Below are 144,179 nucleotides of genomic sequence, written 5' to 3'. Positions count from 1 at the left end.
AGGGCAAGTAAGAGGCTAAAAGCACGTTTAAAACATCTTTGAAATGTCATTGCACCTTTTGAAGTGATTCCTTCTGAGTAAACACAGTGAATCTGACTGCAGTAGATGTGTAAGAAATGCATAAAACTTATGTCAACTCAGCCAGCGCACTTACCTTTGTTTACCTCCTGTTTTTCCGGTGAAGTCCAAACTAGACGATTTTTGAACTCATACAATCTGATATTGGCATGGCAATGGCATTTGCGTTCAGATACCAGGACTTGACATCGACAAGTTTGGAATTCAGCAGAAAACAGGACGTAAACAGAAGGTATGTGTCGCTCCCTCCAGTAATACACAAGCAAGTTCTTGATTTCACTGACTGATGGTTTATTCAGATTCAGAACATCGATTCCTCTTTCACAACTGAATTGGATGACTGATATGAAAATGTCAAACACCAGATGTAAGAACTGAAAACAAACAAAGAAATTTCAAAAACAATCATCTTGTTCTTGGTATGACTCAAAGCATAAACTCAAAGCATAAATTCACAAACAAAAAAATAAACAAACACATTACAATAAATCTAAATCACATTTAGACTATAAAAATGTTCAATGTTGTAACTGTATTACTTTAAAGTACTCCATTAATATTGCAACACACAGTCAACAGTAACATATGACCCTATTTGGACATCCGATACAATGTGCTCTGGCTGAATTAACAACACTTTTATGCATTTCTTTCACATCTACTGCTGCCTGTAGGCTGTGTAGAGGAACACTGAGATGTGGTCTGATAGTCCAAAGTGCGGCCGAGGTACAGCCTAGAGGTCTGCATGGTTTTTAAACTTAAGCCCGAACCCGAGGTCCGTTTTCTTTTTTTTTGCAATATGCTGTATTTATGATTGCTTGCAAAGATAATTAAAAAAAAAAATTGGCTACATGTAGGCTACAAACACTGTTTCACCAAGTCACAGCAGCCCCCTCAGCACACAAGGAAAAAAAGAGAAAAAGCATGGACTTAGACCTACTAATTACAAAACTTTGATGTGGTTGAACAGGTGAAACAATATTCCCCTGGAACTCAAACATTAAACTTCAAAACAAAGTTTGCGCAGTTGCTCAACTATTTACACACATTTCATTCTCAGTAGGCTACGAGTTATGAATAAAGAGAACAGCATCGAGAGTTGATGATTTCAACATGTCCTCTGATTGCGGTGTTGTGACTTCAATAGCAGGAGCACATGCGCAAAACAGTTTTGTAAAATGATATGATAAAATAAAAATTATTCATATATCATTTTACAAAACGCTACAAATATTCACAAAAATAAATTTCACTTATTCTATATCCATAAAGGTACTAAGAGGCTCATCACGCGTACATTGAAGACATGAAACATATTTTGCCGCACAAAAGTGCAAAGATCTTGTTAAAGTCAATAATCAAACAAATTGATCATGTGATCATGTAGTTTGACCAGATGTTCTGCCCTCTTCTGTTTTGTTTAAAAAGACCCAATGTGCTATGACTGCATTTAATCGGAACATCATCTGTGCTGAACTTACAATAATGGTAAGTTTAATAGTAATGCTGCTGATCAATACAATACAGAATTTATACAAAACATGTACTGTACAATTTTTTCTACAAGTTCCTAGTTTTCTCTTTACAGACATCTTTGGCTCTGGTTTTGGTATTTTGTGCCTTTGTCTCCTTAAGCGACTCTTGTTACCGTGAACTTCTAAAACCAGGTAAATAAAACACATACACATAATAGCATATTTTGCATATTGTGAATGAATATTTTTATGCACTTCTAAGACATTTTAACGCCTTTTAAAATAACATGAAGTCAAAATTTGGAATACAAGTGCATGATTCATTAGAGTGTCATGAGTTAATCATTGCCCTGCTGTTTTGCAGCAAAACAAATATTTAGGTTAAATATCAAAATTTATAAATGTTTCAAGGAAACTGTATTTAATGTCCTAACTATTAACACAATTATTGTAATTTTTTTATGTAGGGGCAAAATATTGTACGGAAGGCTATGATAAATCCCGGCATCCAATAGGAAGTGCTTGGACAAACGACAGATGCACCAGATGCACATGTTCCTCCACAATGATGGAATGCTGCGACACGTAAATCATTTAACATGTTAATTGTTGTCAAAACAAAACCAAATATGTTGTTCTTTAAAACTAAATAATTTAGACATGTCCCTCAGTTTCATTCAGAGAAAACTTTAGACAATAACAAATAACGTTCATGAATTTAACTATTATTATCTACTAAAATAAAATTAAAACAATTCAAGCTATAAAAAGGTTTAATTAGTTAACATAAGTAGGGATGCACTAGATACTAGTATGTATCGGGCCCATACCAAGCTCATGTACTTGTACTCGTAGGCCTGCTTGTAAAATATCCCCGATACATCACGTGACGTAACTGAGACACCGGCGGCAGCAGCAGAAACAATGTCAGCCTCAGCCTTGACAGCTGTCATAATGTCCATCGTGTCGAGTATCTCACGTAAATACAGTTGGTTATGCCTTAAGTTGATGTAAACATTTGGGTGGAAACAGGATATGTGTCAGTATCGTCTTGGTTACAAAGGTAACCCTCGTTCCCTGAAGGAGGGAATGGAGACATACGTCGGACAGACCGACGAATAGGAATCTTGCTAGAGAGGCCAATTTACTTAGAGTAAAACGAGCCAATGCACATTGGCATGCAATCATATGCATTAGCTGCTCGCCTCGCAGCGTGGGTATAAAATGAGCAGCAGGTGCGTTGCATCTTCAGGTTTTCGCGTCGGAGCCGAACGGAGCAGGCGGCAGCATCAGCAGGACAACAACTGTGGCGACAGGACGTACGTCTCCATTCCCTCCTTCAGGGAACGAGGGTTACCTTTGTAACCGAGACATTCCCATTCAGTCAGTACTTCGGACAGACCGACAAATCCCTACCAAAGCGCCACAGGAGCTGCCCCCTTCCAGCACTCTGTTGTAAGCCACCTGAACCCCCTTGCCTTAGGACGGTGGGACAGGGCTAACACAGAGAGTGTCGATCACTGCTGTTCCCCAAACCCATTCAGTGAGACTATTGGATAACACTGGGAAAGCGTACCCATCCATTAGGAAAGGAACACTGCGGAAGCCACATCCTTCCCCGAAGGAGTTATGTGGAGGAATACATATGGACTAACCTTGTAGGTTGTGCTACATATAGAAGAACTGGGGTGACTCCAACCCGACGAGGGGTGGGTTCTCCCAGAGGGAAAGACACAGGCTTCGTTTAGGAGCAACCGTGGAACCAGCCATAAGGGATCCCCGTAGGGTCATACATATAGAACCCAGCCTATGTCTGTCAACGAGGCGCTGGACTTTCATGAGCTGTATGCTCTAATCATCAAAATTAAAAAAAAACAAACAAAAAAAAAAACTTTTGAAATGTTTTACTTTACATGTATGGAATCTAGAATATATGAAAGTTTCATTTTTAAAAATAATTTACAATTAAAAAAATGTACTTTTTCACGATATTCTAATTATATGACCAGCACCTGTATGTGGTCGTGGTAAGCGGAGATAGCAGCAGTATGGACTTTGAGGGTGGAGGGAGACAGCCGACGCTCCAACCCTTGCTGCAAGAATGAAAGCACGACTCTGATCAAGCATCTTCGGGGGTCTTCTCGTCGAGAAGAGCACCACTCGCGAACATGTTCCACTTCGAGGCGTAAGCACGTCTCATAGACAGTGCACGTGCCGAATTGATGGTGTTAAGTACCTCAGGGGATAAGTCACCTAGAACCTCCGCATCCCATCCAGGACCACCTGGGGGTGGAGTCACCACTCTCCCGGCAGCGCAGCTCGTGAGAGCTCGTCGGCCGCACGTTTGAGCACACCGGGAACATGAATCACATTCCTCTGTGAGGCGTGCTATCTGTTCGACCAGATCCAACTCCATACCGAGAAAAGAAATCCTCTTTTCCCAGTTGACCTGAAGACCCAACTGGCTGAGGTGTCTGAGCACCAAATCCCTGTGTTCACACAACTGTTCCCGAGACTGTGCTAGAATGAGCCAGTAGTCGAGATAGTTGAGAATGCAAACACCCTGTTCTCTCATGGGAACAAGGGCTCGCTCCACAACTTTCGTGAAGACGCGGGGAGACAGGGCCAGCCCGAAGGGTAGGTCTCTGTACTGACATGCTTGTCTTTCTAACGCGAAACGCAGGAATGGCCAGTGTCGCGGAAGAATCGAGACATGAAACCACGCGTTCTTCAGGTCGATTGCTGCAAACCAATCCTGGGGACGGATGCATTCGAAAATGCGTTTCTAAGAGAGCATTTTGAATGGTAGCTTGTGAAGGCTCCGATTCAACATTCGCAGATCCAGGATAGGTCGTAACCCACCACTCTTCTTGGGTACAATGAAGTAGGGACTGTAGAACCCTGACCTCATATCGGCTGGAGGGACCGGCTCTATCGCCAGTAGGACTGCGGGCTTTTAGACCAGTGGCGGAACACAAACAAAAGGAAACACAAGATTTTCCACCCGGCCCTCCACCAGGGGAGGGAGCGGTGCGGTCACCATCTCCCGAAGAGCAGTCCCATCCATCTCCGGGTCACCCATCCTAGGGCCTCTTGGACTTGGCCTTGCCACCCTTCTTGGGCTTGGGGGGCGTTGGAGGTGCAGCAGCTGACCGCCTCGCCAGGATATGACTGATGGCTTCAGACTGCTTCTTTACAGCCGAGAACTGCTAGGCAAAGTTCTCGACTGCGTCACCGAAGAGGCCGGTCTGGGACACGGGGGAATTAAGAAACCTGTCAGTATCCCTCATGTCCGCGAGACACAGCCCGAGATGGTGTTCCTGGACCACTAACGTGGACAGCGCACGACACACTGACTGCGCTGTAAACTTCGTCGCACGAAGCATGAGGCCCGTTGCAGCACAAAGTTCCTGTAGAACTTGTGGGTTGTGACCACCCTCGTGCAGGTCCTTCAGTGCCTTGGCCTGATGGACCTGCAGCAATGCAATGGCGTGCAGGGCAGAAGCGGCTTCCCCACAGGCCTGGTAAGCCTTGCCGGTAAGATCCAACGAGTACTTACAGGCCCGAGAAGGGAGAGACGGCTCCCCCCGCCAGGTGGAGTTAGGGCACAGTTGCATAGCAACGGCCCGTTCCACAGGGGGTATGCGCGTATAACCCTTTGCCACTCCGCCGTCAAGGGTGGTGAGGGAGGAGGACCCACCGACAAGGTTTCGGGCAGTAAAAGGTGCCATCCACGTGCCAGTGAGCTCTTCATGCACCTCCGGGAAGAATGACACTGGGGTGGGGGGCTGAGAACCAGCCCTTGCCACCCCGAGATACCAATCATCCAACCTCAAGGTTTCGGGACACAGTGGAGGATTCCACACAAGCCCGACCCATCGGGCACAGTTGTCACCCCCGAAGGAGGCAGCTGCGCCGAATTATCCTCCCCGGAAGTGTCAGGCTCACCCTCCGATGCAGCGATCGACATCCGGTCGTCTTGGGGAGCATTGAAGGATACGGATGGTACACACCTTTGGGGTGGTCCACCGCATTCCCCTGGCAGCTCTACTGGCTGTGGAGTGCAGGAGGAGTGAGGATTCCTAGGGGGTTGGTTCCCCGAAGGAAGCGCGCTCACTGTGATCCTCAGATCACCAGCGCCGCTGCCTGAAGCAACCCTCTGAGGAGGATTGGAATGAGGCAGCGGCACCGGGACTCTGCCCTTTTGCAGGAATTGGAGTCTAGATTGCAACTCCGCGAGGGTCATCTTCCTACAATGGGTGCGTGATTCATCCACAAACGCTGCCTCAGCGTGTTTTAAGCCCAGACATGCGATACAGCGTTGGTGACCATCCCGAGGTGCCAGGTAACGACCACATCCAGAAACACACAAGTAGTACGACATCTTTAAAAAGACGCGAAACTAATTGTGCAAGCTCTTTTAGGGACTGAACTCTTTTAAGTGCCGAAGCATGCAGGGGAATGGCCGCTGCAGCACAGACAGGTAATAGTGCATCCTGTTGTGTGCAGTCTTTCTTTAAAGCCACTCTTTCCAGCTGTCAAAACAGCTTTTCAGCGCTCAACAGCGCACCGTTTACAAGCCGTGAGAACGGCTTTTCAGCTGGAAATTCACGCGTTGCTCAATGAAAGGCAAACAAAACAAAACCAAATCAAAAAAAGAGAGATCGACCCTGCTGCAGTGCTGTCCGCCTGCACCAAACAAAGAGCAGTCTTCCGAAAAGGGCTGACTCATTGTCGTCACACACTCACTCGTAGACACCATGAAAGGTTCGGCTCCGACGCGAAAAGCTAAAGATGCAACGCACCTGCTGCTCATTTTATACCCGCGCTGCGAGGCGAGCATCTGATGCATATGATTGCATGCCAAAGTGCATTGGCTCGTTTTAGTTACACTCGAAGTAGATTGGCCTCTTTAGCGAGATTCCTATTCGTTGGTCTGTCCGATGTACGTCGAATGTGACCAACTGAATGGGAACCATGGATTCGGTCTTAAAGGGACCGTAGCCTATTTGTCATTAATTTTAACAAAATGTATACATGATAAATAAACCTACTGTATCTGAAAAACATGTTTATTTAATTATCTCTATAGTATTTGTTGTATTGTTTGTAATTTATTTGTAAATTTCTTTTTATATAACAAGAATTATATATATTATTGGTAATTATGCCTTTTGAAAGTTATTGGACACTGAAATTTTTGTGCTTTAATGAAAAAAGGAATAATTTTTATGTGCTTGTCACAAACTTAGAGTAATAATAAAGAAGCTGTTCTACATTCATTAGTCTCACTGTTTTGTGCTTCGAAAACGGCAACATTACCAAAAGAGACAGAGAGAAAAATTAATAAATGTATAGGCGAGTACTAGAATAAAAGTATCGGTACTTGTATTCGGTCCTTAAAAAATGGTATCGGTGCATCTCTAAACATAAGTTAATGCAATTTTTTTTAATTTTTTTTTTTTTTACAGCATTTAGTAGTCAAGGTTAATGTTCATTTGTAAATATTCTAGTGTTCATTGGTAATTCATGATCGTTCATATTAAATTAACTGTTAATTTATCAATAACTTGAAATGTTTAATATGTATCAGTGTATGTAAACAGTAATAATAACTAAGATTAATAAATGCTGTAAAAGTATTCTCTTGTGAAAAATAAGTTTAATTATATTGAATGTGCATTTGTAGTTTACATTAAATCTAAAATGTATTTTTACAAAAACTGTACTTGCAGATATATAATATTAATGAAATAAAAGACAACTTAAGTGTATTTAAAGAGACACTTTCATGACTGTTTCTTAAGTATAAAAGTGCACTTTATAAGAAAATGTCAAATTAAAATCTTACCGTAAATGACATTTTAAATAATTATGTTTCAATAATCTTTTGTTGTACAGAAGTACATGTATTTTGATGTGTTGACTAACAAACTAAAGCAGAGGTAAAGTACTTGATTATAATTTTAACTGTAGTGTGTTGTTCAATATTACATTTAAAGTTAATATATTCTAAATTGCAACTTTATCATTACAAATATATTTGAGTACATGAACATTTACTTAAGTCCTACTTAAGTGGATAAAAAAACATGATTAAGTTTAAATAATGGCATTTAATATAAAGTATATTATTTCCTTAAGTACTTTTTTAAAGTATACTTCTTTTTCACAAATTATTTTCATGTTGCATTCACCTTTTTGTATTAAAACAGCTTCATATCACAGTTTTCAGTTAATATGTGTATGTGCTAAGTAATATGTCCTTTTTGTTGTAGGATGGGTAGAGTGATTATCAAGACTGAAGGCTGCACTGTGAAGTATGATTACAGCAAATGCACATTTAAAGTGTTTCATCCAGAAGATCCCACATTTAGGTGTGGCTATGGTGCTGTTCTAAAATAATTTCCAATGACTGAAAATACAAATCAGTGATGTGTATGTATTTTGACTAAAATGAATATAAACTGCTTTTGGGTTCAAACTGGACTACCAATTGTAATTAATTACACAAATAAAAAAGGTTAAATCTTGTTAACCAAAAGGTTTGGCATTCAAGGCTTTCCTTCTTACTTGAAAAGAAAAAAGCTTATTTTTAAACTAAAAAGTTATTTTTAAACTAAAGCTAATAAGAGAACATCTTATATCTGTAAAATTTATAATGAAAAAGTATGAAATACATTCCAGTTACCTTGTTGTTTATGATTTGATTGTACTGTTTACTAATTAACTAAATTGTTAAAATTACTAAATTGAATTAAGATTTTTGTATGTTTATTTCATGATTAAATAAAATATTCTCACTACACATCACAATATACTTTTGTGTGAAAGGAACATTTATAACCCCACTTTTGAAAACGAAAAAGGAAAAAGAATACATAGTTTAAAGGGTTAGTTCACCCAAAAATGAAATTTCTGTCATTAATTACTAAAGCTGGGACAATATATCGATGCATCGTGATTCGTTGATCGTTTCTGATATTTTCCAAATGCATCCCAAATCGATTCTGAGCTTAGTGTTTTAATTTCAAATTTTTAGGCTATTTTTTATCTGCATGCTCAAATGCTCACCAAGTAGAGTGCTTGTGTGTTCAGCTGAGAATGTATTTGCACCTCAGAATGCTTTTAGGATGCGAGATTAATCTGAACAGACCACTGCAAACACCCTTGTACACTGTAAACCCTAATGCTCAAAATACTTAATTCGTTTCAGTAGGACAAACTTAAATTAAACAAATTAGTTCAGTTAAATTAACAGTTATGAGTATTTAAAACTTTCTTTTACTTTTGAGTTCACAGCACTGACATATTTCAAGTAAACTAAATTGTTTTAGTTGCAGCAGATTTCTAATTCCCAGCATGCTTTGCATCAGACTGTCTAAATGTTGAAATAAAGTGTTATTTTGTGTGTTTTTGCATAAGATTAACATAGGGAGACATAAGTTAGTGTTTAATGTTGTGTTATGTTGGGATTGACAGGGGGTTCTGTTATGTTAGTTTTGTAGGGTTACCATTCTGGTGAGGAGTAGACCGTGTGGTTAGGTTGAGGATGAGCTGCAAAACTTTTAAGACCACATATACTGTATGTTGTTTGATTATATACATGCAAGTATATATTGACAGTCTCTTTGATAATTATAATAGCATGTGTTTTTTGCTAACTAACATTTAACCAAGAATTGAATGTGATGTTTATGTAAATTAACTATATGTACTTGAGTAGGGCGAGGCTGAGAACTGTGGGAGTGAAAGAATGCCAGTGATGTGATTGTTAATGAGAGACACCTGTGCACCACACTAGCATTGCTCCACTTCCATGGCTCTCGGCCCCGCCCCACTTGTCACAAAAAAATTAAGTTCTACTAACTTAAAAAACATAAGTTAGTTAACTTAAATGTTTTGAGGTAATAAGTTTCCTCAAATGTTTTGAGTATTCTGAACTTATTGAGTTTTACAGTGTAGTTCGCTTCAATATATATTTTTTTTATTTTTCAGAATACAATACACAAAGCACAAACACACACCCATCTTCGTTAATCTAATTTTGACTGTTAAAGTTCTATAATTTGACAATTAAAAATTTCACTACACCTGCTCAAAAGCATTTTTTTTATTCATGATTAATATTGCATTGCATAATGTGTGCTTATACAAACTGACAACCACAAGTGAATCACATTCACATATATAATATGGACTAAAATTTTTGTTTGCAATTTCAAGTAGGCTCTATTTACATACAACTAACCTGATAGTTGAGTCCTTTACACAAGTTTTGTAATCTAAACTAGTCTAAAATTAAGAAACCCATAGAAAAGAGTAAACATTGAGTTTACATGTGATTCATTTAAAATACTTAATTTATTATTCCAATATCAAAATATGCTAAATTTATTGGAATAATATTGGATATACTAAATCCCACAGAAAAAAAAAGGTATCTATTTGTAACATGCTGTATTTGAACAAGACAAACATTCATTGATTAAAGGTTAGCCAATACAAACATATTTATAGAAAACAGTAGGCCTAAACAGTGAATAGACAGGACCTATAAGTGCAAAACGAATCGAGTATCGGTTGGGTTAACTAAAGAGTCCGCCATTTACCGAATCTTAAAAACACGGGTGGATAATTAAAAATGTTTTCTGACAAAAAAAATAACACAAGCAAGAACAAATTTTAAACCACGGCAATTTTAATTTTAATTTTACAATGATCTTCCCTCTCTGCTCGCGCGCGGTTGTGTGTATGAGAGAGAGCTCGCGCAGCACTGAGACAACGGTGCTTTTAAATGCATAAGTAACTAATGTGCTAGTTTTCATACAAAATAAGTAGGCTATGTAACATAATTAGGTACTTTAGTTAGTATTAACACAATAACGCAACACATGTAGGCTATACGTTTCTCAACACTGATAATAAATAAATAAACGACAGTTTCTCCAGACTCGCTCTTGTCAGTCAGTATACACATCACAGCACTTTCATAATCACTAGCCATATAGCGATTTCAATTTTATTTAGATTTGTTGTTCAACATTACTTGAGCATTTTATACCCATTTACCTCAAGGAGTCAGAAGTACCGTGACTGCTGTAGCCTACTGTCCTCGCCTGAGAATTCAGTCACTGAGACTGCAAGAGTGGAAGGAGGATCGCGCGGGATTTTGTGTTGCTGTCGATTTGCGGTCTCTTTTTATTGATAGGCCGTATGCATTTGTCAATCATCCCCGCTTGCTATTTGGGGAAATGAACCCAGCGATATGATTGGTCAAACTCTTTCTTTTGCTGGATTTGAGTAGCTACTACGCGCGCACAGAGGACTCACCGGGTTTTTGCATGTTGGCAGGTCTGGAGAATTGCATATGGAAAATATCAGAATCGATCCACAATCATTTCTCAATTCATGATGCATCGATGTATTGTCCCAGCCCTATGAATTACTCACCCTTATGTCGTTCCACACCCATAAGACCTTCGTCGTCTTCGAAACACAAATGATGATACTTTTGATGAAATCTGAGAGGTATCTGACTCATCCATAGACATCAATATAATCAACACTTTCAACGTCCAGAAAGGTACTAAAGACATTGTTAAAACAGTCGACGTGACTGCAGTGGTTCAACCTTAATGTTATGAAGCAACAAGAATACTTTTTTTCACAAAAAAATAAATAAATAACGACATCAACAATCTGTTCTCTTCGCTGTCATTATCCTTACACAGTTGCCACAGTAAGCACAGTGAAGGCTTCCATGTTTACATCCGAATGCCAGCTCAGTATTGGCCAAAGCCAATTTTTATGGACGTCCTGGATATTATTCTGTGCCTTGATGAACATTACAATGCCGGGTTTGCCTACGCATGTTTACATGCCTGTATATTGTGATTAAAATCGGCATATGCCACCCAGTTTAATGCGATTATGCTTACTACAATTATAAGCTTAATTGCATTACTTTAATTGAAGTATTGCGTTTACATGAGGTAAAGTTTAATCGCAATATTACCAAAATCCCATTATAATCGCATTATGATAGTCCAATTAAATGCACTGAATGTCTTTACTACCTTTCTGGACATCGAAAGTGTTGATTATATTGTTATCCATGGACAAGGCACATATCTCACAGATTTCATCAAAAATATCTTAATTTGTCTTCTGAAGATGAACAAAGGTCTTACGGGTGTGGAACGACATGAGGGTGAGTCATTAAGGACATAATTTTAATTTTTGGGCGAACTAACACTATAAAGGAGATGTCTAATGCTATTTCTTGCATTCTGACTTATTTACACCGTTAAAGAGTTGGATTCTCATGCTAAACATGGCCAAAGTTTCAAAAAATTAGTTGGATGTATGACGGAGTGTTTCTGTGCCAAATACACGCAGTGACAGTTATATACATATACAAATACAGAAGAAGACAGGAAGAGAGAGACGAAGAGTAGGCTATAGATATATGGTTGTAGTAGTTTCAGCATAAATAAATATCAATACAATGTGTAATGCAACAACAATAATATTAATAATAAATAACTAAAAAATAATAGTAATAATAACAATAATAATAGTCGTTGCCGTAGCCTTCAGTGCTGGATTGGAAGTAATGGCAGTAGCATTGGTAATGAGGATAATAATAATAACAATAACAATAATATTAATGATAATATTAATGAATGGACTAGTCAGTGAAATGATTACAGACAAATCCATAACCTGCTAGGTTCAGAAGCCACTCTATCCCCGGCGACAGGTACAGTCGATAGACCCGTCCATACAACCGTCCGAACCGCCTCTGATCCGCCTTCTCTCTCCTTTGCACCCCCCGAACATGGCAGACTTTCGTGCCAGTATCCAAACAAGGCTCACCAAGTCTGGGTGTGACCCAACAACTGACTATTCTTATGTGAATTCCTGGTGTTCAGTGTATCAGTCGAGCCATTTTAGATTACATTTTTTGGGTATAACTGCGGTGTGCCCTAGCCAAGGACACCGTGTTTAACCCAACAGAGATGTTTGACCCAGAACACCGGCAGAGATGGCGAAAGGAAGAGGCATGCAATGTAAAAAAAAAAAAAAAAAAAAAAGTCAACAGTGCCTGTTTCAGCTGGGTATGCCAGTCAGGCCCGCCAACAGAAACAGAGTGGCTGCCAAACCCAGAGTGCTTATATATTATGTAATTTTTTTAAAAAAAACATCGCCAAGTAAAACGCTGCGTTTATATAGAACTGTCTCTTTACGACCACAACAAACGGGACACTTTTCAGAGGTGACTTCGCCTCAGCGCCAGGCTCAAGTCAAACGAGCGCGGAAAAGGTAACGTTAGGTGACGACGAGGGAACTTCAGTTGAACAACAGTGAATTGCGGTCAGATGAGATGTTGCCAGGCTATGTCGGTAAAACTTAACATGACTGTCCATTCAGCCGTTCTACTGTGCTCGTGGCGCGCACTCAAGAATTGCATGCGCAAATGCGCCGGCGCGCGCTGCATAATTACTTTATTATAGCTTAAATAAAGCGCAAAGTCATAAGTCATAAAATTACCAAACATGCGATTAAAGCTGCCTCAAAACTGTGCATGCATTTATTTGTTGACATGGTTTTAAATTGTTATCCAATTTGTTGACCAGGGAAATCTAAATTTTAGATTAAACAGCATGCCCCCGTACCCCCACAAACTTTGTATGTGTATGCACTGTGATCAAAAATAAATGGGACCAAACGCGATTAAATGTAAAGGTTTGTGTCTCGTTATAAACTACCGATTGATTTTGCATTTCTATCAGAAATTAAGAATTATTGTCTTTGTAGTGGTGCAAATATCTAAGCTATCTACAGTGCCGGCCCTAGCCTCTTTGGCGCCCTAGGCAAGATTTTTTTTTGGCGCCCCCTTATATTGTGATTTATCCAAAGGGGCGAATCTAGAAAATTATTTATAGGGTGGCAAAGGGATGGCATGAGGTCTATGAGGGGTGGCAACACCAAAGCAAGCGCTCATGCATAGTTTTTGGAGATAGCCTTACATACACAATTGTGTTCACAAACATTGCATTACCAGAAATTATCTATATACTGTTTTTAAATTGTTTTTTAAATTAATAAACAAAAAAAACACTATATGAAAAACTTCTAAATGAGTCTGAGTTTGTATCACTAAAGGAGATGAGCAGTTTTATTAAAATTACACAGGCTACTTCAATGGTTTAAATCACATTTTAGTGCAAGTTAAAGAGCAACAAAACAATTTTTGAGTTTCTTTTATTAACAGAGGTGGGAATGTGTGTGTTCACCCAGAACACCCTATCAACCACATACTCTAGCAACACATCAGCAACTGCATAGCAAGAGCCTAGCAACCACCCAGAATCTCCTAGCAACCACCTAGCAACACTTTAGCAATCACCCAGAACATCTATAGTATTCTGGACTAACTGACCAAAGTTTTTACATTTTTTAAACAAGACTTGAAGTTGGGTTTATGACAAGCCAACATAAATTTGTCCTTCAAACTTTTCAGTCTCTATTGTTTTTCTTGATTGCTAATGCACAATTCATGAAACAATTCAACATTTTCTCACAACTAAACACAATATCAAAACTATACACCAACTTGCACAAACCTCAAACATCCAGGTCAAAATAAAATGTTTAAGTCAAAAACTTATTCTTGTCTGACAAAATCAAACTTTGGCATCAGATGACACACAAAACATAACAAATACACAGACTACTGCACTGCCTAGTGAACACTAGTGAGATCAAGTCATATAACATGGTAACAAAAATACCTCTTTTTCATTTTACTATTATAAATTGATCTTGCAGTAGATGAAAAGCATGAGAAAAATAAGTATGAACTTGGTATGCACCAAAATACAATATAGCTACTGTCAATTACAGTAAAAGTAAATTCAGCATCCTCTGCACATTTGGCTAAATTTCATTACAGTACAGTACTGTAGCAGTGTATTGGTCTTCTGACACAAGACTATCCCTAGGCAATCATTTCTCTACGCTGCAACAAATACAGTATAGGCTACATATAACAAATGGCTACAAAGTGTGCTGTGTAAGTTTAAAACCCCTGTAAATTATTCATTCAGCTCTCTCAGATTTTGAATGGTGTGTCATCAGTTTTGCTACCTAATGTTGTCATTGTTAAACGTTTTGAGAAATGTGTCTGTTTTGATAACTGAATCACTTATAATGTGTTAGCAATCGAGAAAAGCTAAAATACGTTTAGATATTACCCCAACTCTGCTATTAGTTTCTGTGATCGGGATCTCCGTATTGATTTCATGTTATTGGTTCGTCGGATGGCAAAAATCCCTTTATCCATGATGAAAGTGGAGCGGGCGGTTGCTGAATCAGCTCGCCAAAAAAATACGAAAATCTCAGACATATTCGGATGGGACTACATTTCTCACAGGATTTCTAGCCGGGAAGCAGTAATTTTCCGATTCACGTACAAATATGGGAAAAAAATCGTAAGTGAACTTGGCTGCGCTGTGTTTTTGACTCTCAAAGAATCGGTTCATAAGAGTCATTTGTTAATGAAGCACACTGGGCGCGCTGCGTGCGCGTGAAACCATCATGCACAGTTTATTGAAAGACGTGTTTTCTTGCCATTACTTTGCGTTACTCAATTTTTTTTAGTTATCATATTGAAGCGCCGCTCCAGTGCTTGAAACACTGCTTACATATTATATTCTATGATAATTTGGGGGTGGCAAAGCTTTTTCTTAGGGGGGCAGATGTCACCCCGTGCCACCCCGGTAGATCCGCCCCTGTCCACGCATCCGGCCTCTTTGGCGCCCCTAGCGAGATTGCGCCCTTAGCATTTGCCTATACTGCCTATATAACGGGCCGGCTCTGGCTATCTAATACTTCAAATCTCAAGGTTAAATGGGAAGATTTTTTTTTTGTAAAAATGTTTCTGTAACAGCTGACAAAATATATATATATAGCTCTACTGTGGTTTTTAACAAATTTTCAAAAAAAAAAAAACTTTTCAAAACACCCCCCTCTGTTTTTTTCACAAATCGCACCCTGCATATATATATATATATATATATTAGTACACATACACAGGGACGTGCACAGACATTTTGGGGGGCAGGGGCTCAAATGGAAAATAGGGCACTTCTCGTATTTATTTATTTAATAAAATAACAAACCCTTAAAAATATTAAGACAACTCTGACTTCTCTTACACTCACACAATTGTTTTATACTCCACAGATTTCTACAAAATAATTAGTTCACATATAGAGACCATGGTCTTCTTTAGTATTCACTAGGTTTATCACAAGAGAAGTCAACAACTATTTTCAAGTAGCTATATATTTAGAATAAATGACTGCACCAAGGAGAGGGACATAGTTTCACTAATAATTTGTTTAAATCAATAAATCGTCTCGGGTTACAGATGTAACCCCTGTTCCCTGAGTAAGGGAACGAGATGCTACTTCGAATGACGTGATGGGAACCCTCTGCATTTTGTGTTCGTGAAGCACCTCTGTATCCAACCAATGAGGAAACGGGTGACGTCACGGACCAGGAAACTATAAAGCATACCCAGAACAAAGAACGCTAGCTTCTGGAATATGTCTGAAGCAAGACGCTCACAGGTATGCCGGGGGTACGGCAACGTGATGTAGCGTCTCGTTCCCTTACTCAGGGAACAGGGGTTACATCTGTAACCCGAGACGTTCCCTACGTCGAATGACGTGATGGGAACGCTATCCCAACTATGCCGTATCACCAAGTACCTGTCTGTTATCTTGTAGACAGAACTGAGGACCCCGGAGAGGAGCCTACGTCCAGGTTTTAAAACCAATAAATGTGTGCTGGGATGACCATCCAGCAGAACCACATATGTCATTAATGGATACTCCTGACATTAAGGCCTTTGAGGCCGCCATACCCCTAGTCGAGTGAACACAGACAGCTAATGGAGATGGCTGTCCGGCCCCCTCATAAGCAAGTGAGATAGCCTCGACCACCCACTTGCTCATTCTCTGCTTAGATGCTGGACCTCCTTTCTAATGAGAACCATAAAACACACAAACAATTTATCTGTTTTGCTCCACAGGGCAGCTCTGTGGAGAAACTCAATCTGCTCTGCCCAGTGAGGGCTTTAGATTCATATCTAAAGCCCTCACTGGGCAGAGCAGATTGAGTTTCTCCTAATCCGAAGTTGTAAATGGAGGAAGATTGAAGGCCTGAAGTACGATGGAACCTGGGACGTTGGTGGGGACCTTAGGCATATAGCCTGGTCTAGTGTGCAGGAACGCTTTGACCATTCCAGGTGCGAATTCCAAACACAAAGAAGCAGCTGAAAGTGCTTGAAGATCTCCTATTCTTTTAAGAGATGAAATATCCAGTAGAAATATGGTCTTTAAGGGTGAGGAATTTCTCTGAAACTTCCTCTAGTGGTTCGAAGGGAGCCTCGGCTAACTCTTCTAATACCACGGCCAAGTCCCAGGCTGGAGTCCTTGTATGTACTGAAGGCCTCAGCCTCAGAGTACCATGGAGGAAGCATATAAAAAAAGGGTGTCTCGACCTACCGAGGAATCCCCCAGAGGAGTATGGCCAAAATGGCCGCATACACTTCCTAGTGGAGGGAGCTCTGGAGTGGAGTATGGTCTCCACAACCTCAGTTGGGAGAGCAGCATCTATGAGCCTGGCCCCCTCAGAGACCAGGCCCACAGTCTCCATAGTTCTGGGCGTGGATGAATTATCATGCCGCCCGCTTGAGACAGGAGGTCCTGCCTGAGAGGAAGCTCCATCAGGGAGCCATCTAGAAGTGACACTAGGTTTAAGAACCATATTTTGGTTGGCCAGTACAAGGCTATCAATATTAGACTGACCCCTTCCTGGGGAAATGGGGAAATGCATACAGACGCAGCCTCGGCCACGTCTGTACCATGGCATCCAGACCCAGTGGTGCTGAATGAGATAGGGAGAACCACAGTGGACACTGGGTTGATTCCCCTGAAGCAAATAGGTCGATTTCAGCTCGACCAAAGTTTTCCAAAGTGAGCTCCACACCTCAGTGTGGAGACTCCATTCCCTGGGCCTCGGCCCCTGCCTCGACAGGGTGTCTGCTCCCACATTTTAATGCCCCCAGGTCTGGGAGGAAGTATTTTACTGCAAGAAATAGAGAATGGAATTCACACGAGCAGGAGACAGCCGTGCCTGCATCGTGGTAGAATCCCAGATTACTCCTAGATAGTTTGCAATCTGACTCGGAACCAGCACACTCTTTTTGGCATTGAGCCTCAGCCCAAGCTTTTTCATGTGCGACAGAACAACATCTCGATGTTGAACTGCCAACTGTTCTGTTTGAGCTAATATCAACCAATCGTCGATATAGTTCAGCACACGGATGCCCTGGAGTCTCAATGGAGCCAGCGCTGCATCCACGCATTCCTGAACGTGCGGGGTGATAATGATAGGCTGAAAGGAAGAACCCTGTATTGGTAAGCTTTGTCCCCGAAAGCAAACCTGAGGAACTTCCCGTGAGAAGGATGGATGGATACATGAAAGTAAGCATCATTCAGGTCTATCACAACAAACCAGTCCTCGGACCTGATCTGTGGGATAACCCTCCATCCTTCTTTGGAACAATGAAGTATAGGTTGTAAAACCTTGACAGCTTGCTGGGAGGAGAACCCCTTCTATAGCTCCTTTTTCCATTACCAGAGATTGTTCGGGGGCCACCACTATGGGAAGGACCCCATTAAACTGGGGCGGGCGAGACCCGAATTTGTAACCCTTTTCTATTGTGAGCAGCACCCATTTTGAAATATTTGGGAGAAGTTTCCATTCTGCCTTATTTACAAAGGGAACCAGTCTCTCGAGACTGGCCTCTGGTGTTTTTTGAGCACTTGACTCGGCACCCTGAAGCGGCGAACCGGCAAGGAACAGCCAAATCAAGTGATGAACGGCCCTCCTCGGAGGATCGGTGGAGACCGCTGCGCCCTGAAGCACACTGGGTGGCAGGGTTAATAGAACGGCCCCCTGAGGGCACCAAAGAGGGATGGGTACCAAGTATTTTAATACCCAACCCTCTCTGGAGGGGGCTGCCCTCTAATGTCCCGCGCCACTGGCATCAGGACCTCTTTGAAGCCTTCTTGGTGATAATTACAGTCCGCAGATCTGTGTTACCCCACGAAGACTTCGGCTGTGTCGCCTGTCCCTGAACCCAAGCTTTCTGTGGGGGACCAAGGGTGGCAACACTTTCTTTTAAATTCCTCAGAATTTAATGTATTCAATATTTAATTTAATCCTCAAATTAAATGCAGCCAGTTCTTATATAAATATATATATTTTTGAACAGACTGAATATATTTAGAATGCAAAAAAGAATTATAGCTCGTAATAATTCGCAAGGTATTGTAGGGAAAGAGAGAAAGGGAAACTCCCGTCTGCTCAGATCCCTTAATATATAAATATACATAAATAGGCTACATACACACACACACACACATGCATAATTACGGACACGTGATACATGCGCAGCCTCGGCAAACGCAAGACCCGAGCCGTATATTCATTCTTGCAGACTTAATCTTAATCCGAGCCATATATTCTTTAATAAAAAAAACCAATCCACGCGCTGCCTCGGCAAGCGCGAGATCTGAGCTTAGACTTTTATTCCCTCGAGAATAAAGCCAACAGGAGTGGAGCTACAAAACTCCCGCTAGTGCATACTTTTCTTCGGGACATTTTTATGAACGAACACTGTCACTGTCAGTTGTGAGCTGACGTGCATGCTCCACTCCCAGCAAACGACACATAAATCGTGTGTATCCCCACTCGCTTTGTAGTGTAGCACAGGGGGAAAAAATCAAACTGCTGTTCACGATTGATTTGTTATAAACGTGTGATTTTGAAACACGATATGTGTGTGTGACTGTGAGGTGGCGATCCTCAGATTGATATCACAATATCCACCTCCTCAGAGCTGGACATGTGGGTATCGGTGCCTCAACCCCGGGGGAAGAAACCGCAGAGCGTGCTTCCACCTGGGAGACGGCACTGAACCTGGCAGGTGAAGGTAGAGAAAGGGCGGCGCCCGTCTCTAACCCCTCTGTCAGATCCATTTGTGAACCCCACGAACGGAGCCTCCGCCCTGCCTCAGCAGAAGCGGGACCCGATCCGCGGGGAAAACTGGAGCACGGTGTCCTGAGTGAGTTTTTACAGTGCACACAGACGGCTCCCTCGAGAGCTGCCTGGGCATACTCACTCCCACTTCACTGCTGTTTCTCGCCATAATACGTGTCTTTTTTATATATAAATATATGGATTGGTGTGAGATACTCTTGTCCTCAGACGAAGAGATCGTGATTATTTATATGTGATAAGACAAACAACACCAAATAAGACACACAAGATACAGAGAGCGCTTGCTGAAGACAACAGAAGCTAGCGTTCTTTGTTCTGGGTATGCTTTATAGTTTCCTGGTCTGTGACGTCACCCGCCTCTGACGTCACATTTCCTCATTGGTTGGATACAGAGGTGCTTCACGAACTCAAAATGCAGAGGGTTCCCATCACGTCATTCGACGTAGCGTCGATAGTTCCCACGAAAGGGAACGTTTTAATTTTTTTGGTGTTATTGGAATACTTTGTTCATGAAGTGGACAATTTTAATATTTTGGTCCATTTTTGCTGCCATGTCTTAATGGAAAGAAAACTTAGGCTAACCCTAACCCTACACATTTAGATGGTGTTTGTTTTAAGCCTACTGCCATTCATCTGTTTGCATCTGTAGATTTATTCTAAATGAACCAAAACAAGCTAATCTAATATTTAAACACATCAATGTTTGTTTTCCTGAACTGTTAATGCTTAATGCATTATATATTATAACAAATGCCTGCAGAGGGGGCCAAAAGTCTGCAGATTTTTGTTGTTAGACAGCACAGCATGATCAAATCCACGATCAAAGCCAACCACCATGATTAAAAATATATTATTAGTTAAATAATAATATTCGGCCGCTGTAATTTCTTCAACAAGAATATGTGGACTTCAAACATGCAAAGACAGAGCGAGGGTTTAAACTTTTATTGATGTATTATCCTGTGTAAGCATAGATTTAAGAATAGCAAAATACAGCTAATGCTATTTTTAAATAGTTTTAACAAATCATGTATCCTTAGAAAACTGTCTAATAATGTGGTTCATGGATGCTTCTCTTCTAGTATTGACAGCCTAACCGATATCTTCACCATGGTTCAAAACGCAATGCATAGCACAGTAAAATAATTGAACTTATAATATAACATAAATTAGGCCTACTATCAAATCAGGCAGATGCGTTGATGGTGGTCAAACTATTAATGCAGCGTTACATGTATAAATAACCCTTAAACAGCCAAAACTTTCAGGTTTGTGAACATAGACTAGCCTACCTGAAAGAAATGCAAGAGATGGATCCATCTAGCCTGACTACGTCAGACTTCCTCCGCTCAATTTCATTTCGCTTCTGTACTCAGTCTGAGACAGCGTCAGAGCTTTCTGTTTACCACCGTTCTGGAAACAGCCGGGCCAATCAACGAACAGAGGGCGGGCTGAGAGCCGTGACGTAGATGCTAAGCGCCGAGTTTTACATAGTAGGTTAGAGAAATCGAAAACCGAAACGACCGCGGAAATGGGAAACGAGACACGGGATGCAATTCGCTCTGTTATGGAGAACATTCAACTCTTTTTCAAACTGAAGCCAGAACAAGAAGAGTGTTTGAGAAACATTTGTTTTATCATGTGTTTACAACAGGTTTACAGTGGAAGTTCAATCATAGATTTGAGTTTGATGCATGATGTCTGTGCTTCGATGCGGCTGTACAGGCACATAACATACGTCATAACTAAACGTATCTGATTGGCTTACGGGTAACCAATGATTTTAAACTTCAGACAAGCGCCCCCTGGCGAGAGAGAAAACACTTCTCTATTATGCCATTCCAGACTCTGTCTACGAAGCAAAGTGAAGTAGCAGAGTCTGGTATTACCAGGCTAGGATCCATCTAGGACTTTTTACTTTTTCACTTCTCATCACCAGACAGCGGTTGCATTTTCGCGGGAATAGTTGTTACAAGTTTTCAGCCAGCAGCAAACTCGAGGGGCGGGGCGCGCGAGCGTGCGTGCGGGCATGAATGGCGTGTCGCAGAGTGAGGACATCTAAACCCGACAAAGCCGACCTGATAGTATTTTTTTTTTTTTTATTATTACTTGTTTTATTCAGTAAATGCGCAAGCTGTGCGCAAAAAGGAATATATATTAATTTATTAAATAATAAATACATTTTAAAAAAGCACCCCAGAAAAAAGGGCACTTTCTCTCGAGGAAGAAAAAGGGCAGGTGCTCAAGCCCCTTTTTTGTCTATGTGTGCACAAATACACATAAGATATATTATCGCATACAGTACAACTATATTGCAAGGTATCATATATTTCATAATATAATATCGCACTCTCTTAATATATACACATGGTATATGAACATAAACCCCCCATACACATACATGTATATACTCATACACGCACATATATATATATATATATATATATATATATATATATATATATACATACCCTTTGATCATATTTTATAAAAAACATTTAATTTTGAAAAATCCACACTTTCATAGTTAAATTTACAATGAAAGTACTTTAGGGACTTTTTACCGGTAATCTATAATGATTTTTTCACCTTTTTAAACATCATTATACATGCAAATATTGCTGTTTTGTGCTTGTCCCACACCCAGACTTCTGATCTTCAATAATGAAAAAGAAGTGTAAAAAAATTATTTATCTATTTTTTTTTAATATGACTGAATAAAGTATCAGTAAAAGAATCAAAACATAATTGAGGTTTTTAAGGTCAGACAACTATTAATGTGATTTTATATACAAAATGTAGTTGTCCCACAGTATTGCCGTCATTTCCACCACAACGCTGTAATGTCCCTTTAAAAAGTTTTTTGAAAGATTGTTTGGGTAGTTTCTATGAATTGAACAATAACATCACAGCACATGTCTGACATGGAGGAGATTTTAAATTTCTTCAGCAACTTGGAGAAGAAAACTCAAGATAAATATTGCTTGAAATGAAAATATTTTATTGTATGTCATTTCCAAACATGGCGTAACATCAAATGAGTTTGTAAATAAATTGATTTTTTAACACAAATAGATGTATTTTGCATGCATGCAATGCTTGCTACCAATTCATAGCTAATCTGTAATACTAGCTTGGATTTTTTTACAAAATACTGTAGGATTGTCATTTCCACCACCGTCATTTCCACCACATTACCTTCTTGGATGGAAATGACAAAGGTGAGGTGGAAATGACATTTATGCTTACAAGGTGCAATTCATAGATTGAGTGGCTACAAATCTATGGTAATTGTAATATAGGTATAAATTGGTAAAACTATGTGTGAAAGTGGTCTTACACTGTTAAGAAATTATGTATATCATAATGAAATTTTAAATAATAATCAAATATTTACATGTGATGGAAATGACATTTGTTCAGTACGGATCGGAAAATATGTCAAAAAACACCAATTTGTCTTATAATGTAAGTTCGTTCTCTTATGGATCATTAAACTAGACTAGTTATATTTAACTGTTAGACTGTGACAATTTTGATTTGAAAACTTTTTTTCCCCCTCAAGTTCACAAGGCCAAAAGTGCCTGTAATTGAAGAACCACCATATAACATATAAAAACATATGCATTATATTAATCTATAATTGTAATAATATATATTAAATAAAACTTTATTCATCTTTTGTTGAAGCGTGATTTCTCATTTTCTGTTCATCTAATTGTAAATGCATCTATTGTATATACCCTGAGGATTGGGGCATCAGCTCACCAGCCAGATCTAACCAATATTTAAGGATAGAAGCAGTGGGCTAAAAACTATTAAATCTGAATAACTGATTTTGTGTTTCTGATGCATGTTTTTCTTGAATAATATGTTCCTTTAATAGATGTAGCCATTGTGTAATTGATATTTGGTGTTTCTTTTTCCAATTAAGTAATATTGTTTTCTTGGCGATAGCTAGAGACATGAGTAAAGGTATTGGATATTTAAGAGATTGGTTAATTTGGGAAGTATCACCTAAGAGGCATAATGAAGGGAATTTTGGGATTTTGGTTTTGAAAAATTCTGTCCAGAACTGATGAACGGGAGGGCATAACCAAAGTGCGTGAAAGTAAGAGTCTTGTATGTTTAGGTTACAGTTAGCACATCTGTCTGAGGTTTCTAGGCCCATTTTGAACATCTTCTGTTGTGTAATGCGTGTTCTATGTATGATCTTATACTGGATTAATTGAATATTTGTGTTAGTTTGTAAAAATAGCTTTATTTTTAGTACTGTGTTGATATTTAGGTCTTTTTCGCATTGTTTGATTGGTGCCGCTGTATTGGTATCTATAGAGGATATTAAAGTTTATACAACAGTTCTGTCTGGTTCTCGAATCTGATTGGCTGATAGCCGTGCAATATTTCAGTGATAACAGCACTCCTACCTTTTCACCGTTTGTATCCAGTGCCCAAGGAAGTCGACCGGAAGTTGAAGTCGGCCGCGTGCAGCCATCTTGTAGCAGAACTTCACTTGCGTTAGCATCCCATTGACTCCCATTCATGTTGGCGTCACTTTGACAGCGAATAACTTTACATCTGAGGCGTTTAAAGAGTCCATTTGTCCATTATTTATTTCTAAACATACACAACAATGTATAAAGGGCTCCATTACCTTCTATGTTACATTATGGCCCGTAGAAACAGTTTTTGTAAAAATAGGCTAACGATTGCGTCATAACCACTCGACTCTCTGTCGCACAGTAGAGAAATTACCATACAGACAGGAGGAGAAGCTTGCAGGCAATAGTATGCATTATCTTAATATGGCGTACTGGCGTTACATTTTAAAATACTATACAAAATAATTAATCAGAATCCTTACTCCTGCTCACTCACGCCAAAGAACTCCCCGTTCAAGCTCGCCGTCTCTGCAAGATTAACGATGGCAGTTTGCACGCACAGCTACTAGAAGATTTACATCTGTCAGACAGGTTGCTGACGTCATCAAGCTTAGTTTGAGTCTGTGCGCCAGAAACAGAAGTGCTAAAAATCGCTAAAAATGGGCTTCACTGTGTCCATTTCTTTTACTGTCTATGTTTGTATCACTCCGCTTGAAGTGACCGTCATGGCGGACGAGCAAATCCACCGTAATTTTTGAGAATACTACTCATTGTACCACGAACTGTAGTTTTAATCGTTTTTTAGACGAGAATGTAGTTGTTTAGACCTGAAATATGTGATTCATATTTAATAATAGCGCCTATTTTACAATTTGTTTTGACGTTTTCGGAGATTGCATAGACGAGATGACCAAACTGCATGCGCACTTCATTCACAAGGTGAGGTGGATTTATGAGCTATGACTGACAGTTTGAGGATCCAACTGAGTTACGAGGTTTTGTCACAAGCTCTTTAAAATCCTTTTCATTCGTTAAATATTTGTAAAAACCCACATTCAAGCGTAAAGGGTGACCTATAGTTTTGTTTTTTTTAAATAACTAGTGCTTTACGCTTGACTGAACTGTACAATTGGGTTTATTTGTTGTTCAATAAATATTATTTTATATAAATATAGTCCATTAGTGCGTAATATGGATTGAGTGAAAGTTACATTAATACGCCATTAGATGGCGGCAACACTTTACAGGAGAATGAGTCAGTGAGTCGCACGAGACTTTTAAATCGAAAGGAACTTTTGCAAAGGAAGTTGTTTTTGCGCTGTGGTGTTAAGGATGTTTTGGAAAATTCCGATAGCTGTAAAAAAAAAAAAAAAGGACAAATACAAGATCGCTTTCCTCAGCGGACATTCAAACTGACTTTTATAATGGATATAATATTATGGAGATCGACTTGAAGAATGAATGTAATGCAATATATATCAGACAGGTAATACTCTCTCAGGCGATTTCTCTCTCTCTCTCATACTGTACAAAATTAAATGAGTTTCAATGAAGCGACTGAACATTCCTTTGTTACTAGTTCTATAGTGACGTTTTAGAATTAGTAACGGAGGCTTGGTCCAGCTGTCAAATTGAGATTTGAATCCGTGGCGGAAGGAAGTAGTGCTGCACAAAAGAGGGTTTTAAAGACACTCCGTTTTAGTTTTTATTTATTTACACACTCGTGCCGTCGAACTGTTGTATAAACGCAATATCACACTTGTAGCCGTGCGATATGGTATATCAGCACGCTGTGATTACCTACGGACGAATAGGCCTATACAGCCATATCGCACGGCTACGAGTGTGATGTAGCTCATATATAGTTTCGTGAGAGTCTTACTGATTGTATTAATATGTTTAATAATTGGGGAAGGTTGTGCAATATCTGTAATTCCGTATGTGGTTTTAATAGAATTCCTGATTTGTAAGTAGTAATAATAGTGTTCTTTCCCTAAATTAAACTTCTGCATTAATTCTGAAAACGTGATGAAGGTGTTGCCAGAGAACAAGTGATGAGAAATCCGGATTATTCCATATAGGTGAGTTGATGTGTGGTACGAGCTTGTGATTTATCAATGTATTAATTTTCCACCAAGCAGTGAGAGTTGTTTTAATCGTCAAATTCTTGAAGAGATTTAGTTGTTTGATTTTACTTGTGAGTGACAGAAGATCTGAAATGATTATGTCCTTACATTCTTTTCGGATTCTTGTTTTTCCAGTAAAATTTACTTGTTATTTGATTTAATGATGTAAACCATTTTTTGTTTGGTTGTATAGGAGTCATGGTGAATAAATAAAGAATTTTGGGTAGTATACACATTTTAACTGTTGCAATTCGACCAGTAGCGGTTTTAGGCACGGGCGAACCGGGCAGCCGCCCGGTGCGTCATTTTTTCGTGACACATTGGGGGCGGCAGCATGAGCAGATTAAAAAAATAAATAAAAAAATCTGCGTCGCGAGGCGGTTTTTCATCATTTATATAATTTCACTGTGTGTGGAATTGGCAAATTGGCGCTCCCTGCAGCTGCCGGCGCCCCTGCTTGCTGAAAATGTACCATGCACAGAAGCTGTGTGTTGTGAGCATAGACAGTAAAAGAAATGGACACAGCGACCCCATTGGAACTCAATTGAGTCAAGTGAAGCCCATTTTTAGCGATTTTTAGCACTTCCTTTTCTGACGCGCAGACTCACACTAAGCTTGATGACGTCCGCAACCTGTCTGACAGATGTAAATCTTCTAGTAGCTGTGCGTGAAAACTGCCATCGTTAATCTTGCAGAGACGGCGAGCTTGAGTGGGGAGTTCTTTGACGTGAGTGAGCAGGAGTAAGTATTCTGATTAATTATTTTGTATAGTATTTTAAAATGTAACGCCAGTACGCCATATTAAGATAATCTCCCCAATTGTCTGCGAGCTTCTCCTCCTGTCTGTACGGTAAATTCTGTACTGTGCGACAGAGAGTCGAGTGGTTATGACGCAATCGTTAGCTTATTTTTTACAAAAACTGTTTCTATGGGGCCAAGGCTTCAAGGCTGCGTTCCAGTTCGGTTTTTAAATGCCCTTCCCTCGCTAACTTCACTCGGTCTCGTTGACTCGGATGTACATCATTGCTTACGTTGCACGAGTGCCCACTTCTGGCGGAACCTTTGTATGGGCTGAACTGGAACATCCTAAGCCCTTGATCACTTGGAATCCGCAATGGAGCTGATTTATTATTTATTTTTTCCCCTTACAAAATTGTTTAATACAGCATTCTATATGTATACATGTGTGTTTTAAATGTTTAAAAAATAATTAATATATCATAGAATTGTTTGTGGTAGGGTAAAATAAACGTGATATGCGGTGACGTCACAATCGTGTTGCATTGTGGGTTATGGAGCTGCCTGAAGTGTACATATGAAGTAGACTCGCTCCCTCTGTCAAAATCGAGGGAGCGAGGGTCTGTCCATATAAACTTCCCTCGTCCACTTCACGAAGTGGAACGCACTTCAAAATGGCGGCAGGGATTCCCCCGAGGGGAAGTGTGCAGGGAAGTTTGCGAGAGCGTGTCTAAACCGAACTGGAACACAGCCCAGTAATATAATTAATAATAGGCTAAAGTCAGTCACACACCTCGACTTTCTTCCAAACAATGCACATTTCATTCATAATGTTATAATACATATTTTATTTGTATAATATTCTTAATATTTTTTGTTGATAATAATATTGTTGCTCTCTGCTTTTGTTACTTTTTATATATCTGATTGTATATATTTTTGGCATATTAATATAGTGTATATTTGTTATTTGTGTGTGTGTGGGGGGTTGGGTAGGGGGGTTGGCGCTCGAAAGGGGTCTCGCCCAGGGTGTATTTCAATGTAGAACCGCCACTGAATTCGACCTAAAATGGAAAGTGGTAGATTTGGCCATCATCCACTCCTATAGGATTTGTATAAGTTTCAAAAAGTTTTTTTTCAAGTATGGCCCTTTATGACATCATAAATGGCAGAATTCCTTGTATGGACACTTCCCCAGGAAGAGCGCACGCACACATCAACCAGAGCGAGAGAACAAAAGCGTGTCCATCAACGTGCTTTGTTCAGGTTACAGAAGTTGTTGGCAGCACTGCACAGGTTTTGCTCGAGAAAGATTTGTCATTTTGTTTTTAGACCACGAAATCAACAATGTCACAAATGAAGTGTTTTTTTTTTTTTTGGTTGTGAGAGAAAGATAACCATGTTCAGCTTCCAGAAGAACCCAGTGTTAAAGGAACAATGGATGCAGTTTGTTTTTCCGGGGCAGCAACAGAGTTGTGCAAGTGTATTTATTTGTTGCCCTTTTGTGATAAATGTTTCCATGTTTTATGGGGGACTTCCCATAGACTTAATGGATTTTATACTGAGTATATTTTATCTTATACAAAGTATATTCTATCTGCCTGTACTAACCCTACCCCTAAACCTATCCATCACAGAAAACTTTCTGCTATTTTAGATTTTCAACATTAATAATTCTGTATGATTTATAAGCTTGTTTCCTCATGGGACTAAAAAAAAGAAGAAAAAAAGGCCCCACAAGATCAAATTTTACTGATATTACTTTACTTGTAGAGACATTAGTCGCAATAATTTAGGGAATACCAGGACCACACACACACAAACACAATAACCATTAAGACCAATGGCCTTAAATCATGCACAAATTTATTCATTTATGAATGAGAACAGAAGCAAATACAAATTGTGTGACTTGCATTTTGAATGACTTGTTTCATATGAATAGTATAGGTGTGTTACTATTATATTAGGTGTGATGTTACTGGTAATTTTATGTATTGTATACAGTAGGCACTAAGTCAGTACAAAAAAACAAAACAAAAAAAACTTGGTGATCTGTTTGGAACTTAAGAAGAATTTTTGAAAAGTTACATTATAATGACATTTTGAAAATAGTACCAAAAATAACTTAATTTGCAGTTTTCTAAATGCAAATCGTGTTTTGTTTTTTTTGTTTTTTGAGTAAATCTTAACTATTTATTAGTTTCTTCTGATTAGAGAAAACATGACTACGTGAGGTTGTTTTGTGTCATGTAAAAAATTAACCTAAACTAAAACAGTGATGTTAATATTGACAAACAAAAAATATTTACTTAAGCCCTCACCTTCACATCTGGTCAAAGAGACTTCAAACACGTCAACATTTATTGGGCACACTAAAGAATATGTATATACACTTTGTTTGCATTAAAAAAAATTATGGACATCACAGTGGTTCTGCTGGTGTCTTCATTACCATTCTTGTGATGCTTTGATCTGTTCTAATGAACCAAATCACACTGAACAGATTAAAAAAATTCTAATGTATAATTAACTCTTTACAGCACAGAAAGTTTTCTTAAGCCCTATGTTTAGTAAATTTTTCTTTAAATGATAACAACCAATTAGAGAGGTTGAGAAAGTACCAAAGAACAGTTCAGTAAGGTGTTGGAGTCAATATCAAGCACCATTTAAAGGTGGGACATCCTGTTCTGACACATGGTCACAGGAGCACATGGTGTGAGAAGAAGGCAATATTATTTGCTTTAGTAATCTTATTTAAACGATATTAACTGTACATTAAAAATATGTGTGTGTGTATAAAGGTGTAGAGCCTTTTGTCAGGTTTTATGAAGTTTTTTTTTATTTTGCATGTTCAGAAATTCAGTTTTTCTTTTTGTTGCCTCAGGGCAACGTTGTGCGATAAGGGGTACTTTGAGAGGAGGTTTTAGAGAGTACCTCTCATTGGCCACAATGTTTTATAAGAAGGGAAGATGCAAGATTCCTGGGTGTGCAAGAACACCCAAAGTGATGTGCAAAAATTGTAACATACATCACTATGTCACAGCAGAGAAGAAGTGCTTTTTGAAGTTTCGTACGGAGTGAAATCTTATTACATGAAGTACATTATATTGCATAGCACACTACATGATACAGACCTATGCATGTATCAAATTCAATATATTAATGTCTTTCAAGTGTTTTTCCCTTTTTATTAATTTAAAAAAAAAAAAAAAGATTTTGATGATAATTTTCTCTATGACTCTGTACCATTGTCGCACAATGTATTTTTATTTTTGGGATTGTTTTTGGGATTGGGGGAGGGTGGGGGGCTTTTTTTTTTTTTAATCAATAAAATGTTCCCAAATTAACCAAAAAATTATGTGGAATATTTTTTTTTTTTCATGTGCCATCAACATGTGTGCAGAGGGTTAAGAAAATATATTAACTGTGCTACCGTATGTTATTAGATTACATAATCATACAAATATATTAAGTTAACTTTGTATTTACTACTTTGATTTATGCTATTTGGACTATAATTTTATCTGTGTTAGTGTTTGTGTGTACTTTGGTATTGATGGCAAATGAACCATACTAATCATTAACATTATGATCCACCCTCTTATACAGGTTTTGATTTTGGTTTGATGTTGCCATTCAAATGTATTAAATGAAAAAGTATTCTTTTAACATGTCCTGTAATTACATAATTCAACTAAATTATTGCAACTTATAATAAAGCTATTATGTTGGTTCACTTTACTTATCTTGAGGTATTTGTTCCCTGTGAAGATGTCTGTGGTTTTGTCAGGACCTTTTATCTTTCATTTAATGTTTATAGGATTATGAGACCTGATAAATATGAAGAGTGCACAGTGTAGTATGATTGCAATTGTGTAGTAAATAACTAATAAAAATTAGTAGTAAAGTAAAAAATTCACAATACTCGACTCAGTCCTTTTTGAGTTTATTATACTTGTAAAATGAATTCAACAGACTGTTAATCTCAACAAATTCGCTAACACTTTACAATAAGGTTCATTAGTTAAAATACGTTAACTGCAGTAACATGAACTAAAAATTAACTGCAATTCATCTTTCTTGTTTTTTATAATTTATCTTTTTTTTCCCTCCCCTTTGGGTACAATGTTTATGAACGGCTATGCTGCCTGATGTGTATTTGTATCCTATTTATATTTGTTTATTGCTGATGGAGCTATTCTGGTGTTTATTATTATTATTTTTTTAAAGATCTATTCTGGTGTCTTGGAAATCATTGTTGTGTATGTGTGTCAGATATGTGATTTTGCTCTTGTCATTCCTTAATTTTGACCTATTATGAACTTGAACAGAAGTTTGTGGACTAATTATCTGATTGTTTTAATCATGACTGTTAACACCTGTGGATTTATAGTGCATTTTCTATATTATTATTGAGAGTGAATGAAATTGTTACACTGACGAAGGCAAAGAGCCGAAACGTTTGTCATCTCCTGTGTACTTCAATTAAAGTCTTGTTAGAGTGCAGACCTTTTTTGTATTCTTAATTTGATGTCTTGGCACCTGATTAGCTGGGAGAGCGCAGTGAATGTTTTAATAAGTGTTTAAAAATGAAAATAGCGACAGCTCTCTTGTCTCCGTGAATAGTAAGAAACGATGGTAACTTTAACCACATTTAACAGTACATTAGCAACATGTTAACGAAACATTTAGAAAGACAATTCACAAATATCACTAAAAATATCATGATATCATGGATCATGTCAGTTATTATTGCCCCATCTGCCATTTTTCACCGTTGTTCTTGCTTGCTTACCTAGTCTGATGATTCAGAAATCTTTTCAGTGCATTCATTGCTATAATATTCATGAGGTGTGACGTCTCTATTAAAGGATACGCTCCCAGAACTTCGCCCACCCGGTTCTCGGTTCCCAACCCTAATCGTAAGTAATATTGTTCAATAAACAAATTATTGCTAACAACTAAAGGGGACATTGGATGCCGATTTTCCACAAGTTAGTATGATTCTTTAGGTTCTTCATGAAGTTCTGAATGGTTGTGTAAAAAAACACCCTTAACCTTGTCAAAAACAGCTCTGTTCACAGCGAGCTGTTTCGGTGCATGTCCCTTTAAATGATAATGAGCTACTGTTCACCCCACCCCTATCTTCCGTGTAAACATTATTTGGCAGATATTGCATTGAATTCACCATTCTTATTTATGCAGTTATTCTCAAAAACGATTAAAATACATTTGAAAATTACTTGTTAGTCATTAACTAACACCTTTATAAAACTTACTGTTGTGTTACCATCTTTACATAAAATGTACTCAGTTTGTAATAAAACAATCACTTTAACACTAGCTAGCCTCTAGCTGTGTCTCATTTCATTTAATTTTGTAGGCTGCATCCTCAAGAGGACAAATCCTGTGAAGGATGTGGTATATGGAGTATCCTTAGCCAGAATTAAACAAGATGTCCTTCGTAGGACAGACAGGCAGGACAGGAAACAAGAAGTATATCGTTGCTATGCCAACACTTTCACGGCAGCCTCATTGCGCTCTCAGCGAATGAATGAAAATTATTAGCAAATTTGTATGTAATTTGAAAAGAAAATGTACTTGTTTTATTTTTTATTTTGGTTGCTTGAGGAACTGGCTTATGTACAACAGATATCTGTTACAGAGACAAAGGAGGAGGGTATTAGGAGGAACAAAGTTTAAAACAAAAACAAGCATGAAACTACTTACATTTAAACACATCTTCGCTTGTATGTACATTTGCCGATGCCACCATTTTTTATTTTTTTTTTCAAATAAATGATGGTTGTTAACAGCGAAGCAAAGAATTGTGGGCTATCTGCAGCAGCAAAGGATACACCTCATGTATCCTCCGAATTCCTGCGAAAGAAGGATGCATTCCAAGGTCACGTTCAGAGAGTCCTACTTACTTTTCTGAAGTGATACAGCCGCAATGATGTATGCAACCTTCGAATGCGACCTCCACAGGACGCAACCTTCGAAATGAGACACAGCTTTTGTTTTGTTTGACAACACTTCGAACGTCAACAGGAAGTTACTCCACCCAGGATCGCTTAGAGAACCTTTAAGTCACCAGTAAATTGTATGGCTCCTACAGTAAATGCTGTATTGACTTATATATGTTTTATTTAACTGTGTACTGAAAATGATCATTGTAACAATGCACTGAAAGTATATTTAAAAAATACATTATTTAATATCCTGAAGTTGTAGTGTATCTAATGTTAAATTTGAGTATATTTTTTAAGTTTACTTCCTCATCCTTGGAATTCATTATATTACTTGTGCTATTTATTTCAGTATGAATGCATTACAAGCCCATTTAGTATACACAGTGTAGCCTATACAATTTCCAAATATGTGTAAATGTTTATTAAGTTTACACTGGCAGAATCATTTTACAATCGTACACACAAATCTATATTAAACAACACACCAGCAGCACAAGTAATGTGAAAAAATATGTTGAGTGGTTAAACTTATCAGAATTCAAATGTCTCTTCAACTTGGTCTGTGACCAATCAGATTTTGTTGCTCACTGCCTTCAGCCAATCAGAGCTGCTGACGTCACGCTCGTCGTCTGAATCCCCTCGCTCAGTCACTCCGGTATAATGTCGCAATGTATAATTTATTTAATAAAACACTGAAAGCGCAATACATCGCTCAATCTTGGGGATTCTGACCAGTTCAATCAAGTGACATCGCAGACTGACCGTGATGGCGACGACAACCGGCTAATCTAATGGCCTACACGATCTTGAAAGAACTGAAGAAAAGTGCTGCTATTTGGAGGTAAGTTGTTGTCTACCAGTTAACAAACTTTATTTTATTTTCTTTAACAAGCGGAGAGCGATATTTCGGCATGATATCTCCTTTTTGAGTTTGTGTGTGGTGGTTTGTGGCGACCAGGGCGGGCGAGAACCGTGAGGGAACGGCGCGAGGCCGGTGGCGCGAGTGTTAATGAGCTTCACCTGGGAGGCGCACCGGCCTCGAGTCCCTCACGGAGGAGCTCCGGGAGCATAAAAGGAGGAGCGACTACCGTGGAGGACGAGAGAGGACCAGGCCTGGACTTTATTTTATGTTTTATTATGTTTGTGTGGCTGGCAGACATCCGCGAGGGTCTGCCGGCATTACTTTCGTTTTGTTTGTTTATTTTATATTAAAGTTTTGTTGAATGTTCGCCGGTTCCCGCCTCCTTCTTCCCACATCTACTAACCTTGTTACATTGGTGCCGAAACCCGGGAGGGAGGAGGGACATGCTGTCGAAGAGCCCTCGCTGCTGAGGGGGATCGCGGTGCTGCGGAGTTCGGACAGCGCGGGAGTGAAGACCGCGAGAGGCTGCCCGAGGCGGTGGTGCTGGAGCCTAGTGAAAGGTGGGACGGAGACCCGGATGCCGTGCTCCTGGGACGAGGTGGGGTGGCTGCCGTCCAAGAGGGAGCGGAGGAGTCGCCGCCGTTCGCCGTGGGCCGGAGCCTGCTGCCGTCCGCCATAAAGGGGAGGAGCAGGGAACGGGGGACTCGCTGCCGGCTGCCCTCAGTCGGAGGAGCCATCGCCGGCCGCCAGGAGGCGGTCGAGGATCGGGCCGTCCACCGAGCGTCCAGTGCCACCGCATGGCACCGCGAAGAAGAGCCTCTCGGCAGGCTGAGGACCAAGCGGCAGTGTGTCGGGGAACCGGACCAAGAATTTTTTTTTTCTTTTTCCTCTCTCCCCTCTCTCGTCCTGTCGCTCCCCTTGCTTCCGTCTCCTTTCTCTCGTCTCGTCTGTCCTCACCCCCAGGTGCTGCGGCCGCCGAGACAGGCCCCGGGGGGGAGTAGAGCGCAGTCTCGGGAGTACCCCCCGGCCTGCGAGGGGCGATGGGGGTATGTGGCGACCAGGGCGGGCGAGAACCGTGAGGGAACGGCGCGAGGCCGGTGGCGCGAGTGTTAATGAGCTTCACCTGGGAGGCGCACCGGCCTCAAGTCCCTCACGGAGGAGCTCCGGGAGCATAAAAGGAGGAGCGACTACCGTGGAGGACGAGAGAGGACCAGGCCTGGACTTTATTTTATGTTTTATTATGTTTGTGTGGCCGGCAGACGTCCGCGAGGGTCTGCCGGCATTACTTTCGTTTTGTTTGTTTATTTTATATTAAAGTTTTGTTGAATGTTCGCCGGTTCCCGCCTCCTTCTTCCCACATCTACTAACCTTGTTACATGGTTTATGGCACATGTTTGTATGCAGCACCAAAACATTCATATGATTGGTCAAATCGACCCGTATTCTATACGATATTAATTCATAAAGTGTTTTATGCTTGACTATGTAACGTTACCGAAAATATCGACATGCCATACTGATACAGTTCCCTGCTGCTAATCCTCATTTACTGTTCAAAAATAGTATTGGTTCAATGTAGGATTTAGACAGACAATTGTAAACGTGAATAAAGAGTTGAACATATCTTTGGTATATTCTGTCAGCAGATGCTGTTCTTCGCGACACAATGAGAAGCTCATCAGAAAATGGAAAATAATGTGTAATTTGTATTTGTGTATAGAGGGTCACCATGGTCCAATATTTTTTTTTTCTTTAATGAAAAACATGGTAAGTTTTGCTCTAAGTTTAAATAAAAACCATTGGATTTGTCAATGAAATATGTCTCTTCATTAGTGATGTTCTTACATTTTATTTATTTTAATGGTCTTGAAAACAAATGCATTCAACTTTGGGAAAATGTGTTAAACTGTATTTAAATAGTAGCACAACTGTATTGTGTGAGATTATGTAATTCAAAGTACAGTAGTCAACATTTGAAGTGGATCAAAAAAGTTAAGACAACTTTGATTAAAGGTTTTGATCCGCTTCAAATGTTGACTATATTATACAAAGTATAAGTATTAACAAAGTGTATGTTACAACAGAGATGGCTCGGAGGCAGATGTAAAAGCAAGTAAAGTGTTTTTATTGATATCAGCAGAGAATAGGGTGAGTATATGGCAATAACTGAAACATGAAATGTTGATAGAAGAATGATACTGTCCTTTTGTAGATTGTAGGAAGAGCTGGGATGAACACGCTGGAGACTGGAGACAAGGAACACTCACACACAGTTGGAGAGGCACACGAGGAAGACTGGAGAGACTGGAGACGTTGGAGACAGGTAAGTAGCAAGAAGGAGTCCTTGAGGCAAGTACACATGTAATTGTGGTACAAACGAGACCGGACAGTGACTGTGTGTGAGTGTGGGGTTTTTAAGGTGGAGGTGATTGCTGTGCTGATAACGTGCAGGTGGCGGTGATTAGTACTCTGGTGATTGAGTGCGGTGGGTATTGGAGGGAGGTGGAACCTGACGTGTCTGTGACAGTACCCACCTCCCATGGCCCGCTCCTGAGGGCCGAGGCCCCCGACGTCGTGGTGGTCGTCCTCTTGGGCGTGGGGCAGGTCTGTCAGGGTGGCTGGCATGGAATGCTTGTAGAAGATTGGGATCTAGGATATCGTTTCTAGGGACCCATGAGCGCTCCTCTGGGCCGTAGCCTTCCCAGTCGACTAGATATTCCAGTAGACCACCACAACACCGGGAGTCCAGTATTTTGCGAACCTCGTAAGCAGCACCGTCATCCAGGATGAGTGGAAGGGGGGGCTCGGCGGCTGCCACGTCAGGTTCTGTGGAGGGAGAAACAGAAGGGTGGTGAGGTTTTAAGAGGGAGACATGAAAAGTTGGATGAATCTTGTACTGAGGTGGAAGTTGCAAACGATACGTGACGGGGTTGATCTGTCTGGTGATGGTGAATGGGCCAATGAAGCGAGGACTCATCTTCTTGCAGGGCAGACGCAGCCTGATGTCCTTGATTGACAGCCAGACCTTATGCCCCAGTTGATAGGATGGAGCGTTGGAGCGCCGAAGGTCTGCTGTCACCCTGCGTCTGCGCAGGGCTCTTTGCAGTTGGTGGTGAGCTGAGTCCCATACCCTCTCGCTCTCCCGGAACCAGTAGTCAAATGCAGGAACGTTGGAGGGTTCCCCGTCCAAGGGGAACAGCGGGGGTTGGTAACAGAGTACGCATTGAAAGGGTGTTAGTCCGGTGGAAGTTTTGGGCGTACTTGGCCCAACCCAGATACTGGTTCCAGAAGTTCTGGTGGCCGTGACAGAAGGTACGCAGGAAGAGACCGATCTCCTGGATCTTCCGTTCCGTCTGCCCGTTCATCTGAGGATGGTATCCGGATGACAGACTGACGGTCACACCCAGGAGCGACAAGAAGGCCTTCCAGATGCGGGAGATGAATTGGGGCCCTCGGTCTGATACGATGTCTTCGGGGATTCCATAATATCGAAAGATGTGGTTAAACATGAGTTCTGCTGCGGTTAAGGCAGTAGGTAGACCTTTCAGGGGGATTAGATGGCAGGCCTTGGAGAATTGGTCTACTAACACGAGGACACAGGTGTGACCGTCCGATGCGGGGAGATCCGTGATGAAGTCTACTCCCAGGTGTGACCACGGTCGCTCAGGAATGGGCAGCAGATTGAGCTTGCCGTCTGGCAGATGACGAGGGCTCTTGGAGATGGCGCACTCCCTGCAGCCCTGCACGTACCTTCTGACATCCCTGGCCATGTTGGGCCACCAGAAGCGCTCCTTAAGCAGCGAGAGGGTCTCATTGACCCCCGGGTGGCCAGTGCCAAGTGATGAGTGAGCTGAGTGCACAAGTGGGGTGCGACGTGTCCGGGTGAAGTACTGAAGGCCCTGGGGACAACCCGGCGGAGTGTAGGAGGAGGCATTGGAGGAGGGTAGAGTCTCTTCAGACCACTGGATAGGGCTCACGAAGATGGACTTTGGGAGGATGGTTTCAGGAGATTCATTCTTTTCCTCAGGAGCGTGGAGACAGGATAAGGCATCAGCCTTAATGTTCTTGGAGCCTGGACGATAGGAGATTGTAAAATCACACCTGGAGAAGAACATGGCCCAGCGGGCTTGATGAGTATTAAGTCTTTTGGCAGCTTTGAGGTATTCCAAGTTCTTATGGTCGGTGAGTACTTGAAACAGATGGTTGGCTCTCTCCAACCAATGCCTCCATTCCTCCAGAGCAAGCTTGATGGCCAGGAGAAGAAGGCGCATGGATGGAGTCTACTTGGTTTCCCCTGCTGCTGTGAGAGTACCGCTCCCACTCCTGTGGTGGAAGCATCCACCTCCACGACAAAGGGCAGGTCAGGGTCCGGGTGGACGAGGAGGGGAGCGGTGGTGAAGGCTTTCTTGAGGGCTTCGAAGGCGTTGGTAGCATCTTCGGACTAGGACAGAGACTTGGGCTGGTGACGGAGGAGGTCGGTGATGGAACTGTAATTTTTGATGAAGCAACGGTAGAAATTGGCGAAGCCTAGGAAACGTTGGGGCTCTTCGATGGTTGTGGGAATGGGCCAGGACTTGATGGCTTCTACCTTCCCCTCGTCCATCCGGATGCCATTGTGATCAATGAAGTATCCCAGGAAATGGAATGAGGGTTGGTGAAAGGAGCACTTTTCTGCCTTGAGGAATAGGTGGAATTGCCGTAAGCGTTGGAGGCCCTCCTCCGCAACGTGGTGGCTATGTTCGGCCAGGCTCCGGGAGTATTTCAGGATGTCATCTATGTACACCAGTACAAACTTGTGGAGGAACTCCCGGAGCACCTCATGAATGAAATCCTGGAATACGGAGGGTGGCGTTGACAAGTTCATAGGGCATGACCAAATATTCATAATGGCCGGTGGGCGTGACTAAGGCGGTCTTCCACTCGTCCCCCTCGCGTATCCGGATGAGGTTGTACGCGCTGCGGAGGTCCAGCTCAGTGAACACAGTGGCACCACAGAGATGTTCCAGGGCCCCTGGGACGAGGGGAAGTGGGTACCGGAACTTAACTGTAATCTTGTTTAGGGAACGATAATCAATGCAGGGCTGCAAGTCTCCGTCCTTTTTTGCCACGAAGAAGAAACTTGAAGCAGCAGGGGAAGTAGACGGGCGGATATATCCTTGGTTAAGGGCCTCTTCGATGTATTCTTCCATGGGCTTCTCCTCCGGCACTGACAGGGGGTAGATCCTTCCCCTAGGCACTGGCTCACCCGGTAACAGATCTATGGCACAGTCCCATGGCCAGTGTGGAGGTAGTTTGGAGGCTCGTTGCAGGTAAAAGACGTCACTGAAGGGGGCGTAACAGGATGGGATGTCAGTGGAGCGTTTCTCTATGGGGCTTTCAATGGAAAATGGAAGTGGTGCAGACAGAGATCTTCTTGGAACGTGGAGACTTGGGAACTGGAAACTCTGAGAAACAATTGGAGAAGCAGTGTTCGCTCCACTTCAGGATCTCACCCGTGCACCAGGAGATGGTGGGGCTGTGTTGTTTGAGCCACGGGCGCCCTAGAACCACGTCAGCAGTGGAATACTCCAGAACCAGCAGATGGATGTCCTCGACGTGTAGAATACCCACACGGAGCTGAAGGGGGTCCCACACAATGGCTGATCCTCTTACGGCTCAGGGGTTTGCCCGTGATGGAATGGACTTAGTAGATAGTCGGAGAGGGCAAGGTTTTGAGCTTGAGTTGTCGACAGAGGGAGCCTGAGATGAAGTTTCCTGCTGACCCTGAATTGAGGAGCGCCACCACTGGAACTGATACATCAACAGCAGTAAGGTTTACAATAGTAGTGACCGGTTTCATCTTCTTAATGGAGGGAATGATGGCACTCACCATGGGTCGAGGAGGATGAATTGGGCATGCGGAGATTACATGCCCAGAAGAGCCACAATATAGACATAGATTCAGAGTCAGCCTTCTTTGACGTTCAGAGGGTGATAGACGGGAATTATCCACTTGCATGGGCTCGCTGGCTGGTTCTGGGGAGCTGACGGGTTCGGATTGACGGAGAGAGATGTTGGGAAGTGGCTGGCCCTGGTGCTCATCGAGACACGACTGCATACGAGTGCCTACGCGGATGGCGAGTTGGATGAAGCGTTCTAGGCCGATGGAGTCCTCGTATGCAGCGAGATGCAACCGCACTCTGGGTTCCAACCCCTGACGAAATGAGGTGATGAGAGCTTGTTCATTCCATCCACTGCTAGCGGCTAGCGTTCTGAACTGCAAGGCATAATCAGTCACAGATTCTGATCCTTGTTTTAAATTATAGAGTTTCTCACCAATAGATGAATCAGCCAGGGGTTTTCCAAAGACTTCACGGAAATGGTTGACGAAGGAGGAGTATGACTTGACCATGGAGCCTTTCTGGGTCCAGAGAGAGTCGGCCCAATGGAGAGCTTTACCTTGCAGTTGGGAGATGATAAACGCTATTTTAGCTGTATCCGTGGGGTAGAGATGTGGTTGCATCTCCAGGACCAACTCACATTGCAGGAGGAATCCGCTGCAATCCTCCGCCGATCCAGAGTAGGGCTCCGGTTTGGCCATGGGACTGGCGTGTATCACCGGTGGAGGAGTGGAAGAAGTGGATGCGGAAGCGGCAGCAGTTGATGGTGACAGTGACGGTGGTTGTGGAGTGAATGCTCGGCGCAAAGCGTCAACGAGATCTTGAAATGGGTCCTGTGAACTCATGCTGATATCCCGTTGGTATGGTCCGGTCTTCTGTTACAACAAAGATGGCTCGGAGGCAGATGTAAAAGCAAGTAAAGTGTTTTTATTGATATCAGCAGAGAATAGGGTGAGTATATGGCAATCAATGAAACTTGAAGTGTTGATAGAAGAATGATACTGTCCTTTTGTAGATTGTAGGAAGAGCTGGGATGAACACGCTGGAGACTGGAGACAAGGAACACTCACACACAGTTGAAGAGGCACACGAGGAAGACTGGAGACACTGGAGACGTTGGAGACGTTGGAGACAGGTAAGTAACAAGAAGGAGTCCTTGAGGTAAGTACACATGTAGTTATGGTACAAATGAGACCGGACAGTGACTGAGTGTGAGTGTGGGGTTTTTAAGGTGGAGGTGAATGCTGTGCTGATAACGTGCAGGTGGCGGTGATTAGTACTCCGGTGATTGAGTGCGTGGGTATTGGAGGGAGGTGGAACCTGACGTGTCTTGACAGTGTATTGTTATTGACTGTAATGTTTAATATTTGGAATAAGCCAAAGGTACTGAACATACAGTATATACTATAACCTATAAAATAATATATTCATTGTATATTGCTTGTGTGTTCGGAAGACACTCGTAATTATTTTGTAATGTACTTAAATCACAAATAAAGTGTACTTATAACACAAAGTGTACTCATAACAGAAATAAAGTATACTTATAACACAAATAAAAGTATTCTTATAACAGAAATAAAGTATACTTATAATACAATGTATATTATATCAAAAAATATACTTTTAACACAAATTAAGTACACTTTAATATCACTAATCAAGCATGCAATTAGTCCCTACACAGACATATACTTAAAGTGTACTAAGTATTCTTGAAGTTGTTCCAATTTAGCACACATAAGTATGCTAAATATACCTAAAGTTGTATTTTAATACTACTTAATTTCAACTTAAATATACTTAGTACAAAATTAGTTGTTTTAAAATAGCACACTTTAAATGAACTTATCATTAACACACTTGAAATATACTAATAATTAGTCTTGCTGCAAGTATACTCAGTATACTTTTTTTTTCACTAGGGTCAAGTAATAAGACTGCATAAATCGACACATTTTTAGACAATATTGGACCCACATCTGAACAGCAGAACTACAGAAATGCAAGTTGGCCGGTTAGCAGGAGACAGACTGGTGTACATTACACAACATAATATACAAAACTATGAATTTTGAACGATCGCTAGAAAATATAAACATTAATTATTAATCATACTTACAGGTTGAGATTCAGAGGAGCAAGCTGGTCCGCATTGATCCATATTTTAAGACCAAATGTTTGTGAATCATGTGTTAAACTCCCTAAGGATTGAGAAGTAGTCATCAGTAAAATGACGGGAACACAACAAAAGTACTACTGTGGTATTGTTGAGAAAAAATAATTTTACCTGGTGTCTGCGCATGCAATAAGTGGGTGGGAAATATGTTGTTTTGTTGTGACGTCACAATGAAACGGCTTGGGATTCAGTTTAGAAACGACTCGTTTAATTGACTCTGAGTCGACTCTTATTGAGAGACAATAACTTTTTATACTATGCGCTTTCAGATTTAAAACTTTGCACATTTATAGACCCACATTTATAGAAACCCACACTTTAAAATGTGCCTTACCATTAATCTAGCACAAAAAAAAAACATTATATAGCACATCATTTTAGCATTTATGCTCCCTTTCGAGTGCCGTGGGCAAACCAAGCTGGGAAATAGAAATCCCAGCTAATTTGTTCAATTTAAGTTTGTCCTACTCAAACCAATTAAGTATTTTGAGCATTAGGGTTTACACATGTTTGTCATGGTATGTTTAAATAAGTTTCATATGTTGGAAATGTGTTGAGAGTAATTCATTGTCCAAAGATGAGACGGCAAGTTTAAAAGTTGAGAACAGAGAAATGCACTCACTCATGGATACATAACATATTTTAATATATATATATATATATATATATAAATGTATCTTTATTTTCAACAGCTATGTTAACAGCAATAATAAGACATTTCTGTTGTAAGAACAGCCAATCAGCTGATGGACACCATGCTGCATCGTCATGGGAACATCCCAGGTGAAGATAATGAAGAAATTATGTTGCTCCCTTTTCCAAGTGCATTCCAAACTGCTACATAATGGCACACAAGTGCCCTGCTCACTCCAAGGAGGGCTCTGCCCTTTGAAGGAAGTAGGGCATAGGGATGCTCCCCTCCGTTTAGAATTTGCCCGGTGTGTTAGTTGAATCCGTGACGGATATTTACAAAGCCACTGAATGTTATAATGTGATATTATTACAATTTAAAATAACTGCTTTTTTATTTTAATATATTTAAAATGTAATTTATTCCTGTGATGGCAAAGCTGAGCTTTCAGCATCATTACTTCAGTGTCTTCAGTGTCACATGATCTAATGATCACATGATATATATATATATATATATAATATATATATATATATATAAAACTTACTGACCCCAATTTTTTTGAACGGAAGTGTATATTGGATACACTGGAATGCTGCTGAGCTGTTTGTTTTAACTTCAAAGTCCAAACAGAACTTTACTTAACAGATAAGGCTGTTTTTCTACTCAAATTAGTATTTCTCTTCAATAAAACTGCAGTTAGCTATATGCTATTTGTGATGGCAAAGCTGAGTTTTCTGCATCATTACTTCAGTGTCACATGATCTAATATGATAATTTGGTGCTTAAAGTAAATTTTTGAAAGTTAATTTATTTAAAATAGAAAACTTAGGTAACATTATAAATGTATGTGCTGTCACTTTTGGCATGTCCTTTCTGAATATAAGTATTAATTAAAAAAAATATATACAAAAAATAAAACTGGAATGCTGCTGAGCTGTTGTTTGTTTAACTTCAAAGTCCAAACAGCACTTTACTTAACAGATAAGGCTGTTTTTCTACTCAAATTAGTTTTTCTCGTCAATAAAACAGCAGTTAGCTATATTTTATTTGTGTAAAGTTTCCTTAATGTATTTGCAATATGACAGATTTTTTTTTACCATATCATGATCTTTCTGTAATTAAAAATGATCATTAATAAAGCATAAAATATATTACTTATATTTAAAATTATTTTAATGTATTAATAATACTAAATACTATTACTTATTACTTATAATAATAATAATATAATGAAACTATATGTATCTGTGTAAATTTTTCCAAATCATTTGTAAAATTAATCATTAACATCTTGCTCCACCCTCATCTGTTCACTTAAAAGCAGGCATAGTGATTTTTGCATCATATAATCAGATCACTGTCTGTAGAAACATGGTAAGCCCCCATTATAATATTGCTTATGTTTATAGTTTAATATATAGATTTTATGATTGTCAATTGATTTTTTCACAATTAATTACAGTATTCATTAAATGTGTGTCAGTTGCATGTGATGTTTTTTATATATATATATATACCTGTCGATGATAAATTGCATAAATCACTGCAAATGCCTTTATTTGTAGTAAAATTAAATACACCTCAATACTGCCCTTCAGGTAAAACTATTTAAAGTTTAACATTGGATCAATTGCATTATTTGGTTGTGTTTGTTGACTGTGAAGAGGTCTGTGGTTTGGGGTTTGTTTCTGTGCACTGTCCTTCCTCTGGTCAATGCTGCATGTTTCAACGCGCAACATAAAACACCAGGTACGTACATACACAAAAACTTTCCTTTGCTTAATTGCATAACTAAAAAGTATTTCTGAATTTCCATTTTTCTGAATTCTCTGATCCTTGATAGTTAAGTTTTGCCAGGACTCAACAGATAAGACTTGGCATTCGGTTGGATCCAGTTGGAGAAACAGTAAATGTATGGACTGTGAATGTTCTGCTGATTCCATGAGCTGCTGTGATGCGTAAGTATATTTATTCTTGGTTGCACTTTATTTTGCAGTACTTGCACTTTCTATGTACTTACAGTGTACTTACCAAGAAAATACGGAATAATGTAAGATAACTACATGGATTAAGATTAGGTTTAAGGGTAGGTTTAAGAAGACTAGTGCATACTATATACTATACATGCGAAACAGGACTGTAAAATAAAGTGCTACCTTCAATTTTATTAGTGACATTACCTGCGGTGTTGATTTCCTCAAATGATGAAAACGAGCAAAGTCAAGATGGTACAGACAGAAGGCTGTTACAATTTTTTTCGAATGCATGAATGTTTTCATAATAACATGAGCTGACTGAAGAAAATAGACTATTGATACCTAATATAGACAGATATTTACTTATAAGCAGGCGCATAACGCACATGCTAGTTGACAGTCGTCTTTAGTTGCTAGTCGCAGTCGACGAGAGGCGACAACAGAGTCCGCTTTCGTCGTAGATAGTTCTTTGATGTCAGCTTGGTGTTTCCCAGACTTAAGCTGGACTTGGCTGATGCTACATCTATAGCTTCTCTTACTAGTTCTGCTCCCAAGGGCTTTAGAAGTTAGGGGCATTGAGCAACATCTCTGAGTTACATATGCAACCAGGTTCCCTGAGAAGTGAACGAGATGCTGTGTCGCATTGCCATTCTTGCCTGTGCGTGCTCCTTCAGAAAAATCTAATTTGATGACGTTTAACGCAGGTGCCCTTTTATAGTCATACCGGTGCACTGAGTGACGTCATATGACTAGCTCGGCCAATAGAATTGACTTGTTTACGCACGTGCTTCAGACACCAGTGCGCACTAAAGGCCCATAGCATCAGCAACTGACGCAATGTCTTGTTCCCTTCTCAGGGAACCGGATTACATACTTAACACAGAGACATTTTAACATAACACACATAGGTTTTGTGACACAATATTGGACTGATATAATACATACTAATTCCTTTTATTTTGTTTAATTTCTGCAGAATGGCGACGCCCACTGGCTATCCAGACAAGTGCACAGTGCAATACGATTACACTACATGCACATATGAAGTTTTTGAGAAAGTTCCATGTGCTCATAGTGCTGTTGGTAAATGACAGCCATGAGTTAAGGAAAGCAATCAATTATCATTTTTCAGTTTTATCTGCTGATTTAAAGGGCAATAACAGTAATGTCCAAATGAACATGAAATGTGCATTACCAGGTTTTCAGATTTGTTTGTTTTTGAAAGAAATCTCTCATGCTTATCAAGGGTATATAAAATTGATACAAATTGAGCATTAAATCAGCATATTTTAATGATTTCTAAAGGATCATGTGACACTGAAGACTGAAGCAATGATGCTGAAAATCAGCTGTGCATCACAGGAATAAATGTCATTTCCAAATATATTCACATAGAATATTTAAAATTGTAATAATATTTCACAATATTGCTGTTTTCACTGTATTGGCTGGTAAAGGCATACAGATACAATTTTGTATGTGAAGCCCAGCAAGGCCCATTTGTAAATAATACAACGATGCAGCATTTATGTCACTTCTCGTAACTTCATGAAACATGCTCCAATTGTGGAAAACTGCACATCATTATTTACTGCAGATTCTCACGATTACATACAACATAATCCAATAATTCCTCACAGAATTATGACACATAAAACCCCACAGGCACACAGACGCTAACTAAAATCAGCTTTCACGTGGCTTAATGAAAACTGCATAGATGGTAGAAAATGGCATATCATTACTTACAGTGGATTCTCCTGATTGAAATGAGTTCAAAATCAACATAATCCCTTGCGTCAACCACAAGATATTCCTCATGGAGGAACGATTTTAAATGCCCATTAGGGGGTTTCAATGGCTAAACAAAAAGGCTAACAATGCTGTAACTTTTGATTTTTGATTAGAATTGTACTCCTACCTTATTTCCTTCCTGAGTTACTGTATGTCAAATAAGAAAGATATGAAAAATTACAATATTAATTTTTCACTATTTGTTATATTGCAGCCATTTGCTAAAATCATTTAAGTTCATTTTTTTTCCTCAATGTACACACAGCATCCCATACTGACAGAAAAACATAGAATTGTTGACATTTTTGCAGATTTATTAAAAAAGAAAAGTTTTAAAATTTTACATTTTTAGATTAAAAAAAAAAATTACATTACATTTAGACATGTCATGCTGATTATATAATTACAATATATAATCAGCATGACATGTCTAAATGTAATGTACTTTTTTTTTTTTTAATCTAAAAATGTAAAATTTAAAAACTTTTCTATCAAACATTACCTACCTTTTGACTCTCCTTGCTATAGTTTTGGAGTTATGAGTTTTTACTTTTGTGTATGTCACTCAGAAAAAAACAACTCAGAAAATGTTTTCAGGGCTTATCAGGAGTTAACTCCATGCCTAAACTGTTAATGTTTGGAATTTGGTAGTTAATATGGTTAATGTGATGCAGTCAATAAATGTCAACATTTTCACTAACATTTTTTACCACTAGATGGCAATAACATCCTTAATCACTCCTTGGCTTTCTTTCTTCATTGCTTTAAAAAAAAAAGAGGATGGAAAGTTGTTTTGGAGTCAAGGGGCTATGAGAGACAATGATTTTGCACTGTCGGGCAAAGAAATGCTCACACACACACATTCTCAAACATAAACACACACAACCACACTCCCTCCCACACTCCATCAATCTAGCAGCAACTGGGGCAGCAAGCAGAAGTGTGTCAGACTTTTGGGTGCATGTGCACATTTACATTGGGTTCTAGAAACTTCTTTCTAACCAGAGACATTTTCTTATTTTTTTCTGTAAAACATTAACTCTTCTACCACAGGACACTTCAGAAGAACAAAGAAGACAAATTCAGTCTTTTTTTGGAGAATGCTTTTTCTAAATTAGGTCTCCACATACGGATTACGGATTGATAAGGATCCTGTGGAACCTTACTTTTCTCTCATGGTCACTTTTTTTATTTTTCTTGTAGTCCTGACTTTTGCTTGACTCAAACAGTGCTTTACAACATGTGCAGACTTTGGAGGATAGCAGTTTTGCTCTGTGTCAAATTAGTAGACACTGCGAATGGAAATACAGGACTTGTGCCGGAAAAAGGGACAGCAGCTTCCTCCTGCTATGGGGGTTTTGACCTCTATTTTGTTCTAGACAAGTAAGTTATCTTGTTATTTACCACTTCTCCTAAGCAATGCATGGTAATAAGCATGACAACACTCCATAAATGCTGTGTTGGCATCTGCATACCATACAAGACACTGTGAGTGAGGGCTTTAACCATTAACCTGACTTAGTTATAGACAGAGACACATGTATAAATTACAAATGCACATGTAGAATTAGGCTTATAATTTAAATGCAGTGTATAGTAAAGCTTTTTCAGGGTTTTTTACAGTGAGGAAGGCTAAATTAAGTGATGCTTCCATGTATTAATGTTTTTAACCCATTGTTTTGGTAGAAAATAACTCCAAAAGTTACTTCGTCCATTTAGGATACTTTGAAGATCATTTAAAAAAAAAAGCCTATGCCATTTAAACACTCACTGACTGAACTTCATTACATTAGATGCAAAATAAGTGGCATCTGCTGACAAATGCTTTTCTGAGAACTCACTTTTCTTCATCATTTTTGCTCAATGAATTTAATTAAAGTCAGTTCTCCTCAAGTTCACACAGGTGTCCTATCAGAGGATCCACAGATATAGATCATAGGATTTTTGTGAAATAGTTTGCTTAAAAAGTGTGCTCTCTTTAAAATAAATTTCATTTAATTTGATATCTTGTCAGTTAGTGCATAATGGCATAGACATAGAAGAGTTTACGAGAGAGTGAGAAAATTATGTTAAAATAATTGTTTTCTTTTGTAACATATGTCTCATCTAACATGAGGTGAGAAAATTGCATGTTTGGGGTCAATGCGGACACACTGGCTGGATGCAAGTAGTGCCCCCTGAGGGCAGTTTACAAATATGCAGCTCTGAGCCAAAAGCCTGCAAGGGAATGATAGATTAAACAGCTGTTTTAAGAGGCTATTTGCCATATTTGCTGTATTAGTTCCACATAGGCAATTTAATAGAAAAGTAATGTACTTTTATGCATTTTGACTATAAATTAAGGCTGTTTTAGATTTGTTTGATAGTTTGCTTGGCAATTTACAAGCAATCTTGACCTAATTTTGGCATGTAATGATGTGAAAGCCCTAGGACCCATAAGAACACATGGAAAATCAATTACATACGGTTCTAAACTCAGTCGTTTACATGAGTGCTGTACACAACAGGAATACACACACATGGACATACAGTAGATTGGATGTGGGTCACATTTTCCAACTATTCAGTTTCTACCAGTCTAAACTTTGGCTCTACTTGGCAACTTTTCCCCAGAGTGTTATGTTCATGTTCGACGAATGTGTTTTAAGTAAAAAATAACACAGCTGTGTTTCCTAATACATGTAAATCATTCGTCATGGGTAGACTGGCGGTTTAGCTGTGAATGTGATGTTATTGTTGGACAGATTCATATGGTTATACGGTGACATACAGCTGTATCTCAACTCATGTCCCCTTGGATCTTAAATGTAAATCAAATTCTGTCGGATCAAATTCATTTTCATTTCGTTTATTCTCCTTTTTTTTCAGTAAGAACATATTCCTGAATATAACAATGTTGATTATGTTATTGCATATTAGCACCCAATGGCCAAGCCACTCAAAAAAACAAAAAAACAACAAAAAAAACGGTGTGCTTTCAGAGGTTCCTCTAGGCCCTTTTCATGTCTTTCATCATCTACAAGACTTGTGAAGTCAAATGATTATTTTCTACTAGATACACAAAAGGAATTCTAGAAATGCTGTGGGAGAATAAAGTTGATGAATGCATTGATCACAACTGAGTTACATTAATTCCAGGATTGCTATGACCCCCTTTCACTTTAATAACAGCACTCAACACTCAGGGTGACTTGTTGATGATCATGTTCTTTAGAATGTTTTGAAATGTGTAGCTAATTTATTTAATACAATAACTTTTCTTTGATTTAATTTGTTCGAAATTTCTAAACTTTTTCTTTATTTCCAGGTTTAAATAATATTAATATCTTCTCTTTTTTATTGTGGCATTAAACTTTTAGACCCCACTGTACTAAGAAAAAGAGCAAAGCCAAAATCTGTCGAAAGTTGTCAAAAGGCATCTTTACACAACCGAGTTAAAGGGTTAGTTCACCCCAAAAATGAAAATTCTGTCATTATTTACTCCCCCTCATGTTGTTCCACACCCGTAAAACCTTTGTTCATCTTTGCAACACAAATTAAGATATTTTTGATGAAATCCAAGAGGTTTTTTTATCCTCCACAGAGAGCAATGAAATTATCACTTTCAAGGTCCAGAAAAGTAACAAAAAAAAAGGGGTGTGGCATGAAATGAGGGCGAGTAATTAATGACAGAAATTTCATTTTTGGTTGAACTAACCCTTTAAGGCTATTCTGTGCCTGCTCAAAATTAAATGTAAAGACTCAATTACATATAAAAGCCAGGCTAAAGCCTAGTCCACATGTACACGGATATGTTTTTATATGTTTATCCTGCTTCGTTTTTTTTTATTTTTTTTATTGTGTCCACAAACTTAAAAACATGCTTTGAAATTCTGTCAAGAGCATGCCAAACCAACAGGTGGCAATATAACCCTAACCGTAAAGCCATGTTGGCCAATCAGAAGCTTGTAAAAAATGTTATTACCTGTTCCGGTTCCAGTGTCGCAAGCAAAAATCTCTGGTTTCACCATCTACAGGACAACACCGTAACCAAAGTTTCTAAAAATCTTCACCCTGGCAGGAGTTTGCTTATGGACGGACAGCCAAACCGCATAGAAAAAGTTGCGGTTTTGAAAATACCAGTGTTTGTGTGGACAGGGCCTAAATCATGCCTGCTTTCACCCACTTCAGCCCCTAGTATCAAAGTATACAACTGTAATTTAATTGTAAATACATGTATGCCACCTCTGAGCAGCATTAAATAGTAAAATACACCTAAATGGCACTTCAGAAGTTCTTCAATTTTTCAGTATAAATATGGCAAAATACAGTCAAATCTGACTTTTGCAATAGTTTCATTATTATTTTGCACGTCAGATTCATGTTTTTTTTAAGGCTATAGCAGATACAAACACTACTGGTCATAATCAGTCATGCGGTATAACAGTATTTAGAGTCTTCAGCAGAAAAGAGATGCAATGGAATAAAACAGGAGCCTTCTAGCTGTCATGGGACAATGCCCACTATTAAGTTCTGGTTATGTTTAACACGGGTTAGTTTATCAACACAAATCAATCAGCAATGCCTGATCACTTGGAACTGAGTTATGGGAAAGTCGGGGTTTGGTTGTTCTGTTGCTCCACTTTTGTAGCTGTGGGCTTGATGGTTTGGCTCCTGTGCTCAGGAGGGTCTGTGAAGGCCATTTACTGTTCTACTCCATTCATTCAGCTCAAGCACTTCTGCAGAGAGTGCAACAAGAGTTTAGAAGCAGTGTTGGGCATAAAGACGATGTGTTATGAAACTGGCTCTGAATGGTCAATCACATCATTCTTTGATCAAACTAAATATTTGACCATTGTCCCAAATTAGAATGCTTTAATCAGACACTTTCCAATGTGACGTCACTGGGACTTGCTATAAATACTCTTCATGAGCGCTGGTTACATGGGTACCTTGTTTCATGTGATTTATCATTAGAGATCCCCAGAGGACCTTGTGAAGCTGGAGGTATAGGGCGTTGCCTGCAAGATGGGTGGGTGTGTAGCAGGGGGCTCCCTAAATAATTTCCAAAAATAGACGCACATACACTCTAAGGCCCTATCGTACACCCATTGCAATGAGGCACCAGGAGCAACGCAATTGTTTTTTGCTAGTTTCAGCCCAACGCAGTATTCATTTTCACATCCTGCACCACGTTGTTTAAATAGCAAATGCATTTGCACCCATTTGTGTGCCCATGCTGGTCTGAAAACGAGGTGTGTTCAGGTGCATTGTTGGCACGTTACTATTTTGAGGCAACTGAAAAGGACTGAGCCATTGACCAACTGAATCCTGTTCTAAAGTCAATGGCGCAATATTGTTTTTGTTATTTAAAGGTGCCATCGAACATTTTTTTTACAAGACGTAATATAAGTCTAAGGTGTCCCCTGAATGTGTCTGTGAAGTTTCAGCTCAAAATACCCCATAGATTTATTTTAATTAATTTTTTTAACTGCCTATTTTGGGGCATAATTAGAAATGCGCCGATTCAGGGCTGCAGCCCCTTTGATTGCTCGCGCTTTCCGTCCCCTCCAGAGCTCTCGACTCTATCGTTGCATAAACAAAGTTCACACAGCTAATATAACCCTCAAAATGGATCTTTACAAAGTGTTTGTCATGCATGCTGCATGCATGCGTCGGATTATGTGAGTATTGTATTTATTTGGATGTTTACATTTGATTCTGAATGAATTTGAGGTGTTTACATTTGATTCTGAATGAATTTGAGGCTGTGATCCATGGCTAACGGCTAATGCTACACTGTTAGAGAGATTTATAAAGACTGAAGTTGTGCTTATGAATTATACAGACTGCAAGTGTTTAATAATGAAAATAACGACAGTTCTTGCCTCTGTGAATACAGTAATAAACGATGGTAACACATTTAACAGTACATTAGCAACATGCTAAACGAAACATTTAGAAAGACAATTTACAAATATCACTAAAAATATCATGTAATCATGGATCATGTCAGATATTATTGATCCATTTGCCATTTTTCGCTATTGTCCATGCTTGCTTACCTAGTCTGATGATTCAGCTGTGCACAGATCCAGACGTTAATACTGGCTGCCCTTGTGTAATGCGTTGAACATGGGCTGACATATGCAAATATTGGGGGCGTACATATTAATGATCCCGACTGTTACGTAACAGTTGGTGTTATGTTGAGATTCGCCTGTTCTTCGGAGGTCTTTTAAACAAATGAGATTTACATAAGAAGAAGGAAACAATGGAGTTTGAGACTCACTGTACTGAACTCTTGTTATTTAACTATGCCAAGATTTGCAAATTTTGATTCTAGGGCACCTTTAAAAACCGCATAAGTAATATGCGCCTATAGGTGGGTGCACAACGTGCGTACACTCTGCTTATTACACACACAGGGACGGAAAAAATAAAATGATTTCAATGTAAAAATTATTGTGTGCATAAAGATAAAAATGCTTTGGTGGAATCCGGCCTGTCCTGTAGATGGTCTGCTCGCACGAATAAATCTCGCGCATGAGCAGATCTGTTTCCTCACTAGAAAAGCGGTCAGTTTTTCCGCTTGCAAATTCCGCCATGTAAATAGCGAATCCGCCATGCCGCGAGTGCAACTGGCTTTTAAAGGGAATGGGAGATGAGACTCTTATTGGTTTATTGCACGTTACGCCCAAAACACACCTATTACCTATTAAGAAACTTGGGACAACCCTTTTAGACCATGTGCCGGGCGGGCCAACCATATTTCCCCTTGTTAAACTAGCAAAAGTAGATTTGGATGCCCTAAGTGCACTTAGACTGTGTGCTTTAGACCATGTGCTTAGAACGTTATACATCATTATTTTTTGTCTTAAACCCAAGGTTTAGCTGATTATTAGTAGTTTCTCTAGTAGTGATATTATACTTTCTCATGCAAACAATGCATTTTACGTTAATAAAAGACTGATATATGAAACTTAATTTATGTCTAATATCAGTACTGCTAAATTAGGAGTTTGACTGTATGAATACTTTTAACTCTTATGTATCCTCAAATAGGCTTGATTTATACCATGTCTTCAATATTTAGGAAATGTAACTGTACTTTTCCAATGACTTTCTAACTTTCTAATGTACTTTCTAATGAGCTACTTTAACTTTCAGCTTACATAATGATATTTTTAATTATATGGATACTTTATGGTTTTTGTGACTAGAAAAACATAATTTACCTAACGGTCGCTAGGCTAACTGCTATTGTTTTGAGCCAATATAATTGAAATGTCCTCGTTGACCTGTTCTAGTTCTGAAATAAAAGCTGAGAAATGTGGTTGGGGGTGGGTTTTGTGCTCTCATCCATTCCCAGGAATTATCTAAACCTTTGGGTTAGGGAGGAACTGAATAATGTGACAATCCAGTCCAATTTTAGTTAAAATGAATATGCAATCTTGGGCAGGCTAGTTCATTAAGAGTTATAGCTATATAAATAAATCCTTCTCTTTTACACTCTCGCACACACATACCATTTGCCTCTTGTTAAACCACTTCACCATCAGCTCCAGATGTTCCAAACCCTGCCTGCTTTGGTTGTTTTGGAGCCCTGCATCCCACTAACAATGGAAAAATATAGTTTGAGAGGGAGAAAGACAAGCACAGAGGAAGGCGAGAGGAGGACAGAGGCAGTGCCTAAACAATTCAAATACTTTTGCCACATTATCTCACATCATTTCATTGCAATTAATAATTCTAAACCTCACGTTGTTCCAAACCTGTATGAGTTTCTTACATCTTTTGTAAGAAACAGAAAAGGAGATATTTTGAGGAATGTTGGTAACCAAGTTTATTAAGCAAAGCATAGTCAAAAAGAAGACATAATGCCATAACAAAAATTGCTATGTGACAAAAAATATCCATATTCTATGGATACTGTGTTTCACGCTGTGAATATTTGTGGATTGTATAGAACAAATGAAAATCTGTATGGACCGAACCAGGACCGGAACTTTTTTTTGCAAGAATGATATAACATACAGTACACTCACTCAAATCAAAATGTAACAGTTTTTATTTGTTTTTAAATTAAGACAAAAAGACCTTTGTGAACTTGAGAACTGAAAGCGGATGCTACTTAATTTGATATTTTGTTATCAGGGATTTTTTTTTTTTCAGACAGTATTAAAGTGTGGCAAAAAAAACAAAAAAAAAAAATGTTGCAAAACACATTTCTCCATTGTACTTGAATAAAATATGATAACAATGATTACATCTATTTAATAACTAATATAAAGTGCACATCTGAGTAATCCACTATTTTGATGACAGGTTTGATGGCAGGGCCTGTATTTTTAAACAGCTTTACCATGCAAAAACATGATCATCTGAAAGCAATTTTATTGTGGGCAGAGTTATACATTATAACAACAAGTACATGATTTGAATAACCCAATGGTCGTCGCTCTGCACTAGACATGGCATCATTAAAATAACATCTGGCACAGTGATAACTGAACTAATCAGAATGCCTTCATGAGGTAATTATACTGGAACATTAAATGGCACCTATTATGCTTTTTTAACCTTTCATTTTGTGTATAATATAGCTATTTTATGCATGTAACCAATCTAAACAATGGAAATTTTCAAGACACAAAGTCCATGCCAAAAGGCGGAAATCTTTCGAACAGAAAACACCCGCCTGAAACACTTCATTTGTAGTCCTGTAGAGTGATGATGTATTTTTGTAGGCCAACGCATAAGTTAGCATCACCCTGGTTCCCTCATTTGCATAATGCCCGCCTACTGGCTGCTTTGGACCATCCTCAAAGAACAATTGTGTAAGTGATTTAATATAAACATTTAAAGGTGGATGTCATAAGTGGTGAACATAATGATTACAATATATAGAAAATTTTGCATTGGTGTATGTTGATTCAGAGTTTGCGTTATCTCTTCACATCTGAAGTCTTCATAAGAGGCTGGATCTAAACTGGAGCTGACGTACTCTCTAGTTACCTCGGGATGGGCATTCCAAGATAAAACAAAAAAGCGAATAATTAGCGTAGCTGCTGATCATAACATTTCGAACAAAGATACAGTGTGTGCAGAATTATTATTCACGTTGATTTTCTGATCATATTTTTTTTTCCAGGCACATTTCTTAATAATTACTATTAATGTTGTATTTAATCATTCATTTCTATATAATTGTTATGGGAGTTCATTTTTAGTCTATCTTCTACCCTGAAGTCTGTTTTGTAGAGATGGACTAAAAATGAACTCCCAAAACTTACTGCCAGATTCTGGAAGTGGTACAAGAGGATGTGGTGCTGGTCCTTCAAGAGTCACTCTCAATCTGTCTGTCTATAAAGCCTATAAAAACCAGTATTCATGTATTTCACAACACTTCAGCTTGTGATTCATATTAAGTGGGGGTCATTTTTTAGGATTCTTTACCTAACCTAAGTCTCTGAGATCCTGACACCTTGTACTTCTGGAGACTCCAGGTAGGTTGCAGTTCTGGAAAATGGTGGCGCTGGAGACTAAAGGGTTTCTGATGGTTTCACACTTAATTCTTCACCTTAATTCTTAATTCTTTTGCTGTTAACATGTGTCTTGTCTTCCCACCGTGTTTTTGTCTGACCCAATGAGCGTTTTGCTGTCCATTGGTCATGCCTTAACTGCAATTTAACGTTATTTACTTTGTTAGTGCATATTACTAGTCTTGTGGTAAACAATTAATCCGTGCAAGTTAAAACACAGAAAAAAATTGTTTGTCACAGTAATCTTTAATCAAAATCTGAAAAGTTACTTCCGGTCTGGAATGGCGTTCCTTCTCTGATGACGTAATTTTGATGGCTTGGGTTGAAAACACGTAAACCACTCCCCATCGAACTGTTAGTCTGCTGTGAGCGAGAGATGGAGAGGAGGAGCACTAAAGTAAAACTCTACCCTCTATTCAATATTCTGTTTCAATTGGAAAAATGTCACAACACTGGAGAAAAGACGTTTGCAACTTCCGGTTCACGCAGACTTTAAGATTATGTTAATATGGTTTATGTTAATTAATGTGGTTTGGAAATGGTAAGATGTGCCTGGAAAAAAATACGATCAGAAAATCAACGTGCCAAATAATTCTGCATGCACTGTATAGTCATGTGCTTTTGATTTGATGTAACTGGAGTGCAAGGTTATGAGATGCATGATGTGAATGCTTGGCTAAAGAGATGCATCTTTAATCTAGATTTAAACTGGGTGAGTGTCTCTGAGCCCCAAACATCATCAGGAAGGCTATTCCAGAGTTTAGGAGCAAAATGCGAGATGCTCTCTCTCCTTTATTGGACTTACAGTCAAACAAAAAATTATTCAGACATTTTTATATATTTTTACTAGTGGGTGCAGGATACTATAGTTCATTTGTGTAAGTGAGGATAGCAAAACTGACATATTATACCCAAAAAGTATTCATACAGTCTACCAGTCTCAGGTGTCCCCGGAATGTGTTGGTAAAGTTTCAGCTTAAAATACCTCACAGATTACTTATAAATCCATGTTGTAAATACCCATTTCTGACTGCAGTCAACAATAGGCTGTTTTCGTACATGTGCCTTTAAATGCAAATGAACTGCTGTGCCCCGCCCCCTCTCTACGTTCACAGTTCCTGACTCTGCCTAATGTTTTGATTATCACCTATATCGTGATCACTCTCACTCTCACAGATAGCATAGTTCTTCTTTTATCATTAAAGTGTATTATTTCCATGGGTTTTAAAGCTTTATCAGTTTAAACTTCTAACGGATCGATATCTGAAGCACCCACAGACACACACACGCATACAGCTGTCAGACGTCAAGTTTCGTGTCGTGAGTAACTTCTCCTTCACATTTTTTGTTTTGTTTAAACTGTCAAATACACACAAGGTTCTGTCAAAAACACACAGTTCACATAAAAAGAACCAGCTATGTCTGTGAATTTAAATAGCAGGCAACGTTACAGAAATCGTATGTGTACATTAGATCTGTGGCGAATTCCATTGAAAAACAAAACTAATTCAGTGCTTTGCTCAGATGTCAGTAAATGAAGACTGTTCACTCTTCCATCCAACAAAACATCTCTTACCAGACATTGTTGTCACTACAGCTGCTCGAGCGCGGAGAAAATGGCGGACAGCATACAGCTCGCTGAGGGCGGAAAATATGGTAATGCAGGACTGTCAATTAGCGGTCATGGGCGGGGCATGAGGAATGTGACGTCACATCACTCAGAGAATCAAAACGGCTTGTCTAATGAGACTGCTTTGGTTTTAATGGGGATTCAAAAGGTTAGTTCACACCAAAATGAAAATAATGTCATTTATTACTTACCCTCATGTCGTTCCACACCCATAAGACCGCCGTTCGGAACACAAAAATGACGATATTTTTGATTAAATCCGATGGCTTAGTGAGGCCTGCATTCACAGCAATGGTACTTCCTCTCTCAAGATCCATAAAGGTACTAAAAACATATTTAAATCAGTTCATGTGAGTACAGTAGTTCTACCTTAAAGGTGCAATATGTAATATTTTCTGTCCACTAGAGGTCTATTCAAAATAAAGGTGTAGCTTGATGACGGCAGGTTTGAGCATGGAATCTTGGGACATGTGGTATTCACCTCACAACCAGTGTAAAACAATTGGGATAGACCTCGGGAAGAAATCATGTTCATGGATGCGATTATTAACGTTAATGTAGTATGAAGCAGAGCAGAACCGAGTGTTGTGGAGCTGAACGAGGAGCTGGAGCGATTGCGCGACACACCTCTCACTAGCAGCAGAACTTTTATTATGTCACAGTCGCCAGCGCTGCTTCCGCTTTTCCAGTCATGAGTATGAGGTAACACAGCTCTGTTTATCATATTAGATACATTTGAGAGTGTTGAAAATTATGTTATAACGTTACTCTGTGTCATCACTCGGTGGGTGATGTGAGACACTGTTACACACTGCAGTAAGATATTAGATTATCATGTTAAATGCTGGATGGCTTGTGTTGATAAATGGCATGCAATTAATTTTAAAATGTATTGTATGATGGAGAAAATGCTGTATTACTGTTGCTAAAAATAAAGCTGCATCTGATTATGCTATGTTAGCTACTTCACAAAATAGTGTTTTTCTCTGAGGCATGGTAAAGCATGGTACTCGCAAAAAATCAAGAAAATTAGATTTAAACGATAAGACTAAATGTGTTGAGCTATATAACAACAATTAGTTTTCTGTCTATAAATATATCAAAACAGTTGTTCCCTTGTCTATTAAAACATGTAAGTATTAAAGAGTCTTTGGTGTTTCCATGGTTTCTGAGAGTAACATGGGTATGACGCCATTGACAGACGACTCCTCACACGTCCCGGAGCCTTGGTTAAAACTGCAATTTTCTCATGATTTACAAATAGTTGCAAACATTTGGGATGTTCTAAGTACTCAAGTGAACAAAATATATAACACTGGCCTAGTGGTTTTTGGATATTTTACTGAAAAATTTGTACATAGTGCACCTTTAATATTATAAAGCGACAAGAATATTTTTGTGCGCCAAAAAAGCAAAATAACGATTTCAAAACACTGCTTCGGAACTTTGCGAATCGAATCAGTGACTCAGAGCACCAAAGTCACTTGATTTCAGCAGTTTAGCCATTTGATATAAGATCCGATTCACTGATTCGATTCGTAAAGCTCCAAAACAGTGTTTTGAAATCGGCCCATCACTATATTGTTGAAAAGTCGTTATTTTGTTTTTTTGGTACACAAAAAGTATTCTCGTCGCTTCAGAACATTAAGGATGAACCACTGTACTAGTCACATGGACTATTTTAATGGTGTCTTTAGTACCTTTCTGGGCCTTGAAAGTTTCAGTTACGTTGCAGTCTATCAGAGGCCAGATAGCTCTTGGATTTCATCAAAAAATATCTTAATTTGTGTTCTGAAGATGAACAAAGGTCTTATGGGTGTGGAACGACATGAGGGTGAGTCATTAATGACAGAGTTTTTATTTTTGGGTGAACTAACCCTTTCAGTGATAAAAAGAAATTGCACAAAAAAAATTACAACACTTTGCACCAATAAAATGTGCACTTACTTCCTGTTGCATGGCCAAGACCACAAATAGTGGTATTTATGCCCTGTCCAAATAATACCCACATTTGCGGTCTTTGACCACTTGTCTACTTACATGACCTATTTCCTGTATTTGGCTCAAGTGTTCAAGTGGGCATGAAGACTGCAAGTGTGTGTACTGTGTAGAACTTTTGATTACCTGATGGGACACACTTATAGTCTTCCAAAAATGCAAGCATTATACAGAGCTTTTTTATGATTATTTTCAGTACTTTGCATTTTAAAATACACTTTTAAATGTCTGTTCAGTGGTTGCTATGTAACTAACAGAAGACACTATTTTAAAATTGTGGTGCTTCTTTAAGTGTTAAAAAAGCAGTTGCAATTGATGTACAAAATACACATAGCCTACTCATCTTTGCATCAATAAAATAAGCAACACTTAATATTTTACTACCAAATTATATGTAATATATAATTAATTTAACTTACAGTCGAATGTTTTCCTTGACGTCTCGCAATTTCGGGACATGTGAGTTCCCGAACATAATGCATGATGGGATACGCTTAGCCTCGAAGCGGTATTCAAGATAGTGTGGGTTTAGTGTGCATTAAGGGCACTGCACTTGGGCATTTTATATGTATATATATATACAGTCGACTCACCTACGTTTCTCGACAGTTTTCAGCATCCCTCCACCACCCCGTCTCCTCACACTCGCCTGGTTACTTTCCTAACCAGAAATACTGGGGGAGTACTCTGGGTTCGGGCCAAAATACAGAGCTCGGAGCCTTCTCCTCGGACAGCATGCCAAATACGCATACTATTTAATCTGATTATTTGTAAGTGTGAACTCGTGAGGTATAGGATTCTGCTTTGTCTGTCACTGGTTGTTCAATTATTCAACTAAATTGTCAAAAAAACATTTTAAATAGAATAGAATAGCTAGGGGGCTTCTTGACCCAGTTAGAAAGCCATCTTACTCAAGTAGCTAGTCTTTGAATAAATTTACATTTTGTGCCACGACAATTTAGCAAATGTTTCTATTTCCATTAATAACACACTGGCTGATGCATCATCATCCTGCCTAAACTTATACATAAATATGTTACAATTCAAATGTAAATGTACATTGCTCTTATAGGATGGCATCCTCCTCTATCTTACTCTATTTGAGATTTTAAAGAGTTTTAATTTAATTTAAATTTCAAAGTCAGATTCCAATGTGAGGTTTCAGTGAAATATTACTGTAATACTACTGTATACAACTGTAATATTTAAGATTCATGATTGTTGATCTTTGGCTGAATTCATAGTCAATGGAATATTAACAGCTGGCATCGCACTCATTCAGACAGCTGCTCTGGGAGGATGCGGGATACTTGAATGATTTCCCTCTGGGGAGGATAAAAATGTGTCAATGTAGTTTTTGAACTGCTGCTTTTAGAAGAAAAAAAAACTCTTATTCACACAGCTGTAAATCTCAAACTTTGGCTATTCTTCTCAGCTTGTGAATCTTTATTGCCCTCTTGATGTTCGACTGTAAGTGTCCAATATGTCTGTTTCACCCTGCAGATCAGGAAGTGTGCAGCATCACTGGAATGAAATATATAACTTTGTGGAACATCTGGCACATAAGTTCATAAGGTAGGCAAAGACAGAGTCTAACAAAAATGTGTGAGTGTGCGTTATTTTTTCTACTATACTGTATATGTGGATGAAAAATTCCCTGAACAAACACCACCTCTCTAAATCATGTTTAAGTAAAAATATTTATTTGCATCTATAATTTCTAGTTGGCTTAATAAAAGTTCTGTAAATTAATGAATTGGTTACACTTTATTTCAATAGTCCACTTTCTACTTATTGTAAGTAACTTTGCAATTACATGTCAACTAACTCTCATTAGAGTAGTAGACTGTTAGGTTAGGGTTCAGGTTAGTAGAATAAGTTGACGTGCTTGCTAAGTTACATATTGTCAGTAATGTCTGTTGGGGAGCATCAAAATAAAGTGTTAGCAGACAGTCTACTATGACTGGTAGTTGCAGAGTTACTTAGTTGAATGTCTTAAGTAGACCATCGAAATAAAGTGTTACCAAATATGCTTTTTGAAAACTATATTACACCATTTCAGTTATTTCAAAAATGTACATTGAAATCATAATTTCAGTCAAATATACATGTTTAAACATTATAATTTGTTGTTGCATGTAGCCCACAGTTGCGGATGTCCTTCATTGTGTTCTCCGATCAGGGCAAGATTTTGATGCAGCTTACAGAAGACAGGTGAGTAAACTTTATCTTCATTATTTACAAACATACCTGTTTAACTCCAGCTGTTTGCTCAAATGCATCATGTTCACTTTTGCAGTTTGGAAGGGTTTTGACCTTCCTATGAGTTTGTGGCAAAAGAAGTTTTACACTTTTGTTACCAAAAAATAAATGAAGGCCAAATCTGTGAGAATCGATCATGTGACAGTTAATGACCCATAAAGTACGGCACATCTGCTGTGAACATTCCCTGGTCTTGGCGATCGTCTCCAGTCCTTAAAACAGCACTTCTATGACTTCAGCATGTGGCTCACAATTTCTAAAGTAATGTCACTTTTGTGAGCTGCCAATGCCAAACTTCATTGTGACTAAGGCTTTTCCATATGTCCAGAGAAGTGTTGGTTTGTCAGTGATTGTTAGGGTATCATTTGTGGTCGGTGTACGTTTGACCATTACATTTTCTATTTAAAAAGCACAATCCATCACACTGTGCATACCATTATAAGCAGAACTAGAAGCTAAAGTTTGTAAACAAACTTTGATGTTGGCTTGAGAAAGCCTGAATGGGCAACATGAGTCATAAAAAACCAAAGCACATATCTGTTCGGTGTTCTGGAGCTGGCCCCACCACACACAAACAATCAATCAATAAAACTTTTTTAAATTTAGGGCTATAACAAACTATTATTTTGATTATCAATTAATCTATTAATTCTTTTTTCAATAAATCGATCTATTATTTTTTGGCCGCACTTTATATTAAGTGTCTTTAACTACTACACTATATTGCCAAAAGTATTGGGACACCCCTCCAAATCATTGAATTCAGGTGTTCCAATCACTTCCATGGTCACAGGTGTGTAAAATCAAGCACCTAGGCTTGCAGACTGCTTCTACAAACATTTGTGAAAGATTGGGTCACTCTCAGGAGCTCAGTGAATTCGAGCGTGGTACCGTGATAGGTTGCCACCTGTGCAATAAGTCCATTCGTGAAATTTCCTCACTACTAAATATTCCACGGTCAACTGTTAGTGGTATCATAACAAAGTGGAAGCAATTGGGAACAACAGCAACTCTACCACAGAGTGGTAGGCCACGTAAAATCACAGAGCGGGGTAAGTGCATGCTGAGGCACACAGTGCGCAGAAGTTGCCAACTTTCTGCAGAGTCAATAGATACAGACCTTTAAACTTCGTGTGGCCTTCAGATTAGCTCAACAGTGTGTAGAGAGTTTCATGGAATGGGTTTCCATGGCCGAGCAGCTGCATCCAAGCCTTACATCACCAAGTGCAATGCAAAGTGTCAGATGCAGTGGTGTAAAGCACGCCACCACTGGACTCTAGAGCAGTGGATACATGTTTTCTGGAGTGACGAATCACGCTTCTCTGTCTGGCAATCCGATGGATGAGTCTCGGTTTGGCGGTTGCCAGGAGAACGGTACTTGCCTGACTGTATTGTGCTGAGTGTAAAGTTTGGTGGAGGGGGATTATGGTGTGGGGTTGTTTTTCAGGGGTTGGGCTTGGCCCCTCAGTTCCAGTGAAAGGAACTCTTAATGCTTCAGTATACCAAGACATTTTGGACAATTTCTCCCAACTCCCAACTTTGTGGGAACAGTTTGGGGATGGCCCCTTCCTGTTCCAACATGACTACGCACCAGTGCACAAAGCAAGGTCCATAAAGACATGGATGAGTGAGTTTGGTGTGGAGGAACTTGACTGGCCTGCACAGAGTCCTGACATCAGCCCGATAAAACACCTTTGGGATGAATTAGAGCGGAGACTGCGAGCCAGGCCTTCTCGCCAACATCAGTGTCTGACCTCACAAATTTGCTTTTAGCAGAATAGTCAAAAATTCCCATAAACACACTCCTAAACCTTGTGGAAAGCCTTTCCAGAAGAGTTGAAGCTGTAATAGCTGCAAAAGGTGGGCCAACTCCATATTAAACCATACAGATTAAGAATGTAATGTCAGGCGTCCCAAAACTTTTTTGTTGAATTTGAAAATTTAGAAAAACAAAGACTATAAGGTAGGGAAAAATCAGAGCTTAAATTAATAATCTCAAACCAATAAAGGGAACAAGCAACAGGTGTCAAACCATGAACAAATTAAAGCAAAGAAACTCAAAGAAAACCACTAGAAACAAAGGAAACAGAACTAGACAAAACCCACTTGTAAACAGAATCAAACACAGATAACCGTAACACATTGATAATAATAAAACATTTTTCTTGAGCATCAAATCAGCATATTAGAATGATTTCTGAAGGATCATGTGACACTGAAGACTGGAGTAATGATGCTGAAAATTCAGCTTTGATCACAGGAATAAATGACATTTTTAAAAAAAGAAAATAGTTATTTAAAATCATAATAATATTCAACAATATTACAGTTTACAATATTATCTTCATTATTACAAGCTTTTGGCTGGTATACTTACACTCCATGATCTCTAGAATTATTTAATTAATATTTAATGATTTAATTATTGTTATTATTATTGGCCATGATGTATTTTTCATGACTTTTTCATTGTGTGCAAATGTCAGGGACCAAATTCGTATCGGTTTGGAGGAACTGAAGAATGTCCGGCCAGGTGGAGACACTTTTATGCATGAAGGCATTCTGAGGGTGAGTGAGCCAGTAGGAACCATTTTGGCTCAGCAGTACTTCCCATCCAGCTATGACAAATAGCTCTAAATCATCTTCACGAAGGTTATGTTTGGCCTGTACTCAGACTGATGGACCTAAAAAAATGACTAAATCTTTCACATCGGGGTAAATTTATTCCATTATTTCAGGGAAATAACTAATCGCTGTGAATGTTGTTTGATCTGCTTGAGATTACAATATTTCTGATGTTTTTCTTTGTTCTTTATTACTACTAGGCAAGCGAACAGATTTACTATGGTAACTCTGAGGGTAGGTCAATTTAAAACACTATTTTGTTTAAACAATCTTCATTTTTTCTAATTGGTTTTATATTACTGACAGAAGATGGTTAAACTGGATATAGTTGCAGGTAGACCAGTTTAACCTGTGTTGCTATGCTAAAACCAGCATGAAAGTGCCCAAAACACACCTTGTACTTGTACAAGCAACAAGATGGTCTTAGTTGGTTATTTAAACTGGTCATCAGCTTAACCAGTTTATCTGGTTTAGGCTGTTTCGATTCAGCACAATTACGATTTATTCCCCCTAATATTGTTCTTTTAGATATCAAAATTACTTTCTTGCTAGTTTCAGCATGTTGCATTCCCCTGCTGTAAAACAGTTTAAAAAAATTATTAATCAAAATCTGGCATCAAGTTACAAACATGATAAAAATGTTGTCTCTTTGAAGGATACCGCACAGCCAGTGTCATCATCGCTCTCACAGATGGGGAACTGCATGAAGATCTCTTCTATTATGCTGAGAGAGAGGTAAGAATGATGAAAGACAGAAGAGGGGAAAGAAAAAGAGTGGAGTTGGTGACAGTCCCTCGTGAAGAAGAAGTTCACTTTATTATAGTTTTAAAAATGGTATTATTACAGAAATAATACTTTAAAAGAATATGTTTTTCTTTCTTCAGTCAAGGATTTTTCTCCATATAGTGGACTTCAGTGGGGTTCATTGGGTTGAAGGTCAAAATGACAGTTTCAGTGCAGCTTCAAAGGTCTCTACATGATCACAGACGAGGAATAAGAGTCTTATCTAGCGAAACGATCTGTCATTTTCTAATAAAACAAAAAAACAAAAATGTATATACTTTTTATCCATAAATGCTCATCTTGCACTGCTCTGCGATATGCCACTAATTATGTAATCACATTGGAAAGGTCATGCGTGACGTAGGTGGAAGTACAGCGGTAGGGCGAAAATCTCCATCACATTTTCACCTCCAACTTCAAAATAGTTCAACAGCATCACCTTTTTTGTAAAGGCTGTTACTTAGTCTTTGCAAAGTCTTCGCTTTGTAGACACTTGCTCGTTACTTCTGCCTACGTCATGCGTGACCTTTCCAATGTGATTACGTAATGCATGGCGCATCGCAGAGCAGTGCAAGATGAGCATTTGTGGTTAAAAAGTATATAATTTTTTACTTTTTTAGGAAATGACCGATTGTTTCACTAGATAAGACCCTTATTCCTCATCTGGGGAATCATGTAGAGTCCTTTGAAGCTGCACTGAAACTTCAATTTGGACCTTCAACCCGTTGAACCCCACTTAAGTCCACTTCATGGAGAAAAATCCTGGAATGTTTTCCTCAAAAACCTTAATTTTTTTTCGACTGAAGAAAGAAAAACATAAACATCTTGGATGACATCGGGGTGAGTATATTATCAGGAAATTTTAATTTGAAGTGAACTAATCCTTTAAATAACATTTTTAACATAAATAACATAAATTTCCATTTTTTACATACAAAATATCAGCCACACTCACTAAAATAAGTGTACTGTACATACGTTTTCCCCATCTCCATGTTTTGACCTAATTTTCCTTTCAGCTTCAACCAACAAAGACATTATTCAGCATCTCTAATGATTAGAATTACCCAGCGTCCTCTTCATTGATGTTCAGCTTTGTCAGCCAGTGCCAAAAGCATGAGCTCTGAATAAGGCAGTTAATGGCTAATAGATTGCAGGTGTCTGAACTGTTTCTGCTCTTGTGTTTCCCTCAGGCCAATCGCTCCCGCAGCCTGGGTGCCTCTGTGTACTGCGTAGGGGTAAAGGATTTCAATGAGACTCAGGTGTGTGTGTGTGTGTTGTTTTTGGTGGTAAGGTTTAAAACTAGATCTTGGCACTTTGACCAAAGTGTTACAAGGTTTCTATAAATGATGCTTGGGGGTTTATGAACTTGGACTTGTTTTAATATATATATATATATATATATATGTCATTTTGTAATTTCTTTTTTGTTTTTCATAGCTGGCCAAGATTGCTGACAGCAAAGATCATGTTTTCCCAGTAAATGATGGCTTTGAAGCTTTACAAGGTGTCATTGATTCGGTGAGTGTTTATGTAAATAGTTTAATACAGCAAATTGTATTCTTTATGAATATTTTTATTACTGTATTACTGAGAAAAATCACATTGTATTTTTTTAATCATTATATAAGGGATAGTTCACCCAAAAATGAAAATTATCCCATCTCATTTACTCACCCTCAAGCCATCCTAGGTATAGAAGATCTTTCAGACGAATACAATCAGAGTTATATTAAATAATATTCTCGCTCTTCCCAGCTTTATAATGGTAGTGAAGGGGGCGTGATATTTTGAAGCCCCAAAAAGCGCATCCATCCATCATAAAAGTAATCCATACGACTCCAGGGGGTTAATAAAGGCCTTCTGAAGTGAAGCGAGTGTTTTAGCAAGAAAAATATCCATATTTAAACTTTATTAACTATACTAACTAGCTTCCGGCAGAAGGCCTGACCCGACACATAATGTATTGACGAACGTGGAAACACAGAGGATAAAACAAAACAAAACACAAATTAGAAGTCTAAAATGAGAATTTTCAAAGAGAAAAGTCGAAGGATTTCGATATAAGAGGAGCTTGAGTTTGTTGCACAGCCCTATTTGTTTAAACCATGAGAAGTGTCTAAGCTTACGATACTCCTACATCCTACAATGTATTAGGGGTTACTCTTTTGCCATAAATTAATGTGTACGGCCATCTGCTGGAAGCTAGTTATTATAGTTAATAAAGTTTTAATTTGGATATTTTTCTCACAAAAATCCATCGTTTTGCTTCAGAAGGCCTTTACTAACCCCCTGGAGCTGTATGGATTACTCTTATGATGGAAAGATGCAATTTCACGCCCTTTTCAATACCATTATAAAGCTTCATATATTTTAATATAACTCTGACTGCGTTCTTCTGAAAGAAGATAGTCATATACACCTAAGATGGCTTGAGAGTGAGTAAATCATGGGATAATTTTCATTTTTGAGTGAACTGACCCTTTAAGTTTTAAATTTTAATAAGGTGTTTTTTACATGATCATATATTAATGCACTTTCTATGTATTACTTTTTGCCAAATTCAATCAATTGAAACCAGTTTCATAAATATCTGCCAGTAGTATGCATTTGAAATATTTTATCAGTGGAGAAAGATGCTTTTCAGATGGTTTTATTGCCAACCAGACAAACCTTGACCCCTTGGGTAAAAGCCATGCTAAACAGCAACAGAAGAATTAAAGAAAAACAAAGAACTGTGGAATAACAAACAAGAATATTCATTGAGTCCTGTCGGAAGATGATGGATTCTATCAGTGTCAGACCCGCCATGCCCTGCCTGGACCACTTTGATCCCACGATCTGCTGGAGACTGCCCAAACACTATCAAAGTCTCTTCACCATGTCCTTTCTTTCTACATTGAAAGCTAATGATTTATATTTCTTAAGCTCTGAAGGTTGAAGAAAAGAGGAGATATTTGGGTTAATACTTGTCTCACCCATGCAGAGGTTTCATGAGCTGAGACTGGGGTCGGTCCAGCTGGCCTCCATCTGCTCTCAATTAGCTGCATGCTGAAAGCTCTTGGCTGAAGCTCAGGAGAAGAGTGTCATAAATCAGCAGGGACTTGGGATCTGAAAGCATACTTCCATAGATGACAGAGGAAGGCGGTAGTCATGTAGATCAAAACAACCTTGCCACACTTAGGTGCTGGTGTGGTTGATGAAGGCTGTTTCCAGGAGGAGAGGAAGGAGACGGAGAAAGCAGATGTACATTTCAAAACAAAAACGCCACATGAGGATTGTCCTGTTGAGGCACTAGCAAGAGAGGTGTTGCTTCATTTGATTGGTGGAGCCTTCAAGATAAAATAAACTTATTCTGAAAAAAAAGTCTTCTTTACTGTTTGTTTTATGAATTTATGGACATGGAATTAAGTGATCAGTTAGTTTTAATAGGTCAGCCAACCTAGTTGTTTACCTGCTAAATTTCTTTGTACTCATCAGATCTTGAAGAAATCATGCATAGAGATTCTTGCTGCAGAACCTTCCAGTATCTGTGCTGGAGGTGAGTACAGTTCTGTTCTGCTCAATATCAACCAGCCACAGCTTCAAGGTAGTGAACAATCCTCCAGACTAATAGGTTTGATTTAGTTTGATCAAAAGCCCAGATGTGAGGTTTGTTTGTGTTTCAAAAAAAAATTTAACAACTAAAAAAATTACACACTTAAATTACACACCTTACTTATATAATACATTACTTGGTAATACTTTATTTTGATATTCCATCATAGACGTTCTACTGATGATAAATAACTTTTGAACTACATGTCAACCAGTCATTAGAGTATTAGTAGTCTGTCTGCTTAATCATAAACACTTTATTTTGATGCTCCACCAGACATTCTGACTATAAGTAACTTTGCAAGTACTTAGGGGACATTTTCAACTAAAAACAGAAAACTTTTTATGCGTTTTGGCCGTTCATTTAAAACGGTGACGTCATGAACATGCACATTACGTGTTCAGTCTATATGCACGCAGTGTTTCTTTGCAAAGTGACATCGCCAACTACTGGCCTGACAGCATATTACAACGTATTTAGTCATTTTCCCAGATCCATGTAAAAGGGGAATCGTTTTGACAACTGTACGCAAAAAACACAGTTAGTCCATCTTTGTCATGTAAACGTACCCTCATTCTACTAACCCTAACCCTAACCCTAACCCTAACACTCTACCAATACTCTAAATGAGATTTATTTGACATGTAGTTGCAAAGTTACTTATCGTCAGTAGAATGTCTGTTGGGGGCACGTCAAAATAAGTAGAATGTCTAAAGTGGACTATCGAAATAAATTGTAAACCATTACTTAAAGGTGCAATAGCTGGTTGAAAGTCTCCTCATATCCTGATAGCAATCACTATGTTAAACGGTCTAAATGTATTTTTATAAATATATGTATAACCCTATCCCTAAAATGGACATCCAAACTTTATATTCGGTCTAAATGAAATAATATGATGTCCTGCCTGCCTGTCAAAGTATGTTTTTACATTCCCTTGCACGAAGACGTTCACGTAGACATCATATGTCATCATTGTGTTTCATGCTATGCAAAGTTTATATAGACAGACGTCAGTCGCGGAACACCATAAACAAACAGCAGCCGCCTTTTACAGTTCCTACCGAATCAAAACAACAAGCTTATACTGCGTTCACATTAGAGGTCTGCGTTGGACTGTTTTTATTGTCCCACTCCCACAAGGTTCTATTCCGCTTCCACCCGCTGCAGCTTAAAATTCACTCTGTGTTCACCTGCTGTCCGCTTATGATGATTTTCTACCTGACCTGACGGGTCCTGCTAAATTTAGATTTCATTTCCAGAATCTAACATTTAATTTTCCCCTAAAGAAAGAGAGAGTGATTGAGGGATAACAAATAAATATTGTAATAAATATTACAATATTTTTACTTTACTTTAAATATTGTAATAAGGAGACTGAAAAGGCAGTTAAATTAATTTAAAAACAAAATGTAATAATATTTAAATGCATAATATTTAGTAGTAAGAACAAAACATTTCCCCATGCAGATTTTGCAACGGGTTCAAATTCATCATGTTGACCAACAAAGTGATTTCTGTGCGGATTGTGTTTCATTCAAATGCTACACTGTTAACAATTAACAACCTTTTTTTGCTTGTGAAATTTGCTAATGTGACCACACCTTAAATTAAAATATTGATGATGTTATCATGCTTTGCAGCAAACAATTTCTTTCTCCTTTAGAAAATAAAACTTAAAGTAAAAATTGTATTGATGGCTCTGGTAAGTGTCTTTCAAAATTGTTACATGATTTAACATTGTTATATGTAAACTTCCTGTTTTATAGAGGCATTCCAAGTTGTTGTTAGAGGAAATGGATTCCTTCATGCTAGAAATGTGGACAAGGTTCTTTGCAGCTTCAGAATAAATGACACCCTCACCAGAAGTAAGTACAATGAAATTCTGGCAATTATTTATTCACCCTCAAATCGTTTCAAACCTGTATGCTGTTATTTTTTTCCATGGAACACAAAACATATTTTTTAGCTATTGTTTTCATTTAAGTAGAATTCATAGTGACAACGGACTGTCAAGCTACAAAAATACATTAAAGGTGCCTTAGAATCAGTTTTTACAAGATGTAATATAAGTCTAAGGTGTCCCCTGAATGTGTCTGTGAAGTTTCAGCTCAAAATACCCCATAGATTTTTTTTTATTCATTTTTTTAACTGCCTATTTTGGGGTATCATTAATTAAGTTCTTGCTTGCTTACCTAGTCTGATGATTCAGCTGTGCACAGATCCAGATGTTAATACTGGCTGCCCTTGTGTAATGCCTTGAACATGGGCTGGCATATGCAAATATTGGGGGCGTACATATTAATGATCCCGACTGTTACGTAACAGTCAGTGTTATGTTGAGTATTGTTTTCCAGAGGTCTTTTAAACAAATGAGATTTATATAAGAAGGAGGAAGCAATGGAGTTTGAAACTTAACGTATGTCTTTTCCATGTACTGAACTCTTGTTATTCAACTATGCCAAGGTAAATTAAATTTTTGATTCTAGGGCACCTTTAAAGAAGTACCTTAAACATAGTAAACAGCAGGGGTGGGGAGATGAGATTATAGGGAGATGAGAGGGTTTGTATCTCTTACCATTGGAGAAAGCATAACGGCTAACTTAATCACGTGTGGCACCTCTCAGCCTATTGTGTAATGGCAGTGATATCAGTGCCAGCCGTTCAAAACTCCCTACCTGCGTGCCGCCTATGCGTACCGCCAGAGCATTAGCATTAGCCATTATGCTTTTTTGGCTAAAGGTTGCAATCTTGCCTTCCAGTGGCTTGGTTTAGCTCCAACCCTAATTAAACACACCTGAAGCTAATCAAGGTCTTCAGGATTACTAAAGTTACAGACAGTTGAGTGTTTTTTTCAGGGTTGGTGGACAATGGCCCTCCAGGGTCAACGTTCTCCACCCCGGTATACAGTATCTGACTCATGTGCTAAAGTATTCTACAACCGTGCCATAGCTTTGTGTGGAGTACAGACCTGAAACAGACCTTCTGAAGCTCTCAAATAAAATGTAGATGTCAGGTTGCATGTCAGTAATATGTAATATCATTGATTTTTCCAAGATCTCGTAACTTGTGCCATTTGATTAGAGAGCTCTTGGCGAAGACTAATAGTGATTTTAGTTTCAGTCCGTTCCTTACTCAAACCTATCTATCTGGCTTCAGAAGACTTCAAATATAGCACCTAAGTGATATGGACTACTTTTATGATACTATTAAGATGTTAATTTGTAATTTTGTCCTTTTTGAATCCCTTTGGTAACTTTGAACTGTTGTTTGATGGAAAAGATGTTTTGTGTTCCACATAAAAAGAAAGTAATACAGTTATGGAACAACATGAGAGTTTTCATTTTTAGATGAACTATCCCTTTAAGCCGACAATGCTGAATTGGTTGCTTACATACGACTTGAATTACAAAGAACATGTATGCTGAACTCATCACTGGCTCGGTAAAGACCATTAAAAATGGGGTTAAATGTTATGTGGGATGACAGCAGTCTTACATAAGACATTTCCGTGACTTCCTTGCATAATTACCATATGGTTGGAATGATTTGAGTCAGAATCTATAAACCCTTTTGATTAGCTATCATTTTTCCACTGAACGTCCCAGTAGACTAGTTTTAGAAACCCTGGAACGATCGACCATGCCAAGACAAATGCCAGTCCCATTAGTTTTTTTTTGGCTAATAGCAGTTACATTAGTAGTTTTACAGGATGGATTCCTGCCAAAAGAAGAAGATATAAGAAAGATATGCTGCCACACAAGAGGCTAATAGAGTTCGCAAAGCCTGTCTGGCAAATGTCAGCTCGACCCCTTGCAGTTTTTACTGTAGGACTCGTCTTTAAACAGGATATGTGTCCTTTCTTGCACACTATAGTGTTGCAGAGCCTGGCGGATGAGTCACAGGCACAATGATATTAGACTAGTATGCTAGCAGAGTACTCTATGGCAGTGGTTCTCAACTGGTTTGGCAATGGGACCCACATTTCCCCATGGTCATTAAGCCGTGACCCAAATTTTTAGGAATTTGATATAATTCCATGTGTTACAGTACATTCACACAGGGCATCTGCATTAACACTTCTCATTTGAATGGGTGATGTCATGCATTGCCGAACTGAATTGTGGGATCTGTTGCTTCAGGTCAGTGGCGTCACCTGTGGCAGAAGTTGAAAATTTTTCAACTTTTCAAGCACCAACGTAGGCATCAGTCAATCAGATCACCTTTTGCATACCCTAGACGCTAGCCAATTGTGTTCATGCAACACCAGAAAGTAATGTGATTATATATATAACAGTTTGCCCATGCAATTGAAGACTGCATGCTACGAGCACATTCTGACATCTGATGGAAAGATCCTTTTTTTTCTTAGGTGAGAGACTTTTTATTTCATAACAAGTTATAAAAATGACGTTAGAATAATGACACTAACATAGCCTGACAACATCTCATCTAACATCACATGCTGAACCTGTTTCTCAATTCAAATGCTGCATTCTTTGAAGGACTTGGACTTTGAAGGCCATACCTTTGAAGACTGCAAAGGTCAGACAGGGTGTTGTTAAATGGGATGGTCTAGCCCAGTGTTTCTCAACTCCAGTCCTCGGGACCCACTGCTCTGCACATTTTGTATGTATCCCTTATTTAACACACCTGATTTAGATCATCAGCTCATTAGGAGAGTCTGCATGAACTGAATTGAGTGTGTCAGATAAGAGAGACATACAAAATGTGCAGAGCAGTGGGTCCCGAGGACTGGAGTTGAGAACCACTGGTCTAGCCTACCGAGGACTGTTCTTGTCACCTAGGAACTGTGATTGCTGCCATTGACGAGTAGCAGTAACAGTAACATTTTTATATCCAAAAAAAAAAAAAAAAACAGGGATCAAAACGTGTCTAAATATGTTCACCTTGGTCCATTTATGTATATAATAAAATATTGTTTTTACATGTGTATCATTAGATACATTTGAAAATTCCAGTAAGTAGAACCCAATACTTACATTTAAATTGTAATCAGGCAAGTTCTCTCAAAAAATCCTGTCACTGGTGCACAATGAATTCTTGGGTAGGGTAGGATGCAAAGGATTTATCTGTTGTATCCTTTATTGCGTGCAAAATGAAGGGTGCATTTCAAGGCCGCATTTGAAGGAGCCTTCGAATTCGGACAGCCTTTGTCACGCCGTGGTGACGCAATCAGCCTTTGATTGCGGCCTTCTAAGGATGCAGCCTCTGAATTGGGATGCAGGACACTCTCAACAGCTTTCACGCACACCTTTCAAAATAAAAGTCTTGCATCAGAAAAACATTTAGAACTACGTTTTTTGTTGTTGATGATGTTTCTTTGACTGCATACTCTGCAACACACTCAAAACAGTCTTGCAACCCACCAGTTGAGAAACACTGCTCTAAGGAAGTGAACTTCATTTGATTTTTGCTTCAGGATGCAGAGTTCTGCAGACTTTATATTGGACATCAAGTGACAACCCACCCAATCTCACAGGAAAACATCCATTTTATGAGGAGGCGATTTTGTTTGAGTTTGCTTTTTTTTAGAAAAAGCATGAAGGTCCACCCCTAACCCCACCCCAAAACATTACCATCACTAGGGTGTAAGCGGATTGTTTAAAAACGTACAAATGAAATCATACGAATTAGCCACCAAATTGGCAAAACCTAAAGTAGTTTTAATTGCCATGAGCTTGTGTTGGAGGCAACATATCTTACAATCTCAGAACAGACCTGAGACACATTTTGGGGTCACCACTTGAGAACCTTAACAAAAAGCTTTGCCTTTACAAAAACAAAGAGCTGTTTTCTGTTTCAGTGGCTAGCGACTAGTGCCAAGGTTCACATATGTCCCATCCTTGATGGCACAAATTAATTCCTAAGGCAGATATGGAAAAGATATGCAGGTGTTGTATATTTGCCTGGCAACTTTCCTTTTAAAGTAAAACTATTAAAGTGCAATTGATTCTATGTTGACATTTCATATGCCACGATACTGTAATGGTATTAAGCCTTCAGGGAGGGTGTCATTCGTACCAAACTATTGTAATTTCATTAAAATTGCCACTGGTTGTGAGATCAAAGCCCAGTCATCTGCCTTTAATCCTATTTTACAGTACCAGTAATAGGTACCAGCTTTGGTGCTTCACATTTTGCCTGTCTTTGCTTTGATTAAAGCTGGACATTTCAAACGTGGCACCATGCTAATTATTTGTGTCCGATTAGGACCAGAACATCCTGTTGATGACTGTAACTGTGTCATGGAAGTAATTTGAAAAAAAAAGGAAAAATCTTTTTTCTGTCCACCCCTCAGCAAACTGGTCCCACTTTCCCATCCTAAAGGCAAATTTTCTTGATCTGCAACATATTTACTCTGACTTTGCGGAGGCCTGCTGTTTATTTACTCCTGACCACTGTAAACACTAGAGAGTATATCCTGTTGATGAATGATAACGTCCATCATGCACAACCTGTTCCATTTACTTTGAGCCCAAGGCTGATTGTAGGCTGTCTGAAAAGAACCCTGTGTGGTTATAGCGTGTTTAGCATCTGACTTTCAGTCTGAATATGTAGCTCTTGGAGTACCCCAATCTGCATAATATTTCTCCATAACTGTTTTTTATTATTGTTCAAATCATCCCCCGGGCCGGATTGGACACCTTTGTGGGCCGAGTGTTTGACACCTGTGGACTATAGCAATAAAACAAAAAATCTTCTTCTTCAAAGGTTATTGCTTGTGTGAAGTATGCAGCTGAGGGTCAATGAATAGACTGGGGGCAGTTTGCGATGTCTAGACTAGCTGTCCTTGACTTGTATTCCCTTTCTTTAACCTCAAGAAAATCCTCAAGCAACTAGATTGCATAATAAGCACATTAGTATCATCAGTAATTCTTACTGATTTATCACGCAAGTCACAACCATGTGCACATGTCTTTGCTTAGTAGTAAAACATGACTCCCTCATGTGCTATGGGTAAACAGCCCATTAAAGCACAATGACAACAGGACCCTCTGCCAGAATTTGGATTCTTTGGGATTTGAGCCAACCGCCTACACCAACAAACACTGGATAAAGGAAAAGGCTGAAGTGTCATATTTGTAAATTGACCTCTGCATTCTTGCTTTGGCTGTATCAGGTGCTAAAGCACAAATCGACCTCCTGTCCAGTTGATTTCTTGAAGTGTAGCAATGACAAGATATAAAATAGCAAAGAATGTACCTTTACATCTGCAATTTGTTGTTTTTGGGTGGTTTTAGGCATTCTCCAGCTTCTCGGTTGGAGGCCTTTGACAGCCAGAGGCTCTGGAGCTCTAACCCCATTTCTCCTGTTCTGTAATCCGTGGCCCACTTCTTTTCCATCTGGATATTTTAGGGTCACTAGCGGTTAAATGCCTTGCTTAAGAGCCCAATGCTGAAAGGTCATGGGAAGCTTCTAGTAGCCCTGAGCATTAGCCAGTACTAGAAGCAGTGGTTGTTAAATTGAAATGTTAACATTCAAATTCAAGGTGATAAAAATGTAGTGGGTTATGTTTACCTAAAAGTAAAAATTATATGCAGTCTGTCCTCAACTAAAGTCTTATGCAACAAGCAATCAAACAAAATAAATATGATGACTTTTAATGCAGTATTTTCCAGATTTGCAGTTTGAAATGCGATTCTGCATTTTTCTTTTTTATTAGTGGTGAAGCCATTGGTAGTGGAGGACACATATCTGCTATGTCCAGCTCCTGTTCTTCGAGAAGAGGGAACGTAAGTGTCCCAGATAAAACTATTTGCATTCTTTCTATTAACATGATTTTACCTCTGACTGTATTCATGAATACTCTGACATGTATTCATACTGAAAGTAATGTTGTGTTGTCGTGACTTTTATTCCATTATGTGTATTCACAGGGCAGCTTCCCTTTACGTTAGTATGAACGAAGGCCTGAGTTTTATCTCTAGTTCAGTTACTATCACCACTGTAAGCTGTGTAAGTATTATTCTGATTCATCTTTCTTTCTTTATTTCTTGTGTTTTTGTGTTTGAGAACCAATGTTGGGAAAGCTACACTACTCTAGCCATTAAAAGTAGCCAGTAAGATTTTTTTGATGTTTTTGAAAGAAGAGTCTTATGTTCACCAAGGGGAGGGACATTTTAATGCTTTTGCATTCAATGCTTTGCATTATTTACAGCCGTTTGAGGATTATTTTATTGCACCAAATTCTCTTTTTTACTTTACAGTAGGTTACCAAAATGCTAAATATGTAGCCTAATGTCTACTTCTAATTTATTACTTTAAAAGTTAACTAATCAAGAGGAAAATAAAGAATGTGTATGTGTATGCATATTACATGATACAAATGTTGTTGTTTTTTGTACCAGTTTTAAAGTTTTATTACATTTTTGTTCTTGAAATCCACCCTTCTGATGGGATCAGTATAATTCAGTTTTTTTTTTTTTTGGATTAAATGTATCCCAATAGGCCAGTTGTTCAAAAAGTTTAATCTGGAACAGAATGATCTGGATTTGGAAATCCCATGTTTTGCTATCCAGGATCAGGATCATCTTACTTTTGTGCTGGTTTTTCAAAGAAAAATTGGATTGGATCACCATGATCCAGAAACACACTTTTCCAGATTACCAAATCTGGATTACCAGTGCTCTATGGAGCCCCTAAAGGGACATGATGATAGAGAGAATATGGGTTTTGAATCAAATACAGCTGTTTGGGGATTGTTTTATGGCACCAAAATCTTTTTTTTTTACTTTACAGTAGGTTACCGAAAGGCTAAATATGTAGGTTAATGTCTACTTCTAATTTATTTAACAGTTAAAATAATCAAGAGCAAAATAATAATAAAAAAAAATGTGTATGTATATTACATGATATAAATGATGTATTTTTTGACCAGTTTTAAAGTTTTACTACATTTTCCACCTGGAATCCACCTTGAAATCCTACCCACTGTTGGGATCTTAGGATAATCCTGTTTTTTTGGATCAAAGTTATCCAAATCCGACTGACAAGTTTTGAACAACACAAACTGAATGTTTGATCCAGATTAAAACTAGGATTGGATTCCGTGATTTAATCTGATTTCAGAATCCCTTTTTCCTTTTGAACAACCCATTTTCAAGATTTGATCCAATCCAATGGCCGAAATCCGGTCAGATTAGTTTTGAACAACTGGCCCAATCTTACTAAAAAGTTTTGAACAGCACAAGCTGATGATTTTAATCAGATCAAAGCCAAGATTGGATTTTGTGATCTAATCTGATTTCAGAATCCTTTTTTCCTTTTGAACAAGATTTGATCCAATTTGATGGCTGAAATCCGATCAGATTACTTTTGAACAACTGGCCCCAGAAATCATTCTAATATGCTGATTTGCTGTTCAAGAAACATTTCTTACTATTATTATTTGAAAATGATTATGCTGCTAAAAGAAGTCTGGAAAGTGAAGTTTTGAAGTGTGCAGGTGTGAAAGTTATGTACCATTATGGATGTCTTCACTATCATTTTTGATCATTTAATGCTCCCTTGCTGAATAAAAGTAGCAATTTCTTAAAGACAAAAATCTGACCCCAAACTTTTGATTGGTTTTGTATCTTTAAACTGTAGCTTGCCACGTGTAAAAAAGCAGCTTACTACATCAAAGCTGTTTGAAAGATACAATATCTTTTAAAATATAACTTTCAGATTATATAAATAGTTTAGGAAAGTGTATTTTACATAAAATGACAATGTGACATTAAAAAGTGAATCTAATCAAACTGTACTGCTACACGTTGGAAGAAGTCATTTTAGTTACTCCACCACTGGCAATCACAATGCTTGAAGCAGCATTATTACTTGAATGGATTATCTAACAAACGGTCATTGCAGCAGCATTTTAGCTTTTAAAAATGCAGCCAAATTACTCAGTAAAAAATGCGTTAAAGGAAAATAACAAGATCCAACTACAGACTGTGGGCTGGGAACTTTTGTGCAAACAAATGATAAAAAATGAACTATTTATTAAATTGATTGCTGGAATGTCTGATGCCTGTAAAGTTGTGCCAGTCAAAGCTCTTTAGAAGAGCACAATATGTTTCCCACCGGCCAAATCCAAAAGCCTCCCACAAGTCAATGGGTTATAAGATCTCCCAGTGAGATCACTTGTAACTTAGTTCATTCCATCGTTTATTACCCATCCCTGTCGTTATGCATCATCTGTTATTTTCACAGCTAGCACCCTTACATGGAACCATTGTTTGAACTGGAGATTGGAAGACTGACATCATCTTTTTATTTCATTTTATTTTCCTAATGATTTTCTGCATGTCATTTGGATCTGATGTGATAACAAAAAATGGGCCTACTCAGAGTGGTGTTCGTCTGTTCCTCCCTGCAGTCTGATGGTACAATCCTGGCCATAGCACTACTGATAGTGATGCTACTGCTGATTCTGGCTCTCCTATGGTGGTTCTGGCCTCTCTGCTGCACTGTGGTGAGTCCTCTGCATGGAACAGCTCAATTTATGTGCTAGTTTACTCAAGTAGAAGTGCTGCTACATATTAGGACTCATACACAAATCTTACACAGAAAACTCATGAAAACTTAAATAGATGAATGTACATGTGCTGGAGATTGCAGGGGAAATTTGAAGGAGTATAACATTACAGAGAACCTACAATGAATCAAACATCTGGAAATAAAAAAAACACGGAGAACCAAAATGCCATGTTCGTTATTTACAGGAATAATCTCACATTAATGTAATAATTAACAATAATCAGCTAGCAGTTCACATAGAATGCATTTTTGCATTTAAAAATGTGAGACGTAGGACAGTGGAATGAAAAAAAAGTTTTTTTAGGAAGCTGTGTCATGCGCAAGCTGCAAAAGATGCAATATGTGAATGTACGCATCCATCTAACACTTTTACATAGAAAAACAATGAAAAGTAGCATATTGGAATGCAAATGTTTTTGGTTTCTGTGTGAACAGCCCCTAAGAGTTTAGTACTCTCAGTTGTGTCCAACACACTTTACCATATTTATAGCCATTTCTTAGATATTCACAGATTTCGCCCCACTCAATCAGTGTCGGAAAAATGTGCAGATTCTGTGTAGGCCTATTTATTGGTTAGAAAACAATATACAAAAGATTTAAAATCTCATTATTTTGCACATAAGTATACAGAATGGACTGCAGCCATGTTATGAGGTGACTAAGAATGAACTGATAACAATTTGAGAAGATTTAATTGAAGATTTGTTAATTTCATTAAATGTGGAGAGTACTCAACCTTCAGAAATGAATATCTGTTACAAAGATGAATTACTCAGAAAGTTATCCAATTACAGAAAACCACCATATGCTTGGAACATCTCTGTATGTCCGGATGATTTGCTTACATGGGCTAAAACTGCACCCTCCTGAAACATATATAAGATTCATGTGTTTGTTTAAGATTCATATCTGACAAGCTTGTTGGATTCCTCTATTTCCAATAATTATTCAAATACAGAGAGATGACTTTAGCAAAACACAATTACCCAAAGAGACATTTTACACATCCTAGGCCTAGGGACGCATGGGCAGAGTTAAGAGATGGTTGCTTTAAAGGGTAGGGTTGTGGACAAAATACACCTTTATTCCAAATTACCTTTGATTGTTGCCATGACTTTCCAGGTTTGTTTGTTTTGATAATGTAATGAACCTTTCTGTTGCTAACCCTAAATTCCAGTGGTGTCCAGGCATTCTGTGCAGGTTGTGTTAAGTTAGTTTTCATGCCCTATTTGTCCTGTAATTACTTGTCAAGCCCTGACTGAGTATATTAGACCCACACAGGGTCAAGGCCACCTGGGATTTATGAACAGATTGGCCCGACAACCCTTGGATCTTATGCCACCTTTGAACTCTCAAGGTCAAATGTCAAAAGTGACTTTCCTCATTACATTTCCAGCAGAGGTGCAGATGTGTGGAATCTTTTTTACACAAAGAAAGTTTCAACAAGAATTTAGAGATGATTAGAGAAAAAAAAAAGAATAGTTTGAATTAGGGGTGGGTCAAGATGGTTGATTATGTGGCTAGACCAATCACCAATCAGTGTCAATTAGTGAGGTTGACTACTTTTAGATTTTTTTCTTATTCAGACCAGACTGAGACCAGAAGAGAGTCCACGTGCACCCAATCCATGTGCTAGCCACTGCTGGTGTCATTTGTGCTTAACATACCTTGATTCATGAGTTCACCCTTACATATAATCAGATATAGCAAAAAGTATACATATTAGTGATGTTCGGTTCTTGAACGAATCGTTCTTTTGAGCCAGTTGAAACCGGTTCATAGGAAGTAACCAGTCGAGCCGGTTCACTAATCGAACTGAATCAAACTTTAGTTCCGGGCTGATGATGCAAGACGCACAAGCCAAAGTACCACGTCCAACTCAAAAAGAACCAAATGAGCCGGTTCAACCAACTGTCGAAGTTTACAGAGGATTACCGAGGACTCAAAAATAACTGAATGAGCCGGTTCAACCAACTGTCAACATTTACCGAGGATTACAGAGGACTCAAAAAGAAATGAACGAGCCGGTTCAATCAGCTGTCAAAGTTTGCCGATGGTTACCGAGGAGTCTGATGAGTGAGTTGACAATACCATGCATGCCTGAGGCACGTACTGGAAATATGCTGATTATGACTACTGTTATTAAATAACATTTTATTAAAACCTGCAAAAACGTTTTTGTCGATAGATGTATAATAAACCATAGTAAAATGTATTTACATGCAGATTATATTATTATTATTATTATTATTATTATTATTATTATATTGCATTATATTATATACATGCAGTTGTTATGTGAAATCAAGTGTTTATCAAGAGTTTATTCTTTCTATACATTAGACATGTAGGCTTAGAACCTATCTGCGTTTGAGCATAAATATTTGTGTTGTAGTTGCGAATCTTATCCAAGATGTAGGCTAATCAATATTGGTCAGTCGTATCCGACAGATCCAATGAAACTGTGACCACAAACTTCTGTGAATGTGAATGAAATGAAGGGCAATAATCAACATGTGTTCAAACAAATCTGAATGTGTTCCTCCCAAACTTTAAAAAACATCATATAAATCAACTGCACATGTGCACTTACTGATGATTGGTATTTGTTATCATTACAGTTCACTTGTATAGGTGCTACTGAATTACTGTGTTGTAGTACTCAAAACAGGACTCAGTCTCAAGTCAGAGTTCAAGACTATATATCTTGGTCTTGTCATGGACTTAGAAGCATGTGGACTTGGTCTTGACTCGGATTTGACACTCTTCTGGTCTTGGTTTTGACTCTGACTCAAATGAGCTGGTCTCAACTACTGGGTAATGCTGCTCTTCTACTAGTCTAACTGGTCCTATAACTCTGAGCAGAAATCAAACCAGTGTTAACCGGTATGAAAATTGGGTGCACTAAGAAGGGTGCAGCCTCTAGTGTCAGTTGTGCCTCTTAAGTCCAGGGAAGGGAAGTTTACCTGCACAGCTCTTACCAGCTGGCCTCTGTTGCACTCGCACTGTGTTTACAATGGACGTGAGTGGCGCAAAATAACAAAAGACAATTATAGTAAGTGATGCTGTCAACACTGGACAGGGCGCAATGCAACATGACAAATCCCGACAGTAAACCGTTGCCCCATTCTATTTCTGACTTGCTCAAAGCATTTGCGTTACTTCTGGCATGAAGGACAAATTAATTTGCATCCTGCATAGACACGGTGTCACCCTCTTAAGCTTTGCTCCCATCCAGGTCACAGCACCATTGTATCTGGTCCTAGGAAGGCGCTAAACAGCTTACCTGTATACTAGTTGGCCTCTGTTACACTAGCACAAGTGGGTTAGAAGGTCATTGTTGCAGATAGACTAGCTTGACCAGACAAAAGTAGCATGAAAGTGCCCAAAACATACCTCAAACTGGTCAATAGTATTGCTTTGACTGGTAACATAAGATAATCAACAGCAGAACCTGCAATGGAACCGAGTTTAGCTCCAACTCTAATTAAACACACTTGAACCAGAAAATAAAGGTGTTGGGTTTATTAGAAAGTTCCAAGCAGGTGTGTTGAAAATCTGCAGGAAGGCATCAGACCCCTGATCTAGGTAGATTTTCAGCAGGGAATAATTTGTCCCATAGAGTCTACAGAGACATTTTCCACAGGACATTGTGCTTCAACTGCTTGAATTTTTTGATTTCTGATGGACATATAATAATTCAGACTGTCAGTGAGGTCCAACTGAGGAATATCAGAAGAACTAGACACGTCTGGAATTTGTCTGGAAAGGCACAACAGGAAAAGAGAAGAAATGAGTCATTGCCATGTTAGAGGATTGTAAAGCTCTGGAGTGAAGTTCATGGAAGGTTGAATCAGCGAAACCAGCTAAAATCCTGCTCAGCCATGATCAGTTTCCATAGAGACCAGCTGTTGGCTATCATGGACTGAATTAACATTAGCTTATTGCTAAGTTTAAATAGCCTGGCTTTGTTTATTAACAAAAGTTCTTTTAGACTAAAAACCATGTGTGTTGATCAAGTACAAACCTGCTCTGCAAAATGCCTTATGAAATGAATATTTTCTTGAAAAAGAAAATGGAAAAAGACTGTCTGCCACTTGAAATCTCTCTGTGAACTTCAAGGGGGCATGGTTCTGTTTGGGAAAGTTATCCTGTGTTACCATGGAAAATAAAATTGATTTGACCTTTTGAAACACGAAAGAATAGTGCTTATTCTCAATTTCCTAAAGATCTATAAATTGAGATAGAGAGCCATATTTGCAATGTGACACAACAAAACTGGAATGCTTCCTCTTTAAAGAATAAAGCTGTTTTAAATAGCTTATTGAACACATAAGTTAATCGCTGTTCTAAACTAATGCACTGCTACATTGTAACACGCACGCACACACATACAGATAGTAGTGTGCACATCACATGCAGATCACGTGCACACAGAAACATTAATTAGCGCATAAATGTATTGTCAGCTCTGTTCTTTGATTTATCAATAAAATAGCTTAGAAACTGAAAAGTTCTAGCATATATTTCTTAGCAATAGCAGCTGTTTTGTAGGAGCAATAGCCTTGTGGGCAGTGCTGTGTCATATGCATAGCTGTGCACAAGGCAACCCATGTTCGAGTCTCAGCTTGAGGTTCAGGCTTATTTGTTTATTTATGCTGTCATCAACAAAAAGTCGACTTAAATTGCATAAATGTCAACGTCAAATCTACCTACAAATTTGAATATTTTAATTACAACAATGTGTTTTGATCATATATATATATATATATATATATATATATATATATATATATATATATATATATAAAATCAGTATTTAATCTTTCTCAGCCAACGAAAAGTTTGGGCAGATTTGTTGCACAGGCTTGTCTTAAACCAAATGAGCAGTATTTAAATAAGCTTTATTGCTGATCTTCATCAGCAGAACAACAAATGTGTATAAAACTAAATGGTACCATCGACATTCATGATGAATACTTCATTAGCAGTTTGCTCCTACCATTAATTCTTTAATTGACACTCCCCCAGCTTGAAAACTGGGGGCTTAAAGAAACATTTCTCACTGGTAATTACAACTTCATGAACAATACAAAAAGTCAAACAGAGGAGGACTAAAGGGGGCTTAGGAGGTGGGCACAGGGCAGGCACAAGGGACAAACACAGGAGCCATGGCAGAGCAAACAATGGGTGGAACCAGGGCACAGATGGGGAGGGGTGTTAGGGTGGAATCCCCAGCAGGTACCCCAGAACGAAAGCCCACAGCAGAGTCAAGGGAGGGAGGAGCCATGGTGGAGGCTTGCCAGACGGAACCAGGTTGGACTACCGACCGAGACTAAGCTGGTGTTTATGGAGACCCAGGATCAACTGAAGAGTCTGGGCGACACTGTAGGTCATGGGGACCAAGGCGGAGCCACAGGGATGAGCAGCCAAGGCTAAGCCAGGGTGCCAGAGAACTGAGGCAGAGCTGGTGGAGCCTGACGGAGTCAAAGGGGTGTAGGGACAAAGCACAGCTGAAGGCCCAGGTGTCCATGGCGAAGGCAGAGTGACGACTAACCAAGGCGGAGCTGGGGGGAAGAGGAGCCATGGTCAAGAGACCCGAGGTGGAGTGTTGGGCACAAAGATTCTAGGCTGAACAAACAGGTCGACAGTCCAAAGCTGATGAGAGTCTAAAAGCTGATAAACTATCAACCCGAGGATGGTCCATGAAACACCGAGCAGGTATCCTAGGAGCAGACAAAGGGCTGATGAGAGGCAGTGCAGGCATAGTCTCAACCTCAGACGTCATGCCCACTGACCGTTGGCTGAACGTTTGATGCATATGGCACACTTATCTGGAAACACTTCAAAGTCGCATTTGGTTGGTTGAATTCTACAGGCTGTCCGGGAGATGTGTGTGTCGCATTCTTTAACGGTCTGCCTGGAAACAAATGCTGCCAAACATCCTCGTAGAAGAAGATCGCCATAGTGTTTACAACTGTGACAGTGAGCGCTTACCAAGATAAACTAAACACTGGATTTTCAAAATTATGTGAAGTTTACGGCTCTATTCAGCGTTCTTGAATGTATAATTTATTAGATTTAAAGCCCCTAAAGCTGACGCGAAAAAAAATTAACTGTGATTGGTTGCGTTACATGTCTGTCAAACGTCCTCTTGGGCGGTCCTTGGCCAATGAAAGCTGCGATAGAGTCCAGACCTTCTGCCGTCAGTCTGAAGGTCTGGCTATGTGAGACTAGTGCAGGCAGGGCTGAAGGGTTTCACAAATGGATTTCCTGATCGATACAGGACAGACAGAAACCTTAGGAATGACCCTCTTGGTTGACGCAGAACAGGCAAACATTTCAGAAATGGCTGTCTTGGCTAACACGGAACAGGCAGAGGAGGTGGGAGTGGGAGGCAGGGCAGGAACACAGACCTCAATAACTCGGTACTGGGTGATGAAACAGGCTCGGTGCTATTATTCTCCATATCCTCAAACACAATCAGGGGCTCAGAGTTCAGCTCATCCACACTCGCCTCAGCTGACGGGACAGGGCTCCCCTCATGCTCCTCCAGTGTTCCCTCAATGACAGATGATGTTGTCGGCTCACGCACATGGTCAGACATGTTAGGCTCGGGCTCCGGGGCGACATGTGGCGTAGGCTCTGGCTCTGCGTCTGTGGTGTGATCTGGCATTTTGTCCGTCGGGACGGTGGTGGCGAGTGGCACAAAATGTGCTGCATTGGCTGTAGTGTGGTGATTCTCCTCCATCTCACTGATGATAAAGGGGGACCCGCAGTGAAATAGGACCCCTTCCATGAACTCCTGCAAGCTCCCTTTAGGAAAAACACATACAGGCTGTCGTTGCCATAGTGGACTAAAACAGAAACAAACCCAGTTAGAAAAATAAACTTAAACTTAAAGGGAATTATATTTCTTACCCCACAGACAGATATTTTTTCTTGTTTTAAGCATAAACATTTAAATTTGATATATTTTCTTTGAAAATAAGAATTAATAGCTAAGTAATTTTCATTCTCAAATAAATGTATTTTGATTAGAATTTAACAAAACATAAAATCTTTTTTTCTCCTTTTTTTTCTTCTTTTTTTGCAGTGTGTTTTTGTTCAAATGCTCTCACTCCTAAATAAAATCATCTTGACTTGACAACATCACAGCAAGTGACCACAGGATTGTTTATAAAAACACTCAGTTAATCAAATAATTTTTCCTTCAGTCCAGAGAGACAGCAAAAGCACTGGAATTATTACTAAACTCTGGATGTCTCTATCTTTGAAATGTTTTTCACATGATTCCCAGAATTCCAGATGAGTTTCAAAACAATAACAACATGTGTCCTTTCACAATTGTTTTGCATGTGGATGAATATTATATCTTTTTGACACTCTTTAGCACTATTAGTATTAGTTTTCCAAAGATCTTCTTTTGGTTACTATAATCGGTGCCTGACCTGGAATTCCACAGTATTTTTAATAAAATCCTTAACCTTTAAATTATCTTTATTTGTGTCTTTTAAATTATATATACATGTCACATCATATACTGTAACCAAAGCTATAAGTGGTCAATCTTTTTTGTGTTTTCAAAAGGATAAAAAGAAATGTCATAATGCAACCAGCTATTTAATCAGAATTTACAAACAGCTGTTTCTTGAGGTCTAAGGAGGATAGATTAGTGAAGAACTGTGTTTATCTCATTTATGAGTAAAGAAATCAATATATCAGTACATTGTTTAATTATAATATTATATTCAATATAATATTAATAAGACTAAAAATTACAAAATTATTATAATTATATTATAAAACTTATTATTATTATTATTATTATGATCATTGACCCGTACCAAGAGGAACATTAATCTGGGCTGGAAAACAACTTTTTTTTTTTTCCACATGGCAGTATTGGTCAACTGAATCATGCATAATTAATGGATTATTATGGTTGACTTTGTATTCCTGATAGTATTTTTGTTAATTACTGTAATGTACTTTATTGTTAAAATGTTGTTGTACAAGTCACTTCTGGTAAATCAGTAAATAATCAGTTTTAATGTTCTGAAAGAAAAAACTTAATGTTGAGATCTGCCTCTTAGCATTAAGATCTGGCCTCCAGATTTTTAGGTCATTTAAACTTGCTTGTAAACACACTGAAAAAGAGTAGGGGAGGGAGGGGTGCAATTCCTTAGCCATGTGTTTTTGTGTAACCTGATTTTCTGGCACACATTGAAAACATTACTTGGGTCCTTTGACATGTCAGTGGAAGTAAAAAACAGTTTTTTTTTTTCTTTTCTTTGGAGAGCACGTGGTCTGCCAGCACGAGTGGGCTCATGTGATATTGTTTATCTTTTCATCCTCTCTTCTCTTCTCTTCTCTCTCTCTCTCTCTCTCTCTGCAGATTATCCATGAACCACCACCACCACCAATAGTGGAAGATAGTTCGGTAAGAATTTTTGATTTATTGTAATTGCCACATGTCACATTCTGATTAAGCAGCATCACACTTGCATTTGTGTTGTCTTACTGAATATCAGCATGGCTATGATCTGGCCATACAGTGCCTATAGAAAGTCATTATACCCTGTGAAAATCTTTACCTTTTGTCACATTACACCCTAGAAAATAAAATAAAATGTCTAACTTTTTTGAGCTATACACTCGAAAAAATAACTTAAAAAAAAAAACAAATTTACACAGTAAAATACAGTTTTCCATTGAAACAGTAATATACCATAAAACAATGCATTCTGGGTAATATTTGTTGTTTTAAGAAAAGAGGACTATAGGCTGCTTTCTCAAAAACTACAAATAATATTACTCAGAATGCATTGTTTTTATGGTATATTACTGTTTTCATGGAAAACGGTATTTTACTGTGTAAATTTGTTTATTTTTTACAGTTATGTGTATGTACACATTATAACCCTTAAAACATTTTAAAACATTCTGGAGGATTATTAAAAATTAATTAGTGAAATACCTGGTTTGGTAAAGTGATCAGCCCCTTAGAGTATACCATTATAAACTTGCTAAGGTGCAACCAATCAACTTTCAGATCAAACACCAGGCTAATTGCCCCACCTGACATCAATTGTAGTGGTTTTGATTACTTCAGATTCCACTGTTAGTAGTGCATGGTACTGCAAAGAATTCACCATGGTCGGGAAAGTGTTTTCAAAACGTCTCCAGTATAAAGTTGTAGAAAGGTTAGGAGAAGGCTGCAAAAACACACCTGGAAGACTCTGATGCCATCTGGCAAAAAGTGCCATGGTCTGATGAGATCAAAATTAACCTTTTTGGACTGAACACCAAGCGCTATATTTGGCGAAAAGTGAACAGCACACCACCCAAAACATACCATACCGACTGTGAAGCATGGTGGTGGCTGCATTATATTGTGGGAGTGTTTCTCTTCAGCAGGGACTGGGCAATTGGTCAGGACTGAAGGGAAAATGGATGCTGCCAAATCCATTCAAATTCTCGAGGAAAACCTGCGTCCCTCTGCTAGACAGCTAAAAATAGGCCGGTCATTCACCTTCCAACACGACAATGAACCTAAACATACCACCATAGGAACAACGCAATGGTTTAAGGAAGGAGAATGTCCTTGAGTAGCCAAGTCAGAGCCCTGAAAGAAAATCTGATAGAAAATCTGTGGATGAACTTGAAGAGAGCAGTCCAGTTTGACTGAACTTGATCAATTCTGCAAGGAAAAATCTAGGTGTGCAAAGCTAGTACAGACATATTAAGATTAATGACTGTAATTAAACCAAAAGGTGGCTATATGAAGTATTACATCAGGGGACTGATGACTTTTCCAACTCTTTTATTCTAGTTTTTCAGTTTTTTATTAATTTTCAGAACTGTTGCCTATTATTTATTTTTAAATAAATTTGGAAATACAACGAACACAGGCAAGTGGTGTGATACAAACTATGAAATCCTAATGCTGTTGTACTATATATTAGCACTTTATCATGGCATCCTGGAATACTTGATTCTGATTGGTCAATTACAGAACTGAGCAGTCAAGTGATTTTGTTCATTGACTCCTAATCTGGATATTTTCCATGGCAACCTGGACCTTAGAATGGTTACGGTGACTCAAACTTTATTATACTTTAATATATATTTTTCAATTTTATTATACTATATATGGTCAGCATAAAACCTTGGTAGATGGCTGTAAGATTATAAGGCCACAGAACCAGGACCAGGTTGAGTGTTCATGCTATTTTATAAGGACATGAATGCTTTTTACAAGTCAGAATCTCGTAATTACGGTAATTCTGACATAGAGACAAACAGCTGGAAAAGAGATAACTTAAAAAAGAGAAAGACAAGTAACTTTAACAGATTTCAGATTACTATTAATAAATTATTACTGGGAAAATGTGGCTGCAAATTGTCTCTAAGTAAGCTGATAATAAGTGGGATAACGTATAGCCAGCCGGTCATTATCGCTTAAATAAACCCAGACCAGATAATGACGTAAGAGGGGTGTGGAGGGGTGTTGTATCACCCTAAAGGAGTTTATTTTGTGATAATGACTTTTATAGTTTTGCTGAATTATACTTTGGAAGCTAAAAGTGTTTACCAGGTTGCACTGCATGGTTCATGGTGATTGTCTTATTTAACTCTTATCTTATCTTATCTTGGATTAAGCTTAATCTATGATTATGAAATAATCCCTAAGATCTCAATGTCCAAATCCAAACATGAAAAATGTGTTTTAAGAGCGTAAATTTTGATGTTATTTTGTAACAATGTTATTTTGACTTTAAACTCTTTCTGAAGGCCAGAAAGTTTCAGCTATTTAACAGAAACTTTGGGAGAGACTTTGAGCTCTGTAAAACTATCCAGATCTTTGTAGGCTGTTGTTTAACTGTATTGGCTCTGCTGTGCTAAAATGAATTAGTTCAGTCTGGTCTTATTAAAATCTTGTAATATGATAGCATATTTTTTTTATAAATCTTTCATTTGTGATGTCACTTTTGTAAGACCATAGGAATGTCATACGTGCATTGGCTGTGGGTTGGGGAATTTTCCCCAAAGGTTTCTTTAAGTTATGCTAAACTGTCAGGATATAAAACCTGATGGGGAATCAAGTGGGTGGTCTGAAATATGAAGGGAGGGGACCTATTAACCTTTTTGATTAAGTATGGAGGCATTGATAGAAGATGGCTGTTCAAATCCAAAGGTCTGATTGTTAAACGGTTAAATTTCTTCAGAGCTGGAAAAATAAAGTCATAACTTCAGTGAGCCAAGCTGGGCTTATTTTACTGGATCAGGAAGAGCTAGGGAGGGCGTAAGCATGGCTCGTGCCTTTCTGAGAGGCAATAAATGAAAAAGTCATGTTTTAAAAGAGTGAGTCACACCTCATTTAGGAAAATGCTGTGCCATTTGAATAAGACCCAAAATAATATGTATTTGGAACAAACAGAAATCTTCACAATAGTGTTTTTGTTTCATTCAACAAGATGTGGATATCAGTTCTCCATGTAGAGAGAACTGAGAACCAGATTTAGTATGAAACACTGTACGAAATCTGTAACCCTTACTTAGTATTGTCTGGGTCGTATTTTATTTTTACCTTGTGTAGTTTTGTTCATGGTTTTCAAAGATGGGGATTTTTGCATCTTCTTAATTTAGCTACCTTAGTAATTTACAGCAAAAAAAAATTCTTTACCTGTTGTCCGTGAAGCCTACCAGTTGAGAACCATTGGGCTCTGTATCACATATTCATTGTCTCGTTGTTGTTTGCTCTGTAAGGATGATGAAGAGGATGGAACTCCAAAGAAGAAGTGGCCCACAGTCGACGCGTCCTACTATGGAGGAAGAGGAGTTGGCGGCATTAAAAGAATGGAGGTAAACAACAGTTTTATTACTCACTAGAGGACACCAGCCACTAAATTAGCACACACTCAGTCACTTAACAGATGCTTTTCATCTAGAGGAAGAGGGCCGTGTCTCTAGAGGAAACTTAGGTTAAGTGTCTTTCTTAAGGGTGATAGATTCTGTCAGTAAATCTCCAGTTTACAGTTTGCCTCTACTTGGAGTGAAACCACTGTTGTTTACATTACTTGCCAAGAGACTTCACCACGTCATAATTGAAGTCAGCAATGCTGCTGAAAGTGAATAAAAAGCCCACAGCTGTGATGAAAAACAGGAAATACAGAAGGGAAGGTAATGTTTATCAAATGCATTTATTCACAAAAAGTATGCTTGAAATAAACATGTAGCCTACTATGCAAACCTCGTCAACAACACCAGACAATTGTCATGACAAAAACAGGGGGAAAACTGTTTAATTCAGCCCACTGTAAAGTGTTTTTTGGTCTTAGCTGGCCACTAAAGCTCGTCTAGTTTACTGGTTTTAGATGGGTTTTGGGCACTGGAGATAAACTAAACTAAATCAGCTGAACACCAGCTTGACTGGGCTGGGAGACCAGCTAAACCAGCTTTATTTTTATTTTTTTATTAAAGGTATTATTTCAAATACAGTGTTTGGAAGTTAGTCGGGCCGATACCAACAACAAACGTGTAACCAATCAGCATTAGGGGGCGTGTGACGGTCGAGGAGAGAAAACGAGCAAGAGGGAGATTTGAAAATAAGAAGAAAACTGCAGAACGAGGGATGGGACACAATACAAAACAGCTAAAAAGAATATCACTGGAGTAAAGGTTTATGACTTGGCAAGTGATTTAGGACCCACGTTTATATTAGAAAAGCTTTCCAGCGCTGGAGAGAGCTAAGAGGGAAGGACTGAAAACAGACGTGGCTGCTTTGATTCCCTATCATGTGAGTAACACTGGGTTTGAGTGTCTGAAGCTGCTGTGATGTTGGCAATTAACAACAAACTCTTTTTTTGTATTTACTCTTGTGTACTGTACGTTCATTTTTTGTGCTTACTTGTCGTTCGTTCATCATCTTTGCTTTATTGTTTGTGAAGCATTTTGTTACACTTCAGCTGTGATAAACAGACATCCACTCGCATTGCGTGTGTAACAGCGGCCAGATAGTGAGAGTTTTGCAGTTAAATTACTAGAGAATGAGGTGTTTAGCGTCACTTGTAGTGCATTTGCCTTGCATGCCAGTGGTGATCGGGCCTGGGTTCGAGACCGACTTGGAGCAGGGTGGTTAGGATCGGAGTGTGAATTTTGGAGGCGGAGCAATGAAAAGAGGAGTGGGTTTGTTTGGGTTGATTTCAAATATCAACAGTGTTCAACAACGAATTTGAAAAATTGCATACAGCATCTTTAAAGAGCACCTATTATGCCCCATTTTACAAGACGTAAAATAAGTCTCTGATGTCCCCAGAGTATGTATGTGAAGTTTAGCTCAAAATACCCAACAGATTTTTTATAGCATGTTAAAATTGCCACTTTTTGTGGATGACCAAAAATGTGCCGTTTCTTTGTGTGCCCTTTAAATGCAAATGAGCTGCTGCACTCAGCCTAAGAGGGCGGAGCTTCAAGAGCTGATTCTCCAGTGTCAGGAGACAGTCAGGATGCACAATAATGTCAGAAACTGCGAATATATGCTGCATGGAGATAGAACAGGTATAGTTTAGTTTAATCATGGTTATAACTTATATTGTCTTCTTGTTTTTATCCAATATATTACTACAAGCCTGTTGTACCATCCAATGATGGCTAAAACGTTACAGATGAGTTTTATGATGTTTATTGTTTTTCACACAAAATAAGAAGTGTCCGTTTTCACTCTAGAAAATCTCTGTAAGCGCTTAATAAAACAGTGCGGATTAAAATATTATCCATAAACTCTCTCTCTCTCCCTTGCATTATCATCAACATACACAGCAAATTACACAGAAACACTCGTTACAACTAACAGTAAATTATATATAAAGACCTTATGCCTTTCGGGTGGTGCTTAATAAACTGGAAAGCTCCGATGAACTTTAATAAAGTGCTCTCACCTTCATTACTGCCGTATCCAGTATCACTCTGGAGACTGTAATTACAGATGGATCACGAACAGTTTGTAATTGTAGATCCTTGAGTAACAGCTTTTTAGCACAAACTCTGTTTTGTATTGTTCCTTTGTATTGATATCCGTTCACAAAGCAGTCTGGTGTGAAATGATTTGCGCAGACATAAACGAATTTCGGTAGAATTGAGGGACCATTTTCTTCAAAAACAAAATTAATCCACCTCGTCTTCAGCGGCTCAGATTTAGGGAGTAAATGGAGAGAGATATGTGGATTATTCCATCCAGCTACAGAACACCTAAAACGCTTGGGAGACATTCTTGTCTGTTCAACAATGGCGGACTGTGTACAACTCACTGTGAACTCGTTCAGGGTGGTTCTATGTTAAAACGGCAGTGTCTGTCAACATTCGTGGCCGGGGCCTGTGGCTAATATGACGTCACACTGCCAGGGATCTGGAAACAGCTTGTTCTAAAACACTGCTTATGATTTATGGGGATTTAAAAAAAGGAGTGTTTGGATATTTATCATTATAGGGTGGTTGTGTACACACACTGCCAACTGCCAAAATGCCAAAATTTTGCATAATAGGTCTCCTTTAAATCATGGCTGCCGGTAAAGTACCAGTTTACAATAACAGCAAGACAGAGTTTACAATTGAAGAAAACAAGTGTGCGTGCATTATACAGCTCATCTGCTGTTTGGAATACTTCTTCCTTCTTTCTCCCTCAATTACCAGCACTGCCAAGCTAGCAGTTTAATTATCTCAGAAAATACACAAAATACACAAAAATCTGTACTTGAGTGAACAACATAAAATACACACATTATTTTTCACCTTGAAAATCTCAGATTTTTTTCCCATTTATACCTGTAAATGCCTCAGTAAAGGCTATATACATTCTAAAGGACCCCTCACACCCTGATTTTCATTTCTTTGACTCGATGGTGCTACAGGTCAATCAAAACGAGGACAAAGAGATTTAAGGACAGTTTCTTCCCCAGAGCCATAACCATCATGATCCCATATACTGATCCCACTCTTCCACACACATACACATATATATATTTACACACACATATACACAAACACATACAGCGATCAGGCATAACATTATGACGACTGGGTCAGAGCATCTCCAAAACTGCAGCTCTTGTGGGGTGTTCCCGGTCTGCAGTGGTCAGTATCTATCAAAAGTAGTCCAAGGAAGGAACAGTGGTGAACCAATGACAGGGTCATGGGCGGCCAAGGCTCATTGATGCACGTAGGGGGCGAAGGCTGGCCTGTGTGGTCTGATCCAACAGACAAGCTACTGTAGTTCAAATTGCTCAAGAAGTTAATGCTGGTTCTGATAGAAAGGTGTCAGAATACACAGTGCATCAGTTTGTTGCGTATGGAGCTGCATAGCTGCAGACCAGTCAGGGTGCCCATGCTGACCCCTGTCCACCGCAGAAAGCACCAACAGTGACACGTGAGCATCAGAACTGGACCACAGAGCAATGGAAGAAGGTGGCCTGGTCTGATGAATCACATTTTCTTTTACATCACGTGGATGGCTGAGTGCGTGTGCATCGCTTACCTGGGGAACACATGGCACCAGGATGCACTGTGGGAAGAAGGCAAGCCGGCGGAGGCAGTGTGATGCTTTGGGCAATGTTCTGCTGGGAAACCTTGGGTCCTGCCATCCATGTGGATGTTACTTTGACACGTACCACCTACCTAAGCATTGTTGCAGACCATGTACACCCTTTCATGGAAACGGTATTCCCTGGTGGCTGTGTCCTCTTTCAGCAGAATAATGCCTCCTGCCACAAAGCAAAAATGGTTCAGGAAGGGTTTAGGGAGCACAGCAACGAGTTTGAGGTGTTGACTTGGCCTCCAAATTCCCCAGATCTCAATCCAGTCAAACATTTGTGGGATGTGCGGAACAAACAAGTCCGGGCCATGGAGGCTCCACCTCGCAACTTACAGTACTTAAAGGATCTGCTGCTAACATCTTGGTGCAGATACCACAGGGTCTAGTAGAGTCCATGACACGACGGGTCAGGGTTGTTTTGGCGGCAAAAGGGGTACCAACACAATGTTAGGAAGGTGGTCATAATGTTATGCCTTATCTGTGTGTATACACACACACACACACACACACACACACATGCAGTTCAGGGCATATTTTCATTCTACAATGAACAGTTTTATTGCAATATATATCTCTTCATTGTGCAATATTTATAAATTCTTGATAAATACTTCAACTGTTTACATTTTGTACTATATTTTTAATATGTGTGCTGTATGTAATGTATGTATGTTTTTGTTGTATATTCTTTTTCAGGCACCAAGGAAAGCACTTCCTAATTTCATTGTACATGGTATAATGACAATAAAGGCTTTCTATTCTATTCTATTCTATTCTATTCTATTCTATTCTATTCTATTCTATTCTATTCTATTCTATTCTATTCTATTCTATTCTATTCTATTCTATTCTATTCTAAATAAGCCTGAAAAGCATTTTCACATATGGTAACAGAAAGGTTGTGGCTTAAAATAAATAAGAAATATTTCAGAGTAAAAATTGTAAAACTGATCATGTGAACTCCTCTGTGCAGAAGGTCCGATGTTCTTGCTTCCTTTAAAGCTCTTTGGATCATTGTCAAATCATGCTGGATAACATGATCATTGCCATAATTTCAGGTCCGCTGGGGTGAGAAAGGTTCGACCGAGGAGGGTGCTAAACTGGAAAAGGCAAAGAACGCAAGAGTAAAGATGCCTGAACAAGAGTTTGAAGCTCCTCCTGCTCGCATCCTAAATAATGGCATGCGGAAACCACCAGGCCCTCGTAAATGGTACTCGCCTATAAAGGTGAGAAGAACAACATGATAACTAAAACTCAAAAGCATTTTGCGTTAAGAAATGGCTGATGTTTTAAAGGTGCTTTAAAGGGACATTTGTTCTGTGTTACATGCTAAACTCCGCTTAAAACTATTCAAATAAAATTGTTTAATTATTTTATAATTATTGTTATGCATGCTGCTTTTATGAGATCATATTAACTGGAATATTTGTACCTTAAAAAATTCTTTTTTCTCACTGCAAAATGAACTAATGAAAGTAAAAAGGTGAAAAAAAAATCCAAGAAATGTTGACCACTTTCCCCCAAGCATTCATGTGAATTGTGACCTTAAATCTTGTTGTTGATGGACAATGGACATGCTTGGCCTATATGTAAATTACCTTTGGTATGATTTGCTGATCTCTGTATTCAACTGTAGCTCACACTGTTGTTCACTAGGATGGGCCATGTTGCTGAGTACTGAATATCACCCAAGACATACTCTACATAAGTATGTGACTGCACTTGCATCTAGCTACGCATGGTTAAATTTGTGCGTTGCCGTGTTCTGTGTCAGAGTGCAATTTATAATATCTACGTATTGTAGTCTTAGCTTTGCCACAAGGGGTGCTGTAGTCTCTTTCTATGGTTTTCTATGTTGTGCAACAGTACGAAAGAGAATGTATGCATGTATAAATTGTATTGATTTCTTCTGTAAAACACAAAAGAAGATATTTTGAAGAATATTTTCTTTGTGTTCCATTGAACATAACATTAAGACTATAGGTGAGACTAATTCTGCTGACAGTTATACATGAGCAGTCCCCCACCATGCAGTTCTCCCGCTGAATTAATATGTCTAAGATCATGACTGGAGATGTCAATGTTTATAATCAAGCGTTTATGAATCATAGCTCAGAGATTTGACCAGAAACTGTGGTGACCTCAAAGAAACTGGGCCTGTGGAGTCAGCACTTTATTACACTCAAAACCAGGTTTCCCTCATTTCACCTCTCTCCGTTCGCTCACTCTCAAAGATCCTGCCTTCCAAGAGCTCAGAGCATTGCCAAAGTTTCTCCACCCCCCGTTTTTCATTCTTTTGGTCTGTGTATTTTTCATTTATCCCCTTTTTATTTGTTCATCTCTGTATCTCATGAGTCTGTCTGTTATTTGTTTATTTGGAGAGAGGCAACGTGACCAGTATGTGCAATTTTTGTGACCCAACTTTACATTTAAATCATCTTGAACAGTCTTTTATTCTTTACTTTCCTTCACCCATTAATTTTCTCTCTCACATTTTTTTTTTTTTTTTGGATAAAGACAGCAGCTCTTGTGCAATGAGAGTTAGCTGACTTTATTAGCAAGTTGGGTCAAGGCTGAGGGACATCACAATGCTGTTTCATATTAATAACCATGGGGCAGATAGCGAAGCATTGATTTATTCTAAACTATGGCTTTGGGCTTTATCTATCTCATCTGATATTGAGACAGAGAGGCCACATGTTGGGTGTTGAGTTCAGGAAATCTCTTTGTTAATAAAACCCATTTGACAGAGTTTAGTGAATGATCAACACCTGAGGGTCAATAACTGAATCAGACAAAACAAAAGCACACTTGCTTTTTTGATCTTAATTTTCATGTCTTTGGTGTGTGTGCTAATGTGCAGGGAAAACTGGATGCATTGTGGGTACTTCTGAAGAAAGGGTATGATCGAGTGTCCATCATGCGACCACAACCCGGAGACAAGGTAAGACTCTTCATTGTATATTGTATTGCGGAAAATTTTGTTTCTTTATCAGGTTATCAGAAACAATTTCTTATTTTATTTTAAAGTAACTAAAATATGTAAATAAAAAATTGTGGATACATGGATATACAGTTCCATATTTGCTTCATGAGTTGTTGGTAATATGAGTAAGTAGGATGCTTTTGTTGGGAATATGTGGGGAAAGTGGATGGCATTTGGGGGGTTTAGAAATGAATGGGTTTTAATATGTCATTAAATTATCTGCAAATAGTTTGAAGTGTTATCCATTTCACTTAATTTCTTTTTAAAGATGAACACACACTCAAGGACACTGAAGCTTAAAAAAGGATCTTAACGGACTCATCTTGATTCATTTTTCACAGTTTAACTGAGCAATCTGCTAAATCACTATTATAACTGTCAGTTAATTCAATATGACTTGGCTTTACTGAAGTGATGAAAAGCAGAAATAAAAAGATGAATACAGCACTATTCTGCAGCTTGATAGGAAATGAAAACCAGCCTCACACTGATAGAGCTTTACACAGCACGGATATAGACATCCTAGATCTTTGTTTAGTTCAGTTTCAAAGAGCTTTTTTGTAGTTTTTGGAGCTTGTGCTCACCATCCAATTTTGTTGACAAAAACAAAACTCCTTTTGTGTTATATGTAGAAATAAATAATACGGTTTGGAACAGCATGAGGGTTTAGTAAATTATGATAATGTTTGGATGAACTATCCTTTTAAGTGTGCATATTTTCATTTAGTAATGTTTACTCAAACAAGGTCAACTATGCTAAAAAATGTATCATCTTCACGTCCATAGCATGTATTTGCTTTCAATCGGTGCTTCTTTTAAACATTCTTCTATCCTCGCTTGGATAGAGAACAACAACAGACCAAGAGTAAAAGCCCACCTGTTGCATGCTGGGTCTTCTGGACTAAGCAAATAAACAGAGGAAATGCATCATATATCCCAATTGAAGATGTGCATGAAATGAAATATGAAGTTCTTTAGGGTGGACTCGTATGATATTTCTTACTTATGCAACAGATTATTTAAAAAGTTGACTGCAGGTCAAATCCACTGCGAAACAGAACTCATCTAAGGACAGGACCCCATATACAATAATGTATATGGGTAATCTGAGTGGCTGCGGGACTTCTTCAGTTACACTGACTGGACTGTATTTATGGACAACAATATTGACATCCACACATCTTCTATGCTATTTTACATAAAATGCTGCATTGACTATGTAACCACCACAAAACGGGTTTGCATGTTTCCTAACAGCAAGCCGTGGAGGACCAAGAACCTAAAACTTCTACTGGATGCCCACAATTCTGCTTTTCGGTCCGGTGCAGCAGTACATGCAGCACATGCAGCAGTACAGCGTAGCCAGGATGAACCTGAGGAAGGGCACCAGGGATGCTAAAGCAGCCTATAGGCGGAGAATCGGGAACCTCTTCGGCAACCCGCATCCCCGCTGGGCATGACGGGCGATTCTTCGCATCACTTGGCAGAATAACACCAGCAGCCTGACCAACAGCAGTGCTTCAGTGGCAGAGCAGCTCAACCAGTTCTTCAGCCACTTCGAGGTAGAAAGAACTGGGACTACCATCAACCCAGTTCCCGCCACCAACAGCCAGGCACTCATTATCCAGCCTGCTGAGGCGATACGCCCTCTTCGTAAAATCAGCATACTGAAAGCAGCTGGTCCAGATGGCATCCCAGGGTGCATCCTCAGAGACAGTGTTGCAGGGTTGGTTGATGTATTTACAAATATCTTCAACCTTTCTCTGTTGCAGTGCATTGTTCCAACCTGCCTAAAGACGTCCTTCAATAGTGCCAGTGCCAAAGCAAACATTCCTCAACGATTATAGGCTTATTGCACTGACACCCATAATCATGAAATGCCTGGAGATGCTGGTTCTGCATCACATCAAGGCTGCTCTGCCACCCACCCTGGACCCCCAGCAGTATCCATACAGGGGCAACAGGTTGACAGATGATGCCATCTCCACTGTCCTTCACACTGTACTTTGCTATCTGGAACTCCAAGGGATGTATGCACGGCTGCTGTTCATGGGTTACAGTTCTGCATTTAACACTATCTTATCCAGCAGTTGTTCTCCAAGATGATCTGCCTGTGCATTAAGGCCTTCTTAACAAACCAGTCACAGTCAGTGAGGATTGGCCTGCATCATTCTTCTACGCTGACACTCAGCACAGGGCTGTGTGCTGAGTCTGTTCTCTACTTTTTGTATACTCATAACTGTATACCATCTTATAACACTAACACCATTATCAAATTCGCGGATGACATGACTGTGGTGGGGTTGATCTCCAGAGGCGATGAGTCTGCCTTTAGAGAGGAGGTACAGAGGCTCACAGTGTGGTCACAGAGAATAATCTGACTCTAAACATCAATAAAACAAAAGAACTCATTACTGATTTCAGAAAGAAAGGATATTCACACACCATTGCACATCAATGGGGGGATGGTGGAGAGAGTATCCAGCTTTAAATTTCTGGGCAGACACATAACAGAGGACCTCTCATGGACAATAAACATCACAGTGCTGGTCAAGAAGGCACAAAAGCTGCTGTACTTGTTAAGAATGCTCAGAAAGGTAAACCTGTCATAATGGCTCATTCATGGTCTCATTCTACCTCTGCTACATTGACAGTATCCTCACACATGACATGCTGGTGTGGTATGAAGGCAGCTCTGCAGTTGAAAAAAAAAGGTCCTGCAGAGAATCATAAAGACTGTGCAGAACATCACAAACCAACAGCTCCCTGCCCTGGACGTCATAGTTATCTTCTGTTGCCTGCAGAAAATGTCTCGGGTTACGAATGTAACCATGGTTCCCTAATGGGAAATGTCTCCAGCATGCCGGAGTCTTAAGCACGCATCAAAACATGACAATGACATTGGCCGGCAAAAGCCCATGACATCACTAGCAGTGTGAACAGAGAATAGGGCACCTGTACTGTACGTTATACGCTTTTTGTCTGAAGATGTGGGCAGGCAAGCCTGAAGCATGGCAAAGGGACTCAGTGTCTAGTTCCCCTTCTCAGGGCACCATGGTTACATTCGTAACCCAAGATTTTCCCTTTCAGATGGGAACTTGCACTGCATCCTAGGATGCTAATGGGGAACAAATGCCCACTCCGCCATGCTGAAGGAATGAGTGCCGTGACAAATTACATTATGTTGAGTCAATGAGTCAAGTTCCCCATCCTAGTGGTATGCACCAGTGGTCATCATAGACTCTGTTCCCTATGGCCAGAAACCCTGGCTATGAAGGGCAGCTTAGCACAGGGCCTGGTAAAAATACCTTTAAGGGAATATGGCCAAGGATAAAACATCCTGACAGTCGCTGCATGGGACGCACCCCTTACAAGTGGTATTGTATTGAGAACCGGTTACATTTTAGAACCGGTTTCAAATTTCAAAGAACTAAGAACTATCATCATGTACCTGCAACAAAGACCTTATCTCATCACGCACATGTGCAGTTCATTACAATAGGCACTGACTTTTGCTTCAACACTGCATTAATCTGAAGGAATGCACCGTGTTTAAGGGGCCATTCACGTCGCGTCTAAAAACGTGTGGAAAGCGTGGCCGCGCCACTCCTTTCGAAAGCGCTTGTGCTCCCATGGCATCTGTCATTGTTATGCAACCATGAACTGTGCTCTCCAAGATGATTAGCAAGTATCAGCAAAGGATTAACTGATTTCTAGACCTTGCATTAGCTTTACTACTAGATATATTTATAGAGATGAGAAAAAAAAACTGCCCTGTATAACTATGATCAGCGGTTTGGCGATGCTTTCAATTTTGTCACAGAAAGGCCGAAGCTGATTGGTTGGTTCTTATCATATGACCTGTGGTGCACTTGCGGCATTCTGAAAAGCTGAGATGTTTTCATCTCGCCACGGCATAAGTGCACCTGGAAACATTTGAAATAACGAACATTTGAAATAGCGAACATTTGAAATAACGCGCCTACATTTGAAATAACGAACTTGCGCGTGCAAAAGACGTGATATGTGAACGGCCCCTAACTCTTCCAGCCGTGAGTCCTGCTACAAAGCACCAGATACAGTTAATATTAGCAATAGCAGTATCTCACACTCAGGTACAAAACACAGATGAAAAGATATTCACCTTTGAATTAGAGCCACATAATTTTGGATAAAGTGACAAACAGTTTTGTTTATTTCTTTAAATAGTGACCATGATTAAATGCATTCGGGCAGCTACAGTTTACTAGTTTATTTTAAATTAGCCTATATTAATTTGTATCATTCATTCAATCACTTTTTAAAAATTATTTAATTCTGTTTTATTAATAAATACTCTAGTTAATGGATGATCCACCGTTTTGAACGACTCTTGAATGAATAATTCAATGAAAAATTTATATTTAAACAGTCATTTGTTGCCACCTAGTGGAGTACTAATGTATTCAATATTACTGACTTTGCATTTTTATCTCTCTTATGTTACTGCTTCCAATAGCAACTGTCTGTTATATATTTTATGTTGTATTTTTTGTGTTATACCTAAATAGTTTTGGTTTGTAATCGCTTCTGGTCATTCCTTATTGAAAGTGTTATTTATAGCCTAAATGTGGCAAGAATAAAAGGTTAAAACATTATTCTTAAGGTATTTGCTCTTTTTTTTCTCTCCATAAAAAAATATTGGAATCGGAACCAAGAATCGAAAAGAACCGGATTCGATAAGCAGAATCGGAATCGCTAAAATTAAAACAATAACCAACCCTAACGAGTGGAGGTCTCATGAAGGGAGACCTAGCAACACTCAAGGGGGCTCTAAGAATGGAGGCCTCAGCAGAAAGACTATCTGAAGCGAAAGGAGGCCTGGCTCAATCTACACTAAGGACTGCCTACCAAGGAGGCTAAAAGAAGCCTTACACTCGATACTGCCATCCACTTGGAGCCCTTGGGGCAGAGGCTTCAGCAGGAAGACTCTAATGTGAGAGGAAATCTAACAACACCACCTTGAGGACAGTTAACCAAGGAATCTACTGCCCTCACAGAGCTCTCAGAGCAGAGCTATAGCGAGGGGAAACCTAACTACGCTCTATGCTAACAGACCACCGCACTAAGGAGTCTCACAGAGAGCCATACTACTTAGACCAGTTATCTAAAGTGGAGCTTGGGGAGCGGAGGTCTCAGCATGATGACTCTCTAAATTGAGAGGAAACCTAACAAAGCTTCCCTAGGGGTGGCTAGATGAGGGAGGCTCACGGCCCCCTAGCTGAGCTCAAAGAATGGAGGCCTCAATAAAAATGACTCTCTAAAGTAAGAGGAGACCTAGCTACATTCTACAATAATTACTGCTTTCCAAGGATGCTCAAAGAAGCCTAACACTCAATACTGCTACCCAAGAGGAGCTTTGGGGTGGAGGCTTCTGAAGCGAGAGGAAACCTAGCAATGCCACCATGAAAACAGTAAACCAGGGAGGCTCCAAAAGAGAGCTAAACACCCAGTCTGCTGATCTCACAGAGATCATAATGACCCTCTATAGCAAGGGGAAACCTAACTACGCTCTACGCTAAAAGACCACCTCACCAAGGAGGCTCAAAGAGAGCCACACAACTCAGACAGGTATCTAATGCAGGGCTCTGAGAAGCGGAGGTTTCAGCATGATGACTTTGAGAGGAAACCTCGCAAAGATCCCCGAAAGGGTGGTTGCACCAAGGAGGCTCGAAGAGAACCACACAACCTGGTGCAACCAGGTTCACCCAGAGATTCCCCTCCATGGCTACCATTGCCGCCATCAATTGGCCCTGGTCCAGGTCTTTCAGCAGATCACATCTCTTGTGCCACCACATCAGATCTAATCTGTTTGTGATGCCTTAATGTCTGTGATGTCTGCAGGGCAGGCAGGTTGTGAGAATTCAGAAACAACATCATTCTCAACACATCCTGCTCTTTTTTCCTTGAAACCGGGAGAGCACTTGCTGCTGGATCGGAGGATGTGAGCGATAACAAATGTTCGTCCAGCAGCTCGTCCTCGTCAGCTATCGAATGAGAAATAGCCATACCTCTCTTGAATTCCTCAGCTAGCTCCATCTGAAAGCCCCTTGATCTCAGTTTCCTCTTCGCCTCAGCTGAAGCAGTTCCTGATCCATGGGGAACAAAGGATTGTCCCAATTCCCTCGAGAAAAGGGACAAACAAGAGTGGAGTTTTTGATGAACACACTTCTTGAAAGATTTAGTTGCCATACCGCCTTCAACACGTCACAACAAACAAACAGCCCCTGAAGATAAGAAAGAGGATAACGTGCACTACAGGCACCCTATTTATACTCTGGTTGCACTGGTAGTGACTTTATGGGCTGTCTCCAGCCAATGCCATTGTTGTGTTTTGGCATTCCACTTTAGCTTCCTAGGCCACAGTGCGAGTTCCCATTTGAAAGGAAACACACAACATTCAGAAGGACTCATATCACCCTGCCCATCACCTGTTTAAACTGTTGTAATCTGGGAAATGCTACAGGTCTATCAAAACACGCACCATAAGATTCATGAACAGTTTCTATTTTAAAGCTGTCACCATACTGAACTCTGAACTGAAAGCACACCATTCAACTACAATACATCCTTGACATGCAAGAACCATTTTTTTGCAATAACATTATGAGCACTTTATTTCATTTATGTGCAATATGGCCTTTGTTTGTAATATGCACTTTTAGCTATTATTTTAACTGTATATGTTGGCAAGTCATAATTTTGTTGTGTGTTTGTATAATGACAATGAAGGATCTAATTAAAAACTAATAATAATATAAGAATTGTTTCTTGAGTATCAAATCAGCATGTTAGAATGATTTATGAAGGATGTGGCACTGAAGACAGGAGTAATGATGCTAAAAATTCAGCTTTTTTCACAGACCCCAAACTTTTGAATAATAGTGTAGAACAGTCTAGCATCTACATGGTACACAAAAAACACTCAGAACACCTTAACAATCACATTGCAACAGCCTAGCAACCTTGGCAGCAACTTTTGCATATGCAACCATCAGTCACAATTTCTTAACAAAGTTAGGAAAACCAAGTGCATCAAATCTAGATTGAAGATACATCACATTGTACAGTGCACTAACAATAACTTGATGGCTCCTACAAGCCTGTGCTGAGAGCTGGTAAAGCAGGCTGACATTTTCTCTGCTATGAAAAATGTGCAGCTTTATATTACCAAGTAAAAAGATGAGGTCCAATGTCAACAGACCTTTTGGACTTAACACCATGTGCAGAGGGTGTTGTCATTTATAAATGTGAAGCACAGTGCAAAACTCAGCACCCACACCCTCGTTTTCTCTGAGGAGCTTGTTTAGTAGCTCTAAATGTCATCCCCACTGTGAGTCACATTTGGCTTCAAATTTGGACTTAATTCTCTTAAAGAGATGTTTCACAAAATCACCAACAAATCACTTCCTCACTGTCTTGTGCTATCCTGCTCCATGTATCTGCAGGTTAAATGGAGTTGATCAGATATTTGCTAAATGATGTCAAGAATTTGTGCTTGCATAGAATGATTTTTATTAAAAGGACATGCACAGTGATACTCAACACAACTGACTACTCAGCAAAGCAATCAGATGTCAAGAAAGAAGCTTAAAAGAGACCTGGGCCTAAAAGATCCAACAGAGAAACAGGGCAGAAACAATAGAGTCTAGACTTGTATATCAGGACAATTATACAATTGCTTTACAAGAGGACAGCCAAACATAGTACAGTGATTAACACCATCAGGGAGGCGACACCCTCAGAGATTATAAAGTATGATGACATCACAGTATGAGGTTAAACCATCACCATTTCACCACAATGGATGAAGCTACTTGGACACATGCCGATATCTAATGGAAAAACACATCCAAATGCTCCAAAACTAAACAGTAAAAGATATTCAGTGATGATTTGGATGACTGAGTGTTCACAGGCTGGTTCACAGTGCACCATTCACAGGTGATGTTATGGAATGACAATAACACTATAGTTTGCAGTATTTCCCATTAATTACCTAGACTTTGGCAGCCTGTTACAGTCTAATCCAGGGGTGTCCAATCCTGGTCCTAGAAGGCTACTGTCCTGCAAAGTTCAGCTTTAGCCGCAATTAAACACACCTGAAAAAGCCAGAACCATACTAGAAACTCCCAGGCAGGTGTGTTGAGTGAAGTTGGAGCTAAACTCTGCAGGACAGTGGCCCTCCAGGACTGAGTTTGGAAACTCCTGGTCTAATCTGTCCCACCGCAATTTCATATTGAACTGAAAATATGTTTACACTTCTCAAAAATAACATTATTGAAATGGGTTTGTAAACCTGTTTACACAGAAACTGCATTTTTCAGCCAAAATAAAAGCTTAAAGAAGCAACTCTTGCAAGTGTAGAAATTAAGACCAAAATATTGTAATTTTCCTACTGTAGTGTAAAATATTATGAAATATTCATTTTTTAATTTACATGTATTTTACAGTGCAGTTGTATTACAATATATTATACATTTTATTTTAATAATAATTATAAGTAGTAACATATTGTGAATGCAATGAAGATTGAGATCTATGAGAACTATATCACGACTCAAAAGGGGTTTGAGTCCACATTTAAATGTGCTGTATGTATTTTTTTTATTTTATTTTTTTTACTGTACTGAAGCACAAAAATACCATAATATGTTTGCAGAGATTTAGGAAACATGCTAAGTTCACATACTCGTTTCTCTGAAAAACAATACTACAGCCAGTTATTCTACTTTTAAATGTGCGTTCCATGTCAGAATGTCTGTTTTTGTTTTGGTCTGTGTGATCCTACCCACTGCTAGTTTACCCAATAATATTTCGACACCCCGGGTTGCCTGTTGGCAGAAAACAAAGCATAGTGCAGCCATGAAAGCCAGCAAAGAAACTTGGTCAGAGATCGCAGATACTACCTGACCTAAAAAGCCTCGGCATCCATCTTAAAAGCTCTATATCCAGAGATATATTAAATTGCGGATAAATTATGTCATCAACTTACAGTGTAAGGCTTGTTGCCCTCCATTGTCCATTGCGCTCGTTCCTGTTGCATGTCCTCAATCTGGCAACTAACGTGAGTGTCGAGTCTGAGGAGGAGTGGGTGGGGGAGACAACTCTCTCCAATATTTTGAATTTGGACTGCAGTACCCATTTCAACCACTAGCTGTCAATATTACATACTGCACCTTTAAAGTCCAGGTACAAGTCAATGCAAAGACTTTTTAGGCCCTGTCCAAATTGGCACACTTCATATGCAAGTGTTTAGGGTGCCAATTTGGGACAGACTTCTTCCCAACAGTCAAAGTGGTGTGAGTCGACATCACGAAAGTGCAGACTCGTAGGAAGACGGCAAGTGTTTAGGGTGCCATTTGGGACAGGGCCTTACTCTGTTCAATTTGGACACTGAAAACAAGTTGGAACTCTTAGTTTTCAACTCTCAAAGTGTACCAGACTGATGTATTTAACTTTAAAATAAACAAAATAGTAGGACCAAGGTCCAACCCCCATAGTCTCACAAAATTCCATGAGGAGCACTGTTTTGATCTATACCATAGTACTGTATGATTACCATATTATTTAGAATATTCTATTTGAATATGAAAGTATATGGCATACCTTCAAAGAAGACCTTGGTGTTACTATTGGTACATATCTCCAAAAAACACAATATTACTGTCTAAAACACATGGTGTTCCCATGGAATGATGTCCAAAAAATGTAGCTCAAATCTCTTAAAGGTGCCCTAGAATCAAAAATTGAATTTATATTGGCATAGTTAAATAACAAGAGTTCAGTACATGGAAAAGACATACATTGAGTTTCAAACCCCATTGCTTCCTCCTTCTTATATAAATCTCATTTGTTTAAAAGACTTCCGGAAAACACGCTGATCTCAACATAACACCGACTGTTACGTAACAGTCGGGATCATTAATATGTATGAACCCAATATTTGCATATATGCCAGCCCATGTTCAAGGCATTAGACAAGGAAAAGCAGTATTAACGTCTGGATCTGTGCACAGACAAGGTAAGCCAGCAAGAACAACAGCGAAAAATGGCAGATGGAGAAACAATAACTGACATGATCCATGATAGCATGATATTTTTAGTGATATTTGTAAATTGTCTTTCTAAATGTTTCATTAGCATGTTGCTAATGTACTGTTAAATGTGGTTAAAGTTACCATCGTTTCTTACTGTATTCACGGAGACAAGAGAGCCGTCGCTATTTTAATTTTAAAACACTTGCAGTCTGTATAATTCATAAACACAACTTCATTCTTTATAAATCTCTCCAACAGTGTAGAATTAGCCATTAGCCACAGAGAATAGCCTCAAACTCATGCAGAATCAAATGTAAACATCAAAATAAATACTTTACTCACATAATTCGAAGCATGCATACAGCATGCATGATGAACATCTTGTAAAGATCCATTTGAGGGTTATATTAGCTGTGTGAACTTTGTAAATGCACTGTACTGTAGTCGAGAGCTCGTGTGACAGGGAGCATGCGATTTAAAGGGGTGGCGCTGCCAGAATCAGTGTATAGTTAATGATGCCCCAAAATAGGCAGTTAAAACAATTAATTAAAAAAAATGTATGGGGTATTTTGAGCTGAAACTTCACAGACACATTCAGGAGACACCTTAGACTTATATTACATCTTGTGAAAAAGCATTCTTGGGCACCTTTAAATGTTACATGTTGTTAGATTTGCAGTTATTTTTGATAAATTATAGGTTTGTGCTTTTTGGTGCAGTGTGTTACGGGTGGCTGGTAGAGAGATGAGGCAGATACGGATTTCCACGATAATAGAGACTTTACTTCAAACAATGGCAATGAACAACAGACAGACACCTTAACAAAACAGAGAACGGACGAGGAGTGAAGGGAGTGAGTGCAATATATGGGGAGTGCTGACAATAGAGTCCAGGTGCAGGTGATGAGTGACGATGAGGAGCTGACGAGGGAAGTGAGTGCAGGTGTGGAGAACAGGAGGATTCTGGGAAATGGAGTCCAGGGAAACAAGGGATCTGTAACAGTACCTCCCCCTCCCGGTAGGCGCGTCCTCGCGCCGTAGAAGTAACAACCGGGAGGGGGGCGGGCGCCCTGGAGACCTCAAACCGGAGCAGGGGAAGGAGTAAACTGGAGTGGAGGTCTCCAGGGCAGGTCCAAAAACCATGGCGGGTCAGGAGCCGTGGGCAGCCATGGCGGGTCAGGGGTTGAAGGCAGCCATGGCGGGTCAGGAGCCGTGGGCAGCCATGGCGGGTCAGGGGTTGAAGGCAGCCATGGCGGGTCAGGAGCCGAAGGCAGCCATGGCGGGTCAGGTGCAGCGGGCAGCCATGGCGGGTCAGGTGCAGCGGGCAGACATGCAGCGGGCATACATGGCGGGTCAGGTGCAGCGGGCAGCCATGGCGGGTCAGGCGCAGCGGGCAGCCATGGCGGGTCAGGAGCCGAAGCCTTCGAGGCGTTGAGCCCAGGCGTCGCTGAAGGACTGGCGGGTGATGGCGGAACCGAAGGCTCCGCCGACCGAAGCGCAGCCGGGGCTCCAGAAGGCCGCAGTGAAAGCAGAAGGACAGCCAACAAAACGAACACCGGGGGGAGTGAGGAGGCCAACTGAATCCGAGGGACGGAGTGACGGAGCGGAGACGGAGGAGTGAAGTCCAGAGGGGAGGGCAGGCTGATGAATGACCAAGGTGTGAGTGGAGGCAGGATGGAGACTGGTGAAGCTGGAGGACTGATGGGCAACGGTGGAGCAGAGGGAGGTTGGAGCCGGGGTGAAGGTAATCGCCCAGAGGTCCGAGGTGGAGATCTGGGCGAGGGGGCTTGTGGTGGAGGTGCAGTATAGACATGACTTGGAGGCGGCGGGAGAGGGAGGCAGGGAGGGAAAACAGTCTTTGGGCTGGAGGGTTCAAAAACACAGTTCATAGGAGCCGTTGGCTCGGCGGCGGCGGCTGGAGCTGAGGGCTTGGCGGCGGCGGCTGGAGCTGAGGGCTCGTAGGCGTCGGAGACTGGAGAACTTTGCTCGGCGGCGGAGACTGGAGAACTTTGCTCGGCGGCGGAGACTGGAGAACTTTGCTCGGCGGCGGAGACTGGAGAACTTTGCTCGGCGGCGGAGACTGGAGAACTTTTGCTCGGCGGCGGCGGCGACTGGAGAACTTTGCTCGGCGGCGGAGACTGGAGAACTTTGCTCGGCGGCGGAGACTGGAGAACTTTGCTCGGCGGCGGAGACTGGAGAACTTTGCTCGGCGGCGGAGACTGGAGAACTTTGCTCGGCGGCGGAGACTGGAGAACTTTGCTCGGCGGCGGAGACTGGAGAACTTGGCTCGGAGGGGGAGAGTGGAGAACTGGGCTCGGCGGAGACTGGAGAACTTGGCTCGGAGGCGGAGACTGGAGAACTTTGCTCGGAGGCGGAGACTGGAGAACTTTGCTCGGAGGCGGAGACAGGAGAACATTGCTCGGGCGGCGGAGACTGGAGAACTTGGCTCGGCGGCGGAGACTGGAGAACTTGGCTCGGAGGCGGAGACTGGAGAACTTTGCTCGGCGGCGGAGACTGGAGAACTTTGCTCGGCGGCGGAGACTGGAGAACTTTGCTCGGCGGCGGAGACTGGAGAACTTGGCTCGGAGGAGACTGGAGAACTTGGCTCGGAGGAGACTGGAGAACTTGGCTCGGAGGAGACTGGAGAACTTGGCTCGGAGGAGACTGGAGAACTTGGCTCGGCGGAGACTGGGGTTGAGGGCCATTTCATCCCCTCAAATACAATTAAAATCCCCACAGGCACTGGAGCTGGCTCTGTGGGGACTGGAGCTGGCTCTGGAGATACTGGAGCTGGCTCTGGAGATACTGGAGTCGGCTCTGGAGATACTGGAGCGGGCTCTGAGATACTGGAGCGGGCTCTGGAGATACTCGAGCGGGCTCTGGAGATACTGGAGCGGGCTCTGGAGATACTGGAGCGGGCTCTGGAGATACTGGAGCGGGCTCTGGAGATACTGGAGCGGGCTTTGGAGATACTGGAGCGGGCTCTGGAGATACTGGAGCGGGCTCTGGAGACATTGGGGCCGCTTTCTTCCTCCTCCTCCGCTTACTGGGCCCAGTAGCGGAATATGGGTCCAGCCTGGGGCAGGCAGGGAGTTCGCTGGAGCGGTATGCGGAGGAAGCCGGAGGTTGACTGACTGGCCCGTCCATCCGTGTTTCTGGATGGACCGGACGACAACACTGATCCTGAACCTCTTTCACTAAGAATTTGGAGCCATTCAACCACAAAATTAAATTGATAGTTTCGCTTAAGGAGAAACAAAAAACAGGTTCATCAAAACGGATAGTGTCGTCATCCAATCCATCCAAAAACAGGGAGATCAACTGAGCGTCGGGCCAGTTAGACAAGTAAGCAAGCTCAACGAACTCCTCCACATACCTCTCCAGCGAACGTCCTACCTGCAGGAGCCCGATAATGCGTTCGCTGGCTGTTAGGGTGAGAGGCGATGGAGGAGCTGGATCCAGGGAGCTGGGGAAAGTCTCCATTCTTTTTTTTCGTGGAAAATCCGGTCGGTTTTGGTCCGTTCTTCTGTTACGGGTGGCTGGTAGAGAGATGAGGCAGATACGGATTTCCACGATAATAGAGACTTTACTTCAAACAATGGCAATGAACAACAGACAGACACCTTAACAAAACAGAGAACGGACGAGGAGTGAAGGGAGTGAGTGCAATATATGGGGAGTGCTGACAATAGAGTCCAGGTGCAGGTGATGAGTGACGATGAGGAGCTGACGAGGGAAGTGAGTGCAGGTGTGGAGAACAGGAGGATTCTGGGAAATGGAGTCCAGGGAAACAAGGGATCTGTAACACAGTGTTAGTTAAATTGATCATAAAGGCGCATATTCAGAACATTACACCGGACAAACAGCTGTGAGCTGTAAAGCAAACACAGACAGTTATGCTGCCGGATAGGGATGTTGTTGTCTGGCAAAGCCATCAGAAGATTCCAGTATTTGAAGCCAGCTTAAAAAAAATGCTGCTTATATAATGGGGCACAGGAGGTAAAGAGAGTCTGAGCTAACTTTTTAAGGGGCTTTGCAAACAGTTTTTTTTTTTTTTTTGAAAGCTATTGTGATCTTTCATTTAAGGAAGCATCCACTTCACCCAACTCACCTAAACACATGTATGCGCATAATAACTGATTCCTCTGAATAATGTATGTATGTATATCCACTGTTACATTTATAAAATTACTGACGAAAATGTTTTTTTGATGAACATTAGTAAGAAAATTACTGACAAAAATGTTTGTTTGATGAACATTAGTAAAAAATAAAAAATATGCATCATGAAGGATCATATTAACAGATACTATTTTTTATTTTAATAATGTTTCAGTAAATGTTGAAATTAACATTAAAGGGTTAGTTCACCCAAAAATGAAAATTCTGTCATTAATTACTCACCCTCATGTCATTCCTAAACCATAAGACTTTTGTTTATCTTCTAAATGCAAATGAAGATCTTTTTTAAGAAATCTGAGAGAAAAGTTCATAAAGAGATTGTAAAACTAATCCATATGAATGGAGTGGTTTAGTCCAAATTTTCTGAAGAGACTCACTTTATATGATGAACAGATTGAATTTAGGCTTTTATTCACATATAAACATTCATCAACTCACACATCAGTTGTGGTAAAGCATGTTTGCTTGACTTGTGCGAGAACCAATGAAATTCATTCTCGCATGTTAGGCATCATGTTTGAGCTTCCGTCATTCAGGTTTGGTTGAGCTTCTGTTTCTGTTCACTTATCAGTGTTTATATGTGAGTAAAAGCGTAAATTAAATCTGTTCATCATAAAAAGTTTGAGTCAGAAAATGTGGACTAAACAACTAAATTCAAATGGATTAGTTTTACAATCTCTTTATATAGCATTAAAGTATTAATCGCGTAGCTTTCAATATAGAAACAAAGCTCTCAGATTTCATGAAAAAGATTTTGGGGTGAAACAACCCTTTAACTAAGATTAATAAATGCAGGAAAACTTTATTTTAATGTGTCCTTGTGTAATGATTCATCACTTAGACTGGGATCCATTTGCATGCTTTATCAAAACGGAGTGGTCGTACAGGCTGGGTCAGACAGTGGCAAACAGGAATGACAGAGGCAGGCAGTATCATGGTCAGAAGACAGGCAAAGAAACAGGACAGGCAGATATCAATCACAGAACAGGAGACAGGCAAGGATCAAAGGGCAGGCAGCGAGGGTCGAGAAACAAACGTAGTCAGCAACAGGGAATCAAACAGGGTATAAATGCTCAGTAATGTCCACCTAGGCAAAACAAGACTTTGCGGAGTACTGGGGTGTTTGGCAGTCTTTTATAGTCCGGGTTATGGGTTACAGCTGGCTATGTAATCAGTCCAAGGTACGGGCTTGTGGAAAATGTAGTGCAAGTGTCTGCGTGTGTGTTAGTATTCTGGTGACGGCTCCCTCCAATGGCTAGAGGAGGGAACCATGGAGTTCGTCTCTGTGACAGATTTGGTATGGGCCAACGTACCTTGGGCTTAATTTGCGGCAGGTGAGCTTCACATAGATCCCGTGTGGATAGCCAGACCCATTGACCCGGCTGGTACGGGGGAGTTGGATGGCGGCGACGGTCTGCTTGATCCTTCTGTTTGCGGACAGCGTGTTGAAGGTGGGTGTGTGCTCTATCACAGGTCGCCTCACTACGGGTCATCCAGTCGTTGACTGCGGGAACGCTGGTCCCCAGACCATGGGAATAATGGAGGTTGGAATCCAAGAATGCACTGGAATGGAGTAACTCCGGTGGCAGGTTTGCACAGGGAATTCTAGGCGTATTCGGCCCACAGCAGGTATCTGGACCAGTCGTTTTGGTTTTGATTGCAGTATATTCGAAGAAAGCGGGTGAGTTCTTGGTTCAGATGCTCTGTTTGACCGTTAGATTGTGGATGATAGCCGGAGGTGAGGCTGACATTGATGCTGAGCGCTTGACAGAATGCTGCCCAGAGGCGAGAGGTGAACTGGGGACCCCGGTCAGACACAATGTCTTCTGGTAGACCATATATACGAAAGACCCAGTTGCATAGTTGTTCAGCGGTTTGCATGGCTGTGGGTAGTTTGGCGAGGGGAATGAGGCGGCACTCCTTGGAAAACTGGTCCACCATGGTGAGTATGGTGGAGTATCCATTCGAGATAGGCAGGTCAGTGACGAAGTCCACGGCAATGTGGGACCAGGGGCGTTGTGGAAGTGGTACAGGTTGTAGCAAGCCAGCAGAGAGTTGATGTGAGGGTTTATTTCTTTGGCAGACTTGACATTCATTGACAAAGTGAATAGTATCTTTGGGCAGAGATGGCCACCAGAATCGATTCTGAAGAAGTTGAGTGGTTGCTGTAATACCAGGATGACCAGAAGAGGGAGAATTGTGTACCATCTCCAGAACACGGTTGCAGAAGTCCATGGGCACAAAGGTTCTTTCCGGGGGACCATCAGGAGGTGTCTCGTTCCCAGCGTTTGCCTGTTCCAGTTCCGTCATGATATCCCACTGTATCGGTGCAACAACAAGAGAGGCAGGTATTACGAATCATGGCTTTGAGTTTGGTTCTCACCTTCAAACTGTCTTGACAGGGCATCTGCTTTGACGTTCTTGGATCCAGGTCGGTAGGTGACAGTGAAGTGAAATCGGAGTCTTTTGGCAGTTCATAGGTACTCCAGGTTCTTGTGGTTGGTCAGGACAATGAAAGGATGTGTAGCTCCCTCCAGCCAGTGGCGCCACTCCTCGAAGGCGGTTTTCATGGCCAGTAGTTCTCGATCCCTGACATCGTAGTTGCGCTGTGCAGATGTGAGTTTCCTGGAATGAAATGCACAAGGGTAGAGTTTAGATGGATTACCTTGCCTTTGAGAGAGTATAACCCCGAGACCAGTGTTGGATGCGTCCACTTCGACGACGAACGGGAGAGAGGGGCCTGGATGGTGGAGAATGGGAACCGAGGTGAAGCGTTCTTTGAGGTCCTGGAAGGCCTTAATAGCAGGTGGCGACCACTTGAGTCGATTCTGCCCCTTCTTCACCATGCTGGTAAGCGGGCAGGCGATGGTACTGAAGTTTCGAATGAACCGGCGGTAGAAATTGGTGAACCCCAGAAATCGTTGTAGCTCTTTGAGTGTATTGGGATGTGGCCAGTTCAGGATGGAGGTTACCTTCTTCTTGTCCATGGCAACGCCATCTGGGCTGATGACGTAGCCTAGGAAAGCTGTGGATGTTTTGTGGAACTCACATTTCTCTGCCTTGGCGTAGAGTTGATATTGGATAAACCTCTGAAGAACCTGTCTGACCTGGGTGATATGTTCCTCCATATTGTCTGAGTAAATCAGAATGTCATCAATGTATACAATTACAAATTTGTTTAACATGTCTCTGAATATGTCGTTGATAAAGGCTTGAAATACAGACTGACTATTGACTTGCCTTAAGGGCATAACAAGATATTCGTAGTGCCCAGTAGCCGCTGAGAATGCAGTTTTCCACTCGTCGCCCTCCCTTATGCGAATAAGGTTCTATGCACTGCAGAGATCAAGCTTGGTAAATTACCTGGCTGTACGGAGTTGTTCCAGTGCAGCAGAAACCAATGGCAGTGGGTAACGGAACTTAACTGTGATCTCATTTAGTCCTCGGTAGTCGATGCACGGGCAGAGACCCCCGTTCTTCTTCCCTACGAAGAAGAAACCAGCAGATGCAGGTGAAGTAGATGGTCGAATAAACCCCTTAGCCAGTTCCTCTTCGATGTACTTCTTCATAGACTCAGATTCAGGTTGGGATAACGGGAAGATGCGACCCTTGGGCGGTGTAAATCCTGGAATTAGATCTATGGCACAGTCATGAGGACGGTGAGGTGGTAATTGAGATGCCCGTACCTTGCTGAAGGCTACTGCCAGGTCTTGGTATTTGCTAGGGAGTTGTAGGCCAGAGGAAGTTTCCGTGGTGGGTTCTGTGGAGATTACAGTGGGTTCGGTGGCCTGGATGGTTCTGACACATAAGGGAGGTGATTGAGGCAGACACTTAGGCAGTGCTTGTTCCAGTGAATGATTTGACCCTCTCTCCAGCAGATGTGTGGGTTATGAGTGCGGAGCCACGGCAGCCCCAGAATGATAGAGGATATGGACATAGGCAGGATGTGAAATTGAATGTGCTCTGTGTGAAAAATGCCAATCTGCATGGTTAAGGGTTGTGTAATGGTGTTAATGCTTCCTGAGCCCAGAGGACGTCCATCTATGGCTTCCACTGTGAGAGAAGAGAGACATTTGATTCATGGGATTTTCTGCTGATTAACAAAGCTTTGGGATATGAGGTTTCCCACAGCCCTGGAATCCAGTAACACAGAGGTCTCCAGAGGGACGCCATTTAACACCAGTTTGATGGGCACAGATACACACATAGCTGAAGAGTAGTGGGGTTTAGAATCACTCACCGAACGTGGGGTTTCAGGACGAAAACGCACCGGGCAGTTTTTCCTCATATGACCCGAGCTGCCACAGTACAGACACAGACGATGGGCTAGACGGCGACCTCTCTCCTCCTCAGACAGACGGTAAGCGTCGATTTGCTGATTTGAGCACGAATGAGGTTATCGACATGAATGGCGAGTTCAATGAACTGGTCCAGACTTTCCCCCTCATCTTGGCAGGCGAGTTGAGTTTGTAATTCTTGCGACAGTCCTCTTCTGAAACAAATTTTGAGCGTGTCACTCACCCAGTTGGTCTGTGCAGCAAGCATACGGAAAGCCAAAGCATACTCAGCCGCTGTGCTCCGTCCTTGAGTGAGTTCCAAAAGGCGGTCGCCGGCCCCCTTGCCATCACCGGGATGATCAAACACCTCCCTGAATCTCTGTAAGAAGTACTCATACGAAGGGAAAGCAGATCCATCATCTCCCCATACCGCTGTAATCCAGTCTAGCGTTCTCCCCGTAAGCAATGAAAAAATTAGAGCGATCTTACCGGCATCGGAACTGAACATGGCAGGCTGCTGATTGATGAAGAGGGAACACTGGAGAATGAATCCCTTGCACTTTGCTGGGTTGCCGTCGAATTTCTCAGGCAGAGAGAGGTGGGGATTAGTTGGCGATGGCGTTCCTACCGCGTGTGTAATGGCGGCCGCGACGGGCGGTGGAGACGCTGCGGGAGTGGTGAGCTGCAAGCCCTGGAGCACTTTCACCAGTTCTTCCATGAGGCTCGTGAGACGGTTGAGCTGGTGCTGGTGAGTGGCCAGCTGACTGGCCTGAGCAGACATGGTGGCACACAGGTGAGAGAAAGCAGCTGGATCTGGAGTTGGTGAAGTCTTCTGTAATGATTCATCACTTAGACTGGGATCCATTTGCATGCTTTATTAAAAATGGATCCCAGGACAGGCAGCTATCACTCACAGAACAGTAAACAGGCAAGGATCAAAGGGCAGGCAGTGAGGGTTGGGAAACAGAGTCAAAAGTAGTCAGCAACAGGGTATAAATGCTCAGTATTGTCCAGCTAGGCAAAACAAGACTTCGCGGAGTACTGGGGTGTTTGGCATTCATTTATAGTCCGGGTTATGGGTTACAGCTGGCGATGTAATCAGTCCAAGTTACGGGCTTGTGGGAAATGTAGTGCAAGTGTCTGCATGTGTGTTAGTATTCTGGTGACGGCTCCTTCCGTTGGCCAGAGGAGGGAACCACGGAGTTCGTCTCTGTGACACCTTGTTACAGTGTAATTATGCATTTAGGTACTGACTAACATTAACAACGTACTTACTATAGGGTTAGAATTAATGTGTTAGTTGCATGTACTTATATATAGTTTACTATTATTACTTCAGTAAATACATGTAACATGTAATAAAGTGTTACCATGAATGCTTTAGAAGTATTTTTAATTATTAGTTCATGTTAACTACTAACGCTGTTACTAATGTTAACAAACGTAACCTCATTGTACCCAGTAAATTTAGCCACTTACCAAAAAAAAAATTGCATAGTCAGCACTCTAGTGGATGTGTGTCAGTGATGGATTTGTATTGGAACCAGTTGTATTGGTGTGTCTGACCCAGATTCTTGACATTATGATGACGTGAGTTTGGTGGTTGTGTCTTTTGGTTTACATAGCAACTGTGGTCATACATGTCTGTCAAGCTTTGAGTGGATCAAGATGAGAAATTAACTTATTTAATTTAAGTTACTGCCAAATGCTTCTGTCCAAATAGGCAAAGTGGTCAAGTTGATGCTACATACAAAATCATTGAACAACATGGATCTGTTGCTAATTAGAAGCAGATGATGTTTTATTGAGCCATACAGTGATGCTTAGCATTTGTTGCTATTGAGGTTTGATACAGACAGGTTAGGGACAGGTTTCGTGGTACAAGTAGATATAGGGGCTTAAGGGATAGGAGTAGGGTCAACAGTATAGTTGTAGATGTAATTACAAAAATTACAGATGTAGTTACAGTGTTATATGTCCTCTGTGCTTGTTCCTGGATTTTGTTTCATTTCCTGTTTCCTGTCATGTCTGCTACATTTTGTAGTCCCTTGTAGTTTCTTGCTTGATTAGTTCCCTGATTGTATCCAGGTGTGTCTTGTTAATCTGTTACCCTGTGAACAGGTCAGGTCTTGTTGTTCTATGGCTGTATGTTGGTGGATTTTTGGTTTAATTCCTGGTAAATGTATTTAGTTCTTTTCCTCATATTTTGTTGTTTTTATTTTTGTTATTTTATCATTAAATTTGGCTCCAGTTGTCCCTTGTCTCTAAATTCAATAATAAGTAGTGATGGGAAACCTTTCTGAAGCATTTGAGGCTTTCATCAAATTGTGCCGAAAAATGGTTCATTACTTGAAGCTTTTAACACAGTGCACATTAGTGACCTCTGGTGTTCAGACTTGTTTCTCCACCATATCTAAATCGTCGCGGAGCAGATCTACGGTTTTAAAAAGCACATGACCAAAGCTTCAGAAGTCCGTGACATAGCTACGGAATCACTCTTGTCTTGAATCAGTTCTATCTAATATAAACTAATCTCATCTAAATTAATTTGTGACAATGAGACCACCACTCGTGTCATGTGTAACCTGATCAACGGATTCACATATTGATCAATAATATAAAATATACAATGATGTGATCATAACTGACATTAGTAGTTAAAAAAATATTTTGGGTGAGCTGTTTAACCCTTATGTTATGTTTGGAAATAAAACATGGTTAAATGCATTTTTCCTTTATGCAATTGAAGAACAGCTGTCTCGATTTTCTGATTACTGCATGACGTTCCAAGCTTCAAACGTCATCAATCACGAGGTATTTTTGATACAAGCATCGGTACAATGTGTGATACAATCGTGCTTTGAAAACTCAGTATCAACCGTCCCATCACTAATAATAAGTGGGTCCAAATTATCTTTGAAGTTGAAAGAGGATCCCAAGACTTTTTAGCTCAAAAAATAAGAATATTAACTCAAAAAATGTATTGTGATATCTTGTTGTAGCAAAAAAAAAAAAAAAAGCCTTTTTATTTTGTATTTTTACACCAATATTTAGGTCAATATTTGCCCCCTTAAATTGGTTGTCGGGGGCATTTATTAACCTTTTATAAGTGCAACTCTTTTTTTTTTTACCTTTTTGTCAAATTCTTGAATTTAAATTTATAAATTTGTTTAAAAAATTATTTTAACAATAAGTTCAGTTAGAATAATAAGACATAATCGGGCTGTCACCACTCAAATAATAAACAAAATAATCCATCTTTGCACTGCAGAAGTGACAAAAAAGCTGCATCTGAAGTGGTATATTTATTTACACAAACTTTAATGCAGCTCAGGAGACTGTCCTCTTCCAGAAAATGACCCTATAGGTAGTGTTTTCAAGCACCTTATTACAACCTATATTTACGTTTTAAAGTCAGTGTCATGTTACGTCTGTCGTCATGAAATGACGTATGACAGTCGTTACCAAACAAAATGCGTGTTCATTTAAATCCAATGTGTGGACTTTTTACACTGTCCCTTACCTGACATTTGTCCTGTTTCCATTTAGCAAAACTCTTTTTTTTTTTTCTTTTCTTTTATTAACCACTACACCTACCCATCCTTATATAGTGCATATACACTTTATGAGCACATATGTTCCCTGGGATCGAACCCATGATCGTATGATCACATGATTGCATATAGTTGTGTATTGCAATGCTCTGCCAATTGAGTTACGTGAAACACTGTTTATTAATGGGTCACTGAATCATCGACTCACTCTATTCTTTAAAAAAAAAAAAAAAAAAAGTAGATTCATTCTGTAACAAAACACCACTGTTGCTTGGAGATTCGCAACTGTGGCTCTGTTTGGAAGTATTTTCGTTTGTGAAATGGAGCAAAAATAACATAAAACGGTCTCAAAAATATAAATCACTTAATATTAACTTATTTATTGAATTGTTTGAAATTAGTATCACAATTGCAGTTGTACTGATATTCAGGATAATAGCAGCCTTGCTTATGTGATGTCATTTTTGCTCCAAGCCCTCGTTAATTTCTGATCCTGCTTTTGATCATCCAAATGTAATATTTTCAGGTAATTTTCAAAGAAACAACAGCAGCTCATGTTAACCTGTTTCACAAACATATTAACAAAACACACAAGTTCAGTCTCTGAAGTGTTGTCCATGACAATTTTTTCACGCTTGCTCTGTTGACTGAAGGCAGGAAAACCAACTGATCACAGTGCTCAACTACTGCATAGTATAGATGCATTTTGGGAGTTGTGGTTTTTATTCTGATTGTATTATACTGCTATTCATTAGATACAATCAGTCAGATTCAGTTTTTAGTCGCAAACTTTTGCAATGTAGAGCCCCTTCATAGCTACTCATTTGGTAATTGATTAGTCTCACCTGTTCCTTGTTTTGTTCCTTGTTCCTGTGTATGTACAGAAACATTTTTTCTCTGAGTCTGAAAGTTAACGATAACAATCTTTAGTCTGTGTTCATGCACCATGGTATACTGTTGTCAGGGTTCTGTCACTTCAGTCTTGTTTATTTCTTGGTTTTGTGACAGAGCTCTGACACTCCCGTTCTTGTCGTGTTTTTGTGTGAGCGTATGGTCTCGAGGGTTCTCGGGGCTGTGCGCTCTCTTGTCTGCGTGCCTTGTTTCATGTTGGGAGCGTGGCGTTCGGATCCCGGCACTCGTGTCTAGTTTGGTTTCGGTTTCGTGTCGGGATTCGGACACTCGCGCTCCCAGTCCTGTCTTTGTTGTGAGCGCACGGTCGAGTGTTCTTTCACTTGCCGTGCGTTCTTGTCTCCTGTTTTGTCTCTTGTATTGTCATGTTGTGTAGCACGCGGTTATTTCCACCTGCCGCGTGCTTTCATGTTGTTTTTGTCTTGTGTTGTGTAGCACGCAGTCTGTGTTTCACGGGCTGCGTGCTCTCATGTTGTCTTGTTTTGTGTGAACACGTGGCTTATGAGTTTTCATAGTCACGTGTTCATGTCTCGTCTTGTGTAAGCACATGGCTTGTGATTTGTCTTCATTGGCCATGTGCTTGTGTCTTTGTTTTGTTTGATGTGAGCACATGGCTTGTCATGTGTTTCTTTGTGCCATGTGCTCTCATGTCTATTGTCTTGACCCCACCCACCTTGTTACCTCATTATTGGTTGATTTGCCCCACCTGTCCTCCCTTGTTACCTGCCTTGTTTGCTCTCCTATTTATTCTCCTTGTGTTTGCAGTCCTGTGCTGGTTCGTTGTCGTTTATTGTCGTATTTCTCCTTGTGTGTCATCAAGCCTAGTCAAGTCTAGTCCCTGTCAAGTCAAGTTTTAGTTATAGTCTGTTTTCCCCCTCGGGGTTGTTTTTGTTGTGTTTTTGTTTTTATTTTTATTATCAATAAAGCCCTTCCTTTCCTGCAATTGAGTCCTCGCTCCTTCCACCACCCACCAAACCTGACAGAACGAACCAGCCATTATGAGGACTCAGCGGAGGAAGGGCTTGTGTCATCCACCAGCTTCCACCCTCTCCAGCCCGCTCTATGACAACATTCTCCAGTTCAAAGCTTTGAGCTCCCTCCGTCAACGGGGGAATGACTTGAGGAGGTTTGCACAGGAATTCCACAGTGTTGCAGAGGGACTGGGATTTAATGACGCGGCTCTCAAGGACCTATTTAATTATGCCCTTGACGAGCCCCTCAACTGGTGGAGGATGAGAGGGCTGGACCACCTGACCTTTGAGGCTTTTGTGGAGTTTCTTGTTTGCCCGGGAAAGAATGCAGCAGTCTCCCCAGAGGCGGTCGTTAATGCTGCTATTTCCTCAGAGGCAGCTATCTCCACACCAGTGCCTCACCGACATAAGCGGAGGAGGAGAAGGAAGGCTTCCTCCGACTCGGAAGGTCTGGTGATCCCAGAGCCCGCTGTAGGCCAGGAGGCCTCTCCAGAGCCCGCTGTAGGCCAGGAGGCCTCCCCAGAGCCCGCTTCAGGCCCGGAGGCCACCCCAGAGCCCGCTTCAGGCCTGGAGGCCACCCCAGAGCCCACTTCAGGCCCGGAGGCCACCCCAGAGCCCGCTTCAGGCCCGGAGGCCACCCCAGAGCCCGCTTCAGGCCCGGAGGCCACCCCAGAGCTTGCTGTAGGCCCGGAGGCCACCCCAGAGCCGACCAAGAAAGCTGCAGCACCCACAGAGGAGGGAGGCACAGTGCCACTGCCTCACCCTCACAAGAGGAGGAGGAGGAAGGCTTCCTCCGTCCCTCATGGCCCGGAGGCCACTCCAGAGCCCGCTCCAGCCCGTGAGTCCGCTCCAGAGCCCGCTCCAGAGTCTGGTCCAACCCGTGAGCCCGCTCCAACCCCAGAGGCCATTCTTGTGCCACTCAAGCGCCTTGCCCTGCCGGCGCCTCCCCAGCGCCTTGCCCTGCCGGCGCCTCCCCAGCGCCTTGCCCTGCCGGCGCCACCCCAGCGCCTTGCCCTGCCGGCGCCTCCCCAGCGCCTTGCCCTGCCGGCGCCACCCCAGCTGTCTGCCCTGCCGGCGCCACCCGAGCGCCTTGCCCTGCCGCCGCCTGCCAAGCTGTCTGCCCTGCCGGCGCCAGCCAAGCGCCTTGCCCTGCCGCCGCCTACCAAGCTGTCTGCCCTGCTGGAGCCTGCCTGGATGGTCCCTCCAGTACTGCCCTGGTCCTTAGCCAGGACTCCCGTTCTTGTCGTGTTTTTGTGTGAGCGTATGGTCTCGAGGGTTCTCGGGGCTGTGCGCTCTCTTGTCTGCGTGCCTTGTTTCATGTTGGGAGCGTGGCGTTCGGATCCCGGCACTCGTGTCTAGTTTGGTTTCGGTTTCGTGTCGGGATTCGGACACTCGCGCTCCCAGTCCTGTCTTTGTTGTGAGCGCACGGTCGAGTGTTCTTTCACTTGCCGTGCGTTCTTGTCTCCTGTTTTGTCTCTTGTATTGTCATGTTGTGTAGTACGCGGTTATTTCCACCTGCCGCGTGCTTTCATGTTGTTTTTGTCTTGTGTTGTGTAGCACGCAGTCTGTGTTTCACGGGCTGCGTGCTCTCATGTTGTCTTGTTTTGTGTGAACACGTGGCTTATGAGTTTTCATAGTCACGTGTTCATGTCTCGTCTTGTGTAAGCACATGGCTTGTGATTTGTCTTCATTGGCCATGTGCTTGTGTCTTTGTTTTGTTTGATGTGAGCACATGGCTTGTCATGTGTTTCTTTGTGCCATGTGCTCTCATGTCTATTGTCTTGACCCCACCCACCTTGTTACCTCATTATTGGTTGATTTGCCCCACCTGTCCTCCCTTGTTACCTGCCTTGTTTGCTCTCCTATTTATTCTCCTTGTGTTTGCAGTCCTGTGCTGGTTCGTTGTCGTTTATTCTGTCGTATTTCTCCTTGTGTGTCATCAAGCCTAGTCAAGTCTAGTCCCTGTCAAGTCAAGTTTTAGTTATAGTCTGTTTTCCCCCTCTGGGTTGTTTTTGTTGTGTTTTTGTTTTTATTTTTATTATCAATAAAGCCCTTCCTTTCCTGCAATTGAGTCCTCGCTCCTTCCACCACCCACCAAACCTGACAACTGTACTGTACGTCTCTTCAGATGCGGCTTCTGCGCTACCTTTGCAGTGTAAAAATGCATTGTTACGGTGGCTACAGCACAAATAAATCTTAACCTGTTGTCTGCACATATGTCTAACATGTGCACTGGTTAAATATCATCAGTACTTCCTTTTCAACAGGAAAGAATTATTATGTTTTTGATTTGTAGTGTGATCATTTTCTATTCACTCTGAAGCTGAGCAAGTGGTGACAATAAGGATAGTTTGAGCAGAGCAGATGACAAAAGTCTGGGAGCGAAGACCAGACATTAACAAAGGAAGGCATGCGTTTATTTAGCAAAAATCTGTAGGGCCTGGTGACTGTAACATTAAAAAGAAACTACAGCTGGCTGCTGTCCAGGGTTACTTCTGAGAGAGACAGTGTGGAGACAGAGCGGTTTGCATGCGTCTGCAGATGAACATTCTGAAATGAAGGCACAACCCTCGATCTCTTTGTGCACCCTACGCATTGCCAAAATTGGCATACAAGAGCAATCAAAAAGTAAACACTAAAATCATAATGAACTTCAAAAGAAAAACAATATGCAAAATTATAATAAAAAGACATTTTTGGTTTATAAATGTGTATTAAATTTAAATTCAACCCACAAAACACAATTTTTGAAAGTTCTAATTAACAGAACCATTTGATTTTTTTTTTATATATATAATTTTTTAAGAGTTGACAAGTTGCCAATTTGTTTATAATTAAGTATGGACACTTATATTGTTTTAATAAGTGCATTGAAAGTTTGAATTTACTTACTGCCAAAGTCCCTTCAAAGTTCATCATCTCTTTTGGGAAGCACTGAAATTGCTGTTTGTCAAGGTTACATATTAATAACGTGTCAAATCACAAAATCTGACAATAAAATTATGAATAAAGCTGATTTCGCTCAAATTACACTGAAAAATTACATTTTTCTGTCAGGACCAGCCTATTATGCATGCACATTTCAAGGAAACGAAACATGTGATGTTCTTTTAACTAAAAGGTGGGACTGAAGGTCAGAGCTGAATTATCAGACTAGGTAAGCAAGCAAGGACAACAGCGAAAAATGGCAGATGGAGCAATAATAACTGACATGATCCATGATTACATGATATTTTTAGGGATATTTGTAAATTGTCTTTCTAAATGTTTTGTTAGCATGTTGCTAATGTACTGTTAAATGTAGTTAAAGTTGCCATCGTTTCTTACTCATTTTGTTAAAGACTGTCATTATTTTCATTTTTAAAACAGCAGTCTGTATAATTCATAAACAGCTTCATTCTTTATAAATCTCTCCAACAGTGTGTAATGTTAGCTTTAGCCACGGAGCACTATCAAACTCATTCAGAATCAAATGTAAACATCCAAATAAATACTGTACTTACGCGATTAGACATGCTGCATGACGAACACTTTGTAAAGAACAATTTTGAGGGTTATATTAGCTGTGTGAACTGTGTTTATGCTGTTCAAGTCAAACGCGAGCTCTGTGGGCGGGGAGCGTGAGCATTTAAAGGGGCCGCAGCCTAAATCAGCTCATATTTAATGATGCCATAACTACCGTAATTAAGAGATGGCCACCTGTGATTTTTTTTTTTTTAACCGGAGCTGTTCAGTCAGAATCGGAATTATGTTTCCATGTCAACAGTATCGACACCAAAATGAATCTGCAGCAGTCAGGTACAAGGTCTCTAAGTTGTTTACATTCATTATTATTGTAATGTTATGTGCTTTGAGACATGAGGTAGTTTAATGCCGTCTCTTGTGACGCTTTGCTGAGAGCAGCAGTGTGTGTGTGTGTGTGTGTGTGTGTGTGCGCGCGTTCATGTGTTTTGGAGGAGTCGTAGCTTTGGAGATGCTCCGAATCTTATAATTTGAAAGCTAGCTCGCTATTGCTAGCTTCTCCGAAAATGTTCTATTGCACCTTTAAAATATAAAATTCAATATACACCTTATTGATGATGCATACTTTATACAGGCAAGCAGATAAGCCTAGAATATGAACGCAACACACTAAATTGCACGTTAAGCATTTTCCTCATATTGGTTTTCTATGGGAAAACACTTAACTTGAAACTTTGCTAGTTACGTTCATATTCTGCTTGCCTGCACGTAGTAGGTTTTATTAATAAGGTGTATACCAGTGGTTCTCAACTCCAGTCCTCAGGACCCAATGCTCTGCACATTTTGTATGTCTCTCTTATCTGACACACTCACTTCAGTTCATGCAGTCTCTCCTAACAAGCTGATGATCTAAATCAGGTGTGTTAAATAAGGGATACATACAAAATGTGCAGAGCAGTGGGTCCCGAGGACTGGAGTTGAGAAACACTGGTGTATACTGAATTTGGTCTTTTAATATACTGAATTTTGATCTTGTTGTTACATTTGTACTTAGTACAAACCTGGTAAAAAATAACTGGCACACAGTAGAAGAAATCTTTATTTTGATTTCCAAGTGGGCGTTTCTATAAAGGTTTGATGTCACGTGAAAACTAGAGCTATACATACAAAATCCTTTCATTTTTTGTTGTTCTTAATTACAGTACATGCCATGAGCTCTTAACTGCATAAACTCTTTCAGTGTGTGTATGTGTGTGTGCGCCTTTCCTGGGGCCAGTTGGGGAGTTTTTCATTAGTTGACAGGAAATTGGGACAGAGTGTACTAATTTTCCATAAGTGGTTCTAGCAAACAACCAACAACTAGCTTTTTCTTCTGTGTATCATTAAAACCTGTCTGGCATTTATAGCTTCCTAGAGCTACAATTTAGCAGACAGAAAGAGCCTCTCACCCCTTCTAGTCTACCTCTGGGTGTGTGCTTGTCATGTTGGCGGTAAAGTCCTTCATGATTGCAGCCACATGCATGTGGAGACTTGAAATAAATGTCCCTGGCTTATTCACTTCATCCGAAGTGAAACCAAATAACGTAACACATTTCTCTTCTGCCATGTTGTCTTACATGATGGCAACAAAACAAGCCTCTAACGATTATCTTCTGAGCCTGATTTCCTCAGCTTCTGAGTCAGTTTTCTAATGCAAAATGACACATACCATGGAAGGCGTTTTTCCAGTAAATGTTAAGGTTATTTTGTGAGCTCTGAGAGAAGAGTTTCAACTCAACGCAAAGCCATAGTGTTTTCTTCATGAGGGGAGCAGTTTGCCTGTTGGAGACTTTGACTCAAATTGTTGTTGTTTTGTTGTTGTTGTTGTTGTTTTACAAACCCACCAATGGGTTTACATCCATAATTGGTCTGAAATCCAAGTAAACTGATTGTTATTTTGTTTTGTTTTTTATGTTTCTCAGTCTAAATAGTCATTCGGAATCTCAAGTTTGAGATACATCGTGATATGCAAAATCAAATTTTCCAGTTTTCTGTCCTCAATTTCCATATGCTACTTTGGGTATTGTATGAAAAGAGTCTCTTTGCATTGTGCAGATGCTTACACAGTCACTGTTACTATAGCATCCAATGCAGATCACCTCATATTGACAACACACACTGTCTAAAGAAACAGATCCAGTTTCATTACATTTTTAAAATGACAGTACAGACAGTCAGTTCTTAAAATAAATAAATAAACAAATATGATTTGTGTACAGTGTGAACAAATCCATGGGGAATCTAATCCAAGGCCCAGTTTACACTAGTGCGTTTTCGTTTTAAAATAGTTGCGTCTTGTGCATGTAGGCAGCTGCAGTATTAAAAAAATACTGTGTTTAACTGTACAATGGCTGCTAAAAATGACAATAAAGCCAGCAAAGATTGCAGTTCAGTCTCCAAGTTATTGTTTACATGATCGTCAAGGATACGCAGAGCGAATGTGGGCAGCCACACCATCGTTTTCAAAACTGTCAGATTTGGCCCGTTTACACTGAAATGCAACCCCAGCATTTCCTAACTAAAATAGGCTCTGCATCGTTTTCAAAAGTCTCCGTTTCCGAGGGTCAACAGGTGTAACCGTAGCAAAAGTTATGCATTTTAAAACGAAAATGCACTAGTGTAAACTGATCTAAATGTTAGCCACCACCTAGCAATGCCAGAGCACCCTAGCAACTCCATAGCAACATACTAAAAACACTTTAGAACATGTTAGCCCCGAATAGCAATGCCCTGGTAACCACTGAGAACACCCTAGCAACACTCATAACATGTTATTCACTGTAAAACTATGCATTGACAACCACCCAGAACACCCTAGCAACTGCATAACAAAATATGCTAAAAACCACAAAGAGCACAACACCGCACATAATACCCTAGCAACCACCTTGAACAACCTAACATCCTATCCACTACATAGCAACACCTTGACAACCACCTATAATATGTTAGCTACCTCATAGCAACACATTGACAACAGGAAAAACCATACTTCAGAAAAATTACATTAAAATTCTAAAATATTTTTTTCTGTTTTATCTTTCTCTCTCAGGGTCGCTGTATGAACTTCACCCGCATCAAGTCTAATCCTCCTCCACGGTATCCATCCTACAACCACTATTCTTCACCCATCTTCACCCCCTCACAGGCCCTCAATCCACCCCCTCCACAGGGCCAGCTGCCCCCTCCTCCACGCAGTCCACCGGCCTCGCTATCCTCCAGTTTTCCTCCGGTACCTTCTACTCCTCCTCCTCACACTATCAACCCATCTCCACCCATTACTCCTCCTCCATCCTATTCTCCACCCCCCGTCTGGTCTTCATCCCCTACTGCCCTCTACTTTTCTCCGCCCACATCTCTTCCACCATCACCTACTTCCTCCCTGCCCCCACCCCCTCAAGCCCCGCCTCCAGGCAGAGCTCCTCCTCCAGATCGTCCTCCTCCACGGCCCTGTGTTTAATCTGTGTGGACTACTATGAGGGCCTAAAGACAAGGACTGGAAGTAAACAGGAAATATAAACTTTCCATACCCTCCTCAAGATTCCGCAAGATTAACGCAATAAAACGTGACTCACCTGTGGCATCAAGGATTTTTGCTTCTGTGAAAAGAACAATGAAATGGAACACAAGCCACCATGAAACTCTACAGGGAGCAACACTCAGAATCACACACTAGGCATTGCAAAGAAACAAAACAAAAAAATAAAATCACGTAAGAAGCTCCGGGAGCCATTTGTGAGTTTAACCAAGCTTTGAGAATGGAAGTGGCTGGTTCCATTAATGGATTCATGGATGTTTCACAATTGCATGCACATGGGACCATATCATAAAGGAGATTTCCACGAAAGAGGAAAGTTGAAACAAAGTAACATTTCAGGAGCTTTCTTGTTCAGAACAGTTGAGAAAATATATGCACGTTTTTAACTAGTATACAGGTCAACTTCCTTAAATGGCAAACATTACAGTGGGTCTCATTCACTAAAAACTACTCATGGAATATGCATACTTTCCAAAAATTTCCACCGGATTCACAATAAGTGTGTATACTATGCACACGGTTTGGTTTTTAACCTTCCAATGTTAATGAGTTGGAATTATTCTAAATGAAAGACTTGGCCCTGCTGTAATTTGCATAAACACGCCCATCTCCATATAAGGGTTTTATGCACAATAGAAGTGTGCAGCATACATGTGACTTCAGATGGTTCTAAATTTTATATATTCAAAATGTTTTAATGAGAACATATTGATGAATCATGATTTCTACGTGAAAATATTCATACAATGATTTTACGCACAAATATGCATATATCTGTGGTTAGTGGATGAGACCCATTGTCTGAATTATTCTTGATGTATTTTTATTCCATTGATGGTGAAAAAAATCAGTTGTAACAATCTTTTGAAATTGTTTTCTTTTAAACTAAATTTAGTTGCAAAATACAATCACTTTACAAACATTTTTTGATAAAATGCTTTGCATTTTAGGAAGGCAAAAGACTTGCTGATTCAGGTTATTGACATTTATTTGTGCAATAGTGATTTTAGTGGCTTTGATTGTGTTTAGACAGAGGTGTAAAGAGTACCTGAAAACCATACTTGAGTAAAAGTACAGATACCTTACATCGTCGAAAATGACTCCACTACAAGTTACAAGTAACCAATTCCAATACGACTTGAGTAAAAGTCTTAAAGTGAGTAAAGGCAAAACGCACAAGATATAGTACCTTCAATGCCCTTAGATGGCAATATCACTTCTTTATATCAGAAATAAACTGCTGCAGTAAAAGTTAGGTGCCATGCAAAATTTAATGTGTAATTGCATTACTCATCACAAATGTAGTGGAGTAAAAAGTACATTTACTTGCTTAAAAATGTAGAGAGTAAAAGTTGCCAATATCTTTGATACTCAGTACAACTACAAAATAGCCAAAAAGATACTTAAGTACAGTAACTAATTACATTTACTCAAATACTTTACACCTCTGGGCTGGGGGTTGTTGGGAGGGGGGGCATGTTGCTTTTTGAATTTATTAACAAAGTACCAGACCATGATGAATTAAAGGAATAGTTTACTCAAAAATGTAAATTCACTGACCCTGGTGTCATTCGAAACACATTTTTTTGCTGAATTATTACCTTGGATGGATGATGTTGAAGAGACTAAGATGTTTATGGGGATGGACTTGAAACGTCAGAGAAAAAATCTGAAATGTATGTAAACTATAAGCAACATCACCTTACTTTTTGCACATGTCACAGTTGTAATGGTGTATGGGTGCATTATTAAAAAAAAATAAGTACAAATTATCATACTTTACCCATGCTGTATGTATAAATCTTTGTATCCCTGTGTAGTTTTCCTTTTTGTGATTTTTTTTTTTTTTAACATTTGTTATTATTATGGCATGATTACAATTTTGAATCATGTAGATGCAAAACAAAATGACACATTTTTCCCAGCAAGAGTGCTAAAGCCTCTGCATTTTATCCACCATGAATAACCACAGGAGAAGATTACAAATAGCTTTTCGCATTGGAAATTATTTTTGCCTAAGAAACTATTTACAATCCAAAGTAAAAGTCCAATGCATTTGATATATGTTTGTTTTTGTTCATAATTACATGCTGTATATATTATTGTCATAATACATCACAGTGTCAAATTCCACAATCCTTCGCTTCTAAAGAGCTCTTGTAATTTTCTGTTGTACTCTTGAGTCTAAGTTATTGCGGTCCCACTGTCAGTGTTGTGTTTATATGACTCCAAAACTTTATGATGATAGTTTTATGGGTAATTCACATCAGAGAAATCATGTATGCTTTTAAAAGGAATCATGTAAATGAATCTTTCTACAAATGACTTGGATCATGACTACGTTATTTTTTACTTTTTTTTTTTAAACATGTTCTTTTGTTTTGAAATAAAATGTCATAAAAGTCATACTGGTCTTACTGTTTGCATGCATTTCATGGATGGCGTGCATGGAGTTTTAAACAAAAGAAGGATAATTGCCTTAAAATCGTTTTGTTTAAACCTTTAAAAAGAATGCTTTGATCATTCTGAAGTCATATTTAAGGGAATGACATCATAAAAATGGTTGTACCACATGGTTAAAACAGAGGTAAGTTTGTTTTTCTTACAATATTTATATAATGTCAAGAGTTCAACTCTTGTTATGGGAAAAAATAAATCACATTTACAGGAAAAAAAGTGTTCTTGGCCTAAAGCACTAGAAACTGACTATAAATAATGTGGTGTCACTTAAAAGGACATTTACAAGACAATCTTGCTCTGATTTTCAACCCTGTAACATTCAACCCCATTTTTACATTTTTAATGTACAGTAGTAACAGGGTTGACATGTTTTGAAAGAGTCACAGGATTTGCTTGAATTTCTGTATAATTTGGTTATAAAATATAATCTGATCTTAAGTCTGAACAAAAAGAACAAAAAAATTATACCAATAATTTCTTTCTTTTCCTGTGTTGTTTTTAATCAGACATCTCCGGCAGCTCTGCCTCCTTTCCTTAACTAATCCCCTTTAGACCAGGTGTAATTTAGTCCAGACAGCCGAAGTCCAGAAAGCTGGCGTCTCATGAGACAGAGACTAAAAAACACTCTCGCCATCATGGATGTGTCCAATTTCAAAAGAAGTCAAAAGGCAGTTTTTATTCAGTGTCATAAAGCACAAGCCCAGCAAGGTTTGGCATGAAATGTTTCAAGTGCAGCCAAAGATAAGCAAATTAAATTATTCTGGAAAAATACATTTGGATTAGTATGCATTTTCTCCAGCAGTGCAGTGGGACCTGTGTAACCTTTTTTGTGTTCAGATCTATTGCAAAAGTCTAATGTGATGTTCTGTATAGATGGTGTTAATTCAACTCTGTTTCTCTGTCTTTCACCCTGATATTTATGTTTTATCGTTTGTTTTTTTCCACCCTTATCCCACCGTTCCCTCTCCCTGGAATTTAAGTATTAGTCAGGGATATAATAGGCATATTTTTATCCCATAATTTAAACACCCCTAATTTAATGTAGGCCTGATGCTCATTGTAAATGCACTTGAATCTGCCCCTTTAAAGTCGGCATGAAACAGAAGTTCATCTTTTCTTTCCTATTGTGACGTATATTCGAGTGAAAAGGCTTCTCAAACAAGAAATATGGGGCAGGACTTGATTTTTGTCCATCAGGACTTGATTGGATAGTTGTGGTGGATCTCATATGAGTGACAGGTTGTCCCGCCCTCACGGCAGTAAACACATCATCAGAGAAGAGAAGAGATGTTGCTGCAAGAGGGAGGGGAAGTTATTTTGATTACAGCAACGGCACATTCATTTAAACAAAAAAGGAAAAATAGAAAAGATGTGTATGGATAAATCATTTAAATAAACATGGAAATATTCCATAAAAATAAGAACTGTCCATTTTGATTTCATGGTGACTTTAAAGGTACATTCAAGGGCTGTGTTTAAATCCATTTTTTGTGCCCTGCCCTCACTAACATCCCTCCATCTCATTCACTTGGATGTACGCCATTGCTTACGTTGCACGAGGGCCTATTACTGGCTGAACCCTTGCATTGTGTTTAAATGGAACACCCCAAGACATTGATCACTTGAACTCCACAATGGAGCTGATTTATTATTTAGGTTTTTTTTTCTTATGAATGTCTTTTACGCACCATTCTATAGGCCTGTATGTATGCGTGGACTGTTGAAGAAAATGTAAAAAATTACACAAAATGAAAATGATAACAATACAATAAACTATAAGTATTGGATAAATGTCAAAAAACTCCCGATATCATATCATACACTAGAGTTGTGTTGGGTGGGGGGTAAATAGCATAAAAGTAGAGTCTAAAGGGGGTCGCACACCAGACGTAAAGCTCAGTGCCGCGCCACGTATTTAAAATTCGAATGCATTGTTTTCTATGAGTGTACGCCGGGTGTGTCTCATACGTTCTGAAAAGTGAAGCTGCGGGCTCTTTGATCGCCCCCTGGAGGCTGGATGCAGTACAGGTCATAAACCCCGCCCTCTCAATGCAGTCGAATGAGACTTCAGTGAAAACTTAAAAATAAATTCTGCTTCAAATAAAACTTTCTGAAAGATGGTTTTGGTCATTTAAGGTAGTTGTTAACACACTGATATATATATATTGTTCGTTTTTGTGATGATTTAGATTTTAGCTAGCAATTTGATCCTATAAAAACGGGGCTTGTCGTCATGATTCGAACTTGATTGACGGCTTGTCTGAGGACTGTCGGAGCTTCGAGGGGAGATTGAAGATGTATTAACTAACTGTTAATTTTCGATTTCTTTGTTATTTAACACCAACAAAATGAGTTGTTCAGCAGTAAACTGTAACCGACCTACAGGATCTGACGGATCACTGAATCTTTTTCTGTAACATCAAATGTAGGCGTTATAAGCTAATTAATAAATGTTATTAGTTAAGATAACACACCTAATGTTAACAATGTCGGGAAAAAGCAGGTGATCGTTATCTGGTAGTTACTTATTATTTTTATGGGTATAAAATAATAATTAGCAGGACAAAACGAATGATAGCTTACTCTAATTACAGCAATCGATCTCCTGTAATGTTAGTTGAACTTGATTTAAAATGGCAGGACCGTTTCTGACGATTTAGAGTTGTTTCTAGTGGCATATTATATTGATTTTATCTACTGAATTTGCTGTTTCAAAAATATTATTGCTGTAGAAACAGAATAGCCTATTATTTTATAGGTAGAATTTTAAATTGTATATAATTTTTATAGTCTATTTAAAATACATGAATGATGACGCAGTCGTCTGGGCGGAAGTTTGATACCGCTACTCCGCCTTCGGCTCCACTGACGATTCCTTCTGCGCATGCCCAGGCTCCAAACTTTTTTTTTGACGTATTGCGTATCGTGTCAGCGCCAATTCATCAGCCCATTTTGGCTTCAGTTCAATACAATGGAAGGAAGCGGCGTCGCGTCGTCCATCTTTTTTTACAGTCTATGTACGCACACCGGCAGCGACATTCGCCGCCTGTCCGTGGCGCCCAGCTACAACTCAGGAAGTTGTTTAAAATCCTGCCGCGCCACAGAGCGCCATGTACATTGTTTTACATTAAATTTATATTATATTTCTCTCTAATCGTCGTTAATGTACATACTGACTTCACCCTGTGCTGCAAGATACATTCGTTTTACATTCTTAGTTTAACAGCTTGAATAAAGTATAAAAATGTATAATAAACGTAGCCTTTTCTTTCATTTTGCTCTGTTGTGCCATTTTTCCATGTATACTAACCTCAGTGCAAATTATTAAAAAAAGCATAGGCATATGTAACGTTTCCCTGACGTAAAACTCTCCCATCGCGCGGCTCTTCTATCAGGAGTCGATTCAAAATTGAGCTCGCGAGTTGCGCATAATGTGCGCGTCCGGTGTGCGATCCACACAAAACCACTGAGACTTCTCAAAACTGTGTAGTATACACTACCGCTCAAAAGTTTAGGATCGGTAAGATTTTTAATGTTTTTAAAAGAAGTTTTGTCTGCTCACCAAATTTATTTAATTAAAAATACAGTAAAAACAGTAATATTTTGAAAAATTATTACAATTTAAAATAACTGTTTTCTATTTGAATATATTTTACAAAGTAATTTATTCTCGTCATTCTAATATGCTGATTAGTTCCTCAAGAAATATTTTTTTTATTATTATCAATGTTGAAAACAGTTGTGTACTTTTTTTTTCAGGATTCCTTGATGAATAGTAAGTTCAAAAGAACAGCATTTATCTGAAATACAAAGCTTCTGTAGCATTATACACTACCGTTCAAAAGTTTGCATTCAGTAAGAATGTTTTATTTTTATTTTTTTGAAAAGAAATTAAAGAAATGAATACTTTTATTCAGCAAGGATGCATTAAATCAATCAAAAATGACAGTAAAGACATTTATAATGTTACAAAAGATCAGATTTCAGATAAACACTTCTTTTGAACTTTCTATTCATCAAAGAATCCTAAAAAAAAAAAAAATATTGTACATTAATATTTTGTACAATTGTAAACAATAGATGTTTCTTGAGCAGCAAATCATCATATTAGAATGATTTCTGAAGGATCATGTGACACTGAAGACTGGATTAACGATGCTGAAAAAATTTTAAATTGTAATAATATTTCACAATATTACTGTTTTTACTGTATTTTTAATTAAGTAAATGCACCCTTGGTGAGCAGACAAAACTTATTTTAAAAACATTAAACATCTTACCGATCCCAAACTTTTGAGCAGTAGTGTACATGCCAGACCAGTATGTGGCGCTGTAATTCTGCCACAGAGATACAAACTATAGTAAAGCTTAGAAATAACACTTTATATTGGCTCAGTAGCTTCTGCAGCACAAACACAAACATCTAGAGTCTGCTATTGTTGTTGTTTTGTGCTGTTAGCGACGTATGTCTAGGATAGACACGTGGGGTGATAACATCATCGTTTCACTAAATATACGGATAGGCTGTCCACACGAAAACGCAAAGACAGCGTTTTCAGATTTATCCACTCTGGAACCCGGTTTCAAATGCTGGATCCGTGTGGATGAAACGCTGATACAAAATTTATGCGAATTCACAAAAACGCATCTCTGTGTGGATGGGGACTAAAAGTGGCGTTAAATGCAGCCAAGTTCTTTAGCTAGCGTTACCATCACTATTTTCGTGTACTTAAATTACAAATACCACAACGGTATTAGGTGCTGCACTGCCATTTATTGACGTGGTTTTATCATGATCATCTCTTGAGTTTCACCACACTGACAATAGTGAGTTTTAGAAAACTGTCTACACAATAAATAATTATCTTACCTGTCCAACAAAAAAGAAGCAACTTGGGTATCATTATTAAGGATTTTCTCTGTTATCAGATCTTTCCATCTTGTGTATGCAGTGTTTTCTCACAGGAAAACGTTTCGATTATTATCTTCTCTCTGCTGATTTTAATAAACTATTACTTAAAAGGCAACAAGCCCACTATAATATTTACATTTATGTAACTGGCAGAAGCTGTACACAAAGGAAAAATACTTGTGGCTAGAGAAACAGTGTATTTCAACACCCAAGGGAGTTAAAGTGAGCTCAGACTTGGCCGTAAACTGACATTTTACCCGTACTGACAAAGTGACCATATACAAAGTGGGTGGCATGCCAGAGATGTGTTACTGTGAGTGACAGGCCATTGTTGGTTGGCTTTCTTTGTTTAGACATTTGATGGAGTTTGTATTTAGCGTTACACTCCCTGACCCACTTTCTGCTCTAGCCAATAAAGCAATCCAATCATCAACAGCAACGACACAGACAGTTTCAATCTATCCGCACCTCCAAGATCCTTTGAGTTGGAGCTTAAATTATTTCTTTGCTCTTAAAGAAAATTACATTCAGCTCAGGGGCCGTATTCACAAAACATATTAAGGCTAAAAGTAGCTCCTAACTTGGCAATTTAGGAGAAACTCTTAAAAATAATGGCCGTCAGTCCTAATTTTAGGACTCTTGCCGAAGTGATAGAGTCTAAGATTATTTCACAAAGCATTTTAGTGTTAAACTAGCTCCTAAATCTGTGACTCCAAGTTAGGAGTTGTCCAGAGGACTCCCAAGTCACTAAGACCAAATCACAAACAATCCTAATGGCTGTTGCCACCAATATGCCTTAACAATCCACCCAAAGACACTGTACACCATTGAGGCAATAGTGATAGAGCCTTGGATGCTTGGGTGCATTTTCTTCATAAATGCAATACATATTTTGATTTAGAGATTTGAATCTACGATAAAATGCCCAAAATAAATCTTTAATAAATAAATAAATAAATGTCTGATTACCTGTGACAGTTCTCACGAATTCACACGTACAAATGTTCGAATAGAGTAAAAAAATATAATAAGCATATTTGGCGTGCTGTCCAAGGGGATCGAGGACTCCAAGCTTGGAATTTAGCCCAAACCCAGAGTTCTCCCCCGTATCCCCAGCCGAAAGTGAGGAACAGGGTGGCGGAGGGATGCAGAAAACTGTCCAGGTAACTATAGGCGAGCCTGCTATCGTCTGTGTATATATATCTCCACTCGAGCTTATTATAGACCATTTGAACGCGCTCCTCCAAAACTTTGTTTAAAAAACATCATTTGTTGCTTGAATTCTGCAATCTCTTGAGATGTAGACATGTAAGAGGTTGACAATTAGCTGAACAAGTTTAATTAGTGACACTTAGCCTACATTTTTAAAACCTTTATTTGAATTTGGCAACATTTTTATTTAAAAAATCTTTATTTGAATATGCCAAGATTTGTATTTTAAAAGCTTTATAGAAACATGATACCTCATTCTACAATATTTCTGAATAAATCACTGACAGAGACTCCTCCCCCATCAGCCAATCACCGTGTGCATAGTTAGTAAGTGTATTGGCATCATCCATAGCAACGAGGTCAACCCTGCCCTTACTCTTAGCTTAAGACTTCTGTATATTCCTTAGTAAAAGTTTATCTCAGCAGCTTTGTGAATAGGTTTTAAGAGAAAACTCTTAGCTAAAAACTTTTACTGCTATTTAGAAGAACTCTTAGTGGTAAGATAAAATGTTTTGTGAATACGGCCCCAGGTCATCAAAACTCTGGTTACTATTTGGCATCAAATGAGGGGAAAATAGAGCTAGTTTAACATAGTAAATCATAATACTTAAAAGTTAGCATAGCATTTTTGCATGCAACCCTGGTAATATTTTTCACCCTTGTGAAAATAAAGTGGCATTCCATAAAAGTGTGACAGACATAAAGTAACATCACTTGGACTCTTTGTACAGTATGGCAGAAAAATTTTGATATTACAAAAGGTAAACTAAAAACTGTGAGCAACTACATGCACTGATTAAGTGCTACACTTTAAGTGACTCAAATATTCAATGTTTTTTTTAAATTTATTTTTATGTACAGTGATTATTTTAAAAGACTTTAAGATTTTTTTTGTAGATATTTGTGTACAATTCTCAGCACAGTCACTGGACAAGATTTTATTTTAATCATAAATCTACTTTAAAAATCATTTTGATAGTTTTAAGAAAGTCATACAAAACTTCAAGTTCCCTTTCAGTCAGTCAAGTTCGACGTTACATCGGAACCGAACTGATGTATTAGGATCTCGAGCGGGTATTTAAGGAATATTGCGTGCATTCACACATTGAAGCTTTTGCTTCAGAGCGGAGTGTTTGTTGTGCTCTACAATCATCAACAAGTGTTTATGTCGGAAGAAGCTCTTCAGAGAAGTGTTGGTGTGACGGTACGTCATCTGTGGTCGCTGTTTAAGTGACCATTCCCTCTGCATTCTTGTAGCCTCTAAAAGATAATTTCCTGCTGCTACAGCTTTTTTCCTCTGCAGACTGTAATAGGTCTTGCAAGTTGTGCTGTGACCATTCCCTGTGCGCTTCAGCACTTAAAAGAGCCTATTTCCCTAAAAGAGCAAGCATGAGTGTAACATTGTGTCTTTTTAAAGATGTCATTCCACCTGTGTGTTTCTGGGTGCGGTGACAGTAATGATCACGGTCTCACGTGCCTGGGCATTAAGCACACTGAGCTGGAGTTCATGAATGAGTCATTTACCCATTGTGGGAAGAAGACCACTGCAATGCTGCGGTCAAGACTCGATTACCTCAGACGAGGTGGAGTCCCTTCTGCTATGCCTTGATCTAGTTCCTCCACCCGGGGAAGATTTATTTTGGTGAATAGCCAGGTGACCTGAGGATCACAGTGGGGTCTTTCCCGCCGAGTACGTCCCCATGGGCCCCTCTCTCCTCTAGTGCATTGAAAACTGTGGAGCTACCAGGTGAGGCTGCTGGTCCTTCTCATGGGGGACCTAGCATTTCATTCAGGGCTCTGGAGAGTAGAGTTGATCAAGTCTGACCCAGAGCTGATGGCCATGCTTTCCCGGGCCGCTGAGAGGATCAAGCTCGGGTGGAGACCTCCACCATGTCCCGAACGCCCGAGGCTGGACGATTGGAATCTCGGTGCGGTACATGCTGATCAAACGCGTCCCGCCCTATTGCCTTTCCTTCCAGAAGTGCATGAAGAAGTTACAGATCATGGAAGGCACCTTTTTCTGCCCGAAACTGAGCTGGTGCCTCCTCTGCCCTCACTACCCTCGATGGTGGGGTGGCCAAGGTGTACGTGGAGATCCCCCAGGTGGAATGTGCAGATGTAATGCAATTGTGTCCACAAAGCACTTCCGCCTGGAGGGGTAATCCGTGTCTACCATCCAAGGTCTGTAAGTTCTTGTCCATGCTTATGGCCAAGGCTTACAGAGCCACTGCATGGCAGGCAGCCTCGGGCTCCTGGACAGGACCTCGTGGCACATCAATTGCCTTAAGTTGCTAGCAGTACAGCTTGCTCTGCGCCACTTCAGGTCACTGCTACAGGGCAAGCATGTGCTGGGCCGTTGAGTACATCAACCATCAGGGTGGTCTACGCACCCGTCACATGTTGCGACTTGTCCGTCATCTCTTTCCTTTGGAGTCAAAAGCATCTGAGGTCGATTTGCGCTGTTCACATTCCAGCTGAGCTCAATCATACTGACGACGAGTTCTCACAACAGCCCACACAGGCAATTCCACCCTCAGACCATCCAGCAAATTTAGAGCCACTTCAGGGGCACACAGGTAGACCTGTTTGCCTCCCTGAACATGTCCCACTGCCAGTTGTTTTACTCCCTGACCGAGGGGTCCCTTGGCACAGATGCGTTGGTACACAGCTGGCCTCGGGGGCTACGCAAGTATACGTTTCCCCCAGTGAGCCTTCTCACACAGACACTGTGCAAGATCAGGGAGGACGAGGTCTTGACAGCCCCTTTCTGGTGAATTTACCCCCTGCTGTGGTAGACACTATCACTTCGGCAAGAGTGCCCTCTATGAGGCGTGCCTACACTTTAAAGTGGAACCTGTTTGTTGCATGGTGTTTTCACCGAGAAGACCCCTGGAGATGCCTGATCAGAGCTGTGCTTTACTTCCTGCAAGAAGGGCTGGAGCAAAGGCTTACTCCCTCCACCCTGAAAGAGTATGTTGCCGTTATCACCACACATCACAATGCAGTAGATGCTAAGTCTTTGGGAAAGCACAACCTGATCATCAGGTTCCTGAGAGGGGAAAGGAGGCTGAATCCTCTATGCCCTCACCTTGTACCCTTTTGGGACCTATCTTTGGTCTTAGAGTTCTTACAGAGAGCGCCCTTCGAACCATTGCAGTCAGTACAATTTAAAATCCTGTCTTTTAAGACAGCGCTCCTGACTGGCGTCTAATAAGCCTCTGGGGTCTGAGGATTTTCGGGGCCCTGGAGAAGTTTTGACATGCCCTGACATTTGTGCTTTTTTCAGTTGTTCATAAACATATTAATGGAAAAAGTGTCATTACACTGAATTCAGCACAAACTAGGCTACCATAATATGTGAGGAACATGTATGTACATGTTTGTGTTTTTGAAGGAATAACGTTTATGCATGGTTATTGAAAAAACAAAAAAATTAAGTCACTGAAACGGTATTGGAGGTTGTAGACTAGAGTTTTTGCTTCAAAATGATGTAAAATATCCTGCCTACTCATTCATATAAAACAATATATTGATTTAGTTTTTGTAAGACACTTTTTGTCAAGAAACAGTATGCGTGGAGGCTTGAATCATCATGAATAATCCTGTAATTCACACCTGAGAAGACAAATTTATTGTCATCACTATGAGTGCTGGATACTGTGTTTTCAATTCATACTTGCAGCCGGAGGGCGCTCTGTGCACATTTAGTCCACAAATTAATCTAAAGAACCAGGAACTAATGGCATGTCTTCCAGAGGTCTCTAACCATAGCTTTAACATACAGATAAACACTTTTGAAGACAATAAATACACGATTGCGATGATGTATACATGTATTGCCTCAGAATTTGCATCTGAATAGCACTTGCTCTGTGGGCGTGGCCGCATTAGCGGATAATGAGCTGAATCACAGACTTCTGACATGGCTCTTTTTTCATACAGATTACATAAACACAGAATTTTTGTTTTCGATTTGACCTACACAATTTAAAACCTGACATTTTAACGTTTCTTTAGACATAAGTCTAATTTTTTGTGTGATTAGTATTCACTAAGTTACAGTTAATTTTCTGAGAACTATCAGATTGAACTTCATTCAGAGGGAGATGACAGATCACGCATCATGTTAGTTTTCTTTATTTTACAAAAAGCACAACATTTTGTTTTTACTCTGAGTGTACACAAATAAAAGAAAATATTCCACAGATTAAAATGGTATACAACTCTTAATTGTATGTGCAACATTGACAGAGTATTTTGAGTCTCTTTCACACTAGTAAGAAAAAACCGAGGTAGTATCGCCGGCGTGACCGCTGACCCGAGGGAGTTAAGAGGGTAGGGGACCTGCAGGAATTTTCGTTGACGAATTGTGCCTGGAATTCGGACTGGCCAACTCACACATAATCCTGAGTCCCTGGCCTGGATACATGCCAAAGGTTCCCACCACTCCCTTCATGCTTCAGGTGGTGAACCTGCAAGCGCTGCCCCTGGAGGAGGCAGACCCAGCCCTTGCTCTGCTCTTTCCTCTTCTTGATTTGCGCATGTACGTGGACCGTATGTAGAGCTTCAGGACCTCAAAACAGCTCTTTGTTTGTTATAGAGGACAGCAGAAGGGTAAGTCTTCAAGCGGAGGCTGGCCCACTGGATAGTGGACGCCATAGGCTAAGATCAGCAGTGCATAATGTTTTGATAACATCTGTAGAGCAGCGGGCTGGGCGACACCTAACCTGTTTGCAAGGTTTTACAATCTCTGTGTAGAGCCTGTGTCCTCCTGTGTATTTGCCACAAGTAGCCAGTAACGCTGGGAACTTTCTCTGTCTCTCGCTTGCAGCGCCACAGTGTGTGTGTGTGTATGCTTGCAGTCTGCCATCTGGCAGAGCGAACTCTGCTTTCTCTGCTCAGTATTGACTTCACCCTAGCTAGGCTGAATCTACCACAGAGACCTTCCATATGTAACACTGCCCTGTTGGCCAGTCCATATGTGTAATTTCCATGATACCTCCCTATGGGCAGGATGTGGTCCCTGCAGCATTCCTCTCCATTGGTATGCTTTCCCAGTGTTATCCAATTGTCTCATTGTATGGGTCGGAAGGAACAGCAGTGATTGACACTCTCTCTGTGTTAGGCCCTGGCCTTTCTCCACCCCAGCGGGTGCGGAGGGATTAAGCAGCTTGCGCAGGGTGCTGGAAGAGTTGCAATTGTGGCGTTTTGGTAGGGATCCTAATTTGTCAGTTCATTTCTGACGTAACGCCGAATGTGACTGACTGAAAGGGAATGTCCTGGTTATTATTGTAACCCTCATTCCCTGAAGAGGGAACAGAGACATTACGTCCCATCACCACAATAGCTGTACCACCACTAAATGGCAGGGATACACCATCTTGACTCCTCAGCACAAACCTGAATGTGCGAATGCACAGGATCTTCCTTATATACCTGCTTTGTGGAGCAGGGTGTGCAACTCAAATCTCGCAGTTTCTCATCACTTAGTTTACACTCGAAGGTGATTGGGCTCTCAGGCGAGATCCCAATTCGTCACTTCAGTTCTGATGTAATGTCTCGGTTCCCTCCTTCAGGGAACAAGGGTTACATTAGTAACTGAGACGTTCATGAAGATGTAAACTATGCCTTGAAATAATATCAAAAGCAGCAGTCTAGACATTTAAAATGTAAAAAATCTGTCAAAACATTGTTGACAATGACAGTGAGTTGTAAGAGATACATTGTTACAATGACATCCAAGCAATTTATATGTGAAGCTTCGCATGGAGGTGTGGGTGCAAGTGTCTTTTATGTGTGAGTGAGTGATAGTATAATGGGTAGCAGGTGCAGGGTGATCAATCCAAGGTATGAGGGTAGATGGGAAATGGAGTCCAAATGATGTGTGTAGTCCAGAGTAGAGTTCCTTCTGGTGGCAATGACGGGCACTCTCACTGGTGATCGTGACAGTATCTGATCGTAAGAAAGTTACAAAATAAAAAGTTAACATTGTGAAACTGTGAAGTCATGCTTACAAAACTGGTTCTGGTCCATCTTCTTGATCATCCACATTTTCAGAATCTTACTTGCACTCAAACTGATAGATTAATACTGACGACATTATTAACTGTGTGTTTACAATTGTATAGAAGCCTTGCGATTATATCAAGGGGCATTACATTTCCAACACATGCTTGAGGTGTTTAGTCAATCATAATGCACTGGGTCAGCTAGCCAATCAGATCACTCTGGGCTTTCCAGAAGGTGGGGCTTTGTAGAAATCAGTGTAGAATCTTATATTTCAACTTGCAAATAAACAATGTATAGTTATTTTAGTTAAAATACTGAAACATCCCTTAATCCTTCCTCATCTTGATTCACCCCCGATGCACGTACACACATAGGGTCTCATTCATGAAACATTCGTAAATATACAAGTAAATATGTGAGTGATTTGCGCGTAAAGAGACCTTCCCGAAAACTCTTCTCCTGATTCACAAATACTTTGTAAACGTCAGAAGTGATAGTGAAATGTGTGTGTGTTAATGAATTCCAATCAGTCGTAAATGGGATGCGCGTGCACGCTCATTCTCAATTACCATAAATCCCGCCCATTAAATCCGACTGACAACTATATATGGGCATCATATTATGACACCAAATGAAGGAATTTGGCCATTTTATAGGAAACAAGTTCCATAGTTTGCCCAGCCCTATTGAAATCAATTCATTATTTGATTAAAGTGCTCCGTTTGCAGATGCTATAGGTGCGTTCACGCGACCTCGTAATTCCTGTAGTCACAAGATTCTAGCTTGTAAAA

At 39.9% G+C, this 144,179-nt stretch overlaps 3 protein-coding genes across 6 annotated transcripts in view; all 3 read left to right on the top strand.

The window, feature by feature from the left end:
* Window positions 1–8,361, top strand: part of LOC137026648 (beta-microseminoprotein-like) — an 8,829-nt gene extending 468 nt beyond the window's left edge. The window contains exons 2-6 of one of the 4 annotated variants that reach the window (XM_067394057.1): window positions 185–310; window positions 1,507–1,566; window positions 1,667–1,745; window positions 2,021–2,138; window positions 7,832–8,361. In XM_067394057.1, coding sequence (XP_067250158.1) covers window positions 1,519–1,566; window positions 1,667–1,745; window positions 2,021–2,138; window positions 7,832–7,958 — 372 coding nt within the window. In that variant the 5' untranslated portion in view covers window positions 185–310; window positions 1,507–1,518 and the 3' untranslated portion in view covers window positions 7,959–8,361. Of the gene's footprint in view, window positions 8–184; window positions 311–1,333; window positions 1,351–1,506; window positions 1,567–1,666; window positions 1,746–2,020; window positions 2,139–7,831 lie in introns of those variants that run through there. The other 3 variants (XM_067394059.1, XM_067394058.1, XM_067394056.1) reach the window with 3 other exon arrangements.
* A 35,470-nt stretch (window positions 8,362–43,831) lies between these two features.
* Window positions 43,832–46,976, top strand: LOC137026647 (beta-microseminoprotein-like). Its single transcript, XM_067394055.1, has 4 exons — window positions 43,832–43,846; window positions 44,137–44,221; window positions 44,316–44,430; window positions 45,425–46,976. Exons 1-4 carry the CDS (start codon window positions 43,844–43,846, stop codon window positions 45,537–45,539), a joined length of 318 nt encoding a protein of 105 aa, XP_067250156.1. The 5' UTR covers window positions 43,832–43,843; the 3' UTR covers window positions 45,540–46,976.
* Window positions 46,977–47,482: 506 nt separating this feature from the next.
* antxr1a (ANTXR cell adhesion molecule 1a) lies at window positions 47,483–129,529 on the top strand. Its single transcript, XM_067394053.1, has 18 exons — window positions 47,483–47,625; window positions 60,898–60,969; window positions 61,537–61,608; window positions 64,143–64,224; window positions 64,482–64,515; window positions 64,937–65,016; window positions 66,258–66,326; window positions 66,505–66,585; window positions 68,545–68,605; window positions 70,432–70,530; window positions 76,350–76,419; window positions 76,564–76,642; window positions 79,047–79,142; window positions 87,606–87,650; window positions 90,980–91,075; window positions 95,858–96,025; window positions 97,663–97,743; window positions 128,310–129,529. Exons 1-18 carry the CDS (start codon window positions 47,483–47,485, stop codon window positions 128,715–128,717), a joined length of 1,836 nt encoding a protein of 611 aa, XP_067250154.1. The 3' UTR covers window positions 128,718–129,529.
* The last annotated feature ends 14,650 nt before the right edge of the window (window positions 129,530–144,179 follow it).

The sequence above is a fragment of the Chanodichthys erythropterus genome, chromosome 9, assembly GCF_024489055.1.
Source record: "Chanodichthys erythropterus isolate Z2021 chromosome 9, ASM2448905v1, whole genome shotgun sequence".
Lineage (NCBI taxonomy): Eukaryota > Metazoa > Chordata > Actinopteri > Cypriniformes > Xenocyprididae > Chanodichthys > Chanodichthys erythropterus.
Note: the sequence above shows the minus strand (reverse complement) of the source record. Positions and strands in the feature narration are given on the sequence as shown.

What these genes read in the sequence shown, in the direction of transcription:
- LOC137026647 (XM_067394055.1), top strand. An exon ending in CGCGCAACATAAAACACCAG is followed by an intron (nt 44,222 to 44,315) that starts GTACGTACATAC and finishes GATCCTTGATAG; the next exon opens with TTAAGTTTTGCCAGGACTCA. An exon ending in TCCATGAGCTGCTGTGATGC is followed by an intron (nt 44,431 to 45,424) that starts GTAAGTATATTT and finishes TAATTTCTGCAG; the next exon opens with AATGGCGACGCCCACTGGCT.
- antxr1a (XM_067394053.1), top strand. Translation starts at nt 47,483, where the DNA reads ATGTGCAGACTTTGGAGGATAGCAGTTTTGCTCTGTGTCAAATTAGTA. An exon ending in AGGATTTCAATGAGACTCAG is followed by an intron (nt 66,327 to 66,504) that starts GTGTGTGTGTGT and finishes TGTTTTTCATAG; the next exon opens with CTGGCCAAGATTGCTGACAG. An exon ending in CAATAGTGGAAGATAGTTCG is followed by an intron (nt 87,651 to 90,979) that starts GTAAGAATTTTT and finishes TTGCTCTGTAAG; the next exon opens with GATGATGAAGAGGATGGAAC.